The sequence below is a fragment of the Elgaria multicarinata genome, chromosome 10 (assembly GCF_023053635.1).
Source record: "Elgaria multicarinata webbii isolate HBS135686 ecotype San Diego chromosome 10, rElgMul1.1.pri, whole genome shotgun sequence".
NCBI lineage: Eukaryota > Metazoa > Chordata > Lepidosauria > Squamata > Anguidae > Elgaria > Elgaria multicarinata.
In genome coordinates, this window is record NC_086180.1 from 86411726 (window position 1) to 86555904 (window position 144179).

General features: G+C 42.2%; 1 protein-coding gene across 2 annotated transcripts; it reads left to right on the forward strand.

The window, feature by feature from the left end:
• The first annotated feature begins 25240 nt into the window (after positions 1–25240).
• ADGRA3 (adhesion G protein-coupled receptor A3) lies at positions 25241–94443 on the forward strand. Of its 2 annotated transcripts, XM_063135212.1 has the most exons (19): positions 25241–25592; positions 39556–39627; positions 51582–51653; positions 53506–53577; positions 54603–54674; positions 56225–56385; positions 58850–59063; positions 59732–59896; positions 68218–68419; positions 69367–69516; positions 71982–72143; positions 72379–72582; positions 75291–75504; positions 75685–75893; positions 83173–83288; positions 85043–85166; positions 86897–87042; positions 92611–92706; positions 92863–94443. In XM_063135212.1, exons 1-19 carry the CDS (start codon positions 25312–25314, stop codon positions 94106–94108), a joined length of 3978 nt encoding a protein of 1325 aa, XP_062991282.1. In that variant the 5' UTR covers positions 25241–25311; the 3' UTR covers positions 94109–94443. The 2 variants fall into 2 exon arrangements, with proteins under 2 accessions (XP_062991282.1, XP_062991283.1); XM_063135213.1 differs by lacking the exons at positions 25241–25592; positions 39556–39627; positions 51582–51653; positions 53506–53577; positions 54603–54674 and adding an exon at positions 55350–55367.
• The last annotated feature ends 49736 nt before the right edge of the window (positions 94444–144179 follow it).

The following is a 144179-nucleotide window of genomic DNA, read 5'->3' on the forward strand; positions in this document are numbered from 1 at the left end:
GCAGTTTCCATTTTGCCTCCTGGGGGAGTATAGTTGATGAATCTTTTTAGGGGGAGCCGTACTACATTGTGCACTCAACTAAGGATGTCAGAGAAATCCATAATGGATTCAAATAAGTTTGGATTCACCGTAGATTACACAGTGGATCAACTTTTTCTGAGTTGCGCAGACTTGCAGGCTGGTTTTCACTTTTGGGAAGGATTTGCACTAATTTGCATTAACTATTGCAGATTAGGGCAAATGTGCATTAGCACCAATGACAATTAGGACAAGAATGCAATTCCGCTAAAAGACATGAAGCCCTAATTTCATTAATGAGCAGATGAAGGAACGAAAGACACCTGACAATCTGCAAACCACGGACGAAACAGAGTTAACAAAACTCGCACATGCCTACTTCAACTCAGGCCTCCCACCAAAACTGGAATCCCTGCGTCGAGTTCCCACCCCTTGCATAGGATTGTGCCAATTTTCTCCAAAAAGATTGTTTACTTTGACGTTCCTTCAAATTGAAGTTCAACGTAGCTTACAAAAGTGAAAACTGTTGCAAAACATAGTAGCATCATGCTGTGCATTTTCGCACTCCTGCCAATCAATCGTGTGGAGAGGGGACAAGGAAATGCACGACAGGATATGAAATTAAGGGTTCAAACCTTGAAGGCAGCCTAGAAATAATTTTAGATAGATACTGAGCTCCAAAGCAAGCAGGGAACTATTACAATTTACGCAATATTGGTGTTATGTGCTCCTTTCTGTTGGCTCCAGTTAGAAACCTTCCCAGTTGGAACTTCCAAGCACTTTTCTTCATGTATGGTATGTCTATGACCACAGTAAGCGTCTTAAAGACCATCCACATCGGTGAATTCCACATCCGAAGAGACTGCAGCTCAGAGAACAACAAAAGTATTTTTATATGCCACATGTGATGCTCTTTGGAATACTTCTCTAGGGACGGTGTTAAGTGGAATCTGAGCCAGCAGCAGGCAATATAGGATTTCTGCTGCTCTTTCGCTTATCTTGTTCTTTGTAGACTCTACCTCTTGCCTTAAAGTAGGATTGGACAAATTTCTTTCGGAGCCAAAGCATTTTCTAAATGAAAAATGCGGCTCCCTGATCCAATTTAACATTCAATATGACAAATGCATAAATCAAGAGGGCGAAACAGTATTAGAGGGAGCTTTTTCCCCCCTAGAGAGCTGCACATTTTCAAAGTAGCTTACAGAACCATATAAGGAATCATTCTTGCTGCATAAAGGTGCCTTTTTCTTTTAATGGAGGCCTACTTCTCACTGAGATGGAAAGCCTGTGACTGGACTGAACCATTTCAGACTTCAGGTGAAGGCATTTGTATGACTGAATGCTTCTCCATATACACATATACTAAAACCTTTCTTGTGCATAGAAAAATGTACAAGAAATGTACAAGCATCCAAGGGCCTGCTCCTGGTGGTTCCACACATAGATCCATCCCCCGATTGGAGTCCACCAGGGGAAGAGCCTTGAGTGTGGTGGCCCCGCTCCTGTGGAACTCCCTGCCTCTGGAGGTCAGGCAGGCGCCAACTTTGTACTCCTTTCAGCACCTCCTGAAAACATCTTTATTCCAGGAAGCCTTTCCTTAGTGTCCAGCCATGAGTCACTGTATTTGCTTCTTTTAAAATCTGTTTTAAGTGTTTTATTCTGGGGTGTTTTTTCTCTCCATTTTATCTTGTTCACCACTCCGATATTTTCAATGGAGAGCGGTGTATAAATATTGTAAATAAATAAATAAATAAAATAATTAAAATCGTGGGACAATTCTTTTTTCCTGCTTCTTTTTTTTAATTTAAAGAAAAAAATTGGGGCCTAGCATGCCAGTTGAGCCCTTTCCTTCCTCAGCACACCACAACACATCCAGTCATCCACACCCGTTGAGACCTTCTCTAGTCTTTGCCTCTCAGCACCTCACACATCACCCCCACTCCTCTCTAGATCTTTGGCATACAAAGCCCATCAATACCTCTACGTCAGATGCGGAAAGTTGGCAGGGGAGACGGTGTCAGGAAAGATACCCCTCCTGTGTTTCGAGAAGGTATGGATCGGGTCCTTTTACATTTGGAACAGAAGCAGATGCACTAACGACATGCTTTATAACTAACCATGAGAACGACCAAGACAAATGTAGGAAATAAAGATTAAGAGCGTTTTTAGGCCATTGATTTATAGTGGGGACATTAAAGTATATGCTTAATGCTGCAATCCGTCACACATTTACCCAGGAAAAAGACCCACTGAATCCAATGAGGCTTCCTTCAGAGGAAAAATCTATAGGGTTGCACTGTAAATCTCTTCTATTTAAACAGATGGGGCTTAAAAATATACAACTTGCCCTGGGAAATGACTTCCCAAACCTTTTCTCCAGCCTATCAAGAATGTTTGTGTTCTTTCTCAACCACTGCCCCAAAGTTTTGATTGTTTTAGTTCGTTCCTTAATTAATGGATAGCCATTGACCTATTGAACGAAGTTCACCTGACATCTCTTCTTCATCTAATTATGTAAAAAGAGTAGAAGCTTTAATTTACTAAGACTTCTTGTGGGAAAGCAAGAAAATCATTAATTTGCCATGGGTACGCTGAAGTTTAAACCAATTTAGGAAGGAAAATATGTACGTGCATTCCAAAAAAGCAATTAGAAATGATCTGGAAAACCAAGACTTGATATGGGTTTCTGATTTTGGTTTGCTGACATACCCTGGGGTCCCTCAGGAATCCTTACCTCACTCCGGCAATCCCAGGGGTCACAAGGGAACACTGGACATCTAATGTCACTACATTAAACCCACAATAGCTCAAATGAATTGTTAGCTACCACCACCTACTGAATATAGAGGAAAAGCACTCTACAGTAACTTGGCTAAGAGTCCCAAGGCGGGGATGTGGGGTGACATACTGCCCCCTTGGATCAAACCACACCAGCTATACTTTAATGAAACAATATGAAACATGGTATTGTAGTCAATGCAAACAAACAAGAATAATGGTCCTACCTTCTGAACCTGCCGTAATTACAAACATAGACAGCTTGTGTTACATGCGGTGATCTTCACTTTTTAAAACAAAACAAAACAAAAAGTAAAGGTAACTGTGCCACTCCATGAATAAAAAATCCAAAATCCAGAGTTAGGAAAAAGCTTTATTAAGACCGACCAAAATGTCACATAAGCATATGCAAGCTTTCAAGTTCTCCAGCACTCTTCATTAGGCTAGATGGTATAAGAGTCAGAAAAGTTGCAAAATTCGGCCAAAACTTTTGGCCACGAGGTCTACAGTATAGACTCCATTACAAAATGGTGATTTCAAATTGAAGGAGTCATAGAATCATAGAATAGTAGAGTTGGAAGGGGCCTATTAGGCCATTGAGTCCAACCCCCTGCTCAATGCAGGAATCCACCCTAAAGCATACCTGACAAGTTAAAGGAAGCCAGATTCCAGCTGGACATCAGGAAAAACTTCCTGACTGTTAGCGCAGTACGACAATGGAATCAGTTTCCTAGGGAGGTTGTGGGCTCTCCCACGAGGCCTTCAAGCGGCAGCTGGACAACCATCTGTCAGGGATGCTTTAGGATGGATTCCTGCATTGAGCAGGGGGTTGGACTCAATGGCCTTGTAGGCCCCTTCCAACTCTGCTATTCTATGATTCTATGATGGCTGTCCAGCTGCCTTGAATGCCTCTAGGGTGGGAAAGCCCACAACCTCCCTAGGTAACTGGTTCCATTGTCGTACTGCTCTAACAGTCAGGAAGTTTTTCCTGATGTCCAGTCAGAATCTGACTTCCTGTAACTTCAGCCCATTATTCTGTGTCCTGCACTCTGGGAGGATCGAGGATTGCGTCACTGGTAGGTAATGCAGCTCTCAGATTACAACTAACATTCTGGAACAGAGAAGTGATTGTTGACTCCCTTTTCTGAAAACATAAAGGTCATCTTAAACTTTGATCTGTCTTTTGCCCTGGCCAAAATACACAGGCCTTTGACTGGATAAAGAGCAGCAATAAAGCGAAGAATGATGGTCTACATTGGCAAAGCCATAGATTATGGAAGTCGTAGTCCAACACATCTGGAGCACGCCTGATTGAGGATGGCTGCTCCAAAGCACGTGGAGGCGGGTGTGTATTAATCTGCGTCTTGGAGCCTCCAAGTCATGGATTAATATACGCCTGCCTCCGCACGCTTTGGAGCTGCTTTCCTCAACCAGGTGTGCTCCAGATATGTTGAACAACTTTCATAATCCCAATCATGTTGGCTGGGGATGGTGGAAATATAGTCCAATACTTCTGGAGGGCTCCTGGTTGGGGAAGGCTGCTTTGGGGGATCATCTGACGTGAGCCACTATCTGTGCTAGTCCTAAAGAAAGGGTAATAGTCAAGTAGCTGGGTGGACACATAAGAACATAAGAAGTGAGCCCCTGCCAAAGGAAGTGAGGCAGGTGGCTACTAGGAGGAGGGCCTTCTCTGCTGTAGCACCCCGGTTGTGGAATGAGCTCCCCAGAGAGGTCCGCCTGGCGCCTACACTGTACTCTTTTCATCGCCAGCTGAAGACCTTTTTATTCTCTCAGTATTTTAACACTTAATTTTAACTTAAATTTAAATTTTACTGTTCTAACTCTGTATTTTAATCTTATATCAATTTTGCTGCGTGGTTTTATCCTGGTTGTGCTTTTGATACTGTATTTTGTATTTGTGTTTTTAAGCTGTTGGTTGTTTTATTATGGTTTTAATTTTTGTGAACCGCCCAGAGAGCTTTGGCTATTGGGTGGTATAAAAATGTAATAAATAAATAAATAAATAAATAAATAAATAAATAAATAAAATACAATAAATAAGTGCCCTGATGCTGGATCAGACCAAGGTTCCATCTAGTCCAGAGTTCTGTTCACACAGTGGCCAAACAGCCATCGGCCAGGGATGAACAAGCAGGACATGGTGCAACAGCACCCTCCCACCCATGTTCCCCAGCAACACAGGCTTACTGCCTCAAATACTGGAGACAGTACACAACCATCAGGGCTAGTAGCTATTGATAGCCTTTGCCTCCAGGAATTTATCCAACCCCCTTTTGAAGCCATCCAGATTGGTGGCAATCACTACATCTTGTGGTAGTGAGTTCCATAATTTACAGGAATACAGTCTATTTTATTGTAGTAAGGACTTTGAGGGGACAGAGGAAAACAGCTTTGCAAGCTAGGACTAAGTTACCTTGGCCTGCTGGCATTCCCTTGCACCTAACCATCGTTACTCCAGACATACAAAAAATGCATAGTCCAGTCATTTCCAGAGTGGTAAATATGTCCAGGACAAACACTAATCACAGGCATGCATCTCCACAAGGTCTAGGACAAGTACTATTTTTATATTTAATACATCAAGTGCTATAAAAGAATCTCAGCAGAATTGCTCCACAGTTCATGTGATGCAAGCTATTCTACTGGTGGCTTAATGCCAAGACAGACTTCTGTTTTGCTGACATGTGGAGCTTCTTTATTTAGGTTTTTATTTTAATTAACAGCTGCTAAATTAAAGTTCTCTAACCTAGACCATGTTCTGTTTATTGTACATTCATATGATCTGTTTAAACTTCCCCCCAACTAGCATATAAAAGCTAGTTTATTTTCCATATTTGGTTTATTTCAGCTATAAACGCAATATTTTTCCATAATACCAGTAAATCTATGCCTGACTGGTATTCACCCACCAATCAAATTCTTCCACAACTGCTGAGAAGTCCCAGGGGGAGCTCTCCCAGGTATTTAACAGCATTTAACAGCATATGCTGAGTTTTTTAACTAACCCCAGAATAGTTGTTTTTAAATGGATATTGTCTGTTTTTGTTTGTATTTTATGCTTTTTATGGTTTAAAATTTTGTATATTTGTTTTTAATGTTCACTGTTTCTCTGCTGTGGCACCCCGGTTGTGGAATGAGCTCTCCGGAGAGGTCCGCCTGGCGCCTACACTATACTCCTTTCGTCGCCAGCTGAAGACCTTTTTATTCTCTCAGTATTTTAACACTTAATTTTAACTTAAATTTAATTTTTACTGTTCTAACTCTGTATTTTAATTTTATATCAATTTTGCTGCGTGTTTTTTATCCTGGTTGTGGTTTTTATACTGTATGTATTTGTGCTTTTAACCTGTTGGTTGTTTTATTATGGTTTTAATTTTTGTGAACCGCCCAGAGAGCTTCGGCTATGGGGTGGTATATAAATGTTAATGATAATAATAATAATGAGTTTGGTTTCTTTGGGAGGAGAGTACTGAAGTGAAGGTGCTCGTCATGATAATCCCCATAGCCACGCACCCAAAGGAGAGTCCAAAATTCCAGGCAGCTGTGTTGATCCATATTGACAAACCAGTTCTAACAAGGGGATGTATTGCACTTAAATGGAATTCTGTTCCATTTAAGTGCAACAAGATTTCATAGTGTTTCCATTTCAAAAAGCCATGGCAGACTGCAGTGGATTCTCCACTCCAGAGTCTGTATTATTTTGTTTTATATTAAATAGACACTTTTGGGGAGGGGGGGTGTCCCATGATTTGCGCAAAAGGGAAGTTTTTTCGCCATTTGGGTCCTTAAATTTATGCAAATAGAGGGTGCTTCTGAGCAAAGGAGAGACAACACCAAAGTGGAGGTTGAAACTGGCAAGTAGGAAAATATGCACTTCTGGGCTAAATGAAGTATTTTATTTATTTATTTATTTATTTATTTATTTATTTAAAACATTTGTATCCCACCCTATATCACTAGGATCTCAGTGCAGCATACAGATAAATCATACAATATAAAACAATACATATACACAACTAAAAACAAATTAAACCATTAATTAAGTTAAAACCAATATATAATTTAAAAGCAGTAAAAACAATTAAAACAGTTAAAACAATGTGCAAGCCAGGTGAATTTAACCATTAAAGTACAGTGTGGAGAGGATGAAACTGGCAAGGATATTTACAAGGGGAATAGGCTTCTGCAGGGCTAGATAGTGGCTGGACAGGAGAACCTGCACAAGAGCACACTTGGACCAGATCCCCGATTTAAAAAAAAAAAAATGTTCAACCCACATTTGCACAAATTTAAAGACCTGAACCGGGGGGGGGGGGGGAGATCCCATTTAAGCAAATCTCTAGACTTGACTTAATCCCATTTGCACAAATCACAGAACCTGAACAAAACAATCAAAAACCCAATCCTATTTGCATGAATTGGTGCTACCATTAAAAAATCTGAACTTCATGTGTTGGATTGACTCACTACAGATCAAGTTGATACCAGCAAGGAAAAATGAAACAAAATCTGCCAGGCCTAAAACAGCAAAATCCATCTCCAAAACAGAATTCGCATACATCCCTAGTTCTAGCAATTATTTCCCCAAGGAGCAAGTCTTTTGTAAAGCTAACGAGTCTTCCTTGCCCATTCAAGACCAAGCCACCAAAATATACTTGGATTCCAATAGGGGAAATTATTTCTCCCCCTTGCAGCTAACGTGAGAACTGCAGCTAAACTCAGAGGAACAGGGAATTCTGAGGGGATTGGCAGATTACCTCAACATCTCTGATAGTCAAAAAGTGCTGGTGATTTGCCCTGCAAATCCTGGGTCCACTACATCACTGGAAGAGAGTGCACTGGAGACTGATTAGGTCAATTCACATGTAATGCTTCCAATCCAAATATTATTATTTATATAGTGCCATCAACGTTCATGATGCTGTAAGGAATAAAATAAAACAATACAAAACACCCTGCTATATGGCTTACATTCTAAAATCACATAACAAACAAAGAGGGAGGGGAAACGCCAACCAGCATGGGGGACAATAAAACTAATAATAAAAACTACCATCGTCACACTAAGGATTACAAGCTTCCGAAAAAAGAAACGTTTTCAAGTAAGATTTAAAAACTGAGATCAACATCGAGGTTCGCAGATGCAATGGAAGAGAATTCCAGGCATGGGGGCAGCAAGCGAAAACGGGCAAAGACGAGCAAGAGAAGTAGAAACCCTTGGGCGAGTAAGAGACATAGTGTTATGAGAGCGAAGGGTGCGAGCAGGACAGTAAGGTGAAATAAGAGACAAGAGATAGGGAGGAGCCAGACCAAGATAAGCTTTAAAAGTCAAAAGGAGAAGCTTGTATTGAATTCTGTAGGAGATAGGGAGCCAGTGAAGGGATTTTAGAAGCGGGGTGACGTGATTTTTTTTTTAATTTATTTATTTTTATTTGTTACATTTCTATACCGCCCAATAGCCGGAGCTCTCTGGGCGGTTCACAAAATGACGAGCAAGAAAAATAATCTTAGCCGCAGAATGATGAATGGAAACCAATGGGGAAAGATGAGAAGAAGGAAGACCAGTCAACGGGAGATTACAATAGCCCAAGCGGAAAATAACCAAGGCATGAACGAGAGTCTTGGTGGAAGAGACCGATAAGAACGGGCGAATTCTAGAGATGTTATACAAGAAGAAACGACAAGACTTAGCTACAGCCTCGATATGGGAGGAAAAAGAAAGTGAAGAGTTAAAAATAAAACCAAGACTGAGAGCTTCCTCAACAGGATAGAGTATAACATTATTAACAGTGATAGAAAATGGGAGAAGAGGAGAGGGTTTAGGAGGAAAAACTAGCAGTTGTTTTCTCCATGTTTAGTTTCAGGTGATGCCGTAGAATCCAGGCTGAGACATCAGAAGACAAATCAGGAGATGAAAGGTATAGTTGGGTATCATCGGCGTACAGATGGTATTGAAGGCCATGAGAACGAATAAGATTACCCAGGGATAACGTTTAAAGATAACGTACAAACTTCAAAACATGGTTTCCAGTCCTGGTTTGGTTTGTGCTTGCCTTCCATCATTTGCCAGTTCAAAAGTAATGACAAACAGTAGTTTGCCTGAACCATGAATTAAACATGCAAGTGGAGGAAGGAGCTTGTCAATAAAAAGCTGGTTCTCAGTTCTTCAAAATTGACTCCAAGTGCCTTCTTTGCCCCTCCACCCACTAGCTCAAGGGTGGGGAACCTAAGGCCAGGGGTCCCAATCTCCCCCACTGGGGACCCCCAGATGACCATACCCCCTTCCTTTGAGCCCACCTCCTTTCTCCCAACCACCAATAGTTTGGTGGTTACCCAACTTTTATGCAGTTTGTTCCCATTTTAAAAGGCCAAAATTCCTCTCTTAAGGCTTAGTTACTGGTCATAAGAGTTTTACATTAAAATGTACTGGTGGTTTTTTTTGTACTTGGGCCTTGCCCCCTTTGCCTTTAGCCCTGCCCACCACTGGAACGTGGTCCTCGACAGCTTGAATTGAATCCGGCCCTTGGGCTGGAAGAGGGCCCCCACTTCTGCCCTAGCTGGAGATGACAACTTTCTGAACACTGGCAGGAAGTTCCAAAAGTTAAGAATCTCTCTCCAGCTATCAAAGCACATGATGGTTCTTTTGATTACAATCCCTGGCCACCCATTCACAATAACCTAAATCTATAAGATAAAACTCCTTACTACTGACAAGATAAGTCTGTCTTTCCACTTTCCCCCTAATCTGACACTTCTCTCTCTATAAAACACTAAGGCAATGCGTGGCACATAGCCATGTGTGGCATTCTGGAAGTTCCAAGTGAAGAACTTTTGCTAAGCAACAGGATATAAAAAATACAGCCGGGACTGTCAGGGAGTGGCTGGGAAGGAGACCAGGTAGCTTGCCAGCGTGCACAGAAGCCTCAGGTAAGTCCTGCGGGTCAGTGGGCAGGCAAGCAGGGTGGTGGTGGTGGCAGCAGCTGGAGGGAGTGGAAAATGTCATTGCTGGAATGATTCATGCTAAGGCATCAGGTAAGTCCCGAAAGATGATGAACTATGTCTGGGCAGGGCGAAGCCAGAGGAAACTCTGGTGGAGGTCCGTAGCGGTCCTGACGTGTCCCGCAAGTCAGCAGGCAGGGGAGCAGGCAGTGGCTGGGAGTGAGCGGGTGGAGCACCTGGGACGGGGAGCCCAGAGAGGAGGCTGGGTGGCTTGCCAGGGCATGCGGAGGCCTTAGGTAAGTCCCGTGGGTCGGCAGGCAGGCGGGCTGGGGGGAGCAGGCGAGGCCAATGGACTCCCGGTTGGCCTCGTGCTCAGCTTTTCCGGGCACCCACGGAAAAGCCAGGAAAATATGATACTGAGCAATAACGCACTAGCGTGGAGAAGCTCTGCACGGGTCAAGCTAGTTATTTATTAAGCCACCACAGGTATAAAGGGCTTGCAGGAGCCCACCACAAGTTTCAGACCCCGTCTCTGGCAAGCTCACTAGTTCTACACATGATCATTGTAATGGGCTCTCAACGTAGCCTATGTACTAGTTATGCACGGCAAAGCGCTCTCTCTCTCTCTCTCTCTCTCTCTCTCTCTCTCTCTCTCTCTCTCTCTCTATATATATATATATATATATATACGGCACGGGAAAGTGGGTTTGATCTGGGTCAACAAGATTGCTATACTATTATACAAGATATAAGCAAGAAATAGCAAAAGATGTTCTTAAAAGATACTGTTTTGTTGCCATTTGATTATACGCAAGAACTGATCTTTAAGCCTTGCTGAAAATTCTGCCACCTAGTGAAATCTCTCCTCCAACCCACTCAAATCTGAAACAGTAGCCCTGGCACACAGCTTTATGGTTACTCTGAAGTCCCATTAAGTTCAATAGAACCTAGTTCCTCTCCACTTCTGCCTGTTTTACAAATGCATTCAGTTATTTATCACCTTTTCTTTCCACCATTTACAAATTGGCTACTGCTGCTTTGCTAATTGTTCAAGTAATTTAGCGAGTACTGACATTAAATTGAGCAGCTTGTAATTCTTTCCTCTCCTGACAACTTCTCCACCTTTTTATGCATCAAAACTCTTTCTGTAGTATAACTCTCCTGCAGTGGCCATGGGATTCTGGGTGATATGTTAACTACCCCAACAAATCACCCCAAACAACCGCTCTTGCCCAGTTTAGACATTGCAACAACCTGTGCTGGTGACTAATTATGTAAATTTGTCTGGTGCGCAAAGAGTAATTAACAAGCCACTGTGGTTTATTAAGCATCCCTGTGATTGTGTGAACTGACCCAATGTGTTCCAACTCTACATTTTAACAAGAAATCTCCAATTATGTTACAAAATAAATGGCCTCAAGTGATATTTTCTTCAGGAGCCCATAAAGGAAGCATGGGCCATTTAGAAAATAATACAAGTACTTTAGATACAGAAAGCACTGTTAAGGGAAGAACAGTACAACTGGGGACAACTAGGCCACACCAGATATCCAGCGATAACCACGTACTGCATTTGTGAGGGTCTTCCACAGATGGTGTTTAAGCATATAAAGGCATCATCTTTTTAGGATGCCAGGCACCCTACGCAGAGCAGGAGGTGTGTGGAGGTGATCTTCACCTACGTGCTGCTCCAGCTCTGCATTTTGCTAGACAGGCTTTTTTGCCTGTCTAGCTGTGGCTCAGCAGAGCAGGAGCAAAAAAGGCTAGGAAGGATTCTTCATAAGCTGCCCACCCCTGCCCCCTCCCTGCCCACAGAACAGCCCCTTTTCCCTCTAAGGTTGCTTTTGTGACCTTGGTAAGACAGCTAGCACAGTTCTCTCTGCACCAGCTGTGAGTGGAAAGAAGCAGGGAGGTCAGACTCCTGGGTCGGAGGTTAGAACACTGTCTCTGACCTCGGATCCAGGAGTCCGAACTTTCCTATGCTGTCTAGGGGGGTTAGGATTGCTCTCCCCATTGTCTTGCTGGTTCAGACCAAAGTCTATCCAGTTCAGCATTTTGTTTAGTTAAATATTCTGGGTATTCAAGCATGAAGGCAAAACCCAAAAAAAACCAGAGATAAGAAGAACCAAAAGGGGCTTCAGATTTTTGTACTTGGGGAGAAAGAAGAGTAAAACCACTATCCAGAGTGAAAGTACCCTCAAACTCCAGTAATTTGTCAGTTTTTCAAAGAGATGAAGTGGGAGGACGATTTGTTCTGTGATAAGGCTAACATCTTAAGTGCCATGCTTAATTGGATATATATTTTTCTGGGAAGTGTGTTATTTTTGCAATTTCAATGTGTGGAGTCCAGGAAGCTGGTTCATACTAAGCCAGACATCTAGCTCAACCTTATCTATACTGACTGGTGGCAGCTCTCCAGGGTTTCAGACTGGGGTCTTTTCCAGCTCTAGCTGAAGACTCCATAGAATGAACCTGGGACCTTCTGCGGGTGCTCCAGCACTAAGGTAAGGTCCTTCCCAGAAGCCGAGCTTCATTTAAAGATCTAAAGCAACAGTTGAATGTCATCCATGGGGTAACCTTTTCAAAGCAGTGTGTGATATGTTTATTACCAAAGATAACATTATTCAATATTATTTGACAATCGGCAAGAATATTACTATTGGGGAAATGTGATTTTTTTTTCCTCAGGTATTCAGAACGTATCATAAGTATATCCTAAACGACATGTGAAACAAATTTACAGAGTCTTTAACACCAATTTTAATGAAAAAGGGTGTTACGGAAAGATCAGATCAGTAGGGAAAATAGGTAACCTTTCAAATTAGTAATCCCCATAGCACAATTAATCTCGATTTAATAGGACGGTTAATGTCTGTTATTTGAATACTGATTATTAAACATCCTCTTATGATTAACAACTGTAATAGAGCTGTTACTGGGACATGGATATGAACCTATGCTGCGGCTTTTAATATTCGGTAAATATGTTTTAATGTGCAGTTGGTATTTATTTAATTTGCAGTGGTATTTAATTAACATGCAATAACTTTTTATGAAGTCTAAATTAAATACTGTACTTGCAGACGCCTACTAGAAAAGGTCTCCGGAAAGTGTAGGGCAGAGCAAGCACCATGATATTCCAGAGGAGATTATCCATGGAGGTGGTACAACGAGTGCATTATGCAATCAGGAGTTATGAAAAATATATAATGAAGAATACAATTTATATAGATCACAGGGAAAAAAATTAAACCAGACTCAGCACTTTTTAAAGATCTATTTTCTTTCCATCAGAGATATAAATGCAATGTGAAACTTTAGTCCAGGGTTGGGCAACTTCAGAGGATCTGGGGCCCATTTTAATACTGCTGGAGACCTTCCTCCATGGGCTGCACTCTGAGAGGCACTCCCTACACCCCAGTTTCAAAGCAATAAGAAGCCTCCAAATGTTGTTCTCTGTTGGCCATGCTTGCTGGGGAAGATGGAAGTTGTAGTCCAAAACATCTGGAAGGTTGGGGAAAGCTGGTTTAGAGGGTTGGGAACAAGCCCAGTGTTCACACACATCCACTATCCTCACCAGCACACTTTTGGGGTCTTTATGTCAAGTAGCCCTATGAGGAGAGACTGAAAGAACTGGGCATGTTTAGCCCGGAGAAGAGAAGATTGAGGGGAGACATAATAGCACTCTTCAAATACTTAAAAGGTTGTCACACAGAGGAGGGCCAGGATCTCTTCTCGATCATCCCAGGTTGCAGGACACGGAATAATGGGCTCAAGTTACAGGAAGCCAGATTCTGGCTGGACATCAGGAAAAACTTCCTGACTGTTAGAGCAGTACAACAATGGAACCGGTTGCCTAGGGAGGTTGTGGGCTCTCCCATACTAGAGGCATTCAAGAGGCAGCTGGACAGCCACCTGTCAGAGATGCTTTAGGGTGGATTCCTGCATTGAGCAGGGGGTTGGACTCGATGGCCTTATAGGCCTCTTCATCTCTATTCTATGATTCTAGTTTTAAGAGTGATAGTCAAGAAATTCATGTAAAATCATCCCAGTTTTACAGGGACGCAATTAAAAAAGGGAGGCACAAAATCCACAGTAAGCTTACTTGTTAATACCTCATAATAAACAACTGTTAGGCTACCAAAAAAAAAGACTGTCATTTTTTAAGTAAAGGGGATGGTGCCCTTGGCATGCATACCTGATATGTAGGCCCATTTAAAACAGTTGCTTAGTGTGTGCAGGTAATGAGCTGAACAGAGGTATAAGTGCTCCTGACAACATGTGGTCTGAAACACTTGGCAGGAATCCTCCCTGCCAGAGAGAGAGTTGTGTGTAACTTGAAAGCTCACACATCATATTGTGGCCCTTTGCTGGCCTTAATAAAGGTTGTTGTTTGACTTTCCCTGTGAATTTTGTCCTAGGATATCAACACGCCTACTTTCCACCAAATTATGTTACGATTCATTCGGCATTTCATATTGAGGATATAGAGTGGATGAGCCATTAGCCTCCTTAAGAATGTTCTCTTTCAAATGCCTTTTTCAGTTCAGAATGCAAATATACCTCTATCTAGCAAAAGCTAATCCACGAGAGTAAATACAATTTTCTTATTCTTCAGCGATAAGCAAAAACTCTGATGTATTAGTAGCTGGTAGGCTTTATTTTCTTTGGTTATAAAATCGATTGTAAGAAAATAGCATTTATTGTGGCTACTGTTTGTGTTAAGACTAATAAAGAAAATGCACTTTGTTTCCATTTTATTTAACAGTTATGTTTATTACTTTACTTACACCAGGAGATAAGTACACAGACGTCATGTTACTTCACCCCACTGATAAATGGACCAATTTGCATTTTCCTGGGGAAAAGAGGCTCAAAATGGCAGTTGCAGTGTATAAAACACATACATTTTACTATAATTGCCACACATTTTATCTGCGCAAATGTAAATTTAGAGATTCTATAAAAGGCATCTCTTTTCATGCTGAATGTATTGTTATGTAGTTTGTACAGATAGGGAGGCATTTAAGCAATTCCAATAAAATTTAAAATTATGGTTTCTTTAAGTACAATCTTTCTAAATAACTTTCCTTTTAAAAGAAAACATAGATAAGGCACAATTCTCCTCATTTTCCTGTCATTTTTCAGGACAGTTACAGACTAATTATGATTTAGGATTACGGATTGTATTTTCTTCACGCAGCCAATTTATATATATTTAGTTCACATTGTTTCACCTATTGCTCTTCAGTCTTCCATACTTTTCAGTTTGCAAAGGCCAAAGTATATACACAGTATGAGACTAACACGGAGTTTATCAAATTTCCTGAACTTAGCCCTCATTATTTTTGCTTGAAACCATTTGGTTGTGGGGAAGGGGGAATATGACTGCAGTCAAGGCAATCCTTCAAACCATGGTTCGGAGAAAGCTTCCCTAACAAGTGTCCCTCTAGATGTTTTGGACTAGACCTCCCATCATTCCTGATTATGGGCTATAGTGACTGGGGCAGACAGGAGTTGTAGTCCAAAACATCCAGAAGGACCCAGGTTGGGGGAGGTCGGTTTAGAGCAGGGATGTTCAGAAAGTAGATCTCCAGATGTTTGGGACTTCAGCTCCCATCATTCCTAACCATTGGCTAGGCTGGCAGGGGATTCTGGGAGTTGAAGTCCACATGCTCCCTCCTCCTGCTCCCTCACATAGAGTTTAATTAAATTACTTCCTGGTTTGATCAAACCATAATTTGCACTCATCTTTGTGCTGTGCATGCTGATCTGTGCATCTGAGTAAAAGGATATGAGATTATTTTGACAAGAAAAGTGTCCCTTTCCACACACATACCAACACTACTTGACTTCTCTAGGAGCATTTACCAAATGGACAGGAATATCACTTCCTCTTGTTGCTGCCTACAGAGTCCTTTTGATTGATCAGAGAAAGAAAAAAATGAGAACATTCACAGCCATGACATATTTTTCAGCAGCAGACTGTCAGCACTTGAAAGGTCCTAATCATCCCCTGTTCAAGAACCTCAAGAATTCTGGCAGGCACAGGTTCTGCTGACAAGCCAGAAGCTGCGATAGGGATGTGTGAATCATGCATGCATGATGTTGAACACATTTTTAGAGGTCCACAAATCTCACAGAAAGCTCGGGAATGTACTGACTTTGGCCGCAGATTGGGTCCGAATCAGTGTTCAGTTTGGAAGCTGCAAATTAGGTAAATCTAGATCAAAAATTAACTGAAATGAATCTCTCATACATGCCTACTCATCATAAAAGAGTCAGTATTCCCCTGCTGGGAGTCATAGTTCTCGTACCTCTAGGCAGCCAATTGCCCTAACCTACAATTAGTTGACTGGTTAACTGTGGGTTATTTAACCCATGATTAACTTATAGTTTCCAGGTTTGGATGACATAGAGCAACCTCCAATTGGCCCAATCAGAGGCTGCATATGCAAAATGGTGGTGGCGTGAAAACCATACAAACCAGGTCACTGTGTGGTCCTTGAAACTACAGCAATACTCAAGAAGGAGAAAAGGAATAGTAATCCAGATAGGGATATTCAGCCCAGCTGTATTCACCATTTGCATTAAGTAACAATAGTAATACTGGGAGACTATCCTTTATTAGGCTTTATTAGCATGATGCTTCATCACTGGCACTAATGACAGATGTTTTCCTGATAGCTGGAAAACACCAGCCTTTTGAATGTAATACCGGCCAGTTTTGGATGATCACAGTGGGGAAGGAACCACTGTGTTCCCCCCTCCCAGCATGTTGTGTGCACAACCATCATTTGCATAATATCCCATGATGCAGTGGGGGTTGGCGTGATGTGCAAACCCAATGGGATGCAGGGTGGTTGCGTCATACCCACCCTAAAACCCATGACACGCAGGGTGAGTACGAAGCGACAACTGCTGCGCCCTGCACCTGCTGCATTGCTGGAGATTATTTTTATTTATTTATTTATTTATTTATTTCCTGCCTTTTTTCCTCCAAGGAACCCAAGGTGGTGTACATAATCCTCCTCCTCTCCATTTCATCCTCACAACAACAACCCTGTGAGGTGGGTTGGGCTGAGAGTCTGTGACTGGCCCAAAGTCACCCAGTGGGTTTCCATGGCCGAGTGGGGGACTAGAACCTGGATTTCCCGACTCCTAGTCCAACACTTTAGCCACTACACCGGCTCTAGTATTGATTCAGCTTGGCGGAATCAATACTAATCTGACTTCTTCAGGATGAAGGTGGGGAGAGTTTTTGACTGGCAAGAGAAAAGGAACAAAACTCTGAAAGCAAGAGTGCAAGACAAGAAAGGAATAGGCTAATTTAATTTTTGTGAACCGCCCAGAGAGCTCCGGCTATTGGGCGTTAAAAGAAATGTAATTAATAAATAATAAATAATAAATGCTCCATAGATGTGTGCAGAAGTTATGAAAGAAGTTTCTAAATCTGAAGTTAACTATAGTCTGGAAACCTTCTTGCTTGTGATGACAGGTAAGCTGCTAGAAATTGCAATTAGGGGAAAGATTACTTAGACAACTTGTACCCTAATCTTTTATTTATAAAGTCATGTTTGTAATTAAGCAGTCTTTACTGGAGAATGTCAATGGGATCAAAAGTAAGTTACAGATATTTTTCTTGACGGAAAAATGGCTTCACTTTAATACTGTCCTGTGACTATCTTCCTAGTTGTTTACGTACGTAAAAAATATTTTTTTATTATGTGTCCACCATTTTTGCTGAGAAGCACTGAGAAGTTCCAGGGGCAGGTCTACAGAGTTTACAGTGCAATCCTGTATGTCTGCTCAGAAGTAAACCCATTGAGTTCAGTGAGACTTACTTCTAGGGAAGGGTGTAGAATTGCAGCCTTAGTTCCCTTTGCAAAAAAGAGTAGTGGAGGCTTATGGTGTCCTTGTGATACTACTTTGTTACAAATATGCAAGCAAACATATTTAGAGTTATTAACTCTCCTATAATCAGACAGCAGAGTTGATCATCCTGCTACAGGTTCACAAAGAGCACCCCTACTTTGGACTCCACCCAAACTGCAGCTCTCTCTGTCTGTAAAATTCAAATTGCTTCAGCTTTGCTCACTTCCATCACCTGAAAAGTGTGACCTTCCAAACTGAATGACCTGTTTTAGACGACTGCAGTGGTGGAAGGAACCGTCATGGCTCCTTTCCCTGCCCTGATGTGTGCAGTGTGTGGAACCGCCATTTGCATAATGGCCAGTGTGGTGTAGTGGCTAAGGTTTTGGACTGGGAGTCAGAAGATCTGGGTTCTAGTCCCACTCAGCCATGGAAACCCACTGGGTGATTTTGGGCCAGTCACAGACTCTCAGCCCAACCTACCTCACAGGCTTGTTGTTGTGAGGATAACATGGAGAGGAGGAGGATTATGTACGCCACCTTAGGTTCCTTGGAGGAAAAAAGGCTGGCTATAAATAAATAAATAAATAAATAAATAAAAAATAATCTCCAGCAATGCAGCAGATGCAGGGCGCAGCAGTTGTCACTTCATACTCACTGTGCAACGTCTACTGCGTGTCATGGGTTTTAGGGTGGGTATGAAGCAGCCGCCCTGCATCCCGCTGGGTTTGCACATCACGCCAACCCCCCCACTGCATCATGGGTGACTTTGGGCTAATCACAGACTCGCAGCCCAACCTACTTCACAGGGTTGTTGTTGTGAGGATAAAGTGGAGAGGAGGACAAAAGGCGGGATAGAAATGTAATAAATAAATAAATAAGCTCAAACTACCATATTTAGGAAAAATGCGGCTGTAATACTATGGGTCAAAGTCCTGGCTACAGGATCCCAGTCTGAATCTCACTATGTCGTACTGATCAGACTACAAGCGAATTAAAACATGGAATGAATCCACTCGTTCCCCCTCTTTTAACACGGACAAAGAGGGAAAGGGCACACTCCCAATATTTGCACCCCAGGAAGAACTCTTAAATTGTCCAGAGCTGATTGCCTTGATTTTCAGAATGATGCTCCAAAGCAGCAATGACATCTGGCAACATCTGGAAAACTAGAGATAGGTTTTACATCCAGCTTATGCCTTCAGTAGTTAGATGTAGATTTTGTGTCCTTCCTCCTTCTCACAATCCTGTTCCCAGGGATTAATACCTTGCTGTATTCATTTGTTTTAATACATCCCTGTGAAGAAAAGAATGTTACCACATCCAAAACCAAGGTCATGTGGGCTGAAATTCCATATCAAAGGAAAGCAAACGCTGGTTTTGGAAACAACATATATGCAAACTAATAAACTGGGGAAATGATCATATGCCTGGGTAACATTTATTTATTTATTACATTTCCATACCGCCCAATAGCCGGCGCTCTCTGGGCGGTTCACAAAAATTAAAAACATTCAAAGTATAAAACCATAATATAAAATACAATATAAAAGTTCAACCAGATAAAAACAGCAGCAATGCAAAATTACAAATTTAAAACACCAAGTTAAAATTTATTAATAGACTGTTAAAATGCTGGGAGAATAAAAAGGCATATAATGTAGGTGCTAAGCGAACCTCCTTAGGGAGCTCATTCCACAGCTGGGGTGCCACAGCAGAGAAGGCCCTGCTCCTCCTGGTAGCCACCTGCCTCACTTCCTTTGGCAGGGGCTTGCAGAGAAGGACCCTTGAGGATGACCTTAGAGTCTGGGCAGGTACATACGGGAGCACAAGGAGCGACCTCAGCTTCCAATTGAAGACAAATGTCCCGGCTGGGATGCTTCTCTACTTTCTCTCCTTCAGATAGCCTGGCCCCAAGCCATTTAGGGCTTTAAATGTTAATACCAGCACTTTGAATTGGCCCAGACCTGGACTGGCAGCCAATGAAGCTGGAAAAGGACTGGCGTAATGTGAACTTGCCAGCCAGTCCCTGTTAGTAAACGGGCTGCCTTGTTTTGTACCAGTTGAAGTTTCCGGACCGTTTTCAAAGGCAGCCCCACATATAAGGCATTGCAGTAATCCAAACGAGAGGTTATCAGAGCATGGATAACTGTAGCTAGGCTATCTCTGTCCAGATAAGGGCGCAGTTGGTATGTCAGCCTAAGCTGATAAAAGGTGCTCTTTGCCACTGAGTTCACCTGTGCCTCAAGTGACAGTTCTGGATCCAAGAGCACCCCCAGACTACGGACCCGATCCTTTAGGGAGAGTGCAACCCTGTCCAGGACAGGGCAAACATCACCTCACTGGACAGATGAACCACTTTTCCAGGCATTTTTTTTAAAAAAAGAGGCAGGAGGCATGATGCACTATAACAAGGATTCTTGGGCAATGCAATCCTATGCAAGTCTATTCAAAAGAAAGTCTCATTATGTTCAATGGGGGTTACTTCCTGGTAAGTGGCTATAGCATTGCAGCCAAAAAGGAAGGAATTCAGTGCCACAAGAGGTTTAGAGAAACTCTGACAAGCATCCTCAACTATGAGGATGCAGCAACTTGCTTTAAAAATAGAAAGAAAACAGAAAGCTTGCACGATGGAGCTGCTAGACTAAGAATTGCTCTTCAAACACTGATGTATTATTTCCATTTCTAGACCGCCCAATAACCGAAGCTTTCTGGGTGTTTCACCAAAAATATTTTTTGCGTGCTGGCAGCACAGATCCCCTAGTAATCTAAGCGCAGATGTCTCCCTGCGACTGGTTCTGTTTGTGAGACTACTCACCATAAAGTGCAGCACATGGCTTCTTTGCTTGCACTACAGCAACGTGCAAATGCTCCTTCAAAGCCCCTCCTATCACTCGCCTCCCAGTATAGGAGGGCCCCGGCCAAGGAGCGGAAACGCTGCACGCTCCCTACAAACACTTAGAAACGGGGAGGAAGGAAGCAATTGTAGTTCTTGTATTCCTCCCCCAAAAGAGATTGGAAGAAGCAAGGAAAACTACAATTCCCACAGTGCCCCGGTTCCTCCTAGTTATTTGAATCTCTCTCTCTCTCTCTTTCTTTTCTCCAGGCTAGGGTGACCGTATGAAAAGGAGGACAGGGCTCCTGTATTTTTAACACTTGTATTGAAAAGCGAATTTCAGCAGGTGTCATTTGTACATATGGAGAACATGGTGAAATTCCCTATTCATCACAACAGTTAAAGCTGCCCTCTTTTAAATCTGGTCACTCTAGTATAGCTCCTGCAGCTTTAACTGTTGTGATGAAGAGGAAGTTTCACCAGGTTCTCCATATATACAAATGACACCTGCTGAAATTCCCTTTTCTATGTAACTGTTAAAGGAGCCCTGTCCTCCTTTTCATATGGTCACCCTACTCCAGGCCCCTTTTGGTCCACATTCAGACAATAGCTTTACTAAGCCCAACCAAAACAACACCAAACACTGAACAAGCTTTCCGGTTTTCCAGCATTCTTCATCAGGCTGGCTATTATGCAAACGGGAAGCCGCTTGAGGTTGAAGCCATATGTGTAAACAGGCACCGGGTAGGGTGAAGCTGACAGTATAGGGTCAGAACAAACTTAATATTTAAAAGCTATAGGGAAAAGAAAAGTTTTTAGCTGAGTTTTAAAAGCTGTGATTGAGTTTGTAGTTCTCAAGTGTTCTGGAAGAGCTTTCCAGGCGTAAGGGGCAGCAGATGAAGAGGAAGTTTCACAAGGTTCTCCATATATACCAACCATACCTGCTGAAATTCCCTTTTCTATGTAACTGTTAAAGATACAGGAGCCCTGTCCTCCTTTTCATATGGTCACCCTAACTTATCTGGAAGTAAATACTACTGGGTATCATGGGGCTTAGTTCTGAGTTGATATGTACAGGATTGTTAATCAATTAAACAACTGTATAGATTTTCAGATATGGTAGCAATCATCAGTGTCCTTCATTTGAGAGACATCTGAATATCCCCATTTTTGGTTCATTGGTGCTTTGTCAGTACTAACAAAGTCATATTTCCATTTTACAGAAAACGTGGACCACATGCTAGCAGTTCCCTCTTAAATGTAACTAGGGTGATTTATAAATAATAATTATAGGGTGCTGAGTTTATTACAGCACTTAGGACATTTTGTGAAAGTTTCGGCCTTGGCAGCTATAAAACTGTAGGCGGAGTGCTTTCGAAAACAAAGCTTTAATAATCTGGCATCCTACTGTTGTTTTGGAATTTAAATTGTACTGTCTGCCGCCCTGGGATAAATAGTTATGAAGGGTGTTGCACAAATGCCATAAGTGACTAACTAAATAAGTAAATATTCAAAGTGGCCAGCTCTTTGCTCCTGCTTAGACAAACAGCCAATATCAAAGTTATTTCCTTGAGTTTAGAATAAGTATTAAATGCAGAAATTCCACTGAGGTGGTTGTTGGCATTTTAATATACTTTTGGCGAATGCTACACTTGACATAGGGAGGAATCTATTTTTCTGTCTATCTACTGTATATCCCATCTTTCCTGTAAGTGTCATGCTTGGGGTTGTCTAATTTTATTCTGCAGGACACAGAATAACGGGCTCAAGTTAAAGGAAGCCAGATTCCAGCTGGACATCAGGAAAAACTTCCTGACTGTTAAAGCAGTGTGACAATGGAATCAGTTACCTAGGAAGGTTGTGGGCTCTCCCACACTAGAGGCCTTCAAGAGGCAGCTGGACAACCATCTGTCAAGGATGCTTTATGGTGGATTCCTGCATTGAGCAGGGGGTTGGACTCGATGGCCTTGTAGGCCCCTTCCAACTCTACTATTCTATGATCTTCACAACAGTCCTGCGAGGTAGGTAAGATTAAGAAAGAGAAACTTGCCTGAGGCCAGCCAGTGAGCTTCTTTCACAGCTAATGAGGCATTTAACTTTGAACAAGTTCTCCTTTCTAGCTATTACACCTGCCTCCCCCATCCTGGTGCCTTCCAAATGTATTTGACTACAGCTTCCATCATCCCCAGCCACCATAAGAACAGCATCCGATTTCCCTTGAAAGGGAGGAAACAGAAAACTGTCTTTGAAGAAGAATATTTTTGATGATTGGACAAAGTCTATGTGGGAAAAGAGACCTGAATCAAGAAAATAAAGTTAGGGAAGTTAAGGATGAAAGAAGATAAGGTAGCTCCTGTTTATCTCTCTCTGCTCTGAAGTTGTGTGAAGTTCTGAAGGGCTGCCAGATCTCTTCTTGTTCAAATATACATGCATAGAACTATCTTACGTTGTTTCCTGCTTTCAACTGTCAGATAATGGAGGGTGTGGAGGAAAAAACAAAATCCAATCAACTACCTATACTCACATAAACACAAACATTTGATCTTCCATATGTGAACTAAAGGCTAAAAAGCAATGTAAATTTGTATTTATACAATTTCTAGGCCAACTTGCAATGCAATCCTAAATAGTTCTACTGAGAAGTAAGCCCTACTGAGCTCAGTGAGACTTACTCCCAGATAACAGGGTATAAGATTTCAGCCTCAATGCTCTCACATTATGGTCCCTAGGAGAGCACCCCAGGGACAATAAAATGGTTCATAAAACCCCTCCAAGACTGGAGACAGAACTCTGACCTCCGAAGGAGTCAGAAATACAACCCTGGACCCCTCCCTCATGCAGCCAGGTGGAGAGAATCACAGCCAGCTGCCTCTCTGAGGTCAGAAAAGCAACCTCAAAGCCTCCAGAAAGGGGGTGTTCCTGTAGGCAGGGATGGGAGTAAACCAGTGAGGCCAGGATATAGGTTATCCTGAGCCTCCCCCAACCTCCTTTCCATCCCCTCACTAAACAGGCTAAAACTAATAATAATGTGAGAGCATTGAGGCTGAAATCTTATACCCAGATGTGGCCTTTGTGGAGGCTGGTGGCTCCGAGTTTGGTGGGGCTGCGAATCCACTCTGGGTTTCAGTCTGAACCAACTGAGGCCTTAGCATAGAAAAGGGAATTTCAGCAAGTGTCATTTGTATATATGGAGAACCTGGTGAAATTCCCTCTTCATCACAACAATTAAAAGTGCAGGAGCTATACTAGAGTCACTAGAGTGACCAGATTTAAAAGAGGGCAGGGCACGTGCAGCTTTAACTGTTGTGATGAAGAGGAAATTTCACCAGGTATATACAAACGACACCTGCTGAAATTCCCTTTTCAATACAACTGTTAAAGATACAGGAGCCCTGTCCTCCTTTTCATATGGTCACCCTATGTAAGGTTTGTCCCGGGATTGTCCCTGCCTGCTCCCGGGATATCCTGTGTGTCATTTACATGAACAGGGATGATCCTGGGATAAACCTTACATAGGGTGTAAGGCATAAAAATTATTATTATTTATTTATTTATTTATATAGCACCATCAGTGTACATGGTGCTGTACATGGTGAGTTATCCAAGGTGCTACACCCAGGGGGATCTACACTACTGCTTTTAAAGCGCTTTAAAGCACTTTGAAAACGTTTTGAGAACTGTATGTGCAGTGTGTCCTGGGCCCCAACAGTTGTCAAAACTGTTATAAAGCGCTTTAAAGCAGTAGTGTAGATCCTTCCCCTGTCCCCCAAATAGGTTCAGCCCCTTGGATAACTATTATTATTTATTTATATAGCACCATCAGTGCACATGGTGCTGTACATGGTGAGTTATCCAAGGTGCTACACCCGGGGGGATCTACACTACTGCTTTTAAAGCGCTTTAAAGCACTTTGAAAACGTTTTGAGAACTGTATGTGCAGTGTGTCCTGGGCCCCAACAGTTGTCAAAACTGTTATAAAGCGCTTTAAAGCAGTAGTGTAGATCCTTCCCCTGTCCCCCAAATAGGTTCAGCCCCTTGGATAACTATTATTATTTATTTATATAGCACCATCAGTGCACATGGTGCTGTACATGGTGAGTTATCCAAGGTGCTACACCCGGGGGGATCTACACTACTGCTTTTAAAGCGCTTTAAAGCACTTTGAAAACGTTTTGAGAACTGTATGTGCAGTGTGTCCTGGGCCCCAACAGTTGTCAAAACTGTTATAAAGCGCTTTAAAGCAGTAGTGTAGATCCTTCCCCTGTCCCCCAAATAGGTTCAGCCCCTTGGATAGCTATTATTATTTATTTATATAGCACCATCAGTGCACATGGTGCTGTACAGAGTAGCTTACATTCTAATAACTCATTTAGACTTCGGGATGGTCCTGACTGAAACCCAAAAGCGGATTCACAGCCCCACCGAAACCGGAGGCACCAGCCTTCAGATTCCCAGGCAGCCCAACCCTTTCCATTGACTGCCCAGCTCGTCCCCCCGCCCCGCCCCGCCCCGCCCCCTCAGACATGCCCAAAAGCCGGGACGGGCGCGGAGCTTCAGAGCGCGGCATTGCGCGTGCTCAGGGTCGGCAGGGGCGCGCAGGCGCGTTACCTCACAAGGCAGGAGTGGGGCGAAAGGTTTTGTGTCCGAGGCCTTTGAGCGGCTCGCTCGCCCCCTCCCTCCCTCCCTCCCCCCCCCCCCACAGCCCGACCAACCCAGTCCCTTCATGGCGGCCGCCCCGTTCCCACTGGCGCCGACTCCGTCTGCAGCGCTCGGTGCCGCTTTAGGCCCCCCTCGCTGAGGAGAGGAAGGAGACGCGGCGCTCTCGGAACCGCCTTCCAGAGTCGGCGATGGCGACTCCATGCCGGACCCCTCCGCCCGGGCTGCTGCTGCTGCTCCTGGCGCTGATGGACGGAGGCGGCGGGGCCGGAGGCGGAGGCTCCTCTGCGCTGCCCGCCGGCTGCAAGCAGGACGGAGGCGGCGGCGGCGGCGGCCGCCCCAGGAGCAGCAAGCCCTCGCCGCCGGCCGAAGCGGGAGGAGGAGGAGGAGGAGGAGGGAAGGTGGTCTGTAGCAGCCTGGAGCTGGCCCACGTCCTGCCTCCCGACGCGCTGCCCAACAGGACGGTCACCCTGTGAGTAGCGCCACGCACCCCCTTCCCGTTCATGAAGGCCGCCCACGCCGAGAGGCCGTCCGAGGAAAAGGGGTGCGGGGTGGGGGGGGGTGCCTTCAAGGCTGCTGAGATCCCTCCCCTCGCTCCCCCCCTCTCTCTCTAATGAGCTTTATTGTGGAATGCTTCTTCATAGATTTATTTATTTATTTTATTTATTGCATTTCCATACTGCCCAATAGCCGGAGTTCTCTGGACAGTTCACAAAATTTAAAACCAAAAGTGTAAAATAAACAGTATAAAACCATAATATAAAATACAATATGAAAGCTCAACCAGATAAAAACAGCAGCAATGCAAAATGACAAATTTAAAACACCCAAGTTAGAATTGATTTATAGACTGTTAAAATGCTGGGAGAATGAAAAGGTCTTCACCTGGCGTCTAAAAGCATATAATGTACGTGCCAAGCGAACCTCCTTAGAAACTAGAAAAGGACTTTTTATAAATAACAATAGCAACAACATGTCTCTTCTCTTCCCCCCACCCCAGCTCATGTTTCCTTACTGTTTAAGGGAAACAATAGGTGCCACCCATGCTCCACAGGTCCATGAGCATCCCTTTGCTGGATCAGGCCCATTTTTTTATCCTCGCACTCGTCATTTTCTTCACTCTGATTTTTCCTTTTCTGCTCCCCCGTTCTCTCCCCCCTCCCCACACACACACATAAAGCAACAAAAACTGTGTTCTCACTGGTATGATTCCCCTTAGGTTAGGATTCAGCCTCTTTGGGAGTCCCCAGACCATACGTTGAAGACAAATATGCGTTTCCAAAAGTGGCCAGCCAGACGCCTTTGGGAAACTTACGGGAAGAGTATGACAGGGATTACTAATCCCTTGTTGGTCTCCAACATCGAGTACTCGGAGGTATCTGAACATGAAGTTTCCGTTTAGGTTTCATGGCAGATGGATATAATCTGCCTAAATACTTCACAGATTTTCTGTGGATAAAAGTACAAAAGAACCACATAAACTGTAGAAATGTAATGAGTAAATTCATCTCAGCAGAGTGGTGGGATATAAAATGTAATAAATAAACATGAACATGCGTGATTGTAACATTTAGAGCTGGGTTGGAAAATGTCTCCTGTTCACAGGTTTATAGCCCAAACCTAGGTAGGTGGTGGTGGTTTTGCTTGGAAGCAAGCCTACAGCCTGCTGTTGAACCCTAATTAGAAAGTAAGTTTTCCCACTGAATGTTCAGAAGGTTGGGTTGTAAGTCCCACTGATTTCTATGTAGCTGTTTTCTGAATAAAACGCATGTAGATAGGATTGAGCTGCAATGCTTTGCAAAAACGTTCTTAAACTTTCAGATTCTTGAACTTACCAAATGCTCTTCAGTTTGGAAGTTAAGAACTTGTGTAACAATTATGCGTGTTGGTTGGTCCTAACTTATCAATATAAATTGTACCCAGCCTTTCAGACACACATTCAAGGTAATTTACAAGAGTTTTAAAACATGAAACCGTAAACACCAATTAATAGAAACTAAAAAGGCTATCAATGGCTACTAGTTGTGAGGGCTATGTGCTGCCTCCAGTATCAGAGGCGGTAAGCCTATATATACCAGTTGCTGGGGAACATGGGTGGGAGGGTGCAGTTGCAACGTTTCCTGCTTGTGGGTCCCTGGTTAACAGCTAGTTGGCTAATGTGTGAACAGAGCGCAGGACTAGGTGGACCCTGGTTCTTCTTGTGTTCTTATGGCTGGAAGGTTATTTTACCACAAACCATGGGTTGTTCAAATCGTAGTTTGCTCTTAAACCATGATTTGTGATCTGGATTTGACAGCAAACTATGGTTTGAGAAAGTCATAGCCTGTCACATTCAGATATAACAGCAAGCCAACCAGAAGTCAGTTTAGAAGTACTAGTGGACAAGGGGAGGAGAGTGAACTTCAAGTACCGCTTATGCATGTAACACTAAACCGTGGTTTGTTTATTTAAAGCACTTTTACCCCACTCTCTAGCAAAAAAAATTCCCAGAGTGGCTTACAAACATCAGTAGCAAGGCATCATTTAGTGGGAAATTTGGGTTTGCACTGGGTCTAAACAATTGGTTTCAGTTCCCTTATACATATACCTGTGTAATAGGTATACCTCTGTGCATTTGTATTACATTTTAGAGATATGTACACCTAAATGTGATGTGTTAAACAGTCCAGTATCCCTAAGATGCTGCACAGCTCTAAGATGTTCATTCTTTGTCACTACCAACTTAGCAGACTTGCTTAGGAAATGAGAGAACCTATAAAGAGAAAACAAATAAATAAACATCTCACTTATTGAATGCATACAAGGCTTATGCTTAAAACAAACCGATGCAAGGAAGTCGTTTAAAAATAAAACAAGGAGCAGCAAATCTACCCCCTCCTTACACAGCCATACCTAACCATTCCAAGCATCATTCTCCCCATCTCTAGTACCAGAGTGCATATCTCCCCTGGTTTAAAAGAAAACAGCTAAAACAATAGGGCTATCTCCACACAGCCTTCAATTTTTAAAATTGAAAACCTGGTATGTGATCTGGCTTCATCCCTTCTCCTAGCCCAAGGAGGCAATTCACAAAAAGACTAATGTGTTTAAGGCCTATTATCTATGACCTAATTCACACATAATGCTAACCTATGGTTTATTTAACGGTTGGTTTGTTTCCTTCCCAGGATTTGTCTGGCAGAATATTGAACAAACCATGGTTTGTTTTCTCATCCATGGGTTGGTTGTTTCTCTCTTCCTTTGCCTACTCCCCTCACCCTCTCTACCTGAAATGCCTTTGCAGTGCTGTAGGAGAGCAGCTGTTTTTTGTTTTGTTTTGTTTTTTTACCACTCTTGGCCTGCCACCTTTGTAACCTGGTGAAATAACCCATGTTTCTAGGTTCACGTGTAACTGCAACCCAGAGTTCACAACACAACAACAAACATGGGTTCTCTTTCTGGGTTGTTCATGTTTAACAAACCAAGGTTTGTTAGCATGGTTCGGTTCCCGTATCACGACAACCCAGAATTCAACAATCCATGGGTTAAATAAATCATGGGTTACCATTATTTGCAAATCAGGTCAATGGAGTTAAGCACTTTTGATGCTCTCTGAATTGTGACCTAAAATTTCAAGGTGTAGAATGAAGATTGGATCTTAATTCTGGCATACACAGATGCTAACATCTAGTACTTTGACATATATCAGGGTAGAGTTGTTTGTCTATATAATCCCGACAGATGCTTAATTTCGGGTTGTATGTATGTTTCTATATACAACTTTGATGGATTTGTTGTTTATTCGTTCAGTCGCTTCCAACGCTTCATAACTTCATGGACCAGCCCACGCCAGAGCTTTCTGTCAGCCGTCGCCACCCCTAGCTCCCCCAAGGTCAAGTCTGTCACCTCCAGAATATCATCCATCCATCTTGCCCTTGGTTGGCCCCTCTTCCTTTTGCCTTCCACTTTCCCTACCATCAGCATCTTCTCCAGGGTGTCCTGTCTTCTCATTATGTGGCCAAAGTACTTCAGTTTTCATTCCCTCAAGTGAGCAGTCTAGCTTTATTTCCTGGCGTATGGACTGGTTTGATCTTCTTGCAGTCCAAGGCACTCCATTATTAAGTTCAGATCTCAGTAAGATTTGAAGATGAATCTTGAAGAAACATACTACTTTTTCAAATACATAGACTCATCCTTTCGTTGGTGCAACCCTCCTTTATAGGCAAAAAAAATACTGGGACTGTAATAAAATTGGGCTGGCAGTGAATGCTATAAAGTGCTGCCCCTTTAAGGTTAGGAGCATGCCTGCTTTTCAGACTTCCCCAACCTGGTGCTCTCCATGGCCAAGGGACAGGAATGCTGGTAGTCTTAATACATCTGGAGGGCACCAGATTGGGAAAGGCGGATATATAGTTCCTGTTACTAGTAAAATCCCCCCCTGAGTGAAAGATGTGTTTGAAAAGTCTATGGTGTGTTTAACTTGTTGAGAATTGGAAAAGAGTGCCACTTGTTTATGAAATAGTTTAGAAAATGGATTTCATTGTTAATTCTGGCAAGTGTTACTGGCTGCTTTACAGGTACAGGGTATAACATTTAAAATAGAAACATAGGTGTTCACAAGACTGCTGGGGCTTGTGAGGTTTTGGGAAATAAAAAATTGTGTAAAGAGTGGAAATGGTTTTTTTATTTTTTTTATTTTTTTATTTTTGTATACTAGAATAAGAAACATCCAGTAGAATTGCTTGGCAGCAGTTAAGGAAAGACAGAGGGAAGTAGTTTATAAAACACATAATTAACTTGGGGAATTCATCACCACAGGATGTGGTGAAAGCCACTAGCTTAAATGCACCTAAAAAAAGAAAGGATTGGACAAATTCACAGAGAATAGATCTGTCAATGGGTAGTAGCAATGATGGCTACGTATAGAGGCAGCATTCACCGGAGTACTAATTGCTGGGGACAAAGAATTGGATAACTCCCATCCTCATACTATGCTCGTGAGCATCTGAAAGGTGTTTGGTTAACTGCTGTTAGAAACTGAGGGATCTGTAGGTTTTGTCCAGCAAGGCAATCCTTCTATTCTTGTGAAACAACCATTCCCATCACCGCAGAGGGTGCAAGAGGTAATTTTAAGACAGGGGTAAGCAAACAATTGGAATCAGTAGGCACATTTGTAAAAAAAAAAAAAAAAATCCAAGCCTGTGGATGCATTTGGTATTTTGACCCTTGGTCATGTATTTTCTGGATTCCCACTTTTCTTGCCCATCCTTCTCACAACAGTTTTCTTTTCACTCTTTTCACATCCATCACCTGGAATCTCTCTATTCTACCCCTCACCTAATGTGATTCCTTCCCATTGCCTACGTCACCTCTGAAGCCTGAAGGAGGAAGTCAGCAGATTGGGATCTAATCTGCTGACTTTCTTCTTCCTCCTTAGGACTTTAGTGGTACAGAGGTGAGGTAGGCAGCGTATGTGGAGGAATCACATTTGAGGCTGGGGAAGGTGCACAGAGGGGGAGTGCAGGGAAACCTTGGTGGGCACCAGTGCACCCTCAGACTCTGCATTGCCAACCCCTGTTTTAAACAGTCAAATTAAGAGGTGCCAGCCTCAGTTTTTGTAGTGGTTTTGAGAGCTAATAATAATACATTTATTTCTTATCTGACTTGCCCTCTGGATCGAGGCAGGGAACAACATAGAATACAAAAATATTATAAAATACATGAAACTGATTAAAACATATAAAACTAATACATTATTAAAATAACAGTCAGATATCTTAAAATTCGATTGGGTAGGCCTGCCGGAAGAGATCAGTCTTGATAGCTTTTTTATATTCAGAAAGACTGTTGAGTTGGTGAATCTCTCCCTGCAGTTGTCATTGGATTAAGCACAAGTCCTGCTCAAGACAGAGAGAGATTTTCACATACAGCATCAAATTTACAGAACAATAAAGTGCAGTTTGAAGAATAATGAAATGAATGAATATCTTAAGGTCTGTTATAGGAGAGTGACATCTCCCCCATGTTTTTTCATTGGATTTGAAAACATCTTACCAGGAATCTTTTACATGGGTTAGGAATGAAGACAGTCATCCATCAGTTTCTGTCTTTCTGTTTAGATAGTTTATTTGTATCTCCTGGAAAGAAGCAATATTTGATATAGTGTTATCATCAGTAGTAGATAATTAAACTGGCAGCCAGGATCCTGGGTTGATTGGCTGCCCCAAAACTAATGGGAATATTGGAGGAGGGGAGAATGTGGTCCTGGATTCCACACCCAACTTTGAATTCTCTGCATAACAGTCTGATCCACAAAGCAGTGCAAAATTCTTAAATAGAAGCAGGTTCACAGCTTGATCTTATTCCCCACTTCAGCTGCTCCAGTGGCTACAACAATTAAAGCGGTGTTTCAGGAAAGTGGAGCAAAACGAATTCTGGTATTGGGCAGACAAGGTGCCTTTGTGAGGTGATGTCCAGAAACACCTTAAATGATATTGCTTGGCCACAAATGGGCTTCCCTTGAGTGCTGATGCACTCTATCCTAAAGCTTTTTCTCTCCCTATGGGATATGGTAGGGCTAACCCCAGAGCAACTGAGCAAAGTGTGCTTGTGCGCTAGCAATCAAGTTCTCAATCCCCTGAACCTGAACCTTTTCTCTAGCAGGGCTGATAGCTTCCAGAATGGGGCCAGGTTAGATCAGAGGAATGTCGTGGGTTGGGTGGGGGGCAGGGGGAGAGAGCATGTAGTTATTACACAAACACACAAATTGTGATCCAGTTTGAAGGGTCTCATATTTATTTATTTATTGCATCTATATACCGCCCCATAGCCGAAGCTCTCTGGGCAGTTTACTCATGGCAATTTTTAACTAAAAATAGGAGTATGAGATTCTGCATCTTGTCTGTTTTGACCCTGAGTTTCATCACTGAAAACGGATTGTAACCTGGATCCCTCGTATCCTGGCCTAGTATTCTGTTGGCTACCGTATTTCTTCGATTCTAAGACACACTTTTTTCCCTAAATAGCTCTAAAAATGGAGTGCGTCTTAGAATCGAAGAAATACGGTATATCATACTGCCATATAATGGCAGTATTCAAGAGTAACGTACCCTTAGGCCTTTGTTTTGGAGCTTTCTGTGCTTTCACATCCTCAGCTGAGTCCTAGTACTGGAGCAGGAAGAGCAGCATGACCCTTTTCTCAGGGTCAACACATTAGATTCGAGCAGCTTGTAGCTGAGGCTTATCTTTTTTAATTCTGGAGTAAGTGTGCATGGCCTTGATTAAGGCCCCCCCCCCACTGTTTGTGTCCTAAAATCCGTCCGGGCGGTTTGTTTTTTAAAAAAATCCCCATTGATGTTAATGGGGGGGATTTGGGGAAAGAAATGTGGGTGAGGGGAGGTTGAAATATGGTGATCCCAATCTGAATGGGGGCATATGCACTTAGTCTAGAGTACAAAAAAAAAGCGCCTCAGCTGCACATTGCATAATTAACTTAACGTGTAGTTTGAGTTTCATTTACTTTATGGAGTAGGGTAAATGATTCTCTAACTTTTATGAATCCAAAGTGCTTCACTGATCCTTATTTACAGTAAGGATATACTATAGAAATTATGTTTTGAGCAGCCCATAGTGTTTACAGTCCTGTTTTTTTTTACTAATTTCTGTTTAATTGCAGTAATAGCTAGATGAAGTATGTTGCTTCATTTAAATTTTAAGGGTATCCTTAAGTCTACTGTTAAAACTGAGAATACATTAAATTTCCAGCACTAAATTATGTATAGGGGTGTCAGGATCAGGCCACCCTAGTGTGGAGGAAGAAGTTTCGGACTCAGAAGAAGAAGGAAGAGGAGGAGGAGGAATTTACCAGCCAACACAGGAAGCAGGGGAGGAGATTCTCCAAGACTCTTCAGGAGTCAAGGATGCATCTACCCACAAGCTTATCACAGAGAATGCAGACGTCTCAGAGACCGTTACCCACCCACACTCTTAAGAACTGAGAGGGAGGGGTCATCAGAGTTGACAAATCCCAGAGTCCACTGTAGGGTCAAGCGAGTGGAGCTGAGAGGAGATCCCTTCGGGTAGCTATTTGTGAGAGGCTCCTCCCAAAAGCCTGTTGAACTGTAGGAAACAGTCCTGCTTTAGTTGAAGGCAACTGCCTAGCTCTGTTAGCCAAATCAGTCTTAGAGGCTAGCTCTAGCATTCACATTCCCTTCAGGTGTGAAAAACCTATTTTAGTAGTAATTTTCACAGAGATATCAGTGAAGCTGTAACAGAGGTAAGCAACCTTTTGGGCCCATGAGCATATTCAAACATTTGAAAAACTGTCCTGGGCACAGCCATAAAATGCCTGCCATAGGTGGGCATAGGTAGACAGAAAGGACAAGTAACCTGCCCCGAGGCATTCATGGACAATTAAGATGGGAACAGCTAGACGCAATCACCCAGAGAGCTTCGGCTATGGGGCGATATATAGATGCAATAAACAATATATAAATAAATCAAGCTGACAGAAAATAATTTATTATTTTAAATATTTTTTTACAAAAATTGGGAAGAATATGGTGTCTCAGCGGACACCAAGGAAGGTTTCTGAGTGCACATTATTGACTATTCTTGACCTAGGAAGTTCATTTAATGATATGTTTCCCATTAATGCTGGCAAGTAGTAAAAACTACCATATTTGCATTTTTATTCACAAAGCTTACTTTGACCATTACTTTTCTTTTAGTTTGCCATATGGCTGGGAAAAGTTGAAGCTGGTAAATGTAACACCAGTTTATCTGTCTTATTGAAAGAAAAGAGCCAAATTGAGCACTGTAAGGGAATCAAAGAGACAGAACTCAGTTGCCTAGACTTGATTTTAGTATATTTTTGTTATACCTTGAGGTAATTGGCTGCTGGTTAATTTAAAGTAACTTGTGACTTTATAATTGACAAGGTTGGGAACCAGTATTACAGTACTGTCAGCATCTGTCAGGCTTTGGCCTAGCTCCAAGACAGGATACAACAGGGGTTCAGTTCAGGCAGGCAACAAGCAGAAAGGCAATAAATGTGGTCAAAGTCAGGCAGGATGTCAGGTACTAGGTCAGATGAGTTAGGAACAAAGGGCCAGTAGCAGTAGATACAGACACGGATAGGTTGAAGGTCAGGTATCAGATCAGACAGACAGGGATCAAAGGGCCAGAGGCAAGTACAGAATCAGAGACAGGCTGAAAATCAAGTTTCAAAGTGGCAGTAAAGGGCCAGAAGCCAATGCAAGGTCAAAAACAGGCAAGGATTACAATCTGAGATGCAGTAAAGAGTCCTTTACGCTTAAGACAAATTGCTTGGACTGATGAGCTAGCTTGGCTGCAAGGAGTGGTGTGCCCTGATTGGAGTTACATGGGAGCTGCGAAAAGGGGGTGATCCCTAGATCTATCTTAGAAGCACTTGCTTGTGACTCAGGCAAGTATGCAATAGGAGTGAGGCACCCCCAAGTGTCATTCCAACATTTCAAACCCTATCAGGTTGCTAAAGGGGTGATCTTCTCCCCTTTTAATTTTTGTGAACCGCCCAGAGAGCATCAGCTATTGGGCGGTATAAAAATGTAATAAATAAAATAAAATAATTTTTCCCAACCTGTCAGTGAGTAATTTGTGTACGCTTGACACTGACAAGTGTCAAATCACTTCCAGAGTGAGGGAGTGGGGAAATTGATAAGTTGTTTGACAAGACCGAAATATGGTTCTGCTGGCTGAAATCAAGTAATAATGTGGAGAGGATGAAATTGACAATGATATTGACAAGCGGGGAACATGTTTGCAGGGCTTCATAGGGGACACAAGCAGACTTGCAATGCTGCACAGTTGCGCAAGAGTAGCATTTTTTTTTAAAAAAAAAATGACACTATTTCCACACATTTCAAGATGCACAAAAATTGCACAAATTGCAATTTGTGCAAATGACAGAACTTGCAATATACAAATTGCTGCCATTAAAAAAAAAGGTGTGTACTGGCTTGATTCACTGTAGAGTGAGTTGGCACCAGCAGAGCAAAGCAGAATTAAATCCATGGGGCCAAACAGGAAAAACCCCGCTAGTCTTTGTGCCCACCCCCAATGGAATCCTCCAATATTCCTAGGTATATGGATAGATACAGCTCAGTTTTGTGGCACATGTATTGGCTGGCTGTGAATTTCCAAGCCCAGGTGTGTGTGTGTGTTTATTTGCAGTGGTGCTAATTGGTATAGCAAATCCATAAAATCAATATCCTTTTTGAAGGTAAAAATCACATCATGTACAGCCTCTTCAACCTCAAATGTAGTTGTATGAATTAGTAGCCCTTGAGGAGGCCCAGCATTCTCTGTTGGACCAAGGAGCCTTTTGTGATCAGAGTCACACAATTGGATACAACCCGTAATGAATACATTTTAAAATGCCATTTAATAATATGCACTCTCAATACTTGCTATTACTCATAATGCCTTCAATCATACTGCTGTAAACTCTTAGCATAAAGGTCTTGCTTAGTTCACTCATAACATGCAGAAAATAAAAATGGAGTCATTTGTGTTTTTTATAGGTTTCTTTAAAAGAAGAAAGTTTTCCACTTGGTACCTTATTTTGCTTTGTGTGACACATGATTTTCTGAGTGCTGGGTGGTTCAGTGCTGAACTAGAAGAAATCTTCAACAATAGTAATGAATAACAATTTTTAGAAAAGAGATTGTATGCAGAAATACTTGACCGGGAACAGTGTATACTGTCAAACTTCTGCAGATGAAGTTTAAAATAGCTACTGTGCAAGTCTGTGATGGTTTCTTTTCGTCAAATGATTCTTTCACAGTTTCCCCTGGAACTTTCCCCAGAAAAATATTTACATATGCTTCAGAAGGCTTTCCATGTCGCCACTGTTTTCAGTCGGAAAGATCTTTCATGATTGTACAGGTGGTAACATATCCTCTTTAGATACCCTTTCATATTATATGATATATACTGTTATTAATAATGGCTGGTATCCAAAGAGCTAGTTTGATTCACGCGAAGGACTCACAGTAGTCATAACTGAATTTTCAATTGATCCCTCTTTGATCCCTATATCACATAACAAACTGCTTTTCAGACTCACCTCAGTTTCGAAAGCAGATCGTCATACAGGAGAAGGGCTTTTAGTTAAAGAAACAGCATGATAAAACTCCCGTTGATTTACTGCGTATTTTGATATTTTATTTCCTTTATCATGATAATGTCTTCAATTTTTATTATTTAGCTATCTAATGGACCAATTAGATGGAAATATATGAATTAATGAAATAAGCTTCATGAGTCTTCAAATTGTGGTCAACATTAGTCATTTTTCTTCCAGAAAAGCACCCAGTGCACTATTCAGCATAATTTTCCATCACTTGGACTGGTTCAGCCACTCAGAAGCACTTTTTTTTTTGTTAACAACAAAATACTCACATGTGCTGCCATTTCTGCTTGAAAAGGCACCCAAAGCAGCTAGTAGCATTATATATGCGGCCATAAAATAAACAAAGATAAAATATCAAGTAGAAAACCATAGAGCCAACTTCTGGCTTGGGGATACATATTGGAAACTGGTATGAGATTTAGGAGCTGTTTGGTTTGAATGTGGTTATAATCCCTATTTGTGGGCAAAGTATCTATGCAAACTAATTTGCTGAGTTCAGGTGAAATGGCAAACTGTGATTTGCTGAAAACCTGCTAGCAAATTAAGTAATCAACATGAGCCAGGGGAAGATGAAGCACTTGAGTTTGAATTCATTATAATACTATTAAACCTTTATTGCTGAACAGCAGCCTCCAAGGGAAACTTCCAACTCAAATGTACTTTCATGTTCTAATTTATTTAATCTGTAAATCACGTTCTGGTTATGTATTTAATCTGTAAATTGGTATAAATGTTATTTTTTGTTTTATTACTTATAAAATATTTGTGCTTTTTGTTCATTTTTAAGTCAGACAACTGAAGCAGTGGTTGAGGGGGTTCTCTGGATAAGAAGCCCTCTGGGGGGGCCCTAACATACCCAGTCCTGGCTGCTCCCCATTCCAGTTTCACTCCTTCTCTGAACTCTTTTTTCGCCTAGCATGCCTCTTGGCTCCTCTCACCATGTAGAGGCAATCTAGACAAATGAAGTTTCTGGACAGAACTGCAGTTTCCCCCACTTCTCTTTTAGTTGAAAGGGAGAAAAAAGAAATGAAAGGTGTCATTGCCTTGGGGAAGTAAGCGAGGAGGAAGGAGAGCGAGCAGAGCTCTAGGAGAGGAGAAAATGTATGTGTAGGTCCTAGCAGTTCCACTGGTCATTAGGCCAGTGGAGCAGGCAGGAAAGGGTTAACTTGGGAAGGCAATGTGGTGCCCACTTCTGCACTTCATTCATCATTATCACCATCACATTTTCTTACAAGTACCTGGGATTGCTTCAAAGGGAAGTGAGGGCCTCCAACCACTGAAATGTTCATTTCCCATGAATGCCTCTGGTCTACACAAACGAAAATGATCAGTGGTTGCATGCTGATCCTTTCCTCTTCAGAGCTCTCAGGCACCAAAAAAAAAAAGGGGGGGGAAGGATTTCTGTCACTTCTATCTTGTAAGCTGTGGCAGGAGGGTGGGGAGCAATGTGGGGCAGGGAAAGCAGTGTGTTCAGAGGGGCTAGGAAGAGCAGCAGTAAGGTAGCTTTGGGCAGGTGGGGAAGTTTCTCTTGACAAAGAAAACTGCATTCAAAGGAGTTGCTTAGACCTACCTCTGCCTTGTACTTCGTCTTTTGAGTAGGCTGCTTGTTTTTTGTGACTCGCCATGCCTCCCATGCCAGGCATTTTGTTGCCTTGCCCACAGGCCAAAAAAGTTTCCCTGTCCCTGGGTTAACTTTTCCAGCGGAAGGTAGGGCCAAATAAAAACAAATGTTATGACTTTCCCAGAGAGGAGGATCCTCTCAATATTTTGCTTCTGCTCTTGACCTACTTGGAGTAGCCTTAGGTCTAAACTGGTTTTATTTCGAAATATATATCTCCCTCCCTTCCTCATGCTGTTAGCCAAAAAACTGAAGGTGATATGATGCTTTAAAAAGAAGAGGCTCCAATATTTGGGCAGGTGGGGGGGAGTTCACATTTCCTTGGACTCCAATTAACTTGCTATATCTACTTCAGACGGGGAAGGTTCAGATCACAGTCAGTGGGCTCTGTTCTGAGGCACGTGCTCATTATGCCCTTCCTGATGCAAGCAAAGAGATTATGACTGCACCTTTAGACAGCACACTTCTGAGGGGCAAGAAGTTTATTTTGCTGTACCGCTGCTCATCTGTTCTGGCCATCAGCCCAAGAAAGGAAAGCAGCAGCCACAAATTATCACTACACACACCCAGCAATAGTTGGCTTTCACCTGGTAAAGGATAGCTCCGTACAACAGTACTGTCCCTCCACAATGGGGAGGGATGGAGGGAACCCACAAGTTGGAAACTTATGCACTATACCCTTCCCAGCCACAGCTGATAACAAAGGAAAGGCAACCACCTCTGGTCCACCATTGTGACAGATTTGACCTTGTCGAGAGATTTTGTGTTATGGGTGTTCTGTATTTAGCTGGATCATGGATCAGCAGTCCTCTCATATTCTTGGTGCAATTACAGAACACCATGTTGCTTCAATTGACCCAGGGCCATAAGCCTCATTCCATTCTTGGCTCTTCCTCCATCGAAAAGCATGTTGCACACCAATCACCATTGCCACTCAAGCTTATTCAGGAGGTGAGGACCTACCTCCAGTGGTGGTTAAACGCCACCATTCTTAAATCGGAGTGGGGTGCTCCTGGGAGAACACTGCCAATGCCAGTGTGGCAAGATGGTGAATTACTATCAGGTTGTGGGTTTTTTAAATGCAGATTGCATCAGCAGGTGTGGGTGGGGGCACTGATAATGTATCAGCATTGGAGCAGGTATGGAAGAGGAATTTAACCATCGATGGTGCTATATAAATAAATAATAATAATAATAATAATAACCCCTTCTTTCCCCTGTTATGGTCCTGGGAAAAATCCCTTCTCTGGAGGTAATATTTGTATTTCAGAACTAAATTGTACAGAGCCATGTGATCATATGAACTAATTGATATGAAATAATTGATTGAAATTAAATTGAATGAAATTGCTGAGAAAAATCCCAAGTTAAATCAAGTTACTCATTTTGAAATATATGTGTTGAGCAAACATGTATTCTAACTGGTTGCTCTAACAATTAGAGCTTATTGGTTTGTAACTAAATAAGGCCAAAAATATTGATTCAAAACTCTAGGCCATACAACCTGCATGTCTTCCATACTCTAGAATTTTGTCTGTTTACAGACCGTGTAAGATCACTTATTTGAAAAGGAAGATACGTTTACTCAGTGCCATTGCAGGTATATGTTTTTAAATAGTTGTTTCTTAGGAATCTTTTTGTAATACTCTATTATTTATTTTATAGGATTCTGAGCAACAATAAAATATCAGGATTGAAGAATGGATCCTTCACTGGATTAAGTTTTCTTGAACGATTGTAAGTTTTTTCAATTTTTGTTTTAAGTGTTCTGTTTAAACATATTGGATTGTTTTAAAACAATTAAGATGCTGTAGCAGTTGTACTTGCATGAATATGTTTCCTGCTGAACATACGATCCAAAACTAATTGCTTCAAAAAGTAGTGTACATAAGAAAAAAGGAAGTTATTTCAGTGCTTCTAAATACTGTAAGTATGGCACAATGTTAGCATCTTATCCTATGAATATGTATTTGTAAGTAAGACATAGTTTGCTTATTCCCATAAAAGTATATATGATTGCAGCTCTTGTATCCCATATTCAATGGTAGTTTCTGGCCACCAGCAGAAGGCTTCTGTCAACAGACCAGAAAGCGGGGCAATTTCCCATCCTCCCTGGAGTCCCATGTTCCCCAAAACCTGCTCTCAATACTCATTGCCAAGGTTCTTCAATTCATATTTGTGTTATTGTGCAGGCTGACATTCTTGAAATAGTGTCATGAAAAGAGGTATCACAAAAAGTCAGTTCAGACATAACAAAATCAGCTTAATAAATCATAGGGTGTTTTTCCACTAATTTATTGTTTGTTGAAAGGTTTTTGAGATTATTCTTTTTTTCTTTTCTTTTCTTACAGTAAAATAATCTCCCTCGTAGTTCCCAATTATACACACACACCCTTTCAGGTCACTGATATGCTCTGCATCTCTATGAGTTCTTTATTTTATATTCTTTATAGTTTACACGTAAACTGATTTGCCTATACTGGTAATATATTAAAAATGAAGAAAGGCTTAAAAAAAGAAATAGGGGCAATCACTAGAGGGGCAGTCAGTGGTGAAGGAGGCTTGTGGCAGCACCAGCAGGCACAATCGAGAAGACCAGAAGGGAGTTTTACCGCTCTTGCCTTGTGGCTCTGCACCCAGTCACCACAACCCATGTCTTAACAATTGCTTCCAGCAACCAAACCGCGTCTGAGGCTTGCCTTATATTGTGAGGCCAATGGATAAGTGAGGCCACCTGGGTTGAGCTGCAGCTGTCTTTGCTTGGTCATGTGCTGGACCCCTCCCCAAACACTCTCAGGCTCAGCTGTTCCGTTTTCCTCCTCCATCCCAAACGGAGGCACAACAAACCCCTAGAATAAGCCATGGCTTGTCAGGATGGCTTTGTTGCAGCAACCCTCACTGCACTATGGGTAATTATGCAAATTGTGGCCACACACATTGGGGCAAGGGAAGAAGCCACGATAACTACTTTTGGCCCTATGCTATAACATGTAGATGCTCCTTAAGTGAGAGAACAAAGACTGGGCGTTCTAAAGTGAACACTTAGGGTAGCATCTGATAGGGACGGTATGCGCACAGCTGTGCAAATCCAGATCTCGGATTCGAATAATCAAATCACAACGGCCGTTTTATGACAGATCTGCCATTTTATGACGGATCCGCCATTTTATGACGAATCCGCCATTTTACTGCAGAGCCCTAGGCCCCCATGCAGCCTACAACTCCTGGCATGCAGTGCCTGGGAGAGCTCTACTTACAGGGGCCCAGGAACAGAGTGCATATGTGTACTTACCGCCGCCATCGCCCGCTCCTCCGCGCCATTGCTGGCTTCATGGTGTGTTCAGCTGCTGCAATCAGAAATACTCTATTGACTCTGGAGGGGTCCACGCAATTTCTACAGGTACCAATGGAGGAGGCACAGAAGAGTAGACAATGGTGGTGTCAAGTATATGTATGTCCTCTGTTCCTGGGCCTCGGTAAGTACAGCCCTCCCAGGCACTGCATGCTGGGAGTTGTAGGCTGTATGGGGGACTAGGGCTCTGCATTAAAATGGCAGATCCATCATAAAATAGCCGTCATGATTCGCTTATTCGAATCCGAGGCCTGGATTTGCACAGCTCTATTAGATATTTCCCAAAGTGTGAGCATCCTTAGTCAGTGTGATTTTAGGATACACACTCTCCGACTTGGCAGAAAAAATGGTCATGACATCACTGGCTTTCTTATTCCAATCAACGATAAAAATGAATTTTGCAATTGGTTTAATAGGAAACCCAGAAACTTAAACCTATAGTTTTTAGCAGTAACGTTATTTTTCTTTTGCATACCAGCTTGACCTGCTCCCCTTCTTTTACCCCCCCCTCCAAATTCTGCTGCTTTCAAAAACTGCAGAGGTCACCTTTGTAAGCAGATGAACTTTGAGTATTGAGACACAAAAGGTCAGAACTAGCCTACAGCATTTATGCCAAATAACAAGATTAAACTAACTTCTGACCTTAAAGAATTATGTTTTTTAATTAGTGATGAAGGAAACAAAGAACTAGACAACTACACTAGCTGGTACATTCTAGAGGGAAGATCTGTGTATTGCTAATACAGTTACTTTCTTCCTTCAACTTTTCAAGCAAAGTTTTACCTTGAAAGTCATGTTGGTACTGCTTTATGCTTTGCTGAGTAGGTTTATCAGAAGTTTGGAACGGGTAATCTGGAAAGCTCCCCAAGTATCCCAGGAATTAAAATCTTGCAGCTGATGGTATTTGTGGTACTTTACAATTTAGGGCGCAATCCTATCGTATCCGTTCTAGTCTCAGAGGTTTACAAGTATCCAGTGCAGAGTAGAAGGCACAGTGAAGTATAGAGCCCACGGCACAGGTTAGCCCACCACTGTCACCACATGAAATGTAGAAATGTGGGTTATCCCACTTGTGTCCCCTTTTTAAAACAATTGTGCTCTTTAGACTGTGGGGGAAATGCACATTTTTGGCTGGTTTTGCTTATTTCCCAAAGTTTATTTGTGCCACCCCCTTTTTGATGTACTCCCGATTTTCCCTCCCCTGGGTGTAATTGTGTTTTTGCTGAATACTGGAGAATGATAGAGTATATGGGTGGAAATGCAGATGAGAGGAGGCTTGATACTGTATTTTTATACTGGTTATTGTTGGGCAGGGGGTTTAAATGTTATACTGTTTTTATCCTTTTAGTTTTTTATTCTTATAAACTGCCCAGAGAACTTCTGTTATTGTCAGACTAAAAATATAATAAATATACACTGAATAATAAGATTTATAGCACCTTGTAATGGTTGGGGAAAGGTACCAAATGTATTTGCTCAGTTTTTGTGGGATAATAATAATAATAATAATAATAATAATAATAATAATAATAATAGTTACTCGCCTTTCCCTCTGGATCAAGGCGGGGTACAACACAAATAAAAACACCATAAAATACATACAACTAATTCAAACGTTTAAAACCAGTGCATCTTTAAAAACAGCACACCATTAAAAAAGGCAGCTTAAAGTTCAACTGGGTAGGCCTACCGGAAGTGATCAGTCTTTATGGCTTTCTTAAATTCTGGAAGACTGTTAAGTTCATTTGGCATAGTGGCTAAGAGAATAAGCTATGAATCCGTGAGGTGGCCTTTGGCAAACCATTCTCTCTCAGCTTCAGGCCCTTTATCTGCAATATGGAAATAATAATACTGACCTACCTTACATGGCAATGTTAAGAATTACCAAGGCCACAGCTAGACCTCAGGTTTATCCTGGGATCCTCCAGGGTTCGCCCCTGCCTGAGCACTGGATCCCCTGTGTGTCACCTAGATGAACAGGTTTGACCCCTGGACCATCCAGGGATAAACCTTAGGTCTAGCTATGGCCTAAGTTAAAACTTGGAACATTCTAAAGCACTATATGAATCCTAAGTATTACCATTAATATTGTCCTTTAATATCACTACTTTCTCTAATAGCATCTCTAGAAGGTCAAGTGCTGAATGATTTCTTTTGTCTATACATTCAACAGAGTAGAAATATCATTGATACTATCATCTGTGGGTTTAAGAGAAATACTGACAGTTAACATTGGCCTTCATAACTATTAGAATATATGCACATTCATTAAACTGTAGCCAAAAGCAACCTATTGTATAATTATTATTTATTATCATTTATTACATTTCTAATCCAGCTTGTAACTAATGTTCTCTGGGTATATTACAAATAGTAAAAAACCCTAAAATGCTATAGAACAGTTAAAAATTTAAAATGCAATACAAATATTTTTAAGAATAAAATACATTATAATGCAAATCAATAAACAGCAAAGTTTATTGTTTATATTCAAAGCCCTTCATGTGTTTTGAGGCAAAGAATAAAGAAGTGTCTATTTTAAAATGAATATGTAAACTTGAAATAAAGAGCACAGGGCAAGAATTGGTGAGGGCAAGAATTGGCTTAGGAGAGAAGCCCTCTTTTCTCTCTGACCAGCCAGTGCGCAGTGTACATGCCATGTGGTTTATTGGGCATTGTACAGAATGGGAGACATGTTCATCTTTTCCCCAAAGCCCTACATGATGTTCCTTGAGCTTTTTTAGTCTTTCCTTTTATATAACCCCGTAGTCTATCTTTATGGCTTTCCCTTATGAGGAAAGGTTGCAACATCTCAGACGGTTAACCTTAGAAAAAAAAGCAAGTAAGGGGAGATATGATGGAGGTGTACAAAATTATACATAGTATGGAGAAAGTGTATAGGGAGACATTTTTCTCAATCTCTCATAATACTAGAACCCAGTGGGGTCATCCCATGAAGCTGATTGGTGGGAGTTTCAGGACACATAAAAGGAAGTACTTCTTCACACAGTGCATAATTAAACTATGGGATTCACTTCCACAAGATGTAGAGACGGCTTTAAAAAAGGATAGGACAACTTCATGGAAGAGAAGGCTATCAACGACTATTATCCTGATGGCTATATGCTATCTTCAGTATCAGAGGCAGTATGCCTATGTATACCAGTTGCTGGGGAACTTGGGCAAGGGGTGCTGTTGCAGCCATGTCTTGCTTGTGGGTCTTCCATGGACTGCTGGTTGGCCATTGGTGAGCTGGTTGAGATGGACCTTTGTCTGAGCCAGCATGGCTCTTCTTCTGTTCTTATTTTTGTGCAGTTTAATAAGAATTAAGATGTGCTCGGAGAAAGGATTCAACTATTTTTCAATTTTGTGTTCACCTCCGATATGACGCTTTCCTCAGAATCACAAAGTAGTGCCTTTAAAACCCTTAGAATCAACGAGCATAGTTATGTCTAATGTTAAGCTGAATTGTCACCAGTGAGTATAAATATGACATTTTACAGACTTTGGCAATTGTAATGATGACTTTTGTAGCTAATAGCCATATATCCAAGGAGGTTTCGTTAATTGGTTGACTGAATACATGTTGATTCACATAGTAGCTTGTTCAAGTGGGAACTGAATGCTTTCTATTTTTAGAATAGCAAATACTGAAACTATAAAACTGCATTGTGTAGTCACCTCTTTATAACATGTGTTGACAGAATTGTTTTGAAGATGTTTTTGATGGTGTTGTTTTTTGCCAGGCAACTTGTATGTTAATTCAGATGCATTTTTTTATCAAATCACTTTGATTTTCTGCAGCTCTAATCAGCGTTTAGTTTTACTGGAAGGTCACTTTGTAAGAAGAGACATGGAAAGCCTGAGAAAGAAACCCTCCACTATCTCCAACATTGAAGTGTCAGCATGTCCCAAGGGATTGGGCTGCTGGCCTGTCTCTACAGAATCTTCTTGTCTCTCAGTTGGCAATATGGGGTTAGACAGCATCCCCAGGGGCTGTACGCCTGCTACTAATCCTAGTATAGTTGAATTCTTCCTTAACACAATGGATAGTAGCTCTTTTTACATGCTATTGCCATTGTACAACTGTTTGAACTTCATTTTGTCATGCTTTAAATATTTTCCCCAGAGTTTATATTTACTGTTTCCTCCTCTCTGGTCAGCTTTAATCAATAACTTTTCTTGGAAGTGAAACTGATGTAGAAGCTAAGTGCCATCAGAGCTTCGAGAAGTCAAAGCAAAGTTTCAAGTATGAGGTCTGCAGGTGTCATGAGGGAGCCGCCTGCCCCATTCCTGAAGGCTTAGCCCAATATTATTGTAAAATAGAATTCTTAATGAGACAGTTATAACTTCGTCATGGTTACGCAGTTTGGCAGCATTTATGTGATGTTAATCAAGACAGTTACAGCCATGTTGAGATTTGGGGAGAAAAGGAATACCATATGTTGTATAGTAATGAGTTGGATGAACAAGGTAATAAGAATGAAGTGTTCATCTCTTGAGGCAGTTTGTTCTGAAGTAATTTATTTATAGCCGGAAATAGTGTATTCATGGGCAGTATCCTATTCAATACTCATGTTAACGTAAATTCCATTGCACTAGCATAAGTGACCTCTAGCACAATCCCAATAGCATTGCTGGTGCAGTGGGTTTTCTGGGGAAGCCTGTTGTGCAAGCAAATGTTGGCATTTCCCTGGAGGCCACTTATGCTAGTGCAACAGAATTTATGTTAGCAGCAATATCAAATGCCATACTGGCCTTTGTCCTTTTAGGCTGTATATATTTTTGATCAAAAAGAATTACACCAGGATTCAGACCTGAAAGATCAATTATATTGGCCATAATGGCTTCAGTACTATTTTTTAACTTCGTGTCATTGAGAGAGAGAAAAAGTTAAAATGTGATATAAATCCTTCTGGAGCATCTCCCCTATGAAGGAACGTTACATCAACTGGGATTGTTTAGCTTGGAAAAAAGGAGGCTGAGGGGAGACATGATAAAGGTGTACAAAATTATGCATGGTGTGGAGAATGTAGATAGGGAGACATTTTTCTCCCTGTCTCAAAATACTAGAACCCCATGAAGCTGATTGGTGGGAGATCCAGGACAAATAAGAGGAAGTACTTCTTTACACAGCGCATAGTTAAATTATGGAACTCCCTACCACAAGGGGTGGTGATGGCCACCAATTTGGATGGCTTTAAAAGGGGGTTGGATACATTCCTGGAGGTGAAGGCTATCAATGGCTACTAGCCCTGATGGTTGTATGTGTGCTCTCTCCAGCATTTGAGGCAGTAAGCCTGTGTGCACCAGTTGCTGGGGAACATGGGTGGGAGGGTGCTGTTGCACCACGTCCTGCTTGTTCATCCCTGGCCGATGGCTGGTTGGCCACTGTGTGAACAGAGTGCCGGACTAGACGTACCCTTGGTCTGATCCAGCATCAGGGCACTTCTTATGTTCTTCTTAACATGGGTGCAGCATCCATGGATCTATATAGGAGCTGTTTTTCTCCCTTTCCTGCTTTAGTGTACTTGCACAGGTGTATGTGTTGTTGGTGCACAATGCAATCTGGGGGATAATGTGTGGTTCTCTGAGTGTGCCTGTGTGTCATGGCCCAACTTTCTGAAATCACAGAATCAGTGCGAGTTTTTATTGTAGCAAATTTCACAGCAAAAGCTTAATGGTACAATTTCTTATAAATTATATAGCTCAAGCAAAACCTATAAGAACACTGTTTAGTTCAAGAAACAGTTCACGGCTAATAACTACAACTGTGTCAGATATATGTCCAACAATAGTTTCCAAGTTGGGATCGCTATACTTCAGAATACAAGGCAAGGGTCACAATACATCCAGTCAAGAAATTCAAGGAAATTGAATACATAGTCCATGAGCAAGTTACAAAACTAGAATTTACACATGCAGGCAGAGATCAGTCCAACAATAGTTTCTACATTGAAATCTCCATGGTATGTGTATCAAGGCAGACCAAAAACCAAGGGACACAAGAAGTCCAGGCAAGGGAGCATTGTGGGCTTTTAAGATGATATTCCCAACACAGCCTTGACAGCTCTTGCTCTAGCTCCTGGTAACAGTTCCACAGCAGATAAAAGTCTCAAGTGTAAATACAGGTAAGCCAGTATCTTGGGCAATTAAAATGACAAGTCGAAAGAGAGGAGGCAGTAGAGAGGTTCCAAGGCCTCTACGAAACTCATAACTGGTCAGGAGTGTTCAACTCCCTCAACTTATTCCCCTCTGTTAATCCTGGCAGAATTATGTTCTCTCCATTCTGGCATTCCTCATCCTGAGCAGGCCCAAACCACCCCACCACTCCTTAGGCTGCCATTAGATGAGAAACTCTCAGGCCCCCAAGTTCTCATGACTGAACTTGGTTCTAAACCATCCCAGTCTACTTCTTAATTAGAGTTTGACTCTAGAGTGTAGAGCCCACAGCATAGGTTATCCCACCACTATCACCACATGTAATGTAGCAATGTGGGTTATCCCACTTGTGTTCCCTTTTTAAATCTTTGAGGCCTGGGTCTAGTACAAAACATAAACCAATAAAAATATGGTGGTTCTCCACATGCACGCAGGCACACAAATTCTGTCCTGCTTACCCTCTTCCCTTAGTCTAGGAAGGCTGGCCTATGTCCCAGGGAGATGACAGCAGGGCTTTATTTTGCTTTGTAGAGATCCCTCTGTGTGGGGGCACCCTACCCACATTGTGGGTGGGGGGATTGTATCACTTGTTTGTTTGAGTTCTATGGTCATCCTTTGTATCTAGCTTGGTTCAGGTTCTTCAACTGTGAGTCAGGGTAGTAGAGGAAATGTTAACAGCTGAAAAACATAATTGACTATTTAAGGCTGCTATTAAGGAGTAACCTAGGCTGTCAGTCAGTTATTATTATTATTATTTATTTATATAGCACCATCAATGTACATGGTGCTGTACAGATAACACAGTAAATAGCAAGACCCTGCCGCATAGGCTTACAATCTAATAAGTTGTAGTAAACAATAAAGAGGGAAGGAGAATGCAAACAGGCACAGGGAAGTGTAAACAGGCACAGGGTAGGGCAAAACCAACAGTGTAAAGTCAGAACAAACTCAATATTTGAAGGCTATAGGGAAAAGAAAAGTTTTGAGCTGAGTCTTAAAAGCAGTGATTGAGTTTGTAGTTCTCAAGTGTTCTGGAAGAGCGTTCCAGGCGTAATGGGCAGCAGAAGAAAAAGGACGAAGCTGAGTAAGGGAAGTGGAGGTCCTTGGGCAGGCGAGAAGCATGGCATCGGAGGAGCGGAGAGCCCGAGCGGGGCGATAGTGTGAGATGAGAGAGGAGAGATAGGCAGGAGCTAGGCAGTGAAGAGCTTTGAAGGTCAGTAGGAGAAGTTTATATTGGATTCTGAAGTGAATTGGAAGCCAATGAAGAGATTTCAGAAGTGGAGTGACATGGTCAGAGCGGCGGGCCAAGAAGATGATCTTAGCGGCAGAGTGGTGGACAGAGACCAGCGGACTGATGTGAGACGAAGGAAGGCCAGAGAGAAGAAGGTTGCAGTAGTCCAACCGAGAGATAACCAGTGCGTGAACGAGAGTCTTGGCAGAAGAGACAGACAAAAATGGTCGAATCCTGGCAATATTATACAGGAAGAAACGACAGGATTTAGCTACTGCCTCGATGTGAGGAGTAAAGGAGAGCGAGGAGTCAAATATAAAGCCAAGACTACGAGCTTCCTTGACCGGAGTAAGCGTGACATCGTTGACAGTAAGGGAGAATGAGAGGTGAGGAGAAGGTTTAGGAGGAAAAACTAGCAGTTCAGTCTTTGCCATGTTAAGTTTCAAACGACGATGAAGCAGCCAGGCTGAGATATCTGAAAGACATGCCGAGATACGATCGTGAACATCTGGAGAAAGTTCCGGAGATGAAAGATATAATTGTGTATCATCGGCATACAGGTGATATTGGAGGCCGTGAGATTGAATGAGCTTGCCCAAGGGCAGCATGTATAGAGAGAACAACAACGGGCCAAGCACCGAGCCTTGCGGAACCCCAACTGAAAGGGGAAAAGAGGAGGACGAGCTGCCGTTAGCCGACACGCTGAAAGAGCGACCCTCTAGATAGGAGGCGAACCAGTTATAGACAGAGCCACAGAGTCCAAGGTCGTGGAGGGAATCTAAGAGAAGATCGTGATCAACCGTGTCAAAGGCTGCGGTTAGATCAAGGAGAATAAGAACAGAATAATGGCCTTTAGACTTGGCAGTAAGAAGATCATTGGTGATCTTGGTAAGGGCTGTTTCAGTGGAATGCAAAGGACGGAAGCCAGATTGAAAGGGATCCAGAGCAGAGTTATTAGAGAGAAAGTCAAGACAACGAGAGTAGACCAGACGTTCCAGGATCTTTGAGACAAAGGGCAAGAGGGAGACAGGTCGGTAGTTAGACAGGGATAGTCGATCAAGAGTGGGTTTTTTGAGAATGGGAGAGACTGTAGCATGTTTAAAAGCAGAAGGAAATGAACCAGAGGACAGAGAAGAATTAATGATGTGAAGCAAGGACGGGAGGATAGCGGGGATAAGATTAATAAAGACGCGAGAGGGAATCGGATCACGGGAACAAGTGGAAGGCTTCGATGAGCGCAGTATTTTAGACAGTTCATCAGCTGAGACCGAAGGGAATGCCGAGAGAGTTGAAGGAGGAGCTGACAGGTGAGGGACAGGAGCTGGAAGCGGAGCAGAGTTGGCTAGATCGGAGCGTATAGTTTGGATTTTAGCATTGAAGAAAGAGGCAAAGTCGTTGGCAGACAGGGAGGCGGGGAGAGATGGCGGATTAGGCTTCAGAAGAGAATTGAAGGACGCGAAGAGCCGCTGAGGGTGCTTAGCATTTGACTGGATCAACGTTGAGTAGTGCTGCTGTTTGGCCAGTGAAATGGCAGAAGAGAAAGAGGAGAGAACAAATTTGTAGTGGACAAAGTCCGCCCAGTCCTTGGTCTTACGCCACAGGCGTTCGGCTGCCCGGGAACAAGAGCGAAGGTAGCGGAGGAAAGAGGTGAGCCACGGTTGGGGTTGAGAGGGGCGAACTATCCGAGTTGTAGATGGAGCAAGATTATCAAGAGTTGAAGATAAGGAGGAGTTAAAGGAGGAGACGGCTGAGTCCAAGGAGACGGCTGTGTAGACAGAAGGAAGAGAGGAGGCTAAGGACTGAGAAAAAGCCTCGTAGTTGATAGAATGCAGGTCACGACAAGGGCGAGAAGCGGGACGTGAAGGAGGGGGATTGTGAGTAATATTGAAAGAGACTAGATGATGATCTGACAGAGGAAAGTCAGCGATAGAAAAGTCCAGGACAGAGCAGTTCCGAGTGAGGACAAGATCCAGACAGTGTCCAAGGGAATGTGTGGGTGCTTCAGACCAGAGCTTAAGATCGTAAGAGGAAGATAAGGAGCGAAATCGTAGAGCTGCAGCATCGTGAGGGTCATCTACATGGATATTGAAGTCACCTAAAATCAGAGTAGGAGAGTTGTCAGAGAGGAGAAAGGACAGCCACGAGTCGAGATCAGAGAGAAATTTAGAGGATGAGCCAGGGGGGCGGTAGAGAACTGCAACCCGCAGTCGCAGCGGAGTGAAGAGTCTCACCACATGTGCCTCAAAGGAGGAGAAACAGTGTGAAGGTGGAATGGGAAGAGGCTGGAACTGGCACAAACTCGATAATAAAAGACCCACACCACCACCTCGACCCTCTGGGCGACTCGAGTGAGAGAAAGAGAGTCCTCCAAGAGAGAGGGCAGCAGAGATGGCGGTGTCATGGGCAGGAAGCCAGGTTTCAGTAAGAGCAAGGAGGTGGAGAGATCTAGAGAAGAACAAGTCCTGGATGACAGGGGCCTTGGAAGCAATAGAGCGACAGTTCCATAAGGAGCATGAGAAAGGCAGCTGTGAGGGGGGGAGACACCGAATAGGAATTAGGTTGGGAGAGATGAGCTTGGAGCGAGCCATGGGGAACAGATATGGTGAGAAAGGAATTAGGAGAAGAAATGGGGAGCGAGATAGCAAGTAGGCAGGGAAGTAAGACATGCGCAGGACGGGATCAGCCAGAAATGGCCTGGCCAAGACCAGTATCAGGAAGCAAGAAGGTAGGTACAGTGAAGTGCAGACAGATGGGGTAAGTTAAGGCATTAACTTAATTTAATTTAAGTTAAGGCAGTTGAAAGATTTCATGCTTATCCCATTTTTCTGAAGAAAATATTAAGAATTGGGCCGGGGTGGGGGGCCTTTCTTCCTATATTATTTTCTAGCTTGAAAATTCGGTCATAAGATTACCATTTTTATAAGAAATCTTTCTCTTTTCAAACAGGGACCTCAAGAACAATCTCATTAGCGTTATAGATCCAGGAGCTTTTGTAGGACTTTCGTCTCTAAAAAGATTGTAAGTATTTATACTTGTTAATTTGGAATTAAATGAAATGTCAGGAGGTAGAAGTTTATCTGTAGCCTGAATTAAAGCTTCTCTGATCTTTGAAAAAAGACCTTAAGCCATAGGCAATGAAGCCTCTTACTTCATAGTATCTTATTGCTGTTAGATTTAAATCTATGTTCCCTGTTTTAGAATACAGTGAATAGTTCTTTTATTCCAACTTTTTTAAAAAAACTATTTGCAGAGAGCACAGAAAAGGACAACTAAAATCAGTGATGGAGGTTGCGTTTGGACATCATGATAGCCCATGATGGGTTAATAAGTTATGCACAGTTGCTTATTTTTGAAATTGTCCACAATCCCCCACCACACGAATGCTACTGTGTGTGTGATTTGACTCACCCCCCCTCCCCTTGTCCAACTGCAGTTCTCTCATCCAAGCAGTGGTACTGTTTCACCTCTAAAGTGCTGGAGGTTTGCAGTCAAGGAGGCATTTGATCTAAAACCAAAATCCCGCACAACTACTCAACAAGGAGCGAAAATCCTGGGTGCACCAAAAAGGGTGTGATGGCTATAAAACCTTGGGGGTTTTCAGCATTTCCCCATAGTCTAAAGAGCACAATTGCACAAGGATGAATTTGCACAAATGTGATGTTGTGCAGTTGCGAATTTGTGCACTTTCTACTATGGGGGAAATGTGATTTTTGGCTGTTTTTGTTTAATTTCCAAAGGTTTATTTGTGCCACCCCTATTTGGTGCACTTGGGATTTTCTTTCTCCTGGGTGAAATTGCACTGGATTTTGAAGGTGTATCAGGTTCTTCCTGAATAGGGAAGGCTGCCTCTGAAGCGTGGACCCCAATCCTGCAAACCTTCAAGGGTTTATAGAGCAACAGCAGCTATCTGATCCTGTCTTGCTGCACGACTCTGTAGCCAATTAAATTAACCTACGGTGCCCAACAAACAACATAATAACCCACGTTGGGTTAAATAACCCCTTCTGCAGACCGTTGGTTATCAGAGTGGGTTATTTCAGGCTGTGTTAAAAAAAATCTCAACAGATGGCACGATAACCCACAATGGGTTAAATAATCCATCATGAGTTATCGTGTCGTCTGAACCCAGTCAAGGTGTTCTGCTTATCTGAAGGAGTTGCAAGAGCTAGAGGTGTTTTTTTTTAAAGGAAAAGAAACACAACTATTGATGTGCTCTTCTCTTCCCTCTGCCCTATTTTAGATTATTCCAGAAAGTTGCATTTTCAAGACTGGAAAACTGCAATCCTATACACATGTACTAGAAAGTAAGTTCAATTGAACTCATTAGGACTTACTTCAAAATAGACATGTGTAGGATTGCCTTGTAAGTCTGGTATTTTGAACAACCAGTTCTTTTAACTATGACCCTGTTCAGACAACACACTTAAGCCATGGAGGTTAAGCATTTTGAACTAAACATTATGGCTTAGCGTGTCATGTGAATCATGACTTAGCATGTCGTGTGAACCGTTCTGAACCATGGTGGCTACATAACCATGGTTTAAATACGCTCACTAACCTTTTACTGCAAAAAGGTTAGCAACCTAACCATGGCTTAGCGTGCTGTCTAAACAAGCCAGTCTCTCTTTCATGTTAATTAGAATTATTGCTGGAACATTCCCAAAATTGGTGCATTAATTTTGGATTTGATTGCTGGGTTTTTTTACGTGTGTGTGTGTGTATTACCAAATCGGTGTTTAGGTGTGCTATCCAGTCAGAAATCTTTCAGTAGCTCTGATGCGATCCATAGTATCCACAGTCACTGGGCCATTAGATTAAATAGAATTTTGGTAAGTTATATATTATATTTCGATTTGTCCTTTCTTAACAGAGACTTAACGAACAACCAGATAGGTTGCCTGAATGCAGATATATTTAAAGGACTTGCAAACCTCATTAGACTGTAAGTATCATTCTGTTAAGTATCATTTTTGGTGTGCACATCATTTGAGCTTTTTTATTATTTCAATAAACCCTTCAATAAATCCCCTCAATATTGGCAGACAGTCTGTTGATCAGATAAAGAATGCATTGGGATGTCCCTCCATCACTAGTAGTAATTTTTTCATTTTCAGGATTTACTACTCTTTTCATTACTCACCACATTTTACTGTATACTATGTTACCTGCATCGCAGCTCTTGATTTCTCTTATACCTTTTGGCAAAAACATTGCTCTGAGTGAATTTCCTGCTTCTCTTCTCACCCTACCACCATCACTCTCTGTTACACATATGCCCCATTTTAAATGTACTAGAATGTTCTCCATGAATCAGTTTGTTAGACATTGGTGTGCCACCTTATATTTTGTATTTAGTCATCAAGCCACTAAATGCCTTTTTGTTCAATACCTAAAATATATTATGCTAGTTTCTGCCATTCTGGAATACTGGAAGATGATTTTCCGTTGTTTCTTGTAACAATACAGATTTAAAGCATGCTACTGGGGTTCGGAGGAAAGCAAGCACATTGGTTCTTGGCATTTCGCTGAAAATGCCAGGTTTTCCATTTAATGTTAAATTCAGTGTTCCATAATATGACTACAGCTCTGCAGGTTTTCACAGCGCTGAGAAATAAGAGTTTATATTCCAGTAGCTTTGTCAATACTCTGAGTGTGAATCCTTCTTGCCAGAACAGCACCATTTACACACAAGAAGGACGTATCAGCAGGCTTGGGGAAAAACCATAGTTTGCAGAAATGTAAAAGATCTTTAGGGGGTGGCGGAACCTTCAGGGAGGAGCCCAAAACTGTCCAGTGAGGACTGAGCAGGAAATGCAGGATGATGGTTGAAGGAAAAACAGAAACCTGTGGTGAGGAGGAATGGAATGAAGTTTCTGAAACCCAGAACTAGAGCACCTCATACTTCAGTGTATGTGTTTCTCAAGCTTACTTGTACGCATGTAATGTCAGTGTTTTCACATTTTCTAGGAATCTTTCAGGAAATTTGTTTTCATCGCTTGCGCAAGGAACATTTGATCATCTAACTTCACTGAAGTCTCTGTAAGTACAAATCTGTGAGAGACTTTTGTGTAATCTTTAATGCTTCACTAGATTTTGGTGTTAAAATTAAGTGCCGCATATAAACAAGTATCCTGTTATTTGAAGACAATATTTTAGTAGGCATATTAACCTTTCAACTAAAAAAAAGTTGTCTACTAAAATCTAAAATTCTTTATAAGCAGTTCTAATGTTGCAGTGTAAATCATGCATGTAAGTATTATTTATGTATTTATTTACAATATATACTGCTCCATATTCAAAATAGATTCCACTGCAAATAGGAATTATTATTATTATTATTAATAATAATAATAATAATTAATAATAATAATTTCTTACCAGCCTCTCCCTCTGGATCGAGGCGGGAACAACATCAAATACAAAAATACTATAAAATATATAAAACTGATTAAAACATATAAAACTAATACATTATTAAAATAACAGCCAGACATCTTAAAATTCGACTGGGTAGAACTGCCGGAAGAGATCAGTCTTTATAGCTTTTTTAAATTCAGAAAGACTGTTAAGTTGATGAATCTCTCCCAGCAGGCCATTCCACAGTCTGGGAGCGGCAGAAGTGAAGGTCCTCTGGGTAATGGTTGCTAGCCTAGTCTTCGCTGACAGAAGTAAATTCTTCCCAGAGGACCTGAGTGTATGGGGCAGATTGTACGGGAGAAGGCGATCCTGCAGGTAGCCCGGACCCAAACCATGTAGGGCTTTAAAGGTAATAACCAACACTTTGTACTTCGCCCGGAAACTAATTGGCAGCCAGTGAAGTGATTTTAAAATTGGTGTAATATAGTCACCCCTAGGTGTACTGGTGACCAAGCTGACTGCCATATTTTGAACTAGTTGAAGTTTCTGGACTAGGCACAAAGGTAGCCCTATTTGCAGCTCATTGCAGAAGTCAAGCCTTGAAGTTACCAGCACGTGCACTACCATCTTTAGGTTTTCCAACTCCAGGAAGGGGCACAGCTGGCATATCAGCCGAAGCTGATAGTAGGCACTCCTGGCCATCACATCTATCTGGGCTGTCATTTGGAGCGACGGATCCAGAAGCACCCCCAAGCTGCGAACGCAGTCTTTCAAGGGGAGTGTAACTGGTTGACTCACCTCCAAACCCAGGTTGCGGCCTTTGACAGTAAGCACCTCCATCTTGTCTAGATTCAGCTTCAGTCTCAGTAATAAGATTAAAAACAGCAAATTAGCCACTTACCTCGTTGCCTGTAACAAATAATAATAATCTCCAGATAAGTAGGTTATGGAAGGCTTGGTAAATGAGGGTGGTTGTTATTTTAGGCCGTTGTATTGTTTCATTTGGCTAAGAAACACGATGCATAAGAAAGTAGACTAGTAAAAATATTTGTATAACATTATTTATGAGGCTGAAATTCATATTTCAGTATTGTCAGTAAAGTAAAGTAGAGTTGGGCTCTCTCTTGATCACAAATATTTTGAAGCAGCTCAGTTATGTACTCTGAATTTATACTACTTTCCATGGGATTTTGCCTCTTTTAAAATGCTATCTGTTCTTTTGTGTGTTCCAGAGAATTTCAGACTGATTATCTCCTGTGCGATTGTAATATGTTGTGGATGCAACAGTGGTTGCAAGAAAGAAATATAACTGTTCGTGAGACCAGATGTGCTTATCCTAAGTCGCTGCAGGCGCAACCCATTTTGAGTGTTAAGCAGGGGCTTCTAACATGTGGTAAGAACATGACGGCCAAATGATGCTGAACCTATAACACATGTATTCTTGGGTTATTGCCAAGACGCTTTCCCCTTGATTTGGTGCTTTTGCATTTATTCTCATGATAAGCCAACATGACTGGATATGAACATAAATGAAACTCAGGATTTTCCAGCATATGTTGTCTAATAAGTCATGGCTGTTCTCCCCCGCTTTAAAAAGAAAAAGATTATAGGTGACATACCTCAGTGAAAGTAAAAACAAAGCCATAATTTCTCCTCGGGTAGTGAAAAGTTTATAACCTCCTATGTTGTGAAGCAGGTTATTGTTAATAAGTATATGTTTTTAAAAAGTGCTAATTAGCTATATAAAATCCATTGTATATATTTTGTACTCTCTTCTTTTTCTCTAGTACTTAATGATTTTTTTCTCTAGTACTTAATGGTTTTTTGTGAACCGCTCAGGGAGCTTCGGCTATTGGGCGGTGTAAAAATGCAATAAATAAATAATAATAATAATTGTAACGGAAGTCAGGGTCCACCTGACGTCCCTGCAAGGTAGGCTCCTGGACCAAACATCGTAGACTCCCAGGCAACCCGCCTCCCTAGCCCTGTCCACAACCAGGATGAGCCAGATGTTCCAAGAATAAAGTACAAACACACATTAGGGACCAAAGCAAGTTTATTCACACCACTAAGACTAACATGTAAGGCCTTGGTCGGTAAAAGCTAAGCAAAGGGGAAGGGGAAAAGTTGGGGAAGGGAGTGGGGAAAAAGGGGTGAGAAATGAAGCTGAGGAAAGGAAGCTAGCAATTACCCCGCTAAAACCATCAGTCATTCCACCACCCAGCCGCAGCGGCGGCTGACTTTGTCCAAGATACCCCAACACTTAAAACATAAGAAAAACCTAACTAACTCCAGTCAATCCCCCCTGACCGCCTGGAGCTGATCTTCCCTTGACACGCGTGTCATCCAGCAAAAGAAAGTGGAAACCCTTCCACACCAGACACTTTATCCCTTTTCGGCCACCTGGCCCCAAGATCCATCCCAACCAACCAATGCCCTTCCCGGGCCTCTGGCGACCCCTCCCAACAGGAGTGAGACCCACATTCTTTCCCACAGCTGAAACGAGTTGACTTCTAAGCACTTCTGATAATCCCCAGGTGCTACAGGGGGAGTTGGAAGTGCCAGGCAAAGATGACCTTGGCAGGCGCGGCCAACTCCTTCCCTCCCACCCGAGCCTGGGACAGCGAAGCTCAGACCACAATAATGTACACATTCTGGCAGACACAAAAAGGCAACACTGAATTAAAGCAAAACCCAGGCAGATGAGACCCCTTGTCCTTCACAACAACAACAACAACAATAATGCATAATTTTGAAATTGGCTTAAATGTTGATGGGACGCCTTAAATAAGATCTGTATCAGTTTTTCTATTTGTATTGCTTCCTTGCTGTTGAGGTGGGGGTTCTTTAGAAATTAGCTAGCATGGTAATTCTTCAGTACCATGTTGAGTGTTTCTAGTAGATCACAGATCCCTGACTAACAGCTGTATGTGTAAAAGGATGGAAATGCAGAATGAAAAGGTACGTCAGAATGAAGTATTGCTCAGGAGATGGACAGGAAAGCCAATCATTAATTGGTCACAAAAAGCATGAAAACTGCTAAGCTTGTCAGTAGAACCTTTTAATTTATTGAAACATGTAGGTAAGGAATTGACCCCTGTTGCACCAGTTCAAGATGGTGATCATTATCAGTGTGGCTATAATCCAGCACAAAGTTGTGTTTTTGCGGGACCTCTTGAAGCATAGAGCAAAGAGGGGCTTGCATGCACTTTTATGAGAGATGGGAAAAGGTTTCTTTCTCACCGCTCTGGAATTTGGGATCATCCATTAAAACCAATTGGCAAGAGAATCAGGACTGACAAAAGGAAAGCATCATTAATTAAATAATTAATTATAATTAAATTAAAGAATCCACAAGATGAAGTGATGGCCACCAGATAAATGGCTTTACAAAGAGACTTGACCAGAGGTAGGCAACCTAGTACACTCCAGATGTTTTGACTATAAATTCCATCAGCTGTAACCAGCATGGCCAATCATTGAGGATTTGCTATTCAAAACATCTGGAGGGCACCAGCTTGCATATCCCAAGAGCCAGTGTGGTGTAGTTGGACTGGGAATTGGGAGATCTGGTTTCTAGTCCCCACTAAGCCATGGAAACCCACTGGGTGACTTTGGGCCACTCACAGACTCTCAGCCCAACCCCCAACCTCCAAGTCTAAGGAAATAGATGCTGGGGTTAAACAAGGGAAATTCACTGAGAGAACCACAACTGATGTATATCCATCCTTCAGACATAACTGTCAATAACGCACATGTGTTTTGAATGTGGGTTTTAATAATATTAAAAGTTATCCTGTGACAAATACAGTCTTTATGAACCTTAGTGCGTGTTATTTTATTTTAATGGAATACAGATCCCCCTCTGGAATTACCATCTTTCTACATGACTCCCTCTCATCGTCAGGTTGTATTTGAAGGAGATAGTTTGCCCTTCCAGTGCATGGCTTCATATATTGACCAGGACATGCAGGTTCTATGGTATCAGGATGGGAAGATCGTTGAAACTGATGAATCCCAAGGAATTTTTGTTGAAAAAAACATGATTCATAACTGCTCACTCATTGCAAGGTGACATTTTGTCTGTGATTTTCTCTACGCTTTTCTGTTTCACATTGCAAAGAAATAAAATGTGCGAAGCAGGAAGATTGTAGCAACATGATTGTGACCTAGGAAAAACACCGTCTCTGACACGTTCCATTACTGTCAACTCTCATCTTTATTTGAACCATCTTCTAAAAGTATTTGCTGAATATTTTTGCAAAGCAAGTCTTTGGAGATTCCTTGCTTATGCACCCCCTTTCTCTTCTCTTTGAATACAGAGGCCTGATTGTACAATTATCACAATTTTCTTGATCAGTTGAACTTGACAGATATTTTCTAACATACAAGCTGATGCTTTTTTGCAGTAGAAGCTAAGAAAAATAGAATAACAAGGCTTACTTAGAGCTTCACTGGCTAACACATATATTATTCAATACTTTTTAAGCAATAAATTGGTGGGTATGTTAGTTGGAAGGTTAGTTGTTGCTGTGTTTTGGAAGAGGATACTTGCCCTAACTGCAATAATACAGTGCCTCTTATTTGGTTTTGAATTGTCTCCAATGTGTGAGAGTGTACACTGCTTTCGTATGCATGCAATCAAACTAGGCTGAATAACTTGACTTTCTAATCAAAGTTGACCTTTTAAAAACGGTTTTATGTGATGTTGAATGTTGGTCTTGCCTCTATCACCTTAGTGCCCTGACCATCTCAAATATTCAGGCTGGATCTACTGGAAACTGGGGGTGTCATGTGCATACCAGACGTGGGAATAATTCAAGGACTATTGACATTGTGGTACTGAACAGCTCTGCACAGTACTGTCCACCGGAAAGGGTTGTCAACAATAAAGGCGACTTCAGGTTGGTGATGACAGCTTTGAAGGAGAATATGTTGGCTGTTCTTATAGGCTGCTTTTGAGCTCAAGTGTTACCTGATTCAGTTCTCCTTCATGATAACTAAGAATGGGTTATCATAGTTCTCAATTGCATTAGATAAGGAAATGCAGAGCCAATATCTGTTATTCAGCCTGCTTGTTGGTGGAAGTATAGGTTCAAAGCTCCAGCACTTCCTTAAACTCTTAGGTCAATCATTTAGAAGAACACTTGCAATTTAATATGATGGTATTAATATACAATATGTAGCCTTGATTTGACTTGAGCAGAAGATGCTGGTGTAGGCTGAAATGTTAAACTTTATCCAAGGACATCACTTAGCTTGGAAGGTTTATTTGTTCATTTAATTTGTATTTTTGACAACCGGTATGTGGATTACTATGAAGCAATTATGTTCAAGTACAGTGTAATAGATGGATCAACCAGTATCTGTATCTACGAGATAGTACTTGCTGTTGGACATTGCACACATTCATCTTCATTTTGTACTTATTTCTTTCTTCACCTTTTCTCATTCTGACCTCTTTGCTGCTGGTCACTCTAACAGCACATTGCCTCTGGAGGTGCCAGCTATAACAATTAGATTCTCTCTGTGTAAGGTAACTCCTTTTTAAAACTTACATGTGTTACACTTTTTAGCAGTGTTACATACTGTGAAGTGAAGTAAATTGTTGTAGCCATTGTCCTTTCCTGATGCTTGTTAGTAGCTTTTCCTCTTCATCCCCCGTCCCGGATTCAGGATCACTTTACCCAGTATGATTTCCTATCTGGATATCATTTCCATGTGAGAAAACCACCCATCAACCATGATGCATAAGGAAGATAGGGTGCATTTGGTGAAATTCATTGATTTGAATTTTGGATTCAGTAAGATAGCTTTGCACAGAGATCTGCAGATAGTTTGTTAGGCTGCTTACTTACATATGTCCCTATATCAATCAGTTGTGAGACATTGATAGTTCAAAAAAGGGAACAAAAAATCCAACTTCCTTCAAGCAGTCAACGCCTTTTTTTCCTGTTCAGCTGGAGGTATTTCTTGCTTGCCAGAACTGACAATGTAAATTCTATAGTAAGTTCTATAGTGGCAATGTAAATTCTATAGTAAGATTTATCTCTGAGGATAAAATATGTTATAGGGTTTGATTAGTTAGCTATTCAATATGATCCAAAATTCTGTGTAACTAATTCCTCTCACCTAAGGGAGATTTGAACTTTTGGTTCTGTAACAGCTTCCTTCCCCACCACATACAATATAGCATCACAACCATTATTGAGATTTCTAAAGCAATGTGTGATATGGGATGGGGGAGTGTAAAATTGTATAGAACTACATAGTTCTTTAGATCCAAGCCATGTCTGTCCTCTTTTAGTTTGGTCATTTACCTGGTGGGGCCTTCTCCATTTGTAGAAGTTGCTGTCTTGAGCCCAGAAATTAAAGAACATAAAAACATTTCTAGTAGTGTTTGTGGAAAGGCATGCATTGCAATTTAAATCATTTTTAAATACAATTGTAAATTGTTCATTTTTGGACTTGCAATTAGAGGTAAAACCAGATGGCAAAAGCTTATTTTTGAGTGTTTTCTATTAAATTAACCTGTGCTGCTCAGTGATTGTTCAGTGTAATAGGATTTTGCCCCTTTGGAATTCATTGGAAGGAAACACAATTTCTAGAAACGTCATTTTATCAGGGGGTTCGCTAGAGTTGGATTTACTGCAAAAGGCAGCATAGGAAGAGCAATAACAAAGAGTTATTTTTCACCTTTTGAGGCCGTATGGAAATCAGCATTTGACTTGTAAAGGAGATTATTCTGAGCAGATGGCTATAAATGCACCTAGAAACATTTACCTTTATTGTTCTCGGTTTGGATGGCTAATGCATAGCTGGGAATGACTGCTTTGTTTTTGCTTAGTCATTTTATATTGAAGGAGTAGAAGTAAAATGTATGTCTTCTCAGGGGAAAAAATAGTATATTAAGGCAAATAAAGAAGTAATTTATTTAGTCTTTTGAAATTTTAAAAAAGACTACCTTATTATTTAATCAGCAATATACTTTCCTACCACTGCATCATTCACAAACAGAATCCAGGTATTTTTCACCATGGCAAAATGTGAAATAGCAAATTGATTTTGTCTCTGTTCTGTATGACAGAGGTATCCAACCGTGGTGTAGCTTTCCCCACTGCTCTGGAAAATCAGGGACCATGTGATCTAGATCTTTGCTCTAGGATCTAGAGCCAGCTGGCTCTACCCTGAGTTCTACCATGCTTTTCACCTAAGACTCGCTAGTGCTACAACCACTTCTATAGATCTGCTGCTCCTACAACTGTTTTTTTTTTCTCTTAAAGGACCTCTCTGTTTGTTAACAACTTTCCTTCTTCAGATCTTGGTAACTTTTAACTTGTTTTCCTTCTGCTTTAACTACTGCACACCACCCCCTCTTCTCAGTATTCTTTGATTTCTCTTTCAGCATCAGGTTTCCCAGTCCTTCAGGCAAGCATGCATTCTGGCAAACTGAAATGGGACACCCAAATCAGTGAGCCTTCTTTATTGCAGGAAATCTCGTGGCAAAAGTTTAATGGTTCCACACTTCAGAAATCATATAGCTATAGGTTCCAAGAAATTCCAGAACAATCAAAAGCTAATCACTACTACCGTGACAAGATTTTTATCAATGTGGTTTCCCTGTTGCCATCTCCACGGTTCCAAATACAAAGGAAGGTCAATCAATACACGGTTCCGAACCCGAAAAAGGGAGGGGAATGATTCCTGACATGATCCCTCAGGCAATCAAAGAGGCAAATGCTTGAAAGGCCGAACAAACCACCCAAAGAGAACTAGTCCAACCTCGGATCGTACGTTGGTAACTCCAGGCAACATGGTCAAGGTCTAAACAAGATCAAGGGAGGGATAAACTCAAAGATGCAAGGAGTTCAGTGCCAGCACTTTCACATTGGCATCTCCACACCACATGAGTCCAGGCAGAGGAAAGTCCAACTGTCATAGATCAAATCCAGTCTGTAGGTACATTGAGCTGATGACAAAGACATACAGACCACAGCAAATGAGAGTTCAAGTCTATGAAAAGCCCCACAGTACTTTTCATGGCAAGTCCTTAGAAATCCAAAATTCCAGTTGGGAGAGTTCAGGTGTAGAATGCCTCCAGAGGCCCAGATAAAGATGGATCCAAACAGGGAGGGTTTTCAGGCATTGCAGACGAGACGTTCCTAGCAAAGGCTCCTTGCCTGAGCATCAGCTTAAAAAGAGAGGTGTACGCCTCCTCCGACCCCTTGACAGACATCTGGCCTTTCAATAAGGCCCCTGTCCAAACAGCGGCACTGCTCAGCACCCAAGGATGCTTCAATCTGGGTAATCCATCTGCAAACCGCCACCTTTTCTCTGTTGGATTATCACAGAGAGCTTCTTCTTTCCAAGGCTGAAGTCAGCAAGTGGATGGGGAGTAGGTAACTCATCCTGGCCCTGCTCTGAGAACACCGACAGAGATAAGCTCACACAGATTCTAACATTCCTGAGCCCAAGTAGGCCCAAACCCATCCAGGCTATTTCTAATTAAATCTTAGCTACAGACTACAAAGCCCACTGTAGTGCCAAAACTATTCCCTGACATTCAGCTTCCCTTCTCCAGGACAAAAAGGCAAATATAACCAGCAAGTATATCTGTGTGGTAAGAAATAAAACAGACTTCTGGGGACTCTGGCTGAGAGGCCTGGCTGTTTTTGCACCACCAAGTTTGTCATGGGGGCACCCCCTCCTCCTGCATTCTGCAAGAGAATAAGGGGACTGTGACCATTTCAGCAGGGGAGGGCTGTGGCCTCCATAGGTTCCAGGTGGGGTAATACACCCCATAAGCCCTGGTAGTTGCCTACTCCTGCTCTATGTTAAAAGACGTCCTCTCCGTAGCCTATTCTTACCAGCATCTGCTGCTTTGGAGCCTTCTAGCTGCTAAGTACTACCAGGAGACATGTAAGCAATCCCTTCCCTAGACACCTAAAAGAGAACAAGCAAGGGAAGGCAATCTGGAGAGTCTTTCCTCTCCTGGTCCTTTTTGCACCAATATGAGACACCGCAAATCCATCTCTGACCACCAGTTAGTAATGTTTAATAGAGATCACCAGCCCAGCTCCTCTCAGTTGGCAGAGACACAGATCAGCCTTGCACTTCAAACATTATCACACCTTCTGCAAATTTTCAAGGGACACCCGGGGTTCTTTCTCCCCTGAGGTTTGCAACACAGGAGTCCCACAACTGTTCTTCCAGGATCTGTTGATCCTATCCAAAGATCAAACAGGCTGTTATCCTCAAGCTGCTGATCAGGTTTTACAGGAGGTCGAACTGAGATGTTCTCAGAAATGGAGCAGGCAGGGTATTTCTTCTTCAGGCTCTATTGTTGGTGTGAGTGTCCTGCTGCTTCCTCCAAAAGCAGGCTTTTAAGGTCTAGGTCCCATAAAATATCAAAGCCTCTGCAAAACATACCAAGTCAACTACTATTCCTTCCTTCGAGGAGTAAGTCTGAGATTTTCTTGATCCCGACTTGCCTACTCAGAAAAAAACACTCATATAGAGAGTGGGAGGCAGATACTGACTCCACTAGATCCTACATGATTTGCTGCTGTGACATGCAGACTGACCCTCTCTTTTGCTGCTCCTTGCCATCCTTCTGCCTCAAACCTTCCCACCCCTCAGATAGATCCCAGCCCATGCTGGACGTATACAAGGCGCTAAAAATATATATCTGCTGCACCGCATCCTTCAGGCACAATGATACACTCTTTACCCCACTTTCCTAGGGAACAGGAAAGTGAGCTCTACAATAGCTAGGTGGTTAGAGGACTGTTATCACTACAGTATATGAGTCTCAACGCCTGCCTAAGCCAATCCATTTTGCTGCATGCTCCACCACCACAGCTGCTGCTTCTACAGTATTCCCGGTTAATGTTCCTAATGCAGGGATTTGTATGGCAGCCAATTGGACTACACCAAATACCTGCACTGCATATTACAAGTTGGATACCTTTGTATCTACAGAGGCAGCTTTGGGGAAAGGGTGCTACAGCACATTCTCCCCCCATCGTCTCAGCCCTATATTTTCCTTTCCCCCCAATGTAGGTGTTAATTAAGGCATATCCAATTCTTGGATGCCTCCCTCACAACAAACTGAGAATCGAACATTGGACACTTAGTGTGAAGGTTCCTTCTTGTATCTGACAGAGGCATCCAAACTGCACCCTATTCTGATGGGTGGCTGAGTTGCATACAGCTGGACCAAACTTGAGAGTTTTTCCTCGGTATGTTTCTTCTGGTCCAGTTTCTGCCAGGATTGCTTCTTTGGTAGGGAATTCCTCCTCTCACTCCATCCTAATTTTTCCTCACCAGTGCTGAGGACTTCTCCAGTTACACATAGCCATAGATGGAACTGGTGGTAGAGTCAGCTGGCACCAAGCCTAGAGCAAAGATCTATGTCACATGGTCCCTGCTCTTCCAGGGCAATAGGGAGGGAGTTAATTTTTTATTTATTTATTTACTTCATTTTTATACCGCCCAACAGCCGAAGCTTCTAGCGTTACTCCACCCTCTCCATCCGTAATCTTACAAAGCGTTATTGTCTCCCTCCTCGTAGTCTTTTATCTATATTTTGAAACCCCCCAATGCTTTACCCTTTCTTTATAGAGAAGGCAGAAGGTTTTCCAATCTGTTAATCGTCTTGGTTGCCCTTTTTTTTTAGTTTTTAAAGCTGTTTACACTAAAGTGCAATTAATAACTTTGTAAAGGTTTAGCATTATAAATCAATATTATAAATAGTCTCTTGGATTTTGAGACAAGTATCAATATACCATAAACACATGAGTATTTTCCATTGTTATAATTGATTTCCAATGATAAATGGAATGTCTTGAGGGCTTAAAGTCTTCCTAAAATACATAACGCAATTAAAAGATTTATATCTAATTAGATGGTTAAACTAGCAGTTTAAATCATTCACAAGCAAACACTAAGTTATGGAACAAATATATTAGTAGCTTAGAGTACAGTGGGTCAAGAAACAAAGGTAGATCTGTAAGTCTTGAATTTAATGGAAAGACTACCTCTCAATTTCTCAGTATAAACATTTTCTGTAGAATAAATTAGAAGAGGCTGATTGAAAACTTTAGCTAAACTTGCATGTTGCTTCACTGAGAATCACTTGCTCAGTGAATTTAGATCCAAAAGAGAAAAACAGAAGTATTTCTCCTCAGAAAGATACATAGCAGAGTTTGTGAGGTCTCCATTTACAACTATTTTGAGATTGTGAGGCTAGGAGGAAGTGGGTACGAGAAAGGCTTTGGTAGCCTCAGGTAGAACATTACATAACTTTGGTATAAACATGATGTGTCAGTTTGTCAATTTCCACCAGGGCACTTCTGTGCATAATTGATAATAAAGATGTGGTTAATTTGATAAACAGATGAAAATTAATAACAATCTTCTAAAGAAAAAGAAAAAAAAGCAGAGGGAAGTAGAACTGGTGCCTCATTGAAGTCTCTTTGATTTTCAGTATAATCCTATGCATACTTGTTCAAAAGTAAGTCACAACAGTTCAATGGGAATTACTGCCAACCAAATATATGTGCGTGGGATTGCAAGTTTAGATTTTTAAAGGAACTGATTCATATAGCTCACCTTACTTCTGTTTAACTTTATCGGTACACTTTACTTTGTCTCACTGTACTTTCATTTATTAAACAAAAAGATGTGAGGGAAAAGATGTGTACTTCTGCAATCTTCAAGTAATTAAATTAAGTTTCTGGGTTATGCATTGAAAGATTTAACATATTTTCCACAAGGTTTTTAAGCTCTTTAACATAATCCCTTGAATAATGTTTGTCCCCGTTCTGAGAGAAGTCAAAGTGTTTGGTACTCTATTTGACAAGTACAATTATTATTGTGACTTGAATTACAGCGCTGTCTGATTTCACTTTTATTAAATTACTGCAAAGATGAGAGGAATAAGATAAAATATTTCTTACACAACAAAGCAGGGGGCTTAAACAACTGCTTAATTCCAAGGAAGCAGTGTACTTTCTTTTTAAATATAATTTGTTGATCTTTGCCAATGTACTGTGAACATTTTCTTGATAAATACTTTTCACTTAAAATCGTGTTTCTTATCTGGCCATCAGCAACTAGGCTAGTGAACGTAACCACCCCTCTTCCCCATGGTAGCCCCTTTGCCCCTGAAAATGCTACATAGAGGGTCAGGACACCCTGCTGAATGAGATAGACTATGAGGTGGAGGAAGGAGAAAATCAGATAGAGACATCTGCTGTGAGAGGAAGTCCACGCATGGAAGGTACCTCCATCTAATTTTGGAGGATTCCCTGTTGCCCTCAACATGCAACCCACCCCATTTAGCTTCTAGGTAGCAATTGAAAGCTGCCATGGGAAAGAAGATAGGGGGAAGTCTGTTTCTGCCAGCCTAAATCTGGTGCCTAAAACTGGATTCAATCCAATGTCATTTTCATTTGTGTTCAGAACAACCTCCTCCTACTGCTCTTAAGATTGCACGCAAGCCTCCCTAATTAATACTGAGCACACTCACCTTGCCCCCTAAAACACTCCCAAGTTTAAAAAGCAGTGTTATCTTTCTGAATAATGGCCTGTGGATCATCTGGGACATGTGAAAGTATTGTCTGAAGACCTTGTTTTTGTTCGTTCTTTATGTTCTGGTTCTGACCAATACAAAGTGTTAAGATTTCCCGTGAAACTGACATCCTGGTTAGCAACTAGCCTTGTTGGAAAGCCACATTGGCCAAGGCTTTCTGCCTCAGCTCCCAAAATGTCTTCCCAAATCCATTGCCATAGATGACTATCTACCTAACCCCTCTTCTACCTCTGGGTTTGGCATTTAGAGGATCAGTTGCAGACCTCTGATAAATAGGCATGTTGCCAAATAGTCTACAGGGGACGTTGTTTCTCAGCATGAAAGGTTAATATGGAATTATTCCCACAACAGTGAACAAATCCCTTTGAGGAAAGATGCATGTAATTACTTCTCTAGCAAATTGGGAGTATATACCCCCCCACACACACACAACTGTGAAGGCGTCTATAAACACAAGAGTGCATGACAACTCTCAAGTCTAGCTAAAGAGACCTTTTCTGTATTTCACAGAAATGATGTAGATCTGAAGTAGCTCTATTTTGTTGTAGTGTAGTCCTCAATTCTTCTGTTTACTAATTTTTTTCATGGCAGCTGTGTAAATTTGTCTGTTTTTTCCCTTCAACTCTTTAGGTGGCCCCGAACATTGGCAGGCATTACTGCATACCTGCTGTGCACTCGTTACTCGGCTGGCAGTGGGATATATACTGGCAACTCTCAGGATGAGAAAAGAGCTTGGCGCAGATGTGATAGAGGAGGATTCTGGGCTGGAGAGGATTACTCTCGCTGCCAATATGCAAATGATGCCACTCGAGTCCTGTATATGTTTAATCAGGTTACTTAGACTTTCCCCATATCTTTTGTGAAATTGTTAAGAAATAAATTCTTTCATATAAAGAGATTTTCTTATGAACTTACTGAAGAACATGTGTTGATCATTTAAAGTATTATGCTGGGAATGAAATTGCTCTTTGTGTGCACCTAAGTAACTTCTGTGTAGGTTACTGGGGTTAGGTTGTTAATTTCTTCTTCCACATGCAATCATATGTTGTTTCAAATTCTATCCCACATGGTTATTTGACCTTCAAGAGCAGCTTTTCCAGGTAGTGGGGGGGGGGGGGGCAGGGAGAAAATGGGAGTGAGAAAGGAAGTCAGTATGTGTTTGCAACATTTTTTGCACTGGCTGCTGCTACGAGTTCACAAATGTGAGTTCACAAATGGTTTTATCCTGGGTGTGCTTTTTATATTGTATTTTGCATTTTTGTTTTTAGATTGTTGGTTGTTTTTATGCTCTTCATGATTTTAATTTTTGTGAACCGCCCAGAGAGCTTCAGCTATTGAGCAGTATAAAAATGTAATAAATTAATTAATTAAGTAAATAAACATGTAGGGGGTGAAAGGGGATGTTCCTGCGTTTGGAGAAGAGAGGAGAGAGGGGACATGGAGACACGAGGTATCCCCAGCTGTCCCCCAACCTCCTTTCTTCACCCTCCCCAAAGCCTCTGCTAGATGGTCAAAATAGCCCCTCTAGCTAAAATGTGGAACGGGAGGTACATCACGCCTCCCGCTCTACAGTGCGTTCTTGTAAGCCTCCAAGTTTGGAGGCTTATGAGTGCCCAGGGCGGATCAGATTGGGTTGAGCCCTAAATCAGTATGCTTTGAAATTCACAAATACATGCCTTTATGGTTGGTGCTAATTTGAATTGCTTAAGCAGTTTGATTTGTTTGGACTATGTCATTTATAATGTTTGTTTGGGTTGTGCCATTTTGTACTCGCTGCAGATGCCCTTGAACCTCACAAACGCTGTAGCAACAGCTCGGCAGCTATTAGCTTATACTGTTGAAGCAGCAAACTTTTCTGACAAAATGGATGTTATTTTTGTGGCTGAAATGATAGAAAAATTTGCCAGATTTGCTGAAAAATACAAAGAGGTAATTATTTATACTTAAACATATCTTTTTAAAAACGTCCTTGCTGAAGCTAAGCTATACTATCAAATAATTTCCAAAGCATTTTTTTTAAATGTTCTATCAATTTTTAGAGAGCAACTCAATTAGAGAGTACTTTTCAATAGCTTTTAAGGATAAAAATCTGCCTGTGGGTTAAAAAAAAAAATTTCAATTTCACTGTTGAACTTTATCTTCCTGTTTAGACGTGTTGGAATGTTCGAGATTTTCCACTGAAAATCTACAAAGAAATTAAAAAGCACCCTAGAAATTATATTAAAAAGCACAAAGATTGTTTTTAAAAAATTATATTGGCAAGATCTGTAGCATTACAATTTCGTAGAATGTTTGTGGAATAATCTAAGTACTTCGATAACAGTGCAATCCTATATGTGCCTATTTGTGTCCGATGGGATTTATTCCCAGGTAAATGTGCATAGAATTGCAGCCTTAGTAACTGAGTTAATGTGACCTGAAGTATGTATGGGCTACGGATTACTGAGTGATTTATTGACTTATAAGGATGATGTTTTTCCTGCTGTTATGTATGAGGTTCAGATTGACACAATCTGACACTGTTCTGACACTGCTTGAAGGCAATAAAAGCTATAAAAACGCCAGAGAAAAATTCATGAGCAGTGTTTGTCATAGTAGTGTAAATCTGGTTATAGACAGTGTACTTTTAATATTACTTGGCAAAACCCTGTTTAGTTATGTTTTGCTTTGCTGAGTGATTAAAAAATTCAAGTGTACTAGCTTTCTACTGAGTATAAATGTTCAGTATATTAAATAGTTTACCTGGAAGTGAAAATAAAGATTAATGAATTACTCTCACTGTATCCAGCTGTAACAAAAGAGTATTTCTACTGAAAATTGGAACCTAGAATTGTATGGCAACATAATCCATTTTTCAGAGCTGCTTCCCACTTTTTCTAGTAATAACATTTGTTGTGCCTACACAAGTGTTTCTGTCAGTACGCATTGGGCCAGTTTGCACAACCAAAATATTGTATAGTGGCTTATTAAATTGCAGCACATGCCAGGAAAATTTTCATAATCACAGCTTGGGCATGGATTGTCATGTCATCTGAACCCAAGCAGCATGGCTTGTTAGAGGGCGAAACAACCCTCCAATTACTCAAAACTCTAGACAGGCTCTCCCAGCAGTTGCATAATATTAGCATGGGGGGGGGATAACATGGAACGCTGAGAGCTAGTGTCAAAGAAGAATCCCAAATATTTTTGCCACCCTCAAAAATAGTTGTTTCAGTGGAGCCTCCGTCTATTCACTAGTATAACATATACACGCTTTGGCTTGTAAATGTATCAGATGAGGTCTGGCAAGACCTATAAATTGGTGGATTTTTAACTCATGAAATCCCTTCAGGATATTTAATATATTCTTAAGCAGGAGCTTTTAAACACAATTAAATTTTTTTTAAAAACCCACAATATTATTTTTCTATTCAGAGGTGTAAAAACTGCAGTGTTCCCTGCTGGTAATTTTGAGGAATTGTAACATAAAATGTGTCTGTATACATACGTTCATTTATTTTTTGGCATTCTATTGACACACTAGACCATGTCCTTTGTACTAGACCTAAGAACTTGGATCTGAATACCATGAACAGAAGGACGCTTGCAGAAGGGCAATTTCTTATGTGTTTGTTTTATTGTTTAAACATCCTTTAGCCAGAAAAGCTCCCGGAGAGCCTTACAAAGATAATAAATAAGACAGTCCCTGCCCACAGGCTTATAATTTTCAGGTACTAGGTTCTTAGTTACCCAGTTCAGCAAAGCTGGATCTGAACCCAGTGGAAGGGCTCCTGCTTCCTCTTCTTCCGATGGCCTTGTTGGTAGCAGGAGTGAGGGATGAATACTTTGCTTGTCTTCTCCTTCACCCTGTAGCCACTGCATCCCTCGCGAAGCTTCTACGGAAGGCTCTGTTCGTGAAATGGATGACAAACTATTATTAAGTATTACATTTCATCAGGACAGAAACCTGCTTTCTAATCTCTGGCAGTAAACTGCAGCTGAAGAACTAACTATGGAAATGAGAACGTCTACATGCTTGGGGAAACAGTAATATATCATAAACAGGCAGCAATATATCATAAATAGAATTATGGATATTATGAAGAGTTACCTTGCAAATCCGAAAGAGGGTTTGTTACTCTACAACTTGAGTAACTGTGAATGTAAATTATCAAGTTTTTTAATAGGTGTGTTTGCTACTTCTGTTTGTTCCTATATCAATAGGTTTTTGCTTCATGTAAATGTAAAGCGGGGGAAGGAGGACCTGTGAACTGGCCTCCTTGGAGGAGGGGTGGGAGAAAGCCCAGTAAAAAAGATCAGAGATTTACTTCAGGGTGAGGTGAGAGAACAACATATATATTTGAAGAACCATGTCGACACAGACATCAGGGCTTTTGCTCTCTTTCTTCTACTAGCTTGGTGATGTGATGGTTGATATTGCAAGTAATATAATGCTCGCTGATGAACACATCTTGTGGATGGCGCAGAGGGAAGCCAAAGCATGCACTCGAATTGTACAGTGCTTGCAAAGGATTGCTACGTACCGGCTAGCTAATGGGGCTCAAGTTTATTCAACGGTAGGAATTACCACATTTTTTATTCATTGATAGCCATTACTTTATTTTAATAGTAGTGTATTTTTTCCCCTTTTTAAACTCAAATCCCATTCTTAGTTGGAGCTATTTAAGTCAGGGTTAGAATATTTGGAATTGTGAACATAAATTGTGTATTCTAGCCAGTCTGATGTTTATATAACGTTTGAAGGCCAATTATTGCATCTTCAGCACAGTATTTTATGTTTTATTTCTACAGTACTCTCCCAATATTGCCATGGAAGCTTATGTAATAAAAGGTTCTGGCTTCACTGGAATGACCTGCACTGTGTTCCAGAAAGTGGCTGCAACTGACCGCACAGGAATGCCTGACTATGGGCGAAGAGATTTGGATGGAAGTCTTGATAAGCAGCTGGGCTTTAAGTGCAATGTCTCGAATACATTGTCAAGCCTGGCACTTAAGGTGTGTGTGTGGCCCTTTGTACATTCAACAGAATCAAGTGATGAAGCTTGTTTTTCGACTTTGCCATTTAGATTGCAGGTGGAGAGTGGAATTTTTGAACCATGCCAAAAAAACCAAACAAAAACCAGTACATGTTGAATGTATCAAGGAGAAGGCTAGGCTCAACCTAGTCCCCCCAAATGCTAGTTTGCTTCACGCAGTAAGTTCCTCCTCACTGCGGGCTTCAGTGGTGCAGCCAAGAAATAGCTTTACCACTTAATTTTCCTAGTTATACAGAATCTGTGTGAGGTAGTTTATGAGTTAATGCTACAGAGGGTATTTTGTATTGATGTAAAAGGAGAAAGTTAAACAGATCAGTTAAATTGAATGCCAAAATAACTTCCTCAAAGATTTTAAGAGACCACCCAAGAGTTTTCCACCCTCCTCTACATTTATCCCCTATTCTACAGCCAACATCCTATAACCTCGGGAGTCGGGTGAGTGATAACTTGCAGTTGCTACTTTTAGTTCATTGTTTCACATCTAAGGAATATTTCCCTAATTTATAGGAAGATGTGGACAATTATCTGAATCTGGCAAACCCTTGAAACTTGTATACATTTTAAACCCTCTTCCACCAAGACCCTTGTTCATGCTTTGGTTATTTCTCGCCTGGATTATTGTAATCTTTTGTTGACCAGTGTTCCTTCTTCTCATCTGTCTCCACTGGTCTCTATTCATCATTCGGCAACTAGAATTATTTTCTTGGCTCGTCATTTTGATCATGTCACCCCGCTTCTAAAATCCCTCCACTGGCTTCCTATCTCTTATAGAATCCAATACAAGCTGCTTCTTCTCACTTTTAAAGCCTGTCATGATCTGGCTCCTCCCTACCTTTCGTCCCTTATTTCACTTCGTTGCCCTGCTCGTGCCTTCCGCTCCAATAACACCATGTCTCCTACCTGCCCAAGAGTTTCCACATCTCTCGCTCGTCTTCGCCCATTCTCGCTCGATGCCCCCTATGCCTGGAATTCTCTTCCAGTGCATTTGTGGACCATGACGTCAATTTCAGTTTTTTAAATCTCACTTGAAAACATTTATTTTCTCGAAAGCTTTTTAACCTTAGCGTGGTCATACTAGTCTATATTTAGTTTTAATGGTCCTTCCCCTATTGGTTTTTCCCCTCCCTCCCCTGTCTGTTACGGTGATTTTAGATTGTAAGCCATATGGCAGATTGTCTTGTTTTGTTTTATACTGTACAGCGCCATGAAAATTGATGGCGCTTTATAAATAAATAAATAAATAATAAATATAAGAACAAAATCTTTGTGGAAAAGAACCATCTAGTGGAGCATTGAGTTTCCAAGAGCAGTCAGCCAGATGCCTCTAGGCAGTGCAGAAGCAGGATATAAACTTGATCACTCCTAGCATTTGGTGTTTATGCACACAGACATTGTGCAGGTTCCATTTAGCTATTGTGCATAATAACAATATCCTTAGGAAATGAAACTGCAGTTGGATCTGTTGAACTGTTGGCACTGCTCCCTCTCTAATGGCAAACTAGCTGGTGAATGCCATCAGAATTGTAACCAAAGTTGGGCCACGAAGAAACGAGAGAGGTTTTGGCATGCTCGAGGGAACCCCAAGGTTTACAAAACTACCCCCCAAATTAAAAACAAACAAAAAACCAAAGAAGACTGAGCATGCTCAGTAGCTACAGAATGTAGGGTGACCATTGAGAAAGAAAAATGAAGTGGGGGTGAGGAGTGCAATGAATGCCCTGCTTGCAGAGGATGGCTGGCTGGAACCTGAACAGGACCAGTCCTTTTAGGAAATAGTCTACACTGCAGCATTTCGTTACAAGCCCCGCTTGTTTGCTAAGAGCAAAAGGTGTGCTTTTAACACAGATCTGTTGTTAGATATTGATGGAAATGCTGACAGTTCCTTTAAAATAATACTCATGACGTTGCTACAGAGATAGGCAGCTGATCTGAAAAGTTAGTGCATGTCATTGAGGAAGTGGATAGGGAAAGAAGCCGGTTGCCAGGCAGAGTGAGGAGGAGGCCATCTGTTAAAGCACCAGCAAGAATCTCTTAGTCATGAGAGCAGTTTTGTTTTTGAGACACTCTTTCTTCATGTCTCTATAGCTTGGTGGGTAACAGGAACAGAGCAATGCAATGAACCAGGATCCTGGGTTCATGGAGTTAGTAGAAGCCAAGATTAGCAAACCAGCTTATGCCGTGACATAAATGATGTCCCATGTTGGGGTGGGTGCAAAAAATGAACAGCCTGCCTATGGCAAGAAATTTGAAATGTTAAAGGGGAAGTATTTTAATTGTGAAAAGCTGCTTGATTTGAGTTGGGAAAAGCCATGGTTGTTGCCTGTGTTCTCTAGTTACATATAACGTAGAGCCTGTGTCCTCTAGTTACATATAATGAACTCACTAGGAATGTGGGAGAACAAACACAGTGAAAAGCCTTATAATAGGGGGTTTGCTCAGTTTTTGTTTTGCCATGTCAAACTATACTAGGCATTGCAGTTAGTGCAATGCCTAGAATCAACCACATGGAAGCTTATCCTTGTGAAGCTAAGCAGGTCACCCCTAGCATGTATTGAGGAAAACAGAACTCAACACTGGTGGACAGAAAAAGCAGCTTATCAGAGCAGAGATGACACGTATGAAACGTTGTCTTTTGCTTCTGTATTCATCCTACTTGTTTGTTTGCAGAACACTATTGTGGAGGCCTCTATACAATTGCCACCTGCTCTTTTTTCACAAAAGCGTAAAAGAGAAATCAGGCCAACAGATGACACTGTCTACAAGCTTCAACTTATTGCATTCCGGAATGGGAAACTTTTCCCAGCAACGGGCAATTCAACAACCTTAGCTGCTGACAGAAAACGTCTCAGTGTGGTGACACCAGTTATCCTCACCAAAATAGGTTTGTTCCTTGCAAATTATGCATCAGCCTAGTGCTGCTTTCTTAGACAATAGCATGCCGTGTGTTTGTGAGTCTGTATTTGTCTTTGCTGTTAAAATGGCATTGCTTTAATTTAAGCATGTATAAAGAGAAAAGACTTCTTTCTTTCTTTCTTTCTTTCTTTCTTTCTAACCAAACAAGATGGCTTAAGCCTACCCCATCAGCACATTCCAATTAATGTGACTTTACGGCGCATTGCACATGGAGCAGATGCTGTGGCAGTACAGTGGGACTTTGATTTGCTGAATGGACAAGGAGGTTGGAAATCAGATGGGTGCCACATTCTTTCTTCAGATGAAAACGTCACTACTATACAGTGCTACTCGCTTAGTAACTATGCAGTCTTGATGGTACGTGAGGTGATAATTTTATCCAAATTTCTGTGGTGAATTGATTTTTATATCCAGAGGTGAAAAGCTTCCATGATTATTTATGTATCTTATACATGTTGGTGCTCCCTTGCCAATGGGAAGTGTCACTATAGTGCTGTAAGTGGTATAGGGTTTGGGTATGAGAGATCCAGGCTCAGATCCCTCTTTATTTTACTGGTGTGAACTTGGGCAAAACCCTCAGCTCAGGCTTCATAAATTAGATTTCTCTCTCTCTCTCTCTGTCTCTTCTGTGAGGCTATCAGTACAGTACAATTATCTGACATCTTTATGTGTGTTAGTAAAAATATTTGTGGATTACTAACTTATAAGGAGATAATTGTAAGGCTTTTCTTAGTCTTAATACAGCTCAGAAGGGTCATTCTTCTTCGTGGTCTCTGTGCATCACACTAATGGGCTCTGCGCCTGCGCGGAGACCAATCGGGAAACTTCCATAGCCTAGAGTTTTGGCGGGAACCCCTCCCCCCCCCCCTATATATATATCAGGGGTCCCCGCCCTAATCCCTCAGTTCTTCGTTGACCGCCATTGTGGTAGACCAACTTAGGGCTTCTCTGCTTTAGCAGCGCTTAGAGTTTATTATAAAAGTTTGTATATTTTTCTTCTATTCTGCTTCTATCTTCTTATATTTCACCCTTTCAGTTTGCGTTTTTTCTTTACTCTCGGACTTATTTGCGATCTCTGATCGCTCAGCCTTGGCGCATGGCCGTCAAGGCGCCTTTCCGTAAGTGTGTTCGTTGTGGAAGCAAACTTCCACCCTCGGACGGACACTCTTTATGTGTTTTATGTCTTGGTGAAGGCCACATTGTAGATTCCTGCCACCACTGTATGGCCTTCACCAGACAAACGAGAAAACACCGTGCGGACCGACTACGCTCTCTCCTTTGGGACAAGGCCCTTCAGGCCGTAGACGCCCAACCCCAAAAGGCGAAAACAACATCTAAAATGAAACCTGCTTCAACCTCAACGGCTACAAAGCCCGATAACCCCTCAGCGGCTCAACACAGCCTGAGAATTATACAGGTTTCCCCATCAAAATCAACCTCTGGCCCAATGCTAACGCACGAGCCAGCAACTCCTAAAGCAACACTCTCCTTGGAACAACTTTCTAAAAAGCCCAAAAAGTCGAAACATTTGGACCCACGGAAAAAGAAAAAGCGAAGGGAGCAGCCTCTCGAATCTGCCCCTAGAACGCCCATACACCCATCGACACCAATCACCACGCTACCGATGCCTTCGACACCGACAGCAGTACAACCCATAACATCGGTACCGGACGCTATGCCGACTGCTTCGATCTCTGAAGGAGAACTTATTGAATCTGCGCCAGCAAGCCTTACTACACAGGCCATGGCAATTGCGTCTCCTCAGAGACAACAGCCTCTAATCTCCGAGTCGCCGGGGAGAGGCTCAGAAAGAGGATCTCAACAGCCTCGATACCGTACCGACAGATCTAGATCCCCTCATACAGAGTGGGACAGATCATCGGTGTACTCATCCTATAATTACAGAAGGGATTACCCTCCGTGGGAATATTACCGACCTCCTCGCTACGAATACGACACCAGGGAATATCCTCCTCGACGCTCCCCACCACGCCGACATGACAGATCGCCACCTAGACAGGGACAAGACGAACAGTTTATGCCTCCTCCACAATTACCACCTCGCTCGGAGTCGAGACATAGATCACATGATGACCATGTGCCCATACCGACGCCTCGATTAAGACATACAAACTCACCTGCTGTTGCCGATACCGCCCTCCAGCGTCGACAACCATACATTACCTCTCTTGACTCTCCCTCTGATGGATATGAATCTGACTCTCCTTCAGAAGTATCCATTGCTCCATCGACACCGTCTCCCGATGCAGCAGTAACTTTACAGGAACCTGTTTCTCCTCCACAAGATGTCGTAAACTTCTCCGACCACATTCTTCGAATGGCCCAAACGCTTGGGCTAGAAGTACAAAAACAAATAGAGAGACCTAAAGACCCTGTTTTCGATGCAATTACCACAGAAAGTGCGACATCGGTAACAATACCGTATCTCCCCACTTTATTACAGACTGCTCAACAATCGTGGAAGAATCCTTCCTCCCTGACTCCAGCATCAAAGAAATTAGAAAACATGTACAAAGTACAAGAAACAGATGCTTCATTCTTACTAAAACACCCACCACCAAACTCTGTGATAGTAGAGTCCGCACAGGGAAAATCTCATAGAACCCATTCCTCTCCTGTCGATAAGGAGGGCAGGAGACTAGACTTTATGGGACGTCGCATTTATACATCAGCATCACTGGGCATGAGAGTAGCTAATTACCAGGCCACCATGGCCCGTTATCAGCTGTTCTTGTGGGAAAAAATAGGAGCTCTTTGCGATGACCTCCCAGAAAATCGTAGGGACCTGGCTAGAGTCTTTCAAAACGAAGCGTCTGAACTTGCCAAAATGCAAATTCACTCCGCTATGCACCAGACAGATTGCGGTACCAGGACCATGATGGCTGCCATCGCACTACGCAGACATGCCTGGCTCCGATCTACCTCACTAAATCAAGAGGCCCGAACAAGAATAGAAGACCTCCCATTCGATGGTCTAGGACTATTCCATGCCACCACGGATGACACCATGGACTCAGTACACAAGGCACGTACCACTGCCAGAAAAATGGGTCTGACACAGGCAACGCAACCATTCAAACAACGTCCCTGGTACCGACAACAGTACCACCCAAATACGCGATTTCGATCCGACCGCGTTTTTCGCCAACAACAACAACAACAACAGGGAAAGAGACAATATAATGCAGGAAAATATCAGTCCTACCGCAAACGCCAGGAACCCTCTAAGAAGCAGCGACTTTGACTCATGCATCGAGGTCTTAACCAGTCACTCCATTACTTTCGATGGCCATCTATCAAATTACCTACACGCGTGGGAATCCATCACCACCGACAAATGGGTCCTAACCATCGTAGAATCAGGATACATGATCGAGTTCAACGATCTCCCTCCTTTTTCCGGAATAAAGGTGACCAAACCATCACCAACACTCACACAAGAAGTACTAACCCTACTGCAAAAGGGCGCCATCCGCCCACTACATCCTCACGAGATACATACCGGATTCTATTCAAGATAGTTCACAGTCCCAAAAAAGGATGGAGGCCTCAGACCGATCTTGGACCTTCGAAATGTCAACAAATTTATAACACCTCAAAAGTTCAGAATGGTTACCCTAGCACAGATAACTCCCCTCCTGGCCAAAGGAGACTGGTTCGCCACCATAGACCTCAAAGACGCATATTTTCATATCTCCATAAGACACCACAGCCAACAATATCTACGATTCGCCATAGGAGATCAGTGCTTCCAATTCCTAGTCCTTCCCTTTGGATTGGCAACAGCACCACGCGTCTTCACCAAATGTATGACCGTGGTATGCGCCCACCTAAGGCTACAGGGAATACAAGTATACCCTTACATAGACGATTGGTTGTTGGTTGCAAAGACTTACCACCAACTCCAACAACATCTCAGCATAACCTTACAACTTCTGCACAAGCTCGGATTATGTGTAAATACAGAAAAATCCGTCCTTCAACTCGCTCATACTATCCGCTTCATCGGTATAGACATCGACTCCATCTCATGCAGGGCATACCTCCCAGAACAAAGAGCTCGAACCCTCGCAACTTTAGCAAACAGACTTCGGCATCGTCGGTCAACCACTGTCCACACCGTCCAAAAACTATTAGGACACATGTCAGCGACGACTTCTGTCGTACAATTTGCAAGACTCCACATGAGACGATTACAAAATTGGCTCATAAGGGCATACAACAATCAACGAGACGATCAACATCTCATCCTTTACATACCTACGAAAACAAAACAATCCCTAGCTTGGTGGGAAGATCTACGGAACCTCACCCAAGGACTCCCATTTCAAATACCAGCACCCACCAGAACAGCGGTGACAGATGCCTCTCTATCAGGCTGGGGAGCACACTGCGGTCCTCTAAGCGTTCAAGCACAATGGTCAAGGACCGAATCGCTCAATCACATCAATGTCCTAGAATTACTTGCCGTACAAAAAGCATTGAAAGCCTTCGTTACCGTACTTCGAGACCGATATATTACGGTCGCATCAGACAACACAACCGTAGTGTTCTATTTAAACAAACAAGGAGGAACTCACTCCTCCCGCCTCTTACACCTTACGATGGATATATGGCATTGGTGCATCGACAACCGCATCTGCCTCACGTCTGTATACATAGCGGGTCGAGACAACACCTTAGCAGATCAACTAAGTCGCTCACCATCCACGACACACGAATGGGCACTTCACCCCAACGCTCTGTCAGACATATTCAAAAAATGGGGAACACCGACAATAGACCTCTTCGCTTCACACCACAATGCTGTTTGCGAAAGTTTTTGCAGCCGAGCGGGCACCAGCCCAGGATCCCTCGGAGATGCTTTCAACATGAAATGGGACGGAACACTATTCTACCTCTTTCCACCGTTTCCCCTCATAGTCAAAGCCTTAGTAAAGATAGAACGCGACAACACGAGCTGCATCTTCATCGCTCCCTGGTGGCCACGCCAACCATGGTTCACCAGGCTACTTCTCCTTTCAAGGAACAAATACTACAGACTCCACCAAAGACCAGACCTGTTGACGATTCACCAGGGCAAGGTCAGACATCCCAACCTCAACACCTTGAGACTCACAGCATGGAAAATCGAGCAGTAACTTCAGAGACGCTTCCTGTTTCCATCCAAAATATCATACTACAATCTAGAAAACCCAACACCAGAAAGTCATACGCAGCAAAATGGAAACGATTCTCAAAATTTGCGGCTGAAAATAATTTCGATGCACTATATCCCTCTGTTACGGACATTTTACAATTCCTCTTTACCTTACATCAAAATGGACTAAAACCTAGCTCCCTAAGAGTCTATTTAGCAGCTATCGCAGCTCACACCAATCGACACAACAACCCACCTTTGACCACGCATCCGCTAGTCAAAGGTTTCCTAAGAGGGCTAAAAAACACAGTGGGTACATCACGATCGATAGTCCCAACATGGAGCTTGTCAGTGGTTCTTCACGCTCTCACAAAGCCCCCGTTTGAACCCCTGGCAACGACTAACTTAAGACTTCTTTCTCTCAAAGTAGCATTCCTAATCGCGATAACCTCCGCACGAAGGGCAGGAGAACTAGCCGCCCTGAGAATAGACCCACCTTACCTAGCTTTCCACAAAGACAAAGCAACCCTACGACCCGATGTGACATTCCTACCCAAGGTAGTGTCCAATTTCCACCTAGGACAGGATATCATTCTCCCTTCATTTTTTCAATCACCGACATCACCTCTAGAGCATACAATGCACACCCTAGATGCTCGCCGGGCTTTAGCCTTCTACAAATCCAGAACAGAAGTATTTCGAAAATCACCAAGACTCTTCATTTCCTATGCTGGAAGGTCTAAAGGATCACCCATTTCATCTCAAAGAATTGCAGCCTGGGTTGTTCAAACCATCAAACTGGCTTATGAGATTGCCCAGTTACCAATACCGACACAGGTCAATGCCCACTCGACCAGAGCTGTCGCAACTTCGGTTGCTTTTGGAAGGGGCGTTTCATTACCCTCTCTTTGCAAAGCAGCCACATGGGCCAAGCCATCCACGTTCATACGACACTATCGTCTCGACGTTCGTGCCAGAGAGGACTGCGCTTTCGGTAGAGCCGTCCTGTCTGAGATTCTTCACTGACGACACCTACCCTCCTCCAAGGTAGGATAGCTGGCTAATCGCCCATTAGTGTGATGCACAGAGACCACGAAGAAGAAAGTCAGGTTGCTTACCTGTAACTGTAGTTCTTCGAGTGGTCATCTGTGCATTCACACAACCCACCCTCCTACCCCTCTTGTGTCGTTTATATGCATATGTATGTCCCCTAAAGGGAGGCCATTTACTATATTATCCATACTAATACCACTTCGGTAACCCCTTATTTGATATACTCTATGTCAACTACATAATGTATAAATTCATTCTCTTGACAGATTATTGGCATTAACCATTATGCCACCATCTCACATCTCTTGGTTAGGGGGCCACAATGACGGTCTCCTAGAAACTGAGGGATTAGGGCGGGGACCCCTGATATATATATAGGGGGGGAGGGGTTCCCGCCAAAACTCTAGGCTATGGAAGTTTCCCGATTGGTCTCCGCGCAGGCGCAGAGCCCATTAGTGTGAATGCACAGATGACCACTCGAAGAACTACAGTTACAGGTAAGCAACCTGACTTTATGATAAGATACAAATTGGAAAATAGTTTGGACACTGAAAATGTAGTATAACAACAAATAACTTAAGAGAAATAATTTCAAATACTTTATAAGAAACCAAGTTCTTCATTAAAGTGTGGTCATTGTTGTGTCTTTGGATATGAAGTGTCAGCTGGTCTCCCAGGTCTGTGAGAGATCTTTCTCTTTAAAAAATTAGCATGTGACGCCATGGTCTATGAAGCTGTTAACGTGGGAAGATAAAATAAAACTGGTAGGTAGGTATTTTAAAACCCTAATCAGTATAATCCCAGAACTGAACATTCTTATGCTTTGATTCTTACAATTACATCTAATCCTTTTGTAGAAAGGAATAACCTACTTTTTAAAAATCCGAAACATTATCTACAGTTTGGTATATATTTAAAGAGGTAATCAATTTCAAGTAAAATATAACTGTGCCACCTGGAGGAACAAGAATAAACATTCTGCTGTCTTCTTTTTGACAAGGATATATCGAAATGGATAGATTTAGGCAAACATATTAACCTTGTTAATTTTGGGAGAGTGCCACAACCCTCAATCATTAGCTTTCTAAATTCGGCTATTGCATTGTGCTAAGTGCTCATGCAGTCTTAATAATTCCCCCTCTATCTTCATTATGATCCAGTCTTCAATTACCATAACTGTTTCCCCTCCTTGGGGACTCCTGACTAAGGGATGAAGCTGAGAACTACAGGAGGAGCAAGTATGTTTTATTGAATTTAAAGTGCAAAGCTGAGACTCAAAGGGGATGATTTTTGTTCTCGCTGCACCCAAATTTTATGCTTTTTTTTTATACCCAGTCTTTTGGATCTATAATGAATTATCCTTACGTCAAATGGAGGCACTGATTGGACTAATGCTATGTATTGTATTGTCTTAAATGTCAGGATTTGACAAGATATGCCCAGTCAGTTGACCTTCTACATCCAGTTATCTATGTCTCTGCCGTGATTCTCCTGATGTGCCTCTTGATAATCAAAATTAGCTACATATATCACCACAGGTAACATAATTCTAAATTTATATTGTGTTAGCTGTATAAAAACAATTAATATTGAGTCAAACCCAGGTTGCTATGTGTATGTAATAGCAGTTTATAACTGATAATATTGAATGTTATATTGATTTAGCAGGCAGTATCATTTCAGTTGGACAGTTCAATAACACTCTTATCAGCCACCTTTTGGTATTCCGTAAGCTCATACCCATAACAATAGAATCCGGTCCAGATTCATTCCCACCTTTGATATATTTCAACTTGTAGAGCTGGAGCACATTGGGTCACATAGGGGCACCACTCTTTCTGAACCAGAGGATTGCCTGATGTTACAAGCTACACTTAAATGACTTGTTCCATTAAGGGCTCATTGGTCCACATCCCTCTACCAAAAAAAGTGATACCTGTATTTTAGGGTGACCATATGAAAAGGAGGACAGGGCTCCTGTATCTTTAACAGATGCATAGAAAAGAAAATTTCAGCAGGTGTCATTTGTATATATGGGGAACCTGGTGAAATCCCCTCTTTATCACAGCAGTTAAAGCTGCAGGAGCTATCCTAGAGTGACCAGATTTAAAAGAGGGCAGGGCACCTTCAGCTTTAACTGTTGTGATGAAGAGGGAATTTCACCAGGTTCCCCATATATACAAATGACACCTGCTGAAATCCCCTTTTCAATACAACTGTTAAAGATACAGGAGCCCAGTCCTCCTTTCCATATGGTCACCCTACTGTATTTAAGCACTGTCTTTTGCATCCCTGCAGTACTCCAAAGTTTTGGAGTAAAATGCAAAAAGAAATAGAACCCAAATAAAGTTGGAATATATAATACAGAATGAATAAATAAACGAATTCCAAAATCACTTTACAAATACATTTAACAAATGTTATATCCACAAAAATTAAACACAAGCAGCTTAATTCATCTCATAAATATATAAATAACGAACACCAAACATTTGTTATATATATATTTATATGGGCTTTATGGAATTATATATATATATATATATGTATGTATGTATGTGTATATATGTACATTGCTTATGGAATTCATTTATACATTTCATATTATATATACCAACATGAATGTTTATTTTTATTTTTTTCTCTTAAAATCTGGGTTACTGTTAGACTAATATAGTGGATGTTAGTATTAGAGGGATAGTGGTGCATAGGTTTCTAAGAATCTAATTTATTGTTTGATTCTAATTATTTATCTCAGTGGTTTTCAAACTATGTTTGAAGAACCCCAGGGGGCCAAAGGTTGTTTGGAACCTTCAAATATATTTCAGTAAAAGAGCAGTAATGGTGAACAAACTTTCCTAAAAGAAGCTTGCCCACAACTATTACTAATTTCTGCTACAATTGTTAGCTTGTTAAGGCTATATTATGTGAGTAAAATATGTCCGAGAATCCCTGCAATTCATAGAGACATTGGCAGAAAAGCAAAGTTTCCTTAACAGACAAGTTTGATGTAAAAAGCATTCCCTGAAGGAAAAATATGAAGCCAATGGTTTCGCCCATAATACTATCCCAAGTTATATTTTGTTCCTCAGGATGTATATCTTGAAGAGTCCATTTTATGTTTTAAGTTTTTGTACAATATTTAGCATTGATAATTTCAATTTTAACAATATAGGCCCACATAGATTCAGGATGATGAGGCCCTGATTCTAGCTTTTAAAAAAGTATTGTGTTGTTGAATAACCTTTGGGCATCGGTGTGAAATTCTGCTGTGTTTTTTGTTGTTTAACAGTGTCATCAGGATCAGCCTTAAAAGCTGGCATATGTTAGTTAACCTCAGCTTCCATATTTTCCTGACATGTGTGATGTTTGTTGGAGGCATAACCCAGAGCAAAAATGCTAGCATCTGCCAAGCTGTAAGTGAAATGTGTGTTTGGAAGAACTGCAGTAAAAAAAAAAAAAATGTAATAAAAGAGCTTGTGGGTGGGGGCCATAATGTTGTCAAAGTTTATTAGACATTTTCCCATGCAGCAATGTTACATTTTTGCAGGTACACATTATCTTCTAGGAAATTTCTAAACCAAAATCAGAAATGTTACAGTTCTGGAATTTTGTGTTTATTACTAAAAGAAGCTTTGTACTTAGTTGAAAAATGTTATTATCTAGACCAGTGGTTTTCAAACCCACCCACCCCCATAGAACCTTTTTCCATATAGATTCCTCTGCCAAAGAATTCCTGAGCACTATAGAAGATTGGGAATATGTTGAAACCAGTACTTCCTTGTGCCTGTACACTGTACAGGAAGGTTGGAAGTGGTGGTCAAGGTATCTTGTCATTCCTGAGATAATTAAGGATCCGCAGGTCTCCTGAGGATACAGTCCCACTGATCTAGAGAATAATCCATATAAAAAGCACTGACTGAAAACCACTATCTAGAGCAGTGTTTCTCAAACTGTGGGTCGGGACCCCCCAGTGGGTCTAAGCCAACCCTTCAGTTGGATTTCAGCGCTGCAGACTGTCCAGTGCCTCTTTGCTTGACCATCCTGTACCATGGCTGGACTATGCACACTGCATAGGAAGATGTGGCAGTGGGAGGTGGTTAGAAAGCAAGGATAATGTTTTAATTAGAATAATTTTTAAATACTGGGAAGGAATAAGAGAGGGAAACTGTTATTGGAAGAAGTGAATGTAAAAGCAGCAGGAGGGAGGGATGAAAGAAACTGGCAATTGGGGATAGGATACAAATTAAGAATGAAACAAGAAGAGCAGAAGAAATGACAGGAGATAGGTAGGAAGACTTTGAGAGAAGGCATGTGGTGGGAGAAGCGAATGTCTTCTTGAAGGAGATATCATTAGCGTTGAATATTCCTTTCAATGCAAAATTAAAATTTTGAGTTTGCCCAAATGGTTTTCAATAAATAAGTGATAAAAATTAAGTTTAGTTTAAACTTTTGTTTTATTTATTTTATTTTTGTTGGTCTGTTAGAGGATTCGTTTTTATGCCTCTTATTGTTGCAGTTTTATTGTTTATATTGTATTGTTTTTTAAAAATAAATTCTAAGCACGTCACCCTAGAATCCTTTGTGGATGAAGGAATTATTTAGATTTCAAAATAAATAGATGCTTCCTGTAATTTAGCCTGAAAATAAACAGAATTGGATTCCTGTTTCCTGTTTGTATTTTAAAAGGATTACGCACCATTTACAACTGATATGACATGTAAGTATTTTGTACCCTGATATCTGTAGTGGAGAACAAATTGCAGCATGAAAAGTGTCCCTTTTATTCCTGTAGAGAGATAAAAGGACACATGATTTATTAAGAGTAAAATATATAGCAGCCTTTCACAGATAGCAACATTCCAGCCAAATTGTAGATTTCCATGTACTTCTGCTATGTACATTTTATATTTTTGTAGAGTATTTTCTTAATTTATCAGAGTTTCTAGCCCCATCTTTACAAAACAACCTGCCCAGTAATTTGGGAGTTAATAAAGATACACATGGGAATTAAACAAGCAGATTTTGGCTTAAAAGTAGTTAAAAGCAGAAGAAATGGTGCATCCAGGTATATGTTAAGCATATGAAGAGCTAAAAAAACATTCCTCTTACATGACTGTTTTACTTTTTAACACCTGTTTTCCAGGTTGGGATAATCCTGCATTATTCTACACTTTCTACATTACTGTGGATGGGAGTCACTTCTAGGAACATCTATAAGCAAGTCACTAGGAAAGTGAAGAGGTGTCAAGATCCTGATGAACCACCACCACCTCCTAGGCCAATGCTGAGGTGAGAAACAATGTTCAGCTTCTGCTTTATTTAGTATGCCATTCTTAGTATTTCCCTACTGGGCTAAATAGCACTCAGATCAGTAGGTGAAATGCCACCTTACTGACTTCAGATGGTGGGGTGGGGGAAACAGAGGAGGACTCTACTGACAACCGGAGTAATCCGGTAGAAGATGGTCTTTCTCCATCCTGTGCTCTGTCTCCAGCAACAGTGTGGACTTTTTAGGTAAGCTTTGGATTGGTCTCTTCTCTGGTCTAGATGGACCTTTGGCCTGATCCAGAATGATTTTTCTTATGTTCTTATGTGTACTTACATATCCTCACTCTTCTCTTGATTTTCTCCCCACTCCCCTAATCTGTTACACTAACCTAAATTCAGTTCTTCATCATATTCCTTTGTATCCAGTACAATTTTCTCCAGCCTTTATCCTTGTTCACATGCCCTGCTAACTGCACACTCCTTGTGTTACCTCTGTCTCTCTTCTGTGTACTGGACCATGTATCGGTCCACTTGCTCGAGATTGTCAGTTCTCACTAGTAATTTTGGCAGTATAGATGTGTGTGTCCTGCATTCAGCCCAGCTGCAGTGAACAGTGTGTGTGTGTGTGTCTATAGGCACTTGGGACTGACTGACTGGAATAAAGGTAATTGTAAAGACATTTTTAGTCTTGCAGTTTTTGCCTGCAAAGGTTTAAGTAAAGGTTGTGTTTTATCTGTGTTCCTTGCTTTTCTTGTATGTTTATTATATGTGTTATTATTGTGATGTTAAAGTGTTGTAAGCCACACTGAGTAGTGCACAGGCACTAGAAGGATGGTGTAGACATTTTTATATAAGTAATTTCCCCATCAAATATTATGTATCCTTTTATTTGTTTGTTAAATGTATATCCCACCTTCCTTCCAAAAATGGCATAAATATAAAAACAGAAACACAATTAAAACATAAAAACAAATCAAAGTACAATTAAAATACATCAATAAATAGAAATAACACCATCCAACCTGTTAACACCCCTTTTAATAGCTTAAATGCCAAAAGCCTATCTGAATAAAACTGTCTTTGCCTGCTCGCCAAAGGACAACGGAGAGGGAGCCAGCCTAGCCTCCTTTGGCACGGAGGTTCTAGTGTCTTGGAGAGGCCAAGAAGAAAGCTCTCTGTCACGTCCCAGCAAATGTGTCTCCTGTGGTGGCAGGACTGAGAGAAAGCCCTCCCCCAAATATCTTAAAAGTCTGGCACGTTTGTATGGGAGAATATGGTATTTCAAAGAGCCTGGTCCCACATAGTATAAGGCTTTATGGGTCTTAACCAGTGTTTCAAATTCTGCCCAGAAACAGACCAGTAGCCAGTGAAAGCTGCTGTGATGTATTAACTGTCCAGTCAGTAGTCTGGCTGTAGCATTATAGACCAGCTGAAGTTTCAGCTGAACCCTTTTCTAAGGCAGCCCGACATAAAGCACATTACTGTAGTCCAAATGGGATATAGTAAGGCTTCTGTCACCATAGCCCAGTCCAACATCTCCAAGAACAGGCACAGTTGGCACACCAGCCATAGCTGTTGAAACATACTCCTGTTAATCACTGATACCTGGACCTCCAGGGCTGAATCAAGGAATGAACTAAACTGTGAACTCGAGTCTTTAGGACGACTAGTGAGGAACGGAGGGGCCGTTTAACCTTTCCCCACCTGTTGATTTTTCTTGTTCTGTGTAGCTTCCCCACACAGCAAGTATTCAAAATGTGTGTTTGATTTTCTCCCCAGATAAACTGTTGTGTGTTAAATTAATCTCGCTTTGTCCACAAGGTGGCAGAAATTGAATAGCTTTCTTAGAAACAGAATGGAACTTCATAACCCTGCTGTGTTAATTGGTCAGACAAAATATTTTTTCTCTTAGTCATATAAAGTAATAAGAAAGCACAAGACACAAAAGCAATTTCTAATATTTCCTGCGTAAACCTGATTATTGGAGAAGCTGAGCAAAGGCATAGCCCAATGATAGAGTGTGTGCTTTGCATGTAGAAGACCTGGGTTCAATTCCTGGCATTTCCGTTTTAAAGGATCAGATAGCAGGTGAGGGGAAGGCCTTGCCTGAGACCCTGGAGGCGGACCGCTGGCCTGCAATACTGGGCTAGATCAGCAAATCGTCGGTCCTGGTGTAAGGCAGCGTCCTGTGATTCCTGCACACAAACTCTGATCATTTGTACAACTTCCGTTAATTTCAGTAGGTGCAGTAAATATTTCTGGTGGATTGTGTTCATAACTCATCAAATAGTCAATTGATGTGTCATTGGCCTGGTTTGCACAATCACTGCAGCCCACCATGGCTTAAGCCACAATGGCTTGCAGCACATGCTGGGTGGCTTTTGAATATTAAAGCTGTGGCTTTGGCTTCTCATATTGTCTGAACCAAGTGGAGGTGAGTTCTATGGGGGTTAAACAACCCTTGCATAATGCAAAAACTAGCCATTGTTCAAACCGGCCCAATGACTAGCTTTTTCTCCGCTTTTAAGGAAACATATTTGCTAAATATAATTACGTTCATTCAGAAGCCTTTAAGAGTTGACATGTTGTATCCTGACACATCTGAGGCCTTTAAGGTCTTTTTCACTTTGGTCTTCCATCCAAATACTCTCACTGAATACAAAGAGGGAGTGTTGGTATGCAGGCTTGCAATAGGAGTGCTTACATTCGCCACGTATTGAAACGAGTGTTCAGAACATTAAGCTACTGAACATCATGAGCTGCTGCTGCTAAATCAAAGCCTGCAGAGAATTTCTTCTTTGCATCTCCTTTCTCTCTGAAGTGAATTGTAGGTGCTACAGGTTTCATGCAGAAATGATGATGAGAGTGTGTGCATTCTCAGTGTGCATGGCATTTCACAGATCAACAAAGAAGATGACAGGTCCCTGCTGTGAAGGAAGGAAAATGTAGGTGAAGGTCACAGAAGAAGGACATGCATTCAGTTCAGTTGCATGTATTAAGATGTAGTTTTGATAGCGCAGCCTCCCCCAATGTCGTGCCCTTCAGATATTTTTGACTACAATTCTCATCAGCCCCAGCCAGCATAGACAGCAAGGTGGGAAAGGCAGTAGTAGGGTATTATCTGTTATGGACTATTTAAGGATCTATAATAGGTCATTTCTGTATGTACCCAAACATTTGAAAATCTTAGTTGCAAATCACATTGGAGATAATAACTCATTTGAGGAATACTTTTCTAGGTTCTCCTTGATAATCAGCCAGGTGAACACTGTCAAATTATTTCATAGAATCCTAAGAGTTGGGAGGTACCTTAGAAATCAACTAGCGCGACCTCCTATTCAATGCACTTCCTGCAGTGCAGGATGCAGCTACAACACCCCTGACAGAAGACTGCCCAGCTTCTGCTTAAATACCTCCATTGAAGGGTAACTCGCCACCTCCTACATCTCTCACTGTTAGGAAGTGTCTCCTGATCTTTGATAAACAGCCCCTCTACACCACCATCCAGCACTCCACTCAAGACCTCTCTCCAGGAGGATGCTAAGCCATTCGTGAGCACTCATTGACTGTGGTTACACAACTGTAGTGTTTCAGGTTTCTATAACTAGGATGAGGAGGACCAGATTGCAATCACCCCAGAGACAAAACAAAATAGATATGTAACAGTACCTGCAAATTACGAGGCTCCACCTTCACTGTCTTGCTTCCTCTGTCCCTTGTGTTCTTGTCACTAATACTTGTCTCAGTAGTTAGCTCTGTGCTTTTGCCGTGCCCACCCCCCAAGAGTTCGTTTAAAGCCGTCTTGATCAGATTGCTAAGGCTCCTGCTTGGGATGTACAGATTTTGTTAAATCCATTCTGTTTGTGTTTCATAGATTGTAGGCATCTTTCATTCCATCGTTTGCTCACTGGAAGAATTGTTGTTATTTTTTACCAGAAATTCATTCTTCTCCCATTAATGCTAATGTGTATTAGTGCCAATGCAAATTAGCACCTTACACTCTCCTCAAAGTGGAAAAAAAACAACAGTCCAAAATTCAGGAAAAGCCAGTCCACTGCATAATTCACAGGTTGGATTTATAGAAATCTGAACTCATTTGAAGCCATTGCAAATTTCTCCAATATCCCTAGCTCCTGAGAAAAATATTCTTTCCAGTTTCTCTGACATGTACCACAGCATCTGCAAGGAGTCCTTCACAGTGGTATTGTAAGCCATCTATGAAACCAAGTGTTCCCCAACAACACCATCTGCGTAGTCAGTGGCTTTCTTTCCCTACCCGTTCCCCAACCTTCGACAGGAAGGATTGATGAAAATACCAGTTGTGCCCCCAATTCTCAACTCGTAGTCTTTGGAGAGCCATTCACCATTTCCTATGGCTGCATCAGTTGTTCGCACGTGGATCAGCAGGAGAGAATAGTAGCCAATTGGTTTGAGTCTCTTTAGCCTCTCTGGTGCATCTTGAATACCCTGTTTGCTCACCCAATTTGCTCACTCCCAAGAAACAGAGGTTTACTACAGAGGTGTCATGCTCTTAGTTGCAGCTGTGGACTGTGGCCCCACCAACAAGCTACAGGTTGCGCTTTTCACCAGAGCTTCTATACAAGGGATACCGTATTTCTTCTATTCTAAGACGTACTTTTCCCCCCATATAAACATCTCTTAAAAAGGGGTGCATCTTAGAATCGCGGGTCGTTTATTATTTCTTAGAATCAAAGCTTTTTTTCTATTGGTGGTACTGAAATTAGTATGCGTCTTACAATCGATGGTGTCTTAGAATCGAAGAAATACGGTAATTCCTTTTTTGTGTGTGTCCTATTAGCATTCCCTACACATAGCCGTGGTTCATATGTTCACCTCGGAGACACCATATGGAACAAAGCATCCTAGTGGCTGTAGCAGCTGCTAGCCTACAAGGCAGAGATAGGCAGGAAGCACTTCCTCAATATCTCATTTCAGCCCGTTCCTCAACTTGCACTTTCGCCAGTCACTAACTCTTGCTGGATTTTGCTGCAGAGAAGTAGGAAACCAAACTAAGTTGGAGATGTCCTTATTGCTTTGAAACCCGTGAGACATTGTCCTTTGTGAAGAAGAATGAGCAGCAGAGATTGGCCACGTAGATGCTTTTGTCTGTGTGATATCTCAAAAGGCAAACAAGGATTGGGCCATAGTTCTCCAGTAGCCTTGTGTGGCGCAGAGCGGTAAAGCAGCAGTTTCTGCAGCTGAAACTCTCCCCACGGCCTGAGTTCGATCCCAGCGGAAGCTGGTTCTCAGGCAGCCTGCTCGGGTCGACTCAGCCTTCCATCCTCCCGAGGTCGGTAAAATGAGTACCCAGTTAGCTGGGGGAAAGGTAATAACGGCCCAGGAAGGCAACGGCAAACCACCCCGCTATAAGGCCTGCCAAGAAAACGTCAGCGAAAGCTGGCATCCCTTCAAGAGTCAGTAATGACTCAGTGCTTGCACGAGAGGTTCCTTTCCTTTCCTTCTCCAGTAGCACTATAGGGTTGACCTTCTTTCTAAGGATGATCCACCTCATCTTTGGCAAAATATCTCTCTAATTGTTACTACCATTACTTGTCTTTTTTTTTTAAGGTTCTACCTAATTGGTGGAGGAATCCCCATCATAGTTTGTGGGATAACAGCTGCTGCAAATATAAGGAATTATGGAAACAGACCTAACTCGGCTTAGTGAGTATTGCATTATTAGTGTGTATTTGGGTGGATGTAGGGCCTGACTCTTCAACACAGCTAAATTGAATGGATTTTAATCTATTGAAATGGTTAAATTATTAAAAGTATGTGACAGTGGATGTCTTTCTCAGGATTTGCTTCTTTTTATTGCAGTTGTTGGATGGCATGGGAACCAAGCTTGGGAGCTTTTTACGGACCTGCCAGCTTCATCGTTTTCGTAAACTGCATGTATTTTCTCAGCATATTTATACAACTGAAAAGGCACCCTGAGCGTAAATTTGAGCTTAAAGAGCCAGCTGAGGAGCAGCAGCGTTTAGCAACCAATGAACATGGCAACCTGAACCATCAAGATTCAATGTCTGTGTCTCTGGTTTCCACTTCAGCTTTGGAAAATGAACATAGTTTCCATGCACAGCTTGTGGGTGTGAGCCTCACTTTATTTCTCTATGTGGCTCTGTGGATTTTGGGGGCCTTTGCTGTTTCTTTATATTATCCTTTGGATTTGGTTTTTAGTTGCTTTTTTGGAGTCATGTGTCTAAGCCTTAGTGCTTTTCTAATAATACATCATTGCATTAACAGAGAAGATGTCAGACATGCTTGGATAACAACCTGCTGCCCTGGAAGGACCACATACTCAGTACAGGTTAATATTCAGCCCTCTTCCAGTGCAAATGGGACAAATGGAGAACCTGCCAAATGCACCAATAGCAGTGCGGAGTCGTCATGCACCAATAAAAGTGCATCAAGCTTAAAAAATTCTTCTCAAGGTTGTAAACTAACTAACATACAGGCTGCAGCAGCGCAGTGTCCTCCGGGCTCCTTAGCACTGAACACCGGCCCTCCACTTGATAACAGTCTTACTGAACACTCAGTAGACAATGAGATCAAAATGCATGTGGCCCCTTTAGAGGTACCTTTACGGACAAATGGCCACCCAGGCCGCCATCACAAAAACAGGAGTAAAGGACACCGTGCCAGCAGACTGACGGTCTTGCGCGAGTATGCTTATGATGTTCCCACTAGTGTAGAAGGAAGCATCCAAAATGGCGTACCTAAAACTCGTCAAAGTATCAGCGAAGGCCATTCAAGGAGCCGAAGAGCTTATCTGGCCTACAGAGAACGGCAGTATAACCAGTCCCAGCAAGACAGCAGTGACGCTTGTAGCACTCTTCAAAAAGGCCACAGAAATACTGAAAAGACAGTGCCAGCAAACTTCAAAAAGGATGTACTGAGAAAACCAATAGTGGTTGAGCTGGAAGGGCAGCAGAAGTCCTACGGTTTGAATTTAGCTGTCCAGAACGGGCCACTGAAAAGCAGTGCCCAGGATGGGACATTACTCAGTGCTGACAGCACTGGCAATATCAGGACTGGGTTGTGGAAACATGAAACTACTGTGTAGTGCTACTGGACATCCTTGAAAGGATTTAAAAGGAGCATTCCTTTTATGCTAGGAATAATTTCCCACAGTTTACAAAAATGAGTACTTTGAATTGGGAGACTATTGGGGAAGGGTGACTGGCCATGTGAAAATATTTTATACTTTTTTGAAGTATAGCTGTGACATTTTTACAAAGACCTGTTGCTCTTCTGCGAATCTTCCATTATCAGGTTCTGTTTTGAGGTACAGAATTGGACACTTAATGTTTATTTTTACATGTAACATTCTCTCTTAGGTACGTCCAACACATTTCACTTTTATATTTAAATACGTAAAATAAATAATTTTCTCTACAATTGTCTTATGTACCATATTGGTTTAAATAGTAAAAAAAATGCAATTAACAATTTACATTTACATCTTGGTGCACAATCCTATCAGGGTGCTGAACTTGGAGGATGACAGGCATCCTATACAGAGCAGGGGGATATAGAAGCAATCTTCACCTCCGCCCTCCTCCTATGCATTTTTGCTAGATGGGCTTTTTCACCCATCTAGCTGGGCCTCTGAGGACCTGTAACAGGACCTTGTGTTTTCTCTTTTTAAACCAGGTTTCATATCACTTTAGCTTTCCTCACTGGCTTTAAGTTGGTGATTGTTCTCTTTATTTCTCTCAGTTTCCTTTTTCACACCAAATTTAGCATCTCTGTGATCATTGAATTTAGGACGATAGTCTCTATAATTTCTTTCTGATCCACCTCCTCTATTAATCGCTAATTGATCTGCAATTTCAGCAGCTTCCATAACTGTTTTTGGGATCTATCTTATTTATTTTATTTATTTATTTATTTTATTACATTTATATACCGCCCCACAGCCGAAGCTCTCTGGGCAGTTTACAACATTAAAAATAGTAAACATTAAAAGTATACAATTTTTTTTAAAAAAACACCATAAAAACAGTATAAAAACAGTATCCATTTAAAAACAACATCTTACACCATAAGTCTGATTTCTGAGGGGAATTGGTTAAGGAACTGATCCAGAATCATCAGATCTCTAATGCCCTCTTCAGTGTCAGCATTTGAACGGGTGGCCCACTTGTCAAAAAGATCAGTTCACTTAACACCCAGATCTATATAAGATTTTCCTGGCTGTAAGTGACATGTTCTAAATTGCTTTCTGAAGTGTTCAGCCCCAATCTAAATCTTTGATACATTGCTACTTTATAGATGTCACAAATAAGGGTGTCCTCTGAGGTAAAACTATTATAGATTTCAGCCATTTCTGCTTTGACTAGTCTAGAAATATATACCTCATGAACTCTCTTTTGGGAATATTCCAGTTTTTGGTGGCTTTTTCAAATGTTGATAAAAAGATCTCAGGATCTTCACTAGGATTGTATGCAACAAAATCCCTAGGTGTTATTTTGGGTGTTTTAAGGCTTTTAGTCTTATCTTTCTCTATCCCTTCCTGCTTCTCCCACCAAATTACCTCAATCTTAAATTTTTCAGTTTCTAATCCTATTCTTTCTAGCTCCAACTCATGTCGTTTTTCTCTTTCCCTCATCTCCATTCTTATTCTGTTAGCTTCCATTTTTACTCTGTCAGCTTCCATTTTTACTCTTTCAGCACCTTTCCACCTCAAATGCTGCTTTTCTTTCTCTTCAGCATCCAATTTTCTTTGTTTTTCTCCTCTAGTTCTAAAATTTTGATTCTGTTTTGCTCAATGTTTCTATATAGGCAGGATCAGAGACGTTCATCACAGGGTTTATTTCACGGTCTGCCTCACTAGGGTCTGGTACTTGATGTTTGATTAATATTACTTTTAGTTCTGTAGTTTTCCCCTCATACTTCAGTTTCAACACTTTACATCTCTCGACTAGTGCTTCTTTCTTTAAAGCCCAAATTTCTGCCATGTTTCCTCGCAGTTGCTTGTTCTATACCTTACTTCTGTTAACTGTTTTACGTGCCGCTGTCTCCCTTGTGGCTTGTTATATATTCACTACTGGATTTATAGGGATCCCACAGGATTTGTGTGAACTACACTGGATTTATTCATATCCCACCGCAAGACACCACCACCTATCATGACCCGATCACCTTCTCTGACCCCTTTTTCATCCGACAGCAACCAGCTTGGCACTTTGTGCACCTTTTATTCACCTTCTACTTTACTGCTGCCACCATATAAATCAGCACCTTACCATAACTTCATTCATATTATCAAGCTTATGTTTTCATTTGTTTCAGTACTTAGTTGTTACAATAAAGATGTCTTGTATCCTTGCCTGCTCTACCCTCTAAATTCCTAATCTAGCTCCTTCTGCTCCCTCTTATTCCCCAAACAATAAATTGCAGGCCCTACACTAACCTATCTTATACAGCAGACTAACTCCAACTCTCTTCAACTCTCTCCAACTTCTACTGACTTTTACTGTTACTCCCCCTCACACACTCAAATCCAACAGCCAATCAGCATTTACTCCCAACATTCCATTCACTCACTCCCCCCCAACAGAATTAACTACTTGCCAGCCTTATACAAAGTCTAACAGTATTTACATAACAGATAAATGGCATAAAATAGTGAAACATCACACTGTTCTCTTGCACTTCATTAAGCATTGTCTAGCACCATACATGTGCATATTTTTAATGCTCTTTCAAAGCATATTTTAAAATGCAATAAAAATTCATGGTGTTTTGAATGTGATGGCTGCAATCTAGTTTAAACCTGCCTTTAAGATCCCCAGAACTTGAAATCTTTGATAGTGGCTGTGTTCCAAGAAGTAGACCCCTTTGATCATAAGGCTTATGATGTTTCTGTTATGGGCCATCTCTGTGGCACTTTCATGGAGCTACATAATGAACAACTTCTGCTGCTAGCTAATGCTAACTGCTGTGGGCTTTTTTCATCACTAATGTTTTAAGTGAATTCTGAGTTCTTATTTTGACTGGTAGTTAGCTGCTTTGGGAACCTTTTTGGTTGCTGGGTCATTTTTTTTTAAAAAAAGTTCTATTGAAACATCAATGGTTCTTAAGTTGTGCAGCAATTACATACCATCAGGAAACTGGGTTCTCACCCCAGGTTATCCACACTCAGTCAGTCAAGGAGGTCAATGATGATTACAGATCTGTGGCCTGACCTTTCAGTGAACAAAAGAGGATTCCATTCTGAGACGTAAAAGTGCCCATTCTGTTACCTACCCCTGAACTAGCAGAATGCACACTCCCTTGAGTCTTGGAACAGAATTGTCGTCTGTTCACTTGGAGGCCAGGCTATCAATGGGCAAATTCATCATTGCCCTCATTGCAGGAAGTGGTGATTTTGGTTCGTTGGTTCGTTTTTTATTTGTTTTAAAACCCATAATGAATCGAAATACAATTTTTTGAAGTCAAAATAGCTTTCTCTCCTGTAATAATAATGGAGCCACTAGATGGAGCCATAAGGAAACAGTTAGAGTAAACAAACTAAAGCTTTGAAAAAAATAGTTTGGGGAACACATTTTTTTTCTTTTTGCTTCTTAACACATTGAGTATGATCCAGCAAACTTAAGCATGTTTTAGTCTTATTGGTTTCTGTGGAAAACATTTATTTGTGTGCTTAATTCTCCTATTAAGCGAATTAAAGGTGTTTAACTTTTAATGATCATAGGTTATAGGAAGTTGCTGAATCAAGCTTTGGTCCATCTAGTTTGGTATTAAATAGCTGCAGCCCTCTCAGGTTTCAGGCAGGTGTCTCTCCCAGCCATGCCAGGAATTGAATTGAGAATGCAAAGCTTGCCGTCAACTGCTGAGCTACAACCTTTCGTATGGGATCATGCCCATTGGATTGGATCCGCTGAGGTAGGCTTGTGGTGCGGGAGGAAGAGGGAATCCCCCAAAATTGTGTCAGAGTTCTGCTCCTGGACGGTGCCTCCATACAATTATCAGGGATTTCCCCCTTGTCACAGCTTACCCACCCTTTGTGTAGCATGTTGGAGGAGCGAAGATGTCTGCTGTGGGAAGGAGTGGCAGGGAAGTTGCTTTTGCCAGCCCAGTCACACATACTTAAACCTGGATCAAGCCCATAGTATTCTGGGGGCTTTTTCTCATGTGCTACATTACCGATTACAACTGTTATGTGATACCTAACAAATAAGCTTATCGAATAACTCCCCTGAAATCTGTATACACATTTTCATAGGTTGTACATACTGCGGTGTGTAACTTTTCCGATTATTTTCCATGACCATTTCTGTGGTGACAAGAAGTGACACTGCATATTCAGAGTATCTTACCATGAAAGTGGGTGTGCGTTTTTCACAAGAACAAGATTTTCCAGTTTGTGTAGCACCTACTATTAGTGTACATTGTTACCATTCATTTAAAGGCACTGGAAGATGATAATCGTGGACACTCATATTCCTGGCATATATAGTAATAATAATTTAATTGCTAGGCACACTAATAACCCTTTTGGTTTAAAGTCAAGGTCTAAATATATTAAATAACACCCCTTCAATTGAGAGCAATTCTCAGTCCTCACTTGGTGACTGTAAGAACAGAGTTTCATAAATAAACCTTTTACACAGATCTGAAATTAAATATAAGATAAAACTTGACACAGTAGTGAACATCGAACTAACAAAGTATACCCATTTATGATCTACCTCTGGTGTTCCAACAGGGTGTTTTTGGGCACGTCTCTTGGTGCCCACCAGGCTTTCTGCCACTGATTTTTTTTCTGAGACTTCTTTTTAATTAAAACAAAATGAAAACAAATTAACTGAGAGACAAGCGCACTGTCCTCTCTATTTCAGTTCAAAACCCCAGCTCAGCTCTGCCTTTACAAGTTACTTGTTTTTTAGTTTCACCAATTTAGTCTCACTTCTGGGAAATCAAATGTTGTGACTTGCCATGCCCACCATGGCACCCATTTTGCGAATGGGCAAGACCACCCACCACCCCATGGCACCCATTTTGTAAGAATGCCCATGATACTCTCAAAATTCTAAGTATGCCCAATGGCCCAAAATCTTGGGTGCCCCTGGCCTACCCAATCCCACATCAAGGTGGAGCTTTTGCAAGCACAAGGGAGGAGGAGGAGGAGGAGTTACTTAATCAGTAGGGTGACCATATGGAAAGGAGGACTCGGCTCCTGTGTCTTTAACAGTTTTATAGAAAAGGGAATTTCAGCAGGTGTCATTTGTAGGCATGCAGCACCTGGTGAAATTCCTTCTTCATCACAACAGTTAAAGCTGCAGGAGCCCTGTCCTATTTTGTATCTGGTCAAAGAGGAATGAACAAAGGCAAATTTTGAATGAAACAAAACCAGTTTTTACATCTCTGGGGAAAAATATGGAATAAGAAGCTTTCAGGGCCAGTGCAGACATAATGGTGGCAGTTGCTTGTCTGTAGTCAACTGGTTCCAGCTACTGCATTGTGTGTTTTCTCCACCCTCTCTTTGCTGGACTCTACATTCCCACTACTGGGCATCACCATGGTTAAGCCATTACATAAGTACTAATAACCATAGTTAAGGTTTACCATGGCTCCTACTTAACATAGGAAGCATATTGTAGATCCTAGGTTAAGTGGGTGCTCTGGTAAGCATGAACTGAAGCTAATATTAGAGGCAACATAATTAGGCCTAGTACGGAGAATCTGCATTTCAAAAAGGAGGGAGGCCAATGTGTTGCCCACTAATGAGAAATCAAGGCTTTGTGAGATAAAGTTAGGATAGGCACACTAAGAAATGGCAAATTGTTCAGGTATGAATTAGATCCTGTGTTCCTGGTGCAGAGTGACTAGCCACAAACTCTGCAGGGAGGGGGGAATAGAATTACAGCCACACAAAAACCTATGCTCCCAAAACAACTTCACAGAAGTCCCCTCTGAATGTTGAATATTCAGCAGCTATTCTCTCAGTTGTCAAATACTTGTTGAGTAGTCACCGAGTATTCAAAGAGGCAGTGTGTGTGCGTTTGCTTGGTTTTGGCAGTATGGTAAGATCTGGCAAATGTTGGAATACTTAGTCCACACAAATGGCATTGTCCTCTGTTGAAGGGATTTCTGAAGCAGACAGAAAGAACTCCATGGACAACTGTAAATATAAAAGCACCTATCTGATATGTGCTATTAGGAAGTGCTAAGAGTAGGCAAGTCTTTTCTGCATCTGTATTGTCAAGTCCAGTGGTTTACAAAGGGTGTCTTTATAAAGCTTCTCTGGAATACACCACCACTGTTAACTGCAAAGGGTGTGTTCAGTGTGTTCTACTGTCCAGTCAATTGACATGTGATGATGACAAGACCCAGAATAAAATGCAAGGGCAACTGAGGTATTGCAGTGAAAGTCAGTGTGCACATTCAAGTACTGTACCCACCTCAACTCTACCTATTTCCAATTGAGGTTGCAGATATGTAACCTATGAAATTTCCCTTAAAGATTGCAATACTGGAATTAATGATGGCACGCAGTTTTCTGATACAATTCAATCAGACTCAAAATAGGGGGTGGGGTGTCCTCCGGAAAAAGCACCTGTTAAATAATTTTGAAGGTGGGGCAGGGGTTGAAGGTTTCACAGCACTGCTTCCTCCCTGTCTCACTCTGAAATGGCTTTGTGATAAAATCATGCTGGCTGCAGGATCCCTGACTGGCTAGGATCAAGTTGCCAACAAGAATAACATGTGGTTTTACGCATCAACCTCGAAGAGAGAAATCTAATGGGTAACATAATGGAAATCTAATAGGTAACATAAGAATCTACAACAGCATTACTATCCTATATACCAGGAGTGATCAACTTGTGGCTCTCCTACAACTTCCATCATCCCTCAATCTCACCATTGGCTATGCTGGCTGGGACTAATGGGAGCTGTAGGCCAAAACATCCAGAGGGCCATGAGTTGACCACAACTGTGCTATACTAATAGCAAACTCATTTTCTAAGTGTGCACGTAGGGACATCTTGGATGGGAAAATCCCACAGTTAGCAAAAATGCAAACAAATGGGGGGAAACTAGAAGGGGTGGTAGTGGTGATGAGGACAAAGCATGTTCAGTGGACGTGGAATGCTGACTGTAGGGAGTAGGGAATAAAAATTCATGTGGGAGGGGAAATCAAATGGAGTATCCTGGAAGGGGATGTGGCTGGTTGGCTAGCATCTTCAACAGGAGGGACTCCACAGGGCAACATTTAGTTGCAGTTCCCACCTGTATTGTGTGTTTTTCATGTAAAGATGCTTTCTTTTGAATGCAGGAAATGGCAGACCAGCAATTATTAATAAGGTCTTATCTTAAACCAAAGTCAACACACAAAGCAAAATGGGTTTAAGAGAACTTGTATAGTGCAAAATTCAGATGGAGCTACCATAAAATAAACTTTAATAAAATTTGATAAAACAACTAACCCATACTACAAAATATAAAAAGTAACTGTAAAAATGTAATTATATAATAAACCATATGTAATTCTACCCAAATAGAAACTAAAAAGTCCACAAGTTACTTTTTTCTAATAGTCATTTAATAGCCTATATTAGTACACACCCACCTGTCCCAGATGCATTTCAACCTCAAGGATCTTTGTCGGAGGGATAAAGAATTTTATCAAAACTATAGCCCAAAACACTAAAAAAAATAAAAGAAAAAGTTAATTATCCAATTCAGACCTGCAAGGCGTAAACAAAACTAGCTGATTACTGGCACCTAATAGCACTTTTCTAAATTTAAATACATAAATTTGAACTGATCAAAATTTTGTTTACCAGAAAGTCCCTCTTGCATAATTTACCTATTTCAATCAGTTTATGGATGTGTCATAGGAAGAAATACATAACAGTGTGCCAGTCCTGACATGCTTTTAAAATTTCCTTCATACAGGGACTATTATTATTATTATTATTATTATTATTATTATTATTATTATTATTATTATTATTTTATTTGTGTTTTGTTTTAAGACATTAAAACACTGCCAATTTTTTGTGCTTATGCTATCCTGTACCTGTTGATGGTACTATATTCAGATGTGTGTTTTGCAAAATGTCTTCCTTATAATGAATCAATTTATCAGCGGAGCTTGTTCTTTTTGCCTCTGTATGTGCAACTGCATTAATAAGCATGTGCAACGTGAACAAATTTGATGCTATGAACATCATTTTGTATGCCTCCAAATGATGCTATATGTGGAAGGCTCACTTGATTAGCGACATGGAAAACTTGTTGATCCATGCATACTGGTTTTGAAGAAAAAACTCTCCTTTTTAGTATGGTGGAGTCTTTATAGGAGGAAAACGGATTTGCAGGACATACCTTTCAACAAACGTAGCTGTGAAGACATTCTAATAATGCTTTGATTTTAATTATCAGAATTTGCCGCTACTAATACTTTCCCCCCTAGTGGCTTGGTTTGGAGAGTCTTGGTGGGTTACTGAAGAAATTGCTTCAGTGCATACCATACAAATACTAAAACAACTAATGATTGATGGTTTGAAAAATTTGATCTATGTTCTTTAACATTCTTGTTTTAAACAGCATATTTGATATAATCCTAAGGGTATGAAAAATACATACAACTGCTGTTGACTCAAGAAAGCTTGCATCTCAGCCCCATCCATGACATAGATCATACATACGTATTATCCTTTCTTAAACACATCATTCCAGGTTGCTTCTTTCCTGAATTAGTACTACTGAAGCTTAAGGTATGAATCGATTCCATAAATTGCTAGCAATCTTCCCTAAGCAAAATAAAAATCGGGAACCCACCTGGTGTGCAAGAGGTTTGATTATAAGCAACCAAAAGGAAGCCTTACCCAATAGTTTACTGTGACAGATTCCAAATTAAATTAAGCATCTTCACTAACTGTTCTGAAACAATGAAAAATGGAAATGGAGTGAAGCAGCTGAGTGAGGAATTTAAGACCTGGATTCTAAGGATCAATCTACATATTGAGGGGAAAAGGCATGTGGTGTAGCCCTTTTGGGAGAGTTCCATTTGAGAATGCAAGCTGGGAATTATAGAATGGAATACTTCCCCCATTTCAAATACTCCCCTTGTCCAGAAAACGGCAGTAAATCATGAGCAATAATGTTAGTCTTGCCTTTCCCCTGATGTTTAAGTTTTCTAGGTGCAACCTGGAGCTCGTTGGTTTGTTTATTTTTATGGAGGAAGCCATCATGAGTGCTATCAGGACAGTGCCAGCTAGTTTTTCTGAACATGTAGATATTCACATGCTTTTTCTTCATATGGTAGGTTCTGGGTAGAAGCACCAGAAGTTGACTCCTAGGATATTCCCTTTGGCTTGGATCAATTTGCTTTCCAAAACGTTTTCATCACTTGTGATTGGGACGCAGACACACTATGGCCCCTGTTAAGAAGACACCTTAAACCATGGATTTAACCACAGTGGTTAAGCCAGAATGCCAGGTTGTATTCAGAAGACACCTTAAACCACGGCTTTAAACATGGTCATTAAGCAAGAAAGCTGGGTCATGTTCAGAAGACACCTTAAACCATGGCTTTAACCATGGTGACTAAGGCAAAAAAAGTCTTATTCACTCTGGTTAAAGCCATGGTTTAAGGTGTCTTCTGAATGGGGCCACTCACTATGACCCCGCTCCCCAAACCTAGTATTTTGGCACATATTTCTTTGAGGTGGTAATACTTAATATTTAAGGTTAACATTTAAAATTGTCATTTCATTTTATAGGTTATACATTGTAAAGTGGACCCTAAACGTTTGTCTGATAATAGCCACAGTGGGGATTTTATAGCAATTGAGAGGTATGTTTCATTGTTCTCCTTTCCATCATAATTTGTCTTGTGGAGTCAACTTGTGTTACATAGTTGCATATAAAAAATTTATAGATCAGCATTAGGAAGATGTGTGTGAAATTCACTGGAAGGCTTCTATTGCTAATTTTGTTTTCCAGCAAACTACTGTGGGAAACCCAATTCTCTAAATCACAGTTTGTTCATGTCTGTTCATTCTCTCTTTCTCTCTCTCTCTCTCTCTTTCGCTGAAATGCACACATACATGTATGTACCTTGCCTTTCAGCCAGCTGCCAAAAGACTTGATTACAATTATTTTAAAACACTATGTTTAACTGTAATGGAATTAAAACCCTACTTTAAATCCAGTCTCTCAAAATAATTCATGAGCCACTTCAGTGTGAATTAGGGTGACCGTATGAAAAGGAGGACAGGGCTCCTGTATCTTTAACAGTTGTATAGAAAAGGGAATTTCAGCAGGTGTCAGTTGTATTCATGCAGCACCTGGTGAAATTCCCTCTTCATCACAACAGTTAAAGCTGCAGGAGCCCTGCCCTCTTTCATATCTGGTCACTCCTGTATAGCTCCTGCAACTGAAAAAAGCTGCTAGCATAGGCTGAAATACGTGCCTTTGTGTTAATAGGAAATAGAAAGAGAGGAATCGCCAAGGCCGCTTTTAATGTGCAATTGCCTGCCTCATTCAGGGCAGGGAGGACAAACATCGTCATCTTCTACTTGTAACTTTCCTATTTCTTCTTCGTGGTCTCTATGCATCACACATATGGGTTCTGCGCCCGCGCTGAGACCCGAACTGGAACCTCCAATAGCTTAGTATAACGTTTTAGGCGGGAACCACCCCCTAACGCTACTGTGCTTGTGCACGTGGTTCTCGCCTAAAGGCCAGTTCTTCGTCGTCCGCCATTGTGACTAGACGTATGAATCAACCTCCTTAGCGTTTCTTTTAAAATTTAGTATACTTACCTCCTTTCTCTATTTCTTCTTGTTACCTCTTATCCTCGCTTTCTTCTCTTAAAAAATAAAAAATTGTTATAGTTAGCTTTAGTGTTTTTGCCGTCAGCAATCTTAGGTTGCTAGCGGCCTGGAGCGTATGGCCGTTAAGGCGCCATTTAGGAAGTGCGTCAGCTGCCACAGCAAACTACCGCCAACAGACGGACACTCGCTCTGTGTGTTGTGTTTGGGTGAGGGGCACATCGTAGAATCCTGCCATCACTGTATGTCTTTTACCAAGCAAACGCGTAAAAACAGAGCAGATCGCCTGAGGACCATTCTATGAGAAAAAGCCCTCAAGGCCACCGACATCCCTCGACAAAAACAAGCGGAAAAGCCAAGAATGCATAGTCAAAGACTTGCTGAAGAACAGAGCTCTGACATTCAGTCCTTTGTCATCTCTGAGACGACCATGGTGCAAAATAGGGCTGAGATACCCCTCATGCCTGGTCAATCCTTGACAGTATCTGTGGCCAAGAAAATCTCAAAAAAGGCCAGGACACCTAAGTCTTCCGACGTCCATACAAAAAAGAAGAAGAAAAAGGACTCTAGCAAATCTCCCTCTGCAAAATGCTCATCGCCACCGATCCCTTCGGTACCGAGGCAATCGACATCGAAGCTGACTACCGTACCGACTCGGTCGCTACCGACCACCTTGGTACTGAACCAACCTAGATCAAGACCATCCTCTGTATCAAGACCCATAGACTCAATCTCAGAGGGTGAAATAAGAGGCTCGATACCTCCGCACTCGATTCAACACGAGCCTCCGCTTGTACAACACGACCCAATTCAGACGGTTAGGTCTTCAAGACAGTCTCTACCGCCACCTTCTCCTGCCAGGTTCCGATCTCCGTGACCACCGACGCATAGGGAACATTCGCATTCTCCACGCTCAGAGTGGGACAGGGGCTCAGAATACTCGGCTAACCTTCGGAGCCATTATGAGTATCCCGACTGGAATTATTACCGACCGTATTCGTATTTTCCCTCCGACAAATACAGCCATCGGTACCATACACACTCGCAAGAATATTTTGCTTACCCCCCTCCAGTATCAAGAACCTTGCCTAATCCGCAATTGCCTACACTGGAGCGACACCAAGAACCACCAACTACGGTACCGAGCACAGCACCGGTACCAGCAATTTTGCCACCAGAGCAATCGGTACATACACTCCCATCATCTCGCGATGATAATTATCAATCCGATTCCGCGTCCAATATTGCAGATTGGGAGACTGGCAGGTGAGTCTGAGAGGATTCCTCCCAAGGCCACCGAATGAGTTTATGGCTCATGTGATTTCGTCACTCAAATGAGATTTGAACCAGAGAAGGTTTACAGCTCAACAACCACAGCACAATAACTCACTCATTGCTGCTCAAAATAACCAATGCCTTTGTGTGTCTGTTTCAAATATTTCTGAAATATTAAGTGAACAAGTCTGTAATGAAAGCAGGAATGGAGAGTTTCACAGTCAAGGCAAAATTATATCCTGTCTCTGCTCCAAGAAACCTGGCAACTTTCTTTCTGGACTTTTCCAGCAGCAGTAAACATTCTGAATTTTTTTTTTTATAACGCTAAGTTAATAATACATTCATATGTGGGCACTTTAAGTAGATTAATTATTGTATTTCTTTGATTCTAAGACGCCCTCCCCCCCCATATAAACATCTCTAAAAATGAGGTGCGTCTTAGAATCACGGGTGCGTTTATTATTTCTTAGAATCAAAGCTTTTTTTCTGTTGGTGGTACAGAAATTAGTGTGCATCTTACAATCGATGGCATCTTACAATCGAAGAAATACGGTAGATGTGATACAACTGTTAAACCCTAAAATGAAAGATGTGTTATAAAAATCCTCAGCAAGGGAGTCCCAGACATATTATTGTCGGAGTCACATTATACACATTTCACGACAGCCTGCATGACAATGGGTTTTGGACATGTATCCAACACTGGTTTTCAATTATACCACAATACCCATGGAACACAAAAGCATTCTACAGGCTATCTACAGTGCATGGAAAGATGAATGTTTAAATACAGTTAAGACCCATTTGGCCCCGTGAAATTTTGTTTGCCACTTGTGATCAGTGAATATAGGTCCAAAAAGCTAATACAGCAATTTGGGGTCTGTCTGGCCAAAAAAATGAAACCTCAAATGATCACCAAATACACATCTTTTAGAAAGTCTTGGGTTGAGTGTTATAAATAGGAGCATTTTGCATAGGCCTCTGAGATGCAGAGTCAGAATTATGGCTGAGGATGAAGACAAATAAGACCAGCTCTGTATAATATATCACTTATAATTCATAAGTCAGAACCAAAAGTGTAGCCTTAGCCACCTATTATTTAGTGGTCCAAACTAATAGGGGTAGGATTTCCAGAAAGCTGCCTGTCCAACTCTGACATATGGTGTAGAGTTCTGGCAAACAGCAGTCATTGCAAACTTTAGTATTAAGCCAAGCTATCTTTAAAGGGACTTATGGATTAGGGGTGTGCACGGACCCCCCCGCTCCGCTTCTCTTCCAGATCCGCGACTTGCAGATCGGCCCACTCTGCCCTGCCCCTGCTCTGCCTATGTCCGCTCCGCTCCGCTCAGAGCTCCGGATGCGGATCGGAGCTCCGTTTTCCCCCCCATAGGCTTGCACTAAGCTAAAAAAGTATACAACTTTTTTTCTGTGAAAGTTAGAAACCTCAAGTTTGGCACCATGACACCTCATGGGGGTATACACACGCACGCCAAGTTTCAAGGCAATCCTATCATCCCCTGATTTTTGGGGAATTTATGAAAATCAGGCACCCCATTCACACCCCTTTCCATAGCTCCGTCAATTTGCACGTTCGAAACCTCAAACTCACCACTATGAAAGCTTATCCAGGGATACATACGCACGCCGAGACTCAAGGCAGTCCCTTAAACCCCTGATTTTTGGGGAATTTAGGAAAATCCAACACCCCATTCACACCCCTTTCCATAGCTCCGTCAATTTGCACGTTAGAAACCTCAAACTCACCACCATGAAAGCTTATCCAGGGATACACGCACGCCAAGACTCAAGGCAGTCCCATCATCCCCTGATTTTTGGCGGGGCTTAAACCTGCAGACATCTCAATGGGGCCATTTCAAAGGAAATCCCAACATGCCATGAATTGGGGAGTAGAGATCAACCTAAATATGAATCTTCTTCCACACTTGAAAAATGGATTTGGAACTTCCAAAAGTCTAAGTGAGCGCAGGAAGGACTTCTCCCCTGAGTCAAAGCCAGACACACACAACATCCCTGCGAGGTGGGCAGGGGAGGAGAGAGGGAAGGCAGGCAGGCAGCAGACATTTCTGGGGGCATAAGGAAGTGAGCCAAGGATAAGCCAGTAATGCATATAAAATGGAATAAATAAATAAACAAAGGAGGGGTGGAATTAAAAGCAGCAGTGTTGCTGAATAAACAACAAGAAGAACTTTTTTTAAAAGGCTATATCTGTCTTTTACCAGCAATAGGGGGACGTGCCCAGGGGAGGGGGAAGCAGCTGCCAGTTCAACTCATGAAAGCCATTGCTTCACCAACAGCTCTGAGGAGTAAACGCTCACTTCAACTCATGATAGGCATTGCTCCACCACTAAGAGAAGTAGAACGCTCACTTCAACTCATGATAGGCATTGCTCCACCGGGTTACTCTCTTTGGAAGGCTCTGATGGCCTTCCAAGTACAGGAGAAAGTGGAGGCACGTCCACATGGGATGCCCTAGGGGAGCTCATCCCCTTGCACCACATCTTTTCAGTTGTTCCCCAAAGTTAGGGTGGGTAGCAGTGCTGTGTTTCTATCTCTTATTATTGGCTTAGTATATGATTTCACAGGTTGTGTTTGTGCATTTGGTGGGGCTACTGTTTTAAAAAACACTGGGAAAAGTCCGTTCAGATTAAGAAAGAAAAGTTTCCCAGAATCCCAAGTTACCTGTTTTGCCTATCCCCTCCTCCAACTTTGGGATCATGTGATCATGACCGGGAGTTGACTCTGCCCCTCAGCCCTTCGAAAAAGGTATTTTCCCACCGATTTTTAAAAAAATTCTAGTGCGCGACCCGCACCATGCAGAGAGCTGAGAGTAGGCTCAAAATGACCTCCAGCCACGACTCTCTAAGCACAAGAAGTTTCAGAACGATAGCTTCAAAAACAACCCAGTTATCCCCGATTCTTTTCCGCAATGCAATCCTATGGGTGAAATGTTTGAAGATGGCGATCGGAGCAGTCCGCCTGAAAGAGGAGCTCTGAAAAATGGGCGCTTCTCTTCGCCTTGCTTCTAGGGGTCCGCGGTCCGCTTCTATTCCGCCTCTGGGCAAGGCGGAACAGGCCAATTCGCTCCTGCTTCTGCGCTTCTAATCTGAGCGGAGCACATGCCTATTATGGATAATGCAATAAGTCAATATCACAGGATTTTGCAAACCATGTTTGGAAGGAATGATGCACATTTCTAAATGGCACAAAATTAAGAGAGATTACAATAGTTAGATGCCAGAAGAAATGCAGCATTCAATGCATGCATGATTTTGATGAGGAATCCTGAATGAGACAAGGGATGAGGGTAAGCAGCTTCACAATACCGGACACTGAAATATGTATAAGCAAGTCATACTTTCAATTTGTCTTTGGTTTAGGGAGGTGGGAATGCCGATTAGAAGTCACACCGTCACCAGAATGAATGCTTGAATCTTGGTTCTGCAGGTTTGCCTTTGCTTGTGTTAGTTGTCTTGAGTGGTTTGTCTGTGACGAGGTGTTCTGATGTTCAGGAGGTATCTCTGATTTTCAGATTTGTCGTTTGCTTGGGCCTAAACAAAATGTTTGGAGGACGAAGTTTAGAGGTTCTCTGGCTCTTACTATTCAGATCAGACTGACTGGATGCTGACTGCAGTTGTGCTGGGCTGCTTGGTGGTATCAGTTCAGGCTCCTTTGAAGAAGAGCCATTTGGAGATGCTGCTGCAACAGTTACTAGATGAGGCACTAAAACACTCTGTTTTGGGGGCTTTATAGCTCTTGAAGTCTTTGGGGGTGAAGCCTGGTTTGTTTGTGAGTAACTATTTTTTAGAACTAATTTGGTCTTCACTTCTTGCACGTTTAGTTGAGTAGATGATTGGGTAGAAGAGGGATGAGTCTGTAGTGTATTAGATTTTCTACCAGTCAATTCTTTAGGTTTTTCTCTAACTTTTACATTCTTGATGGAATGTGAATTCTCCTCCAACTTCTTTACATTTAACCGTGTATTTAAAGTGCTTGGTTCACTTAGGCTATTGGTGCAGGAGCCATTTGCAGCATTCTGATGTTCATGGCCATCATTTTTCTGTTGGTCTTGACTGGGATTTTCACTTTGGGCTGCGATGTGTGATGTTTTTATTAATTTTCCCTAGCCGAGGTCTGTGAAACGGGGAAGGAGGCTGGAAGGCTGTAGTACTTGAGGAGCACTTTTTCTCCAGGAGGTCTGTGTGTATTTGTTAACAAATGTGCAAGTATCCACTTCAGATTTCTTGCTATCTCTGTTGCAGTTGCATCTAACAGAAAGCCGATGTTCTAGACGCTTGATTGTTTCATCTTTTTTCTTTAAATCTTCTTTAAGTTATGTGATCTCACTTAGCAAATCATCAGTCTTAAATATTGGTTCAGGCTCCTGCAGTTCTGGGCTTGAAGGCATTGAGAGAGTGATGTTGTGGAGTGATACATTTTCATCATTTGTTTTCCCGATTTTACTTTTCGTCCATATGGCCTATATTGAATTCTTCAGATATTGCCCAGAGTACCTGATGAAGTATCCTTTTCATTTTTAATAACTGCGTTTTCACAGCTGTACAGTCTTGAACCATATGCCGTAGTGTCATTTCATCCAGCATCACAGTGTTTGCTGGCAAACTCCTCAGAGGCAGGTACAAGCCTGGTGTTCCATAGCCTTCAAGATGACCAATAGGAGGGGGGTCTAAATAGTTGCAGCTCCTATTCAGATCATTTCTACTATGGGGATAGTGGTCAGTGTGCTCAAGATGATAATGGTCTTGGGTATTCCATCGTTGTGGTGCCCTCTTCCACAACCCTTCTTTCGGCTGTCTGATATTTCTGTCTGGACGCTCATAACGGTTCATATTTTCACAATCCACATTATCACAGGGTGCATCTTCAGGTAAGTCGACATCCAGCATAAGATCATCATAAGAAGTTCTTTAATGAAATCTATGCTATCCAATACAACTGCTAAGAAAACTTCATTTTTAAAAGCTTGCCCAAACCAGCCAGTTAAATTCAATACACTAAGAGGAAGAGAAGACAGAATGAAAACAGGCACTTCGAGCCATTAATCAAAGCAAACCACAAGAAGAGATTGAGATAGGATTTGGGGTTTTGTTTTGTTTTTAAACCCACATTCCGTTGATTTCAATGGATATAATCTAAGTATGACTAAGTCGGGATCCAGCCCTCTAGGTTTTTGGAAAGGAAGCGGAGCTGAGATGGCATTTCAAAGTCTTGCACCTGGATATATTTGCAATGTAATGTTTAAAAAGCAGCACATTTTAAGAGCATTTGTTGTGCTTTTTTATTATTATTATTAACCGCAGAATAATAACAAGAGTCCTCAGAACTCATGAGGAATTATCAAAGACCTTGTTTCCAGGCTGTGAGTTTATCCTCCAATTGCCTCTGTTCACCTCTATTTTGGCTGTGGGATCTGTTTCCGATAAATCGCACTCCCTATTTTGCCTTTTAAAGAGATTTTGAGCATACCTTTAAAAAAAAAGTTTTAAGGTGTACTAATCTTTCTTTCACTACCATGCTATAGTAACTGGTGTTGAGTGTGAGTTGCTACAATAGTAATATCAACTAGGCATGTGCTCCGCTCCGATTAGAACCGGAGAATCAGAAGCGAATTGGCCTGCTCCGCCTTGCCCAGAGGCGGAGTAGAAGCGGACCACGGACCCCTAGAAGCAAGGCGAAGAGAAGCGCCCATTTTCGGAGCGATCCTCTTTCCGCGGGCCGATCCGATTGCCATTTTGAAACATTTCGCCCATAGGATTGCATTGCGGAAAAGAAAAGGGGATAACTGTGTTGTTTTTGAAGCTATCTTTCTGAAACGTCTTGTGCTTAGAGAGTCATGGCTGGAGGTTATTTTGAGCCTACTCTCAGCTCTCTGCATGGTGCAGTTCGCTTGCTAGAATTTTTTAAAAAGTAGGGTAAAGGCGGGAAAAAGATTACCTTTTCGATTGCTGAGGGGCAGAGTCAACTCCTGGTCATGATCACATGATCCCAAAGTTGGAGGAGGGGATAGGCAAAACGGGTAACTTGGGGTTCTGGGAACTTCTCTTTCTTAGTCTGAACGGACTTTTCCCAGTGTTTTTTAAAACAGTAGCCCCACCAAATGCACAAACACAACCTGAAATCATATACTAAGCCAATAATAAGAGATAGAAAAAACACAGCACTGCTACCCACCCTAACTTTGGGGAACAACTGAAAAGATGTGGTGCAAGGGGATGAGCTCCCATAGGGCATGTGGATGTGCCCTCACTCTCCTGTACTTGGAGGGCCATCAGAGCCCTCCAAAGAGTAACCCAGTGGAGCAATGCCTATCATGAGTTGAAGTGAGCATTTGCTTCTTAAAAGACTGGTACCTAGACAGGACCAGTCAAATTGTCAGATGATTCCCCCTTTGGGCACGTCCACCCCCCACCCCCCATTACTGGTAAAAGACAGATATAGCCTTTTTAAAAAAGTTCTTCTTGTTGTTTATTCAGCAACACTGCTGCTTTTAATTCCACCCCTCCTTTGTTTATTTATTTATTTATTCCATTTTATATGCATTACTGGCTTATCCTTGGCTCACTTCCTTATGCCCTCAGAAATGTCTGCTGCCTGCCTGCCTTCCCTCCCTCCTCCCCTGCCCGCCTCGCAGGGATGGTTTGTGTCTGGCTTTGACTCAGGGGAGAAGTCCTTCCTGCGCTCAGTTAGACTTTTGGAAGTTCCAAATCCATTTTTCAAGTGTGGAAGAAGATTCATATTTAGGTTGATCTCTACTCCCCAATTCATGGCATGTTGGGATTTCCTTTGAAATGGCCCCATTGAGCTGTCTGCAGGTTTAAGCTCCACCAAAAATCAGGGGATAATGGGATTGCCTTGTACCTTGGCATGATTGTGGGTCTAGATGGCATCTGTGAGTGTGCCCACTTACCTTTTTTTTATCTGTCCAAATGTCAGAGAACAGTCCACGTCTGCAAATGGGGTGCCCGATTTTCATAAATTCCCCAAAAATCAGGGGATGATGGGACTGCCTTGAGTCTGGGCATGCATGTGTATCCCTGGATAAGCTATCATGGTGGTGAGTTTGAGGTTTCTAACGTGCAATTGACAGAGCTATCGAAAGGGGTGTGAATGGGGTGCCCGAGTTTCATAAATTCCCCAAAAATCAGGGGATGATGGGACTGCCTTGAGTCTTGGCATGCATGTGTATCCCTGGATAAGCTATCATGGTGGTGAGTTTGAGGTTTCTAACGTGCAAATTGACGGAGCTATCGAAAGGGGTGTGAATGGGGTGCCCGATTTTCATAAATTCCCCCAAAATCAGGGGATGATGGGACTGCCTTGAGTCTTGGCGTGCATGTGTATCCCTGGATAAGCTATCATGGTGGTGAGTTTGAGGTTTCTAACGTGCAAATTGACGGAGCTATCGAAAGGGGTGTGAATTGGGTGCCCGATTTTCATGAATTCCCCCAAAATCAGGGGATGATGGGATTGCCTTGAGTCTTGGCGTGTGTGTGTATACATCCATGAGGTGTCATGGTGCCAAACTTGAGGTTTCTAACTTCAACAGAAAAAAGGTTGTATACCTTTTTAGCTTAATGCAAGCCTATTGGGGGGGGGAAACGGAGCTCCGATCCAGATCCAGAGCTCCGCAGCAGAGCGGAGCAGGGGTGGAGCGAAGCGGCCCTATCTGCAAATTGCGGATCTGGAAGAGAAGCAGAGCGGGGGGTCTGTGCACACCCCTAATATCAACAGTTCTGTTTGGCAATTAAGGGGCCACAATTCAGTAATGGAGACCCTTCTTTGCATCTCCAGGTAGGACTGGGAAACCTTCAGTCTGAAACCCTGGAGAGCCATTGCTGCCAATCCATGTCAACAATACTGAACTAGATGGACCTAGGTTCTGACTTAGCATTAGGCAACTGGCTTGGTATGTTCCTATCCCATCCTTTTCCCAAGCTGGTAACTTCCAGGTGTTTTGGACTACCATTCCCATCATCCCCAGCCAGAATGGCAACTAAATATGCTGGCTTGGCATGATGGGATCTGCCATCCAACTCATCTGGTACAGGTTGGCGAAGGCTGTGTATTCTATTAAGTGAGCAGGAAAAAAACAACAAGGCGAGGGGTGGAATCAGGAGTTGTGTTCTGAAAGGATTTATTATTGCCACCACGTTTTGGACTAAATCCAGTCCTTCATCAAGGCAATTCTTATAACAATATAAAATCACTTATCTCCTGAGAGCTGGTGTTCAGGAGATTTTATTTTATTTATTTATTTATTTATTTATTTATTACATTTTTATACCACCCAATAGCCAAAGCTCACTGGGCGGTTCACAAAAATTAAAACCATAATAAAACAACCAACAGTCTAAAAACACAAATACAGTATAAAAAGCACAACCAGGATAAAACCACCCAGCAGAAATTGATATAAGATTAAAATACAGAATTAGAACAGTAAAATTTAAATTTGTTAAAATTAAGTGTTAAAATACTGAGAAAATAAAAAGGCTGGCGACGGAAAGAGTACAGTGTAGGTGCCAAGCGAGCCTCTCTGGGGAGCTCGTTCCACAGCTGAGGTGCCACAGCAGAGAAGGCCCTCCTCCTAGTAGCCACCTGCCTCACTTCCTTTGGCAGGAGCTCACGGAGAAGGGCCCCCTGTGGATGATCTTAAGGTCCATGCAGGTACATATGGGAGGAGGCATTCCTTCAAATAACCTGGCCCCAAGCCGTTTAAGGGCTTTGAATCATGGTAAAGTCATGGTAAAATAAAAAGCTTTTAAGACCTTCTTAAAAGCCTATAAGGATGGTGCATGGCGGACCTCCAGTGCGAGTTTGTTCCACAGGTGTGGGGCCACTGATGAGAAGGCCTTCTCCCGTGTGGAGACCCACCTATTTTCTCTCACTGGTGGGTAGATGAGAAGGGACTCTGTTTCTGATCTTAAAGTGTGGGCAGGCTGATATGGGTGAGGGTGGTCCTTCAGGTAACTTGGTCCAAAACCGTTTAGGGCTTTAAAGCTCAAAACCAGGGCTTTAAAGCTCAAAACCAGCACTTAAATTAGTCTTGGAAACACAAAGGTACCCAGTGTAGCTGGCGCAGTATAGGCATTATATGGTCAGATTGCCTTGCACCCACCAATACTCGGGCGATCGCATTCTGTACCAGCTGAAGTTTCTGAACTGTCATCAAAGGCAGCCCCATGTACAGTGCATTATAGTAGTCCAGCCTGGACATGACCAGTGCGTTGATAACAGAGGCAAGGTCTGTCTTCTCCAGATAGCGCCGCAGCTGGCGTACCAGCTTAAGCTGGTAGAATGCACTCCTGGACACCGCAGCCACCTGCAAACTTCTGCGAGTGGCCAATCACAAATGTGCTATAAATTGCTTATTTAAAGAAACCCATTATTTCTTAGTCTCAGTCTAGCATCTGTAATATGGGGATAATAACACTGACTTATTTTTCAAGGCTGTTGTATGGATTATTGAGCGAAGGTGCGTGAACCAAGTGTTGGGAATCTCAACGTAGCAGAGTTTAGAAAGTCGTTGTTCAAAGAAATACTCGTTTCACTTCAGTACAGAGCTTTACTGAGATATAAAACAGCGTTCTCCAGTACATTCAGTTTTCTCCATACACAACATAGCATATCATGACACGTACATCTCTGAGTTCAGACATGATTAAAATTACAACTCTTTATATACACTTTCATATCTACATGACTCATGCAATTGTCCAATTATTCAATTAGCTGAATCTTCATTTCTTATCTGTGACCTTTCCAGATTCTTCATGAGTCAGTAGCACCTGCCATGGCTTTATGCCCAAGTCCAAGTCCACCAGGGCTGTAACTAATCTGTGCATAAATTTTGTATCTCAACACCCCTTCAAATTTAAATAACAGATTAGTTACATTAGTACAAGAATATACATCCAGGTTTTCATGCAACTGTAAAACCTAATCTTGTAACCAACTCCATGTGCCTCTGGACGACCAAAGGCTTTGTAAATAAATCAGCAATATTTTTACTTGACTCACAGTATACCAGCCTTATTAAACCATCACTGACATGTTGCTTTACATTACAATATTTGATTGCTACATGCTTGGTTTTAGATTTAAACATATCAGACTTTTTTAAAGCTAAACAGGATTGTGAGTCCTCATGTACTTCCACTGGTAAAGAAAAAGATATGTTTAAATCCCTTAATAATGGCACAAACCATGTCAGCTCACCACATAGCTCAGAAAGAGCATGACATTCTGCTTCACATGATGACGTCGCTACACATGATTGTTTTCTGGATTTCCAGGTTATTAGTGAGTTTCCAAACATAATAACCATTCCACTTGTAGATTTTCTATCTCTCACAGACCCGGCCCAGTCACTGTCCACATAGCACTGTATATTTCTGTTTACTTCAGATGATAGACGTAAACAAAAATTTTCTGTAGCCTTCAAATATCTTAGTACCCTCTTGACACCCTGCCAAGCTGTAACTGTAGGGCTAGCTACTTGTTGACTAAGAATGCCCACCACACAGGCAATATCTGGGCGACTCCATTGACTCAGATATAACAAACTGCCAATCACTGAGTGGTATAGCTCAGGATCTTTGAAAGATTCTCCCTCTAAGTTTTGACATAAGTCTGTTGACATAGGGCTCTGTACACCTTTGCAGTCCTGCATTCCACAGGATTCTAACAAGTTGGCAATTTTTTGCTTTTGACTAAGCAAATAGCTGCCATCTGGTGTTTTGGACACCTCTACTCCTAAGTAGCGTTTTACTTCTCCCAATGATTTTAGCTTATAGCATTTTTCCAGTTGACTTGTGATCTTTTGGATATGACCTGTGGAACTCACTGCCACCAGTAGATCATCAACAAACACTAACACAATCAAGTAATCATTACCTGTACCTCGTGTGTACAGACAAGGGTCTGCAACACTTCTTTTGAAATCTAGTTCACCTTCCAGTGTGGAATTTAGGCAATTGTTCCAACATCTGGCACTTTGCTTCAATCCATACAAAGCTTTCTTTAATAACCAGACCATATTTGGCTGACTCTCAAACCCTTGTGGCTGTTTCATATAAATTTCTTCAGTAAGTTCTGCATTTAAATATGCAGAATCAAAATCAAAGTGATGTACCTGCATATGATTTTTTACTGCCACACTCAAGATCAGTCTTAAGGTATCAGCTTTGCCTGTTGGAGAAAATGTCTCATCATAACTAACTCCTTTTACCTGGCTAAAACCTCTAGCAACCAATCTGGCTTTGAACTTTGTGCTGCCTGAATCAAGAATTTTTTTCTTATAAATCCACCTGCATGACACTGCCTTTTCCCCTTCTGGCAAGTGTATCAGAACAAAAACTTCGTTTCTCCTGAAGCTGGCTAGCTATGCTTCCATGGCTTCAAACCATTTTTTTCTCTCCTGCTGGTCGTTTAATTGCAACACATCATCAAACGACTGAGGTTCATAATTCACAAAACACACCCTCACATTTTGACCATAACGTTCTGGCGGCACTCCTTTGTTCTCACGCTCAGACCTTCTGGGAATAATCCTTTGTTCCCTGACCCAGCACCTTCGCTTTCAGAAGCTGAAAGCAACGGACCAACTTCAGAGGTTTCAGTTTTCACTGAGCTGTGAGTTAACTGTTTCATTACTTCATTTTGGCTTTGGCTTTCTGTTAAATGCAACAAAACATCAGTATTTCCATGCACCCTTCCCCAGTTGTGTTCCTCAAAGTCTGCGGACTTTGACACAACAATCTTTCCGTTACCTAAGGAGAAACGCGATGACTTGGTAGTCATGCCTTGGTAGCCAACAAAATGAAGTTTGACAGCTTTTAATTCTCCCTTTTTCCTGTTGCATTTTGGAATGTGCACATAAGCCCATGTGCCCCAGGTGCGAAGATGAGATAGATCAGGTTGTTTTCCAAACAACATGAAAAATGGGGTATTGTCTGTGACGCTTGACCACGTTCTATTAGACAAGTAATTTGCAGATAGAAATGCTTCACCCCATAAATTTCTCTCAGCACCAGAATCTATGAGCAATGCATCCATAATTCCTTGCAGCACTCTGCCCCTTCACTCGATAGCACGGAGCATGGGGATCTGTTAACCTGTGAGTTATACCTTTGTTCCTAAACCACTGTAGAAACTCTTTTCCAGTAAATTCTCCACCTCTATCACTTTGAACCTGTAAAATGGGTTTTTTGAATCTTTTTTCAATCCACATTCCCCAGCTTTTGAAAGCATGAAAAGCTTCTGACTTTTGTTTCAGAAGATAACACCAACTAAAAAGTGATTTATCTTCTAACACCACCAGAACATACCTTGCCCCCCCCTAAACTGGAGGGGAAAGGACCAATTAAGTCAATGTGAACCAGTTCAAAAAGCTCTGTTGAAATTCTATCACTCTTCCTGTTAATTGGTTTGATCTTTGACTTTGCCTGCTTGCACACAGAACAGTCCAAAATTTTTTTACAATCTTTAAGCTGTAATCCTGTACACATAGAAGGCATATTTTTCAAAACTTTGAAGCTAGCATGACCCAGACGCCTGTGTAATACATGTATACATCTATCATGCAAAGGGGTGTTACCTGTTTGAGCCACTAATTCATTTTCAGTGCTCATGTAAAACAAACCATTTTTCTTATAACCCCGTGCACATATGTGTCCTTCCTTCTCAACTCGGCACATGTCTCCTTCAAAAATTACGATGCATCCTGTAGTGGTTAAGCTGGATACAGACAAAAGACAAAAATCTAGGGAGGGAACATATAGAACATACGGAATCGTCATGCCAAGACAGGACACAAAACATTCTCCCTCTGCCTCCACAGAAGATGGCCTTCCGTCTGCTAGCGTAACCGTTTCAATCGAAGTTTTTTCCAGACTGGCAAACGCTTTTGAGTTATTACAGATCGTTCTGCTGCTTGCTGAGTCGATCAGCCAGACCTCCTCTCAAGTAGCTTCGCTACACCGCACTGTAGCCGACACAAACTGTGCATAACGCGTTGATTCCTCCTTGCTCCCGTGCTGCTGCACACGCTTTTTTCCTCTGGTATTCGGTTGCAGTTTAACTTTGCAAAACTTCCGGATGTGACCCTCCTTTCCACACCAATAACATTTACGTGTGGTGGCTAAAGCTCTCTCCACTCCTTCCGTGGAGAAACGTTGAGCCAAGTCTTTCACAGGCTGTTTTTTTCCACAGCCGGCTCCACTGAAAGAGCCCCTCCTCTCCAGGCTGCTTTCAGAGTTTCTCTCCAGGCGTTTATTTTCTTCTTGCAATAAACGTCCTGTCAAATAGTTTATATTAAGGTCTGCCACTTTCATTGACTCCATGGTGGCTACTAACACATCCCAGCTTGGGGACAGTGAACTGAGAATAATATACACCTTATTCTCCTCCGTGGATTCCATTCCCACTTCATGCAACTGCACAAACAAAGTGCGCATGGCTTGGAGATGCATAGACACACTCTCCCCTTCATGAAGTTTAGCCCGATAAAGCTGTCTAGTTAAGCACATTTGTGAGCTTGCCGTGTCACGAATGTAAATCTGTCTAAGCTTGACCCAGCATTGTGACGCGGGGACATCTCCTTCAGCCCTTCATCTTAGCGGGGCTGCCATTGCTTGCGAAGCTGAGGGACTGTTGCCATTTTTTGTTACTGACTATCCTCCTTTGCCTTTACTAACAGCCTGGCAGGCAGAAATTTGGCAAATGAAGCATTTCCTTACATGAAGATGAAGTGATGGAGAAAGCTTAACCTATTTAATTCCTGGAAATCAGGCTGCTATAAAAAGGAAAGACGAGACAGTAAATGTGTAAAACAAAAGACCATCTTTCAAATTATTTTTCATAGGAAAGGTATCATTAAAATGTATGCTCACCCTCTGATTATACTGCCACTTTATAGGATGCTTAGACAATGCAGAACCTTCCAAAACCCGGATCATATTTATATTAAACTTTTTAGCGTGTTGCACTGAATTATTTCAAAGAAGTGTAGGGTTTTTTCCCTGTAGAGTTTTTTGTTTCATTGTAATTTCTCTCAAGAGAGGTGATTTATTACTGATTTGGCTAGTTAGACTGGATTTACAAGTTTTATTTAAAAAATAATACCCATGACTGCTGGAGTAAATAGCTTGCAAGACTCAATTTTAAGCTTCGGGTCTCTGTTACAATTGCTATTATCCACTGCAATTAGAAGAAGTCCAATTTTGCATTTCTAAATAAATTACTCCACTGTCTGCTTCTGTGGAACAAATAAAGGAGCTAGAAAATAATTTTCTCTGATCCTGTGGGCAATGAGGAAAATATGAGTAGGCTGTACCAATACATTCCTAAGTACATGCAACTAGGTTAATGTGTATGATTGAATTGCTAAAGGATTAACACGCTACCCACCCACTACCAGAAAACAGACTGGATGAAGGAATGTTAAACAACTTTGTGTTATCCCTGGAGGGAGGCAGCTGAAATACTTTTCCCTATCACAATCTGTTTAAATTTTGTTTTGCTTATACTATGCTGAGTTGTTTCTAAATACTAATTGGAGAGTGTGAAATGTTTCAGCCTAGAACACTACTGAAATAATTCATAATTAGACAAGGGATAAAAGGATTAGGCTGTTCCTCCTTTGTTTACAATTTATCATGGATACGTATTAAGGCAATGTTTCTTGACCATTTTAATCCCAGAAAGCTAGCAACATTTACATATGCTATGCTTGCCACGTGTTCCTTCAGACAGGTAGCGTAAGAGGCAGAAATTCAGTTGGTGCAGCAGTTCACAGGCTGAGAAGTTTCACCTGTTGAGATTTTGTATATTATGCAGTTCTTAAAGACACAACAGTTTGTTATGGAAAAAATAAGTGATTTCCCACTACTCCCTTCTCCCATCTCTTCTTTCCCGTCCTTCTTACAAGATCCCTCATTTCCCTTTCCCAAAATGCCACCCTTGGGTGATTTCTAAGTGATTTTGATGAGTAGAATAGACCCCCTACTCCCAGGTAGGAGAGAAAAGTCCCATTTACCTATTTGGGTAAGGTCGCTTACTCAGGTGTAAAGGACGAGCCCTAGCCGCTGGTTGAATCACCAGGCGCTTGGCACACCCCCCCCTCTTATTTCCTTTCCCCACAGCTCAGTGGGAAACCAGGGAGAGAAATAAGAGGCAGGAGGCTCGCCCATCGAGAGGAATGTCAGGTGACAAGGGAGGGTGAAGCAGGAAGGTTTCTGCCACGTAGGAAAGGTGGGACAGGAATGTCCCAGGGGACATTGCGAGGGGGTGGGAAGCAGGGAGGGAGTGGTGGACAGGGGTGGACAGGGATTAGTTAAAGACAATGGAATATGTGACATGAAGGTCCCAGGATTCATTACTAAGGGAATCATGTGATAATGGAGTTTGCAAAGTCAATAGGGTCTCTCACCCATCTGGGCATGTCAAGAAAACAGGGAGGAGGATCAGCTGTGACGATCTGAGCAAGCAACCAATTATTTGCATACAATGTTTCCCCCCTGTATAAAATGAAACGTAAACTTCTGTTCTGGGCCTTTTTCCCTTACATTGACAAGGGAGAGGGACCTTTGTACAAAGAGATTTTTGGTACCTGAGGTGGAAATAAACTTTCCTTTTGAAACTACATTCGGATGCCTTTTTTATTTGATTTAATTGGGTTGTAATCCACAATTTTTCTAACAAGTTCTTCCTGGGAAAAGTGGCAAATTGGACCCACACATGGCATAGGTTCAACACATGTAATTTCAGGTTGTAACTCTGCTGCCACATACACACACGCACTACTCAGTCAGTAGTTCTACATTGCCTCACTCACAAAATATTACAGAGGGTTCAGCCAATGACATCTGCCACTTTTAACTCTCATGTGTTTTAATTCTCGCATCTTCCATTTTTTACGTACCAGAAAAAAACCGTTAAGAATGAAAAGATGGAATAGGTGCACAATGCCTTTTGTTCATTAATGCTAGGAGCCCTCCATCTTGGATCACACTTTCATACACAGGATATACAGGGTTTGTTAAATCTATTCTGTCTGCGTTTCTGGATTGACTGGCATCTTTGTTGCATTATCCGTTCATTGACAGAAACAGGTTTTAAATTTTTCACCAGATTTTTTTTTCTATTTGCACCTATTCACATTAGCATCAACGCTAATGTTTATTAACAAAAATGAACATTCACAATGAAAAATGGGTCTGCAAGTCCTCTGGATCCAGGTGATTCAGAGGAAGTTGGTTTGCTGTGGAATACACAGATTGGATTCATAGAAATCCTAACTCATCTGAATCCGATACCGATTTCTTTGTCTTACCTAACATGTACATTCCACTGAATTCCATGCAGCTTACTCCTAGATAAGTGTATAGAGATAGGACTTCAGTCTTAAAAAGTGATACAAAATTGAAACTGTTGTTAGTTTACATGTAAGATAATTGGATTAATTAGGACTCCAGTCAGATCTTAGAGACTTTGCAATGAATTATAAACTCATCACAGAACAGTTTCAATTCCTTGACAATGGACAACATTTCACAGGAACACAGATAGCAATCAATACAACCAACTAAAGGAAAGATGGTGATCAAAGGTTTTAGTAACAGTCTGACGATTCAATTAACTCTTCAGATATCACTGTGGGACTGAATGGCTTAACTACAATTAGCAGAAAAATCTGTATTGTAAAGCTATCATGAGTTTTTGTAATTATCTGCATGCAGTTTATTTTAAGAACTGTTCCCATACTCGCAGAATGTGGTGGAGTGGGAGACTGTTTAACACTTAAAGCTCTTTGGAGAAAAGACAGGATACAGAGGTTTAAAAAAATGTATGTTCAAGCTTTTCCTGCTGGGATTGAGCAAATTCACCCAAGAGTGATCCTGCAAATGCCAACCAAGTCCTGGAGTCAGATTGCCCATACTTTATGAGCAGTGAGAGTGGGCCCTAGATCAATGGTCTAGTAAATGCTTTGCATGCAGAGGGTCCTAGCTTCAGACTCTGTTATCTCCACTTAAGGAGCCTCAGGTTCCAGGGCTGGAAATGAATTTGGACAGAGATGGACTGGAGCTAATTCGAGCCAGTAGACAATACTGGGCTAAATGGACTAATGGTATGATTCAGTATATGGCAGCTTCATATGTTTCAATGGTATAACAACAATAATTGTTGTTGCTTTAGGGTGGATTCCTGCATTGAGCCAGGGGGATGGACCTTACCGGCCCCTTCCAACTTTACTATTCTATGATTCTATGAATTCTTACCCGCCTCTCCCTCTGGATCGAGGTGGGGAACAACATCAAATACAAAAATACTATTAAATACATAAAACTGATTAAAAACATATAAAACTAATACATTATTAAAATAACAGCCCGACATCTTAAAATTCGAATTGGTAGGCCTGCCAGAAGAGATCAGTCTTTATAGCTTTTCTAAATTCAGAAAGACTGTTAAGTTGGCGAATCTCTCCCAGCAGGCCATTCCACAGTCTGGGAGCGGCAGAAGTGAAGGTCCTCTGGGTAATGGTTGCTAGCCTAGTCTTCGCTGACTGAAATAAATTCTTCCCAGAGGACCTGAGTGTGCGGGGCAGATTGGATCAAAAGATAAAACGTTCAGTAGAACGCAACTGTCTGGGTCAGTCTCTAGGCAAAGATAAGAACATTGACAAAGGCCTCAAATGTGGTCTTGTTTGGTACATCTGGGTTGAATAAATGAACTAATAAAAATGGGGGCAGGACCAGCAAAGGTCATCATCTTGACAATAATTGCAAAAATGCATGAGGCAGCTGGACAACCATCTCTCGGGGATGCTTTAGGGTGGATTCCTGCATTGAGCAGGGGGGTTGGACTCGATGGCCTTGTAGGCCCCTTCCAACTCTGCTATTCTATGATTCTATGAACTGTTGTGTTCAGTAAATTTTACAGCAGTGTAATTGCTTGCTTATATTGCAGTTTTAAAAGGAAACATATTTATATTATATTTACATTTATACACCACTTAAGCCAAAGATAGTCCCCAAAGCAGTTTACAATAATAAAATATTTTTTTAAAATTAAATTAAATGACCATAAAGCAAATAAAATGATCAGCACTAAACATTAAAAAAACACAAGTGGCATCCAGAATCAGCAATCCAATCCAATCCGAGAAGGTGATCATTCAGTGTCAGGAGCTCAAAAAAACAGCAAGGGTCTAGACAGGTTTCCCAGGGGAGAGAATTGCAACGTCTACCTGCCATAACTGAGAAGACATGTCCATCGATCCCACAGGTAACCCACAATTTCAGTTGGAAGCAATATGAGTAATTTTATCCACAGAGTTTTGCAAAGAGCAGACCCCTGAGGTCATATCTCAACTGTTGTGGGGGCCAAGATGTAATTTGCCTCTCTCCAATTGGAACAGCCCATTGGCCGGCAACGCTTGGACACAGTGATAGTGAAAAGTACCATTTCTTTGCTGCCATGGAGTAGGCCCCTCTCATGGGAAGTACCATTGGGTTAGAATCACTGCAAGTCTTTTTTAATTGATTTTATGTAAGCCGCTCTGGGAGCCTTTTGGCTGAGGAGCAGCATTAAAATATTGGAAATCAATCAATTATCTCAGCTGTTTCATTGCACCCAGTTTTACACAGAGCCATGGAGCCCTTTGGATTCTAACAAATAAGCGAGGGCATTTAGGAGTGATCATGTCAATCACCCATTCTAGAGGTTGGCCAGGGCTTTGACAGCATCGCTAATCCATTAAGCAAAGGGGCCTCGTGCTTTTCAAGGGTTCTGAGTAACATTTGAATTCCTAGGACACTTCTCAGCCATCCCTCCATTAGAAGATTAGTAATGGAGTGTTGATTCTCCTCAACCTCTCAGCGGCTTTCGATACCATTGGCCATGGTATCCTTCTGGGATGACTCGCTGAGCTGGGAGTGGGAGGTACTGCTTTGCAGTGGTTCCGCTCCTATTTGGCGGGTCGGATACAGAAGATGGTGCTTGGGGAACATTACACGGCCCCGTGGACTCTCAAGTATGGGGTCCCGCAGGGGTCGGTTTTCTTCCCCATGTTGTTTAACATTTACATGAAGCTGCTGGGTGCGGTCATCCAGAGCTTTGGAGTGTGCTGTCATCAGTATGCTGACGACACGCAGCTCTATTTCTCCTTTTCATCTTCAGCAGGAGAGGCTGTGGATGTGTTGAACTGGTGCCTGGCTGCGACAATGGACTGGATGAGGGCTAATAAACTGAAACTCAATCCAGACAAGACTGAGATGCTGTTAGTAGGTGATTCCGCTGATGGGATGGGGGGTGTTCTAACGGTTCTGGATGGGATTGCACTCACCCTGAAGGAGCAGGTTTGTAGCTTGGGGGTTCCTTTAGATCCATCATTGTCACTTTATTTTATTTATTTATTTATTTATTACATTTTTATACCACCCAATAGCCAAAGCTCTCTGGGCGGTTCACAAAAATTAAAACCATCATAAAACAACCAACAAGTTAAAAAACACAAATACAAAATACAATATAAAAAGCACAACCAGGATAAAACCACGCAGCAAAATTGATATAAGGTTAAAATACAGAGTTAGAACAGTATAATTTAAGTTAAAATTAAGTGTTAAAATACTGAGTGAATAAAAAGGTCTTCAGCTGGTGACGAAAGGAGTACAGTGTAGGCGCCAGGCGGACCTCTCTGGGGAGCTCATTCCACAACCGGGGTGCCACAGCGGAGAAAGCCCTCCTCCTAGTAGCCACCTGCCTCACTTCCTTTGGCAGGGGCTCACAGAGAAGGGCCCCTGTAGATGATCTTAAGGTCCGGGTAGGTACATATGGGAGGAGGCGTTCCTTCACTTGAGGCTCAGGTGACCTAAGTGGCACAGAGTGCCTTTTACAAACTCTGGTTGGTGGCCCAGCTATGCCCTTATCTGGACAGGGATAACCTGGCTTCAGTTGTCCATGCTCTGGTAACCTCCAAGTTAGATTACTGCAATGCACTCTATGTAGGGCTGCCTTTGAAGACGGTGCAGAAGCTGCAGCCCGTGCAAAATGCAGCAGCCAGATTGATTTCGGGAACCAGAAGGTTCAACCATATGACACCTGCTCTGGTCTGCTTGAACTGGCTGCCTGTATGTTTCCGAGCCCAATTCAAGGTGCTGGTTTTGAACTATAAAGCCTTACAAGGCTTGGGACAACAATACCTGACGGAACGCCTCTCTCGACGTGAATATACCCAGTCACTATGTTCAACATCTAAGGTCCTCCTCCAGGTGCCTACTCCAAGAAAGGCAACAAGGGACAGGGCCTTTTCGGTGGTGGCCCCCAGACTATGGAACAATCTCCCTGACGAGGCTTGCCTGGCGCCAACGCTACTATCTTTCCGGCACCAGCTTATGCCATTGCCCAGGCATATGGCAGCACATCTTAATCACCCACGTTTAGTTTTAATGGTTTTTAATGCTTTATGTATGTATGTTCTGCGTTTTAGAATTTTAAATGTTGTACACTTGTTTTTATCTCAATCTTAGAATTTCTGTAAACCGCCCACAGAGCTCTAGCTATGGGGGTGGTATATAAGTGTAATAAATAAATAAATAATGGCAGATAAGCTGTCTTGAATCAGCTTGCCCACCACTACCAATCTCCCTATGGAAAACAGCCGCAGGGTGAACTCCGGAGTGCACTCTCAGGATATGTGGAGCTAGCATGGGGCTTGGTAGGGCTAGCCATGGCTCTGCATGAACGGAGCATGCGTTCTAGAATATGCCCTGTGGTCCCCTGGCAAGTGCTTAGTGGAAGCACTTGGCAAGTGCTTAGTGGAAAACCACTGGACTAGATAGTATCTTTAAAATATTAGATATGTGCTTCCCAGTCCTCAGAAGGAAGTCCCACTGAGTTCAATGGCAGCGATTCCCAGGTTACGTGTGCAAAGCGTAGCAGCCTTAAAAGAGATCAACAAATAGCTATATGCACATTGGATTACTCAGAGCAGTTAAAAATAAATCTCAACCTTAATATTTCATATGCTTGTCCATTTCCTATCCCTTTCTCAAGATTCTGTGTGTCATCTCCCCTGGTTGTAAGGTTCCGCATTACCCCCATGAGACTCTGATTCAAATGGGTCACAGGTCCCTCTACCTCAGGGGGGCCCTCAGCACCCACTGGCCTGAGGATGTAGCTCTCCTTCAACATCTGACTATGCAGAAGACTCTTCTGTAGCTTCTGCTGTTCCTTAGCGCTGCGAGAGCAGGAGACTGTAGAAACAGACACCAGAGTTCCAAGAACTTCATTCTACATCCAGTGGAGGTGGCAGCACTAAAAGGTCAGGCTCCACCAGCCTTCTTAAGGCCTGAGTTGACCACAGTCCTTTGGTCCTTATGGAGAATGCTTGAGCCAGCACCTCCTGCAGTGTGCTGTCCAAGGTAATGACATGATTCCTGCCTCGTCTGGTAGAACCCCGAAACAACGTGTTGGAGTCTACTTCTGCTGGGCCTCATGCCTAGTTAGGACACTCTGACTGGCACAAATGTGAAATAAAATATGGAATAAACAAAATCCTGGGTTAAACAGTAGCCTTCACTTTGCCATAACTGACTTTCCTGGGTGTTTTGATTGTAATATTCAATGAATATTGGGTTCAATGGGACTTACTCCCAAATGAATGTACATAGGATTGCAGCCTTAGGCACTTCAGAACAGGCTACAGGTCAATGATCTTGTCTTTCTTTACCTTATCCTATAGCTCCAGGCACGTTTGGGACTCTGGGCAACGTAGCAATGAAAATGATGATGAACAATGATTAGAAATCATAGCACACCGTCTTTTTCCTCAGCTCTCCTCTTCAGTATTAACAAAGATGCTATAGCCAGACCGGGGGGAGGGGTGAATGAAAGGCTCAATGCCCCAGTGTATAAAGTTTAATTAAAATTGATTTACTTGGCAAATCAAAACGTATGACTTATCAAGGTGTGATTTATTTTTTCAGTGCAATCTATTTCAAAGGTAAAGTAAATATCACAGGAAGAAGAGAGACCAGAATGCAGATAGGCTGTGCTGGTAGAAAACAACAGGGAAATATTTGTCAACAGGAGTCAAACCCTTACAGAAATGGTTTAAGCAACGCCTGCACAATGTATTATTTATTTATTATTGTACTTGTTAGGAATGTACTCAGGGAGGCCTCCTCGGATGAGAATGAGGAAGACCATGGTACTCCACTTCTGAAATCTCTTCATTGGCTTCCAATTCACTTCAGAATCCAATATAAACTTCTCCTGTTGACCTTCAAAGCTTTCCACAGTCTAGCTCCTTCCTATCTTTCCTCTCTCATCTCACACTATTGCCCCGCTCATGCTCTTCGCTCCTCTGATGCCATGTTTCTCACCTGCCCAAGGGTCTCCACTTCCCTTGCTCGGCTTCGTCCATTTTCCTCCGCTGCCCCTTCCGCCTGGAACGCTCTTCCAGAACATTTGCGAACTACAAGTTCAATCGCAGTTTTTACAGCTCAGCTAAAAACTTTTTTTCTAAAGCTTTTAAAACTTGGTTTTGATCTTTTATACTGTTAGTTTTACTCTACCCTGTGCCTGCTTGGTGCATTCTCTTCCCCTTCTTATTGTTTTATTATGATTCTATTAGAATGTAAGCCTATGCGGCAGGGTTTTGCTATTTTATTGTTTTACTCTATACAGCACCATGTACACTGATGGTGCTATATAAATAAATAAACAAATAATAATAATGAAAACACTCCTGCAGGAGAGGGAGTGTCTGCTCATAGAGGGAGGACGATCCCAGAACAGAGGAGGTGCCAGAGTCACAGGTTGACCAGGACCTGGCCTTACCTGAAGTTCCTAGGGAGGAGGAGGTGGAGCCGCCCAGTCCTCGGGAACGCCAACGGCACAAGCAAGTAGTACAGTTGCAGTCAGTCAGAAGGAGTGTGCGCATGCACAATCAGCAGGAGAGGAATGTGATGCTTAAATAGCAGGCTGATGTGATGAGGCACAGCTGAGAGAGAGGGCGGAGGTCATCTGCCTGGGTTAGAAAAGGAGGAAGCGGGATGCCTTGCTTTTCCTGGCAGACACCTTGGGTAATTCCTAGCAGCCAGCCTGTCCCATGTCTTGACTTCACTTCACTGGACCTTGCTTCCTCCGTTTGGATCCAGCTCTCGACTTTGGACTGAACTGACATTGCTTCTCCGTTTCACTCCTGCCTTCGACTTTGGACTGAACTGACATTGCTTCTCCGTTTCACTCCTGCCTTCGACTTTGGACTGAACTGACATTGCTTCTCCGTCCTGCTCCTGTCTCCCTGTGACTCTGGACTGGCTCACCATGCTTCCTAGCTCCTGATCCTGCTTGTTATCTTGGACACAGACTTGACAACCCTTGCTAAGCTCCTGTTCCAGCTGCTGTTAACCTGAACTCTCACACACCAAGACTCTGAAACCCAACCTTGCTTCCCACTTATCTCATTATTGTCCTGGCTAAGAGATTTATTAGCCGGGTAATTAGAATTGCCTAATAAAACTCTTAAGAGCAGATAATGCTTGTGGCTGCCTTCCTAACAGCACTTATATCCTGCCTTTTTTCCTGCAAGGAACCCAAGGTGGCGTACATAATCCTCCTCCTCTCCATTTTATCCTCACAACAACAACCCTGTGAAGTAGGTTGGGCTGAGAGTCTGTGACTGGCCCAAAGTCACGCAGTGGGTTTCCATGGCTGAGTGGGGACTAGAACTCGGATCCCCTGACTCACAGTCCAACACTTTAGCCACTACACCACACTGGCTCCCAGTGTATGCCAAACATGACCCACCTGTAAGGAAGGGGTTAATGTTACTGGGAATAGTTCATCTTTTAATATGTTAAATTTTATCAGGGGAAACCAGGAACTGACTGGGGCCTGTCCGCCCTGGCCTTGAGAGACAATTAACATCCCAGGCGGAGGAGGGAAAGTTCTTCATATGAAAAGCCGGGGGGGGGGGGGGGGGGGGAGGAGGAGTTGGGGAAAAGAAGATATAAAGCCTACTTTTTCGAAAGGGAGGTTCTGAGTTGGCTGACATCAAGGCTGGGTGACGTATGATTTTGCAACTTAGTTTTTAGCTTGCTTGGTTTGGGTTCTCTTATATATGCATGTTTTTAATAAGTTTTAGAATGCTAATCCCGTGTATCTTACCCTTATCCTGAAATAAATTGGGCTTAACCTCCAAATTGTGAGTTGTGTGCGTTTGTTCTGGGGATCTGTGCAAAATCCAGTGGAAAAGCCAGCTTTGCTGGGACGTGCTTCCTTTACACCACCAACCATGCAGGGCAGCCCACCAGACGCTCAATAATCTACCTGCATTGGCTGTCTCTGGGGGACTACAAAAACAGAGGTAGGCGATTCTGAAGTACCATACATGACTGGTGATCTGATTACAGCTTGGTTGATCACAGGTTACACAGGCCTGGTTGATAAAGTGCACTCTCAGCACGAAGTCCACTAGTAAGAAGATTACCCTGGCTCCAGCATCAGCAAAGGCAGTGGTTCCCAACCTTCGGTCCCCAGATCATGTTGGACTACAACTCCAATGAACTCAAACCTGCATGACCAATGATCAGAAATTATGGGAATTGTAATCAACCTGGGGATTCGAGGTTGGGAACCACTGATGCTAGAGGATCAATAGCTGCTGGTGGTTTGCCCAACTTCCCTTCATCTCAGAGGCCTTTGCCATACTTTCAGTGACCATTCACTGCAGACGTAAGGGGAAAGGTGACCTAGTTCCAGTTACTACTGGACAGATGACTAAGGGTTGCCAGTAGGATGTACTCCCTCCCGCATAAAACAGACCTGCATCAAAATTGCTACAAGCACTGGCTAATGGGAAGGAGGCCTGTTGCAGGAGTGTTTAGAGCACAATCCTATGGATATTTAGAGAGAGAGAAGTCCTATGCATTCTAGCACCCCTCCAGCTAGCTTGGGAGATGTAGGACTTTTTCTCTCTCTAAACATGCATGAGACTATGCCTTCAGGAATGTCTACTTCTTTCCCCCTCCCCACTTCTTCAAAATAATGTCAAATTTAAAATAATTACGTAAGCCACTCAGAACCTTAGGGCTCAAACTGGAGACAAACTAAATAAAAATGTAAAAACAGCCTTCTGTTTTCGACCGACATGGTGATTATGAAAATAAGATACAAGGACAGAGATAATTAAGCATTCCCCCAGCTTGGGTCAAGAAAAAGGCAGCTGTGCCAGGCAAAAAATGCAGGCACAAAAGAGCCCGCCAGATTAAGGACATTAGGGCTGCCAAAGAAAGCTCTAAAATTACTATGCAAATACAAGTTGAAAGGGCTCCCAGAATAATGAAGCTGTTACAGTGAGCAGGATTAGCAATGAGATCAAAGTTGAGGATAACACAAATGATTGAAATATTAGCTGAATGCTAGCAGAAAAAGGAGATGTTTATTCAGGGCTTGATTTCTAACTTTAATGTCAAATCTGTCTGCAATCCATCATCTGACCTTGAACTCAAATTGGAAGGGCTGTTTGTGGTTACTCTACAGTGAAGGAAATATATTCTCCTGGACATGTAGGTCACTTTAGTAAGGTATGGATGAAGGAACCCTGTCATTGCGCCCTGCCCCACCTGGTTTCTTGATCATACATTGCAGGAGTGGTGTAGGAGAGGAGCCCTTGGGATTTGGCACCATGTGCACAGGCCTCCTCCCTCCAGATGTGAATGCAGAAGGGAGGCATCATATGCACAATGTTGGGGAGAGAAGTACATGGCATGGCCCCTTCCCTGCACACACGTTCAAGTACGCCCGTCCCGAAACACCTGAATAAGGTTACTCGGGGCTTGTCTATATGGCTTGTTTACCCCGACCTAAATGCACATATTCGCGTTTCAGGACACACGACCTGCCAGCCATTCGCCATAGCGCTGGGTTTTTAACGCGATGATGTGCATATTTGCATTTGCGATTTACCGCGACTTTTGGATCACGTCCGAGTTTGCACCGCGTTATGGTTATGTGACGTTGGGGCAGTTAAATCGCATTTTGACATGTGGGTCCTTTGAGGGTAGGACAAAGTGATTGGCCGATTTCCCGCATCCCCACCTATCTGCTGCCTCGTTCCTTTGCACTGTTTTCAGTTTGAATTCTATGATTCTGCAGAGCTCCGCATATAGAGGTTATTAAAAGAAACAGGGTGGAATGGGCAGCCAGAGGGAGGGGATGTGTTCAGTCTCCCTCTCGCATCCTCCTCTGCTGCTTTGTTCCTTCCCCCCTCCCGATTTGTTCTTCTATGACTCTGCGGAGCCTCGCATATAAAATTTATAGCTTCCCTCGTCTCTCCTCCATATCATCGAATGTGCGTATATGTGCATGTGCGCATTAAGAACCACACTACAAAAAAAATCAGGAGATAAATCGCTGTTGCTTCTGCAGTGTGACGCTCGTTGGCTAGATTCAAATCAACTAAAATCCATGTTAAAATTCAATGAGAAGCAATCCTGCTGTCGAATAGATGGGGGCTGGGTGAAGGACACTGTCAGGTTCTGTTCTGCAGCACCACCTGGTGGCCGCGGTGCACCTTGCCAGCTGCAGAGTAGTTGCAGGATCCAGGCTCATATCAGTAGGTACTCCCAGATGGACTGATGCAGACCAGCTGGGAGCAGCCAGGAAAGGGCTATGTAAGAGCTACATTTCCACTCCAGCCTTTGCCACAGCAACACTGTCTCCTGTGCCTGCTGTAGCCGGTTCCTGATTTCCAGACCTTGCCTGACCTTCTGCTTCGCCTGATCATGCCTTTTGCCTCCGGCCCTGCCTGGACTGTGTTTGCCGGTTCCACCACTGTCCATCCCAGCCCCGGCGTTCCTGCGCTGAGGCCTTACCACCCATGCCCTGGACCCTGACAGACACGTGGTTGACATGGTACATAGAACTGGTTGAAGGCTGCCTCACACATTCAGATTCCAACTTTTCACTTTCTACAGAATTGTGACATATACTGCATCCAATGTTTTATTTAGGGCATATGTTTCAAAACTCTTGTTATCCACATGGTAGTAAATTTTATCTCTGTCATTCAAAGCCTTTTAGTCACTTATACTTACAGTGGAGGGCAACCAGGATGATCAGGGGTCTGGAAACAAAGCCCTATGAAGAGAGACTGAAAGAACTGGGCATGTTTAGCCTGGAGAAGAGAAGATTGAGGGGAGACATGATAGCACTCTTCAAATACTTGAAAGGTTGTCACATAGAGGAGGGCCAGGATCTCTTCTCGATCCTCCCAGAGTGCAGGACATGGAATAATGGGCTCCAGTTACAGGAAGCCAGATTCCAGCTGGACATCAGGAAAAACTTCCTGACTGTTAGAGCAGTACGGCAATGGAACCAGTTACCTAGGGAGGTGGTGGGCTCTCCCACACTAGAGGCCTTCAAGAGGCAGCTGGACAACCATCTGTCAGGGATGCTTTAGGGTGGATTCCTGCATTGAGCATGGGGTGGGACTTGATGGCCTCATAGGCCCCTTCCAACTCTACTATTCTATGATTCTATCCTGTATTATTTCAGCTGCCTCTCGCACACTTGTTTTTGGCCACCAACAGCTCTTATTAATTTGACACTTGCTTTTGCTTGATGGCATATAATTGGCTTTCTTGAAAACATCAATAAACTGTGGATTCAGTGATTCAATCCGTCATCAATTTCACTACTTAATAGTTCCAAAACTGCTGAAGTTTGTACAGCATCTGGGGCTGCAAATAAAATTGGTTGCTCACATAAGTTTGTGGGCTTTTTTCATGAAGTCGTTAACCTCCAGCACTTCTCCTGTGCTTTCTAACAATTTCTGTGGCTTAATTAGGAACGGAAATAATGAGCTAACAAAAAGAAGCAGTTCAAATCGGTTTGAATTTGTCTGTGTAAAGAGGAAGTGGCGCTATAAGAACATCACTATATAGTGGCTGTATAATGAAACATATTGAACTTGCAGATAAAGTGGGGGAAAGGGAAGTTCATTTAAAGGGCCAGTCTTAATCTAGCAAAGAATCCAGAAGGAGAAGCTCCAGTGAAATAACAGGATAAAAAGCCTCTGTGTGGAAGAGATGTCTCTTCAGATATCCAAAGGGACAAAAAAATAAAATAAAATAAAAATAAAACCAAAAACTTTCTGGAACAATTTGAAGAAAGAAATGTCCTATCAGAAAAAGAAATCATTTAGTGAGTGATCAAAAGGCAGTCATTTATTTATTTATTTATTACATTTATATACCGCCCCACAGCCGAAGCTCTCTGGGCGGTTTACAATTAAAAATAGTAAACATTAAAAGTATACAAAATTTTAAAACCATCAAAACATAAAAAAGAAACAGTATAATAACAACAGTATCCATTTAAAAACAACAATTCTGGGGTCCATTAAAAACAAACTTAACGTTGTTAAAATGCTGTTAAAATGCCTGGGAGAAGAGAAAAGTCTTGACCTGGCGCCAAAAAGATAACAATGTTGGCACCAGGTGAGCCTCATCGGGGAGATCATTCCACAGTCGGGGGGCAACCACTGAGAAGGCCCTTTCCCTTGTTGCTACTAATAGTTCCATACTGACTTTAAAAAAACCCAAACCCTATATTTTGTCACCAAAGTGTGCTCTCTATATGGAGCGCATTATTATGTATTCCCATACCTCGATACTTGAGGGAGCGCCTCTCGTTCTATATGCCTGCCCGAGACCTTAGCTCTGTTGGAGGAGCCCTTCTCTGCATCCCATCAATGCAACATATATGTTATGATGGGACAAGGGAGAGGGCTTTCTCTGTGGTGGCACCGCGACTCTGGAATGCCCTCCCCTTGGAGGCCCGATTGGCGCCAACATTGATTGCATTTCGATGCCAAGCAAAAACATGGCTTTTTAACAAAGCCTTTGATGGTTAAACTCACTGGCACATTGTTTTAACTGTTTTAAATGCATCTATTGTTTTTAAATTATATATTGTTTTAACTTGGATCATGGTTTAATTTGTTTTTAACTGTGTATATTTATTGTTTTATACTGTATGTTTTTATCTATACGCCGCCCTGAGATCCTAGTGATATAGGGCAGGATATAAATGTTTTAAATAAATAAAATAAATTTCTGTGTCAGCACTGGGACAAGGATTCCAAACTGATAATGCAGCAACACTACTTCACTTCAAGCATATGAGTCAGGGCTGCAGCAAGACAATTTGCTACCTGAGGCAAAGGACAAAATGACACCCGCCTCCATTCCACATATAGGCGCTAATTGGACTAGCAGTTGAATCAGCACTAGTGGCAGGTCAGTAGCTGCCATCACACCTGAAGTCAGCAGGTTAGTTTAGGAGGTGCAGGTCAGACTGTCTTGCAAGACAGTCTGACCTGCGCCTCCTAAACTAACCTGCACCTTGGCTCAGGAGCAATGGCTGGAGTACTGCCAGTGCTGCCCTCTCCAGTATCTGCTGCCTGAGGAGGTTGTCTCACGGTGCCTAATGGAAGGGCTGGCTCAAAAAGCCAGCCAATTGGACCTGCACCCTATGTTAATGCCTGCACCGTGCAATTTGCAAAGAAGATCCAGATTGCAAGAAGAGCCAGTTGTAGCACAACAAACACCCAATGTGATGGGATTTTTTTTAGTAATGATGTCTCTTGTTAGAAAGGCAATTATCAGAAAAAGAACAAAAAGTTTATTTCTACATGAAATCTTATAACCATAAAAGGAGACTCTCCCCTTTCTTTTTTTGCTGAAGAAAAGGTAAAATGGTTTTATTCACAAATGTTCTTACATATAAAATGCAGGTACAGCATAGAGTTTCAAAAAGAGTTTGTTTATTCTATTTTTTGCTGTTGTTCCATTACACAGGACAGAGTGAGAGAGCAAACACAAGTGTTTACAGCAACGGAGGAGCTCAGTGGGGAGGGGAGGGGAGGAAGGGAAGGGGCAAAAAGAAGAAATCACAGGAAACCACATTGTAGGCTATAGAGATCCTAAAGCTAGCTGTGGCCCAAATCCCCATGAATTAACTGCTACACTGTCCCCTTCCAGTAAGTTGCAAGTGAAGTTGCAATATTCCCAACAAAATAAAGATGTAAAGTACTGGATGTATTGGACAGAATGCATAGCACAAGTAGCTGAAGAACAGACCGCCAAGTGAAATCTTGGCAAGTCAAACTTTACCTGGTTATAAAAAGCACACAAAATGCTGCATTACCACCCTTGTGCCTTTGCACCCAGGGCTCCCTGAATGCATCCAGGACATATAATTAGCTCTGCATCCTGCATGATCCCTGCTATTATATTTTTAGAACCCTAAGAACAAATTAACCATTAGGTATATGCCTTTCTTGGTGTGAACCCTTGCCATCACTATTCCAACCAAAAAAATATGTTTGGGAAATATTTATTATTTATTTATTGCATTTATATCCTGCCTATTTTCCTCCAAGGAACCCAAGGTTGCATACATAATCCTCCTCTCCATTTTATCCGCACAACAACAACAACCCTGTGAGGTAGGTTGGGCTGAGAGTCTTTGACTGGCCCAAAGTCACCCAGGGAGCATCCATGGCCGAGTGGGGGCTAGAACCCAGATCTCCTGACTCCCAGTTCAACACTCTAACCACTATGCCACACTGACATGTAGGTTTGTGCATTGTTTATATGTAGTATGTTACTGGCTTATATGCTTTTTGGCAGGGAGTGCTGGGCAGGGAGGGGAGAGAAACTGCTTAAAATTTAAATTTGTATCTCTCCGTGTTTGCTCACTGTTTACTAATCTATCTTCCCCCATTGCTGTAAATCAGAGTTTTTCAAACTCTGTTCTTGGGAGTCCTCCCAGAATCTTATAAGGGGTTCCTCAGTAATGCAAACAACCACACAAAATAATCTTGATGCAGCCATATGTACAAATCAAGCCAAGTTCTCTTTTTTGTGGCGGTTTATCATACGGACATCGTAACACAAGAAACAAAAAGGATTTTGATGCAATTGCATCTGATTACATTCAGCATACCTTTTTGTTTGTGCTTGGTTTACAACGTTTTAACTACGCACCTGTGCAGATTTGTGAGGCAGCAGTTGAAGAGACATGAAGGAATTAAATGCTGCAGTGGCAAACTGGGCATCAGTCAGCTGTACAAAACAGGCTGCAATTCTACACCCACTTTAGTTAGAATTGCACTGTCAGAGATAAAAAAAAAAGGTGGAACCATGGAAAATGAATGCATTAAGAAATTGAAAACTCAGTGAAGACATATGCATTCTCCTACAAAGCCTTGTGGATCATTCAAAGGAGTTTTCCTCAAACCATTCAAACGAGTAACGAACTTTTCCCTAATTCACAAATGCCTGCTACATTAAAAAGTTGTTTTATTGTTCTTCCCTTTGGTGTTTGGTAAATGTATAGGTAGTCAAAACACAATTTTCAATACCCAGTCTCCTGGACTGCTTCACCCACTAAAACACTTTAAAAAAAAAGGTCCTGAGAAGATGTTAACTCCATGCAGGTGGTTACCTGGTGCTAAGAAGAAACATCATGGCCTGCTCCTGTTGGACTCTTCCCCCACCCCCACAGGGCGAACTGTCATCTTGGCCCTGTGGGGAAGAAGAAAGAGCAAGGGGACAGGAGCAGGCAGAAGAAACATCATGGCCTGCTCCTGTTGGACTCTTCCCCCACCCCCACAGGGCAAACTGTCATCTTGGCCCTGTGGGGAAGAAGAAAGAGCAAGGGGACAGGAGCAGGCAGAAGAAACATCATGGCCTGCTCCTGTTGGACTCTTCCCCCACCCCCACAGGGCAAACTGTCATCTTGGCCCTGTGGGGAAGAAGAAAGAGCAAGGGGACAGGAGCAGGCAGAAGAAACATCATGGCCTGCTCCTGTTGGACTCTTCCCCCACCCCCACAGGGCAAACTGTCATCTTGGCCCTGTGGGGAAGAAGAAAGAGCAAGGGGACAGGAGCAGGCAGAAGAAACATCATGGCCTGCTCCTGTTGGACTCTTCCCCCACCCCCACAGGGCAAACTGTCATCTTGGCCCCGTGGGGAAGAAGAAAGAACAAGGGGACAGGAGCAGGCAGAAGAAACATCATGGCCTGCTCCTGTTGGACTCTTCCCCCACCCCCACAGGGCAAACTGTCATCTTGGCCCCGTGGGGAAGAAGAAAGAACAAGGGGACAGGAGCAGGCAGAAGAAACATCATGGCCTGCTCCTGTTAGACTCTCTCTCTCTCTCCTCCCCCCTCCCTCCCTCCCTCCCTCCCTCCTGAACTCCTGTTCCTTGTGTGTCATGTCTTTATTAGACTGTAAGCCTGAGGGCAGGGACTGTCTTTTTTGCTAAGTGTAAGCCGCTCTGAGAGCCTTTTTTGGCTGAGGAGCGGGGTATAAATATGATAAATAAATAAAATAAATAAATAAATAACTGTAATTGGATACTGGAGGCTTCTTTGGAGCTATTTTTTAAAAAATAAAATAAAATAAACAGTTGGTGAAGCAGCCCAGATAATTCCTGTTTTTGTTGATCGTATCTAGGCCACTCTGGGAGCAGTTTCGACTGGAAAATTGGGTAAAAGTGCTTTAAATGAATAAATAAATGCTCCAGCATTTAGGGAGAATTTGTATGAGAAGAATTTTGCAAGCATTCCTAGAAAATGATAGATTGGAATCGTGCTGTCTTCAAGAGAACCACCCAGAGAGCTTCGGCTATTGGGCAGTATAAAAATGCAATAAATAAATAAATTGGAGCGATCCTACAGCCCCTGGACAGAGTCTGGGGGCCCATAAGGCATTTCAGATTCCTGGATCCGAGGTCAGAAATAACATTCTAACCTTGTAGCCAGGAATCCAAGCTCTCTCCCCCTCACAGCTGGTGCAGAGAGAAGGGGAAAGGGGTGGTTCCATGGGCTGGGAGGGGACCAGGTAGGCTGGCTTATACTGTATCCAGAGGACTCCCCAGCCTCCTTCCCTCTGCAGCACCTCAGCTAAATGGGCAAAAAGCCCATCTAGCTAAATTGGAGAGTGGCAGGCACCACAGACCCACCCCACCTGCTCTGCACAGCATACTTGTAAGCCTCTGAGTACAGATGGTTACATGTATCAAGGACAGACCTGATAGGACTGTACCCTAGGCTTGTCTTTCGTTTGCCTACAAATTCAAGTAATATAGCTGCCAACTTTGTTTTTTCAGTTGCCAGAAGTAGTAGCAACATTATCATTTCCAAATAGTTTCTTTTTTTCTCTTCTCAAAAGTGTACTTTTATGAGGGTTATTTTCCCCCTATAGACCCTGTTTTCTGAGGCTGAGGTCTCCACACAGGCCCCCAGCAAAGGTCTGATGTAACGTTGTTTGGCCTTTGGAAATCCTCTTATTGAACTTTAGCTCTAGTCAGACCCATGAATTTTCGCAATTCACTTTCTTAGTCAAAGGACAGGTGATAACAATGACTAATCATTAAGTAAGAGATATTGATTAATCTTTCACACACTTTCAAAAAGAGCTCTGGCCATAACAGAGTCTTCTTCAAAAGGAAGGAAATTCAAAATTAATTTTTAGTGCACAGTCTCTCTTTCTTAAAGTAATTACATTCAGCGATTTATCTCTGCTAGCTGACAGCTAAAACTGAGGGAACTTTGCCAACATATTAGATTGTGATCAATGAACCTGAAGAACTACGCCAATTATGCAATAGACCCAGAAGATTTGTAGCCTAGGACAAAGTGTATCACACCTTACGGCTTGGAAGGACAATGATAAAATGGTAACATTAACCTTGTTAAACAAACAGGCTTATAATATAAAATGCAGATAAATGGGATGCCTAATAAATGAGAGCTCACCCAGGCTGAGAGTCTTTAAATATATGATAGGCTAAATTTTAAGGGAGGATTCAGGGGATACATCCATGCTTATTATAAAGCTGGTCCCACTTGGTTTCTTGTTCCCAACTTTATGGGAACCCATAGCTACCCCCCAACTCCCTAAAATAGTGTTGGCAAGTAGCTTCTTTACTACCCACAAGAATCCATGCTTACAGAATTTACACTCTGAGCTGGTTCGCACAATAAGCCACGGTGGGCGGCAGTGATCATGCAAACCAGGCACCTCTCTCCCTCCTTCGCACCCCACCCTACATTTCCCCTTCCCCTGCAAGGGGGAGGGTAGCAAACATGGTCTCTATCCTTATTTTACCTTTTTACCAGCCTTCCCCAACATGGTGCACTCCAGATATTTTGGCCCACAACTCCCAGCATTCCTGACTGTTGGCCATATTGACGGGCTGATGGGAGTTGAAGTTATAGTATATGGCAGAACAACCAGAGTGCACCAGGTTGGAGAAGGCTTCTTTACATCTTGGGAAGAAGCTTGATGAAAACACTAGGGCTGTGCTCCGCTTCTCCTAGGACCGGAGAAGCAGAAGCGGATCGGGGGGCTTCACCTCCCTTTAAGGAGGAGCCGAAGAGGATCGGGGGAGCAGCGGAGCGGATCAAGGTGAAGGCGGATCCTTCGCCTTGATCCAGAGCTCTGCAAAAAAGGTAAGGGGGGTTTACTTGGCCCTGCCGCTGTCGCTGCTGCCCATGCAGCGACGGCAGCAGAGCCAGATAAGGGGGAGGGGGGTCTTACCTGCATCTGTCCGTGGTCCCGCGGCTGCTTCAACTGAGCCCAAGGACTCCTGTAATTTCCATCCAACACATCTGGAGGGTGCTGGGTTGGGGGAGGGTTGTTCTTCGAGAGCAACATACTTTCCTTCACCAGACAGACTTTCTCTTGTGATGCTTCTAGAACGTGTGCTTTTTATATTATTTTGGGAGCTTTCATTCCTTCTTTTCCTGACACAATTGAGCTGTGCTCACCAGATTTTTTTTTCTTTATGATGTGGTCCTCAAATTTGTCTTTGGCCGCCCCATGAACAATCTGCATTTTAAACTTTTGGATTTGGAAAATAAAGCCCTCGTTGAAAAGTTAAAAAAAAAAAAAAAAAACTGAGCCCAAGGACTCAAACAGGAAGACTAGGCTGGTAATGGAGAGGAGGGAGGGGGTTTACCTGGCCCTGCCACCACCCGTGTGGCGACGGCAGCAGAGCCAGGTAAGGGGGCAAGGGAGAGGGGGATCTTACCTGCATCCGTCCGCTGTCCCACGGCTCCTTCAACTGAGCCCGAGGACTCAAACAGGAAGACTAGGCAGCCTGGTCTTCCTGTTTGAGTCCTCGGGCTCAGTTGAAGCAGCCACGGGTCCGCAGACGGACGCAGGTAAGGGGGAGGAGGGAGGGTTTTTTACCTTGCCCTGCCGCTGCTGCTGCCCATGCGGCAATGGTGGCAGAGCCAGGTAAGGGGGAGGGGGTCTTACCTGCATCCATCGTGGCCTGTCGCCAGCTTCACTAGAGCCCGCGGCTCAACCAGGAAGTGTAGGCCGCAAGCAGGGCCTACAGTTCCTGGTTGAGCCACGGGCTCTAGTGAAGCTGAGCTGGGCTGGGCCAGACACAGGGGAGGGGGCTTACCTGGCGCCACTCCCCACCACTGTGGATCTCCGATTCGGAGCCGGAGCTCCGCAGCGGAGCAGAGCGGACCCTAGGCGGATCGAGGCGGGGTGGAGCGGGCCCGATCCGCAATTTGCGGATTGGAGCGAAGAGGATCAGGGGGTCCGTGCACAGCCCTAGAAAACACAGTAGCTGGACCAAAGCAACCTGGCCAGTTTCATTACTGAGTGGGGATTTGAATTTATTTATTTATTCATTTATTTATTGCAATTTTATACCGCCCAATAGCTGAAGCTCTCTGGGCAGTTCACAAAAATCAATCTGAGTCTCCTTATGCAAGCCAGGTGTTTTCTCTCTCTCTCTAAACACGTTTACACATGTTGCCAAATCTAAAATGGATTGGAATTTTAGTTGAGTGGACTCAACGGGTTTGGAAGTTTATTTGAAAGATTTCTGTCAAACCTCCCCTCACACAGGCCCATGGTTTAAATGCTAAACCAGTTTAACCACAATTAAAAGCTAGCCCCAAAAGCCAAATTGAATTGTTGCATATCATTTGTGTAGAAGCTGACAATTTCCAGTTGTTTGCCAGGTTTCATCAACCCTTCTGGGGCTTGTGTTTCATATTCATGTTGGACAGAAAGCCTTTTTTTTCTTTGCCAATCTTCTCCGCCTAAATATTTTGATCAACCCTGGAAAGAAGACAGTTTTCTAGCTAGTACAAGAGGAAGTCACATTGTCAGTGGTTCCTAAGCTACCTCTTTTAGCAAAAGAGAGAGCGCATATATGTGAGCCCTGCTGAATGTTTGAAAGCTCTGGGTATTGGGGAAATGAATCATTATTTTTAAAAGCTAATTCCTTAGAAAGTTGAAAAGTTCATATCCTAGAACTAAACGAAATTCTCTCTGTGTGTATGAACACGCACTCATATCATAGATCAACAAAACTTTCAGTTACGTTCACAACATCTCAATGTTTTGCCAATGCACTGGAAGCTCTCAATCAAACCATCTCACAAAACAGCACATAGTTATTATTAGTGGCACCAAATGAAATGAAAATTTTGCCTTTAATCTAGGCTGGAATTTCCAACACAACATGCTTCAGGTTGACCTTATCGGGCATATGTGCACAGCCCATGGCCTGAATGCAGCCATCAGCTGCTTTCTCTGTGACCCACAAAACCTTGGAGGCTCACCCACCATTCCTACAGCCCAACTGTTCAGACATTCCTTTACATCGCAGAAAACAAGAAGTTTATGTAGAGGGACAAAAAAGGACCGATCCCTTAAATTTTCTAATTTCTTGTTTCCTCGTTTGCTTGCAGATATCTTACTCCTCACCAGTAACTTTTGCAAATTATAATCAACTTTTGTAGTCAATTGGTCACTACATTTAAACTGCATTCATAACTTAATGGGACATAATAATAATAATAATAATAATAATAATAATAATAATAATAATAATCTGGATCGAGGCAGGAAACAACACTAAATACAATAATTCAATATAAATCAAATGCATTAAACTGATTAAAAGAGCACATAAAACCAATACAATATCAAAATAACAATCAGAACATCTTAAAATTCTTAGGTTTTAAATTCATCTGGGTAGGCCTGATGGAAGATATTAACCTTATGGCTGTCTTAAACTTGGGGAGAGTGTTAAGTTGACGACTCTCCTCCAGCAGGCCATTCCACAGTCTTGGGACGGCAGAAGAAAAGGTCTTCTGGATAACAGTTGTCAGCCTAGTTTTGACTGACTGAAGTAACTTCTCCCCAGAGAACCTGAGTATGCAGGGTAGATTGTACAGGGGAAAGCAATCCTGCAGGTAACCTGGACCCAAACCATGTAGGGCTTTAAAGGTAATAACCAACACTTTCTACCTCACCCAAAAACTAATTGGTAACCAGTGGAGTGATTTTAATGTTGGTGTAATATGATCACCCCTAAGTGTACCGGTGACAAACCTGGCTGACATATTTTGAACTAGTTGAAGTTTCTGAACTAGGTACAAAGGTAGCTCTATATACAGCACATTGCAGAAGTTGAGCCTTGAAGTTACTAGTGTGTAGACTACCATCTTTAGGTCTTCCAACTTTAGGGAAGGGCTCAGCTGGCGTATCAGCCAAAGCTGATAGTAGGCACTCCTGGTTGTCCCATCTATTGAGCTGTCATTTGGAGCGACGGATCTAGGAGCACGCTCAAGCTGCAAACGCAGTCTTTCAGGGGGATTGTAACCCCATCCAGAACTGGTTGACACACCTCCAAACCCAGATTAGAGCCCTTGACAGTAAGCACTTCTGTCTTGTCTGGATTCAGCTTCAGTTTGTTTTTCCTCAACTAGCCCATTACCGCCTCTTTTAAACATGGTGGAAAACTCCCCTCCCTGAGAGAGCATTAATAATATGTTGTAGTTATAGTTCAACTGCATCTCCTCTCTGGGCAACCAGCCAAGAAGGACAGGAAGTGAGAGGGAAAGTTGTCTTCCTCACTCATCCAAGCAGCTTGTCCACATCCCCAGTACTCACCAACTGAAACTG

Excerpts from the sequence above, each read along its gene's own strand:
- ADGRA3 (XM_063135212.1), top strand. The coding sequence starts at position 25,312 with ATGGCGACTCCATGCCGGACCCCTCCGCCCGGGCTGCTGCTGCTGCTC. Across the intron at positions 53,578-54,602 it reads CTTGCAAACCTCATTAGACT|GAATCTTTCAGGAAATTTGT; the intron begins GTAAGTATCATT and ends CACATTTTCTAG. Across the intron at positions 87,043-92,610 it reads CCTCCTAGGCCAATGCTGAG|GTTCTACCTAATTGGTGGAG; the intron begins GTGAGAAACAAT and ends TTTTTTTTTAAG.